We start from the raw sequence: 144,179 nt of genomic DNA on the forward strand, positions 1-144,179 counted from the left end.
AATTGATATTTTAAAAATTTATAATATAATTCTATTTAAAACACTAAAATTTAATTTTAAAACCCCGTTAACTTTTGAATAATATTGAAAATGACAATTAAGATGTTGCTCTTTTAGCTTTGTAAAAACCAAATTATAGAGAAAAGGAATAGGAGAGAGCAAAGACGATTGAGAAGAAGTAAACTGAGTCAAAAAGGCAGTCGATTCTCATTTTATGCGGCCAAAAAGTGTTAAACAAATCAACTTCATGTATTACATCAGTTTTTCATTATGAGAAACGGTCGTTAACAATCGAGTGAGCTGATAATATTAATGATTGTTTTATTGTTTTTGAATATTTAATGCTGAAAATGAAATTTATTAATACTTTATTGACTATTCTTGTAATTTACCCTATTTATTTTGAAGCCCTACCAGTAGCTTTTGGCATGGTTAATTTTTTACGCTCTCGCGGCTTCCTGTCGTCTTTCTTTCTCTTAAGTTCTCAATCCCACCAAAAGTCTCCGGTACCTATCCGATCTACTCTTCCTCTCCGGCGTCGCAAGTGGTGAAGTTTTTACTTTTTTATCCATGGAAACCGGAAAAGAAGATACAGCCGTCTCCCTGGACCGTGCTTCTCGATCAACGAGAGGGAGAAGGTAAGTCTTCAACTTAAAATAAGATAATATTACTATCTCTTAATACTGTTCTGTTGTTTTCTTTTTTTCCAAAAATTTTCCGGATATAATTGATATGGAAACCCCATTATTTACTATTTCCAGGATGACGAAGTTGCTGAACGACGAAGTTGAAGAGGACGAGTTGTTTTGGAATCAAGAAGCTTTTAAAGAGGTACAAACAAACATTTTTATAGCGGAATTACTCTTGTCAAATTAATAGATTATAGAATTGATGTTGTTGTGTTGGGATATGGGTGATTTCATGTTCCCTAGAATTGGTATAAACTCTGAAATAAAGTTTTTTAGAACGACATATTGGTATAAACTTTTCTATTTGTGTCTCTCTCCAGGAGGAGAATGATGTCAATTATGAAGAAGAACCAGAGGTTGCCGATGTGTTCGATAGTGACTTCGATGAAGATGTTTGTATTGTTACCTTCTCTACTTCTGATTTAATTAATATTCTATAAGTACTCTTCCGTCATAAGACTCTTAGTGCTAAGAAAACTTTACACCTTCCCTATCTTGAAAATTGACTCTTCCATGGTTGCTAGGAACCTGAGCCAGATGAGGAAGTAGAAAAAGAAGCAGATGAAAGGTTTAGCTTCTTTTACGTTTTTATATTGTATTTACATCTCCATTTCCATTTCATAGCCATTATTTTTATTTTGAGTTGCTCTAACAGGGTTCGCACAAAGAAGCGTCTGATATTTCCTGGAAAGTCTTCTATGAAGAAAAAGAAGAAAAAGAAAGTCCTTTCAAATTTAGATGGTGATTCCAAAGATGAAAATGCTACTCAAAAGACTACCTCTCTGCAACATCATGATGCCCCTGATGATGCAGAAGGTGAAAAAATTATAAGGAAATCTACTAGAACATCGGTCATTGTTAGGCAAGCTGAGCGAGATGCAATACGTGCTGCTATGCAGGCAACAATGAAGGCAAGTCTTTTGGTTATTCTTTTCATTCTTCTTTTGTGGGAAAATATTTCTAGAACTCATTGGTCGTCATCTTAAAATTGGGAAAATGCAATGGAGCATGGTATTAATTAGTACATATATCTTTTCTAGCTGGTATGTGTATAGATATGTGCTTTGGTATATCAATCAATCAATGAAATCTAGTTGAAACTTCAACTAATAGGTATTAGAAGTGTTCTCATACTGACTGTTTCAGTATTATACCTTTTGACGTTTGCTGTTGACACTACACTTATTCTTTAAGCTTTAATCAGTTGTTAACAGTGAGAGACAGAGGCATATGTTGAAGGCATGGGGAGCATGGTTGTCTTAAAGTGCCATAGTATTTGCTTGATTCCTGATTTATGGAAGTAAATGCCATTCTCCCATTACTTTTTAAAAAAAGGAAAAGAAAGAAGATAAAAAAAGGAAAAATGCATGGCAATCCCAAGAATTGGCCCTGCATTTTGGCTTGGCTCCTCCAAGAAAGAAAAATGACTTCATGAAAGGATGTATAGTTTTTCCGCTACTAAACTGAAAATGATTTGTTTTCATTTGACTTCATTCTGTGTCTCTTGCATGTAGTTGCAGAATTGAATATGGGTGATTTTTTCACGTTTAGGCAAAAATCAATTATATCGTACAATTGATAAAAAAATTAAGTTACTGGATCAATTTGCTAAGGTCAATCCCTTTGCTAAAGCATTGATATTAATTCTGAGGAAACTATTATTAATTCGGCTTTGGATTTAACATGCAAAGTTTTAAATTGATCAAATATTTATTACTCATATTCATATGGATTGGTATTTCTATCTTGAAGGTATGATGGAATTTTAAAAGGTTTCTCCATATTATTGTTCTATCATGTCTTCACTTTTAAGCCCTATGAATTTGGGTATAAATCTTTAAGCCTCAAGCATCATTTTCCATGAAGATGTCAGGTTCTTGTTGTGTGCAAAGCCCACCTGCCTCTTTTTTAATCTTTGATCATTTTGTTCAGGTGGTAGTGATTTCTTTAACCAATTTGATGTTGGTTATGATTTAATACGAGTGATTTTCTGGCAAACTTTGATCCCAGTAATCAGTTTCTTATGTTTCTAAGGTCAATCAATTCCTTTGCTAAAGCATCAGTATTAATTCCGATAAGACTATATGTCTAATTAATATTTAACAAGTCGACTAAGGATTTAACAACATAATTGTACTCATGCATGCAAAGTTTCAAACAGATCAGATATGTATATCATTGGTCGAGACTATTGTTTTCTTCGATAAATAGTTAATGGTTTAATTTAAATCAAACAATGGTAGACATTTTTAATTACCTCTAAATTTGGCGTGCATGATCTACACGCATAGAGTATGAAATATAACTATCAGATTAAGAAAATATATATATTTGTTTATGTGCTATATCAGCATCATAGGGAATTTATAGCACTATTCACTAGTTTTCTGTTGTCTTAAAACTTATCATGTTACTTCTAGCACCAGAGTGCAACTTTGTTATCTTATGAAGTATGCCAAACGTACTTTCTTCTGAACAGACTGTAATGTGGTTAGAAGCCATAAAAACATCATCACTACCTTTTACTGAACCCTCTGTAATCCTTTGGTTGAAACTCATGATGTATGCAGAGATGTCAAACTGTCCAAGTTGCTTACATGTCAGGATTGACAACAAAACATATGTTTATACGCACATACACATCTCTAATTCATTAAAAAGATTCATGCAGACATTCTATTCAAAATTGGTGGGAATATCCTCATGAACTATTTATGTATGGATAGTATCTAATGTATGATTTCTAATTTCATATATTAAGACTTGTATCTGCATGTCTCTGTTTGTGTGTATTGAGTGGTTTTACAATCTGGAAAGAGGGAAAATGTAGTTATCCCATGTGATTATGTTTATGACATATTTTTGTTCACCAGCCTGTAAAACGGAAAAAAGAAGGTGAAGAGAAGAGGATGACTCAAGAAGAAATGCTTCTCGAAGCAGCACAAACTGGTTCAGGCTGAAAGCTAACTTTGATATTTATATTTCTGAGGTTCTTATTTGATTTTAACTTGAATCTATGAAGTTTAATTTTGCAGAAATCATGAACTTAAGGAATTTAGAGCGTGTTTTAGCAAGAGAGGAGGAAGTTAAGAAAAGAGCAATAATCCACAAGGCTGTTTATAATGGTCCGCAGAGTAAATATGTGTCAAAAGATGGCAAGTTTCTCTTCATAGGCCATAGTTATTGATTTTAGTTCTAAAATGCAACAATAATGGATAAAAAATAAATAAAAAATAAAATGCAACAATAACAAAAACATGGTTGTTAATTATTCGAAGTCTGTAAATTGAAACTATCTATGCAAATCCTTGCAATCTTTTGCAGGTTCTTCATATCTAGAATTTAGTAAAGGATTGACATTTCACTCAGAGCTCTCAACCACGTCGCCTCCATGTAAGTTGTAGGGTGGTCATGAGTTAACAAATTATCTGATGTAGATTCTTTTAAAATTTCTTTATTATCAAACCTATATTTTTTTTTCAGTCAATCGCTTTTTCTCTTTTGGTTTTATCTTATTTTATTTCTCTTGGATGCCATTTTAGCACAAGCATTCAATAAACTCAACCTGTTGAAGTTGGGAAAAATATTACCGCCCCATGCATTATTTGGAACTATTGTTATATTTTTTTCTTGTAGGGACATTAGTTTAGATCTCCAATACTCCTAGAAGTTCAGGAAATTTTGCTTTTAGCCTGGAGTTTGGATCATTGGAATTTTGCATAGGGTTTTAAATTAAGCATCACTCTTAATTTTTACATTCCACCATGTGAGATAATCTGATGTAGAGGAAGGTTTGAACAGCTAAGAAAATTGAAAGAGTATGATAAATCTAGTTGATTTAGGGATAAAAAAGGGGTTTGGGATTTTCCAGCAACCAGCTTTATTAAAACTCTCATAATGAAAATAAATAAATAAAAAATAAAATGCAACATTAGGGGAACATTTTAGTTATCATGGAAAAGTTATTAGGGTGTTTATTCCTTTTATTAACAACAGACCGAAATACAAGGATTGTACGTTTGCATTTGTCCATTTTGCAAGCAAGAAGGATATGTGCAATGCGGTGGAGAAGATGAATAATGTCAGGATTGCCGGGAAGATAATTTCTGTGTAAGTAGCTAAATATGACAAGTTATCTGAGATGAAGAGTCGTGAAGGGGCTAGCGAGGAGGGCTTCAAAAAGGTAGAAATAGGAGAGTTGAAGGGCAGAAGATTGACTTCTCCAGTACAAGGGAAAGAGAAAATGGAACGAATGAGCAAGTTCCTTGATGGAAGGACTTATAGAGACATGGTGGTTGGGGTGGAAAAAGTTCCAGAGGGTCATCAAGTAAGCAGTCAAAGGAATACTAAGGAAGAGAAGAAATCTTTGGAGGTCTTTATCCCGATGGAAGAGAGATTATGGTTGAAATCTTCACTTACTGGCATTTGCAAAGATATTTTTGAAGTAGAATTTGTGCAGAAAGCCTTACGGAATGAGGGCTTCAAAGTTAAAGTGATAAGGTGGGGAGTGCGAAGAATGCGTGTCTGGTAGTGTTTCAGTCGGTTGAAGAGAGAAGAATTGCAATGGAAGAAAAATGGGAAGCTCTGACGTTCTGGTTTGAAATATTGGAGCCAGTGGTAGAGGAGGGGGGCATCCCATTAGCTTATTGTGCGATTTCAATGATCGGTGTCCCATTAAATTGTTGGTCGGTCCCGTTCTTTTCTAGCTTAGCATCCAAATGGGGCAAGGTAGTAAAAATCCAAGATCAAACTGCACATAGAGTGGATTGCAGAGTGGCGCAGTTGTTACTAAGGGTTGAGAGTCCATTTGATATTCCAGAACAGATCTTCTTCACTATGTATGGGAGAAGATTCATGATTAAAATTAAAGTTGATGGTGCTGAGGATTTTTTCCCAGAATTAACAGATATGGAGGTAGAAGAAGCTGCAGAGGAACCATGGGAGGAAAGCTCTTCGGATTGGAGCAAGGAAGATGTGCAGAATCGGCAAGAAGAGCAGGTGGGAGTACAGGAGTTGTCAGAACCCCATAATAGGATTGAGTATTGGGTTAGAAGTTCTCAACAAGGCAAAAACACAACTACCGAGAGAGGTTTGAATTTAAACATAGGTATGGAAAATACTTTTGTCTTGTGCAAAAAAGTGACAGAAGTAGGGGATGTCTCCATACAGCAGGAAAAGTCAGAAGAAGTTAATGAAGGGAGAGAAAATGGGAAAAGTCTGGGAGGTGCTCCCATAGAGCATGAAAAAGTTAATTGCGGAAATGGGCTTATTAGGGGCCCAGATATACATTTGAGGAGTGGGCTGGACCAAGAGGAGGAGAGATTAAGCAAGGGATGTTTCGAAACAGCAGAAAATAATGTTGTGCATTGTCAAATTCCCGTGCAGGTGGGGTCTGTTTCCTTGTCTTCTCATAGGAATTCGGGGGTTGTACCTGGGAGTAGAATGGGAAGGGGCAAATACAAACATGTTTATTCAAGATCTAGGTCAAGGGGAACTAGGAGTTGTTTAGGTACAAGATCGGAATATGAATATAGAAATGAGGAGGGGGATGGGGCAGAGGCATTGGAGAGCTGGAATGTAAGTAAATTGTTAGGGGTTACATTTAGAGGGGGGGAAAAGCTTTTATGAACAAAGCAATTCCATTGGTTAAGGAGAAAGGAGCACATGGGGGAAATTAAGGCGTAGGAGGATAAAGGCTAGAGCTGTAAGGAGGGTTGTTAATGAGAGAAAGCCTTTAATTTTATTCATTCAGGAATCGAAAATGGAAGTGTTGACTCCTTTGGTAGTGAGGAAAATGGGTGGTAATTTGTTGACAGCTTCGGCAGTTTCAGCAGCTGTAGGTTCTGCTGGAGGTTTGATTACTTTGTGGAATGAAAAAGAGTGTAAGGTTATAGAGGAGATCATTCATAGGAGGTTTGTAGCAGTTAAGGGTATTATTGATGAGTTACAAGGATCCTGTTGGTTCATAAATGTGTATTGTCTGAGTGTGGATTCAGAAAAGGAGGCGTTTTTCGGGGAGCTGTTATCATTCTTAGAGAATATAGACTGTCCAGTGTGTCTCGGAGGAGACTTCAATGTTGTAATGTCACAGGATGAGAAGATTGGAGGTGCATTGAACTTAGCTACAATGTTTGCTTTCAAAGATTTTATGAGCAAAGCTAATTTATTGGATTTGCCTTTGGTTGGAGGTCGATTTACATGGTGTAACAATAGGGATATCCCAACTTATGAGAGGCTAGATCGATTCCTAGTGGATCAAAGATTTTTATCATTGTTCCCTATGATAACTCAAAGACTCCTTGAAAGGTCTGTTTCAGATCATAACAGCATCTTGCTGGAAAATAGGGGCTAGAATTGGGGCCCTAAACCGTCCAAATTTTTTAATTATGTCTTGGAAGAGGATGGATTTTGTAAGATGATGGAGGGAGAACTGGTCAAGCTGTGTAATGTGGAGAATAGACAACCAATCTCTATTGTACTAAAAGGAGTGCAGGTTGCAGTGAAGAATTGGTCTGGAAAGGGTTATCTTGAGATCCCTGGGAGAATTAATAGGTTGGAGAAAGAAATTCAGGAGATGGAACTTAATTTGCAACAAGGTCTCTCCATGGTGTCTATGAAGAACCTAGTGGAAGCAAAGAAAGAGCTGTGGGACTTGTATAAAAAAGATGAACTGATTTGGCTTCAAAAGTCAAGATTGAAGTGGAGTTTGAATGGGGATAAGAACACTAGATTTTTCCACCAGTGTGCAAGAGGTAGAGGAAGGAGAAATGGTATCAAATCTATCAAAGTAGATAATGAAGACATTTCAGATCCAAAATTAATTAAAGCTTCGGTGGTGCACTTTTTCAAGGAGTTGTTAAATCAGGAAAATACATTGGAAGTTGAGGAGATGGACTTGGATTTTTTACAGCTCTCAAATCAGCAGAGTATGGCACTCGAGAAGCCTTTTTCTGAAGAGGAAATTTGGGGTGTAATCGCTAATTCGGATTGTAATAAAGCACTTGGCCCAGATGGACTGAATTTAGGCTTTTTTAAGAAGTTTTGGTCAAGTCTGAAGGAAGTTTTGCTGCTGTTTTTTAAGGAATTTTATGAGGGAAAGGAATGGGACATGGAAACCAATCATTCTTTCCTCTCTCTTATTCCCAAGAGGGACAATCCGGAGGGGATTGAAGATTTTAGGCCTATTAGTCTAGTTGGGGGTTTCTACAAAATTCTCTCAAAAGTTCTGGCTAGAAGGTTAAGCCTATGCATTAATGAAGTTATTAGTCCTTCACAGTTCGCATTTATACCGGGGATGCACATTTTAGATTGCTCGTTTATAGCAAATGAAGGCATTGATTGTTGGAGGAAAAAAAGGATTGAAGGGAGTTGTTTTTAAGGTGGATTTCAAAAGAGCTTTTGATACGGTTGATTGGAGGATCTTGCTGAAAATAATGAGTAAAATGGGGTTTAGAGCTAGATGGAGTTCTTGGATGTACAAGTGTGTTTCAACAGCTTCCATTTCAGTTTTGGTAAATGGCACACCTACGGAGAACATTCACATTACTAGAGGACTAAGGCAGGGCTGCTCGTTATCCCCTTTGTTGTTCAATTTGGGAGGAGAATTGTTGCATTTAATGTTGGTAAAAGCAGTGAACAAGGGGTTGTTTTCGGGTTTTGAATTAGGCTCTAATGATCGTTCTTTCATGTTATCTCATTTGCAATTTGTGGATGACTTAATAATTTTTAGTAAGGCTTCTATTCATGATTTGGTGAATATTAGAAGGGTGCTTTTAATTTATGAACTGATGATGGGTTTGAAGTTGAATCTGTCTAAGAGCAGAATTTTTGGAATTAATGTGGGGGAGGAGGAACTAGTTTCATGGGAAAAGGAAATAGGGTGCGTAAGGGGAGTTTTTCCTTCGGAGTACTTAGGTCTTCCATTGGGGGCCAAGAGGAATTCTTTTTCCCTGTGGGAACCGGTTGTACAAAAATTTTATAATAGTTTGGTTGGTTGGAAGGCCAAGTCTTTATCTCTGGCTGGAAGGGTTGTCTTGGTCAAATCGATGTTGTGCTCTCTTCCAATTCACTATCTTTCTATTTTTCGAATCCCTATTAGTGTTCTCAACAAACTAAACTCTATCATGGCATCGTTTCTATGGGGGGATCATCAGATAAAAAGAACATTCATTGGATCAAGTGAGATTTGGTGTGTAAGCCAAAGAAGTTGGGGGGTTTAGGGATTCCGAATTTGTTGCTATTAAACAGGGCTCTTATGGGGAAATGGGTGTGGAAATTTGCTGCAGAGAAAAATTCTTGGTGGAAATCAGTTGTGTGTTGTGTTTACAATATGGATCCTAATTCATTGATGATCCGGAATACTTGGACAGCTCGTACTTCTTGGATTTGGAGAGGAGTTGTTAAGAACTTCTTTTCAAGTGATGCATTTGGGGACTGTTTTAGGAGAAATTTGTGTGTTAGAGCTAGAAATGGAGAAACTGTTCAATTTTGGCATGATGTTTGGTTGGGTTCGGTTCCTCTAAAAGATAGGTTTCCAAGGTTATTTGCTCTTTCGAATAACAAAGAGGGTAAGGTTGCAGAATTCAGATTGTACAATGATTCGGGTTGGGTTTGGGATATTCAAATGAGAAGGAATTTGCTGGATTGGGAGGTTGAGCAGTGGCTGCAAATTATCTCTCTGTTGAATAGCTCTTCTTTGTCTCTAGTAGAGGAAGATTGTTGGATTTGGTTGGGAAATGGAGAGGGTTGTTTTACAGCAAAATCATGCATGAAAACTTATTTTGATAGAGGGTATTGATCAATTAGAAAGTAATTGGGAAAGGTATGTTTGGAAAGGAGTAGCTCCACCACGTGTGGAATCTTTTGTTTGGCAACTTGCTCATCATACAGTTGCGGTGAAAGAGGAACTGCTGAAGAGAGGAGTTACTGGGGTTGAAGACTCTGTCTGCCCTATGTGCAGGAAGTACAATGAGTCGGTCTCTTATTTGTTTCTTCACTGTGAAGTGGTATTGGTTTTGTGGGCTAAGTTTTTAAAGTTATGGAATGTTTTCTTTGTGGTTCCTGGTTCGTTGATGGATTTCTTAATTGCCTGGGATAACCTAGTGCCGCGATCTCATATATGGAAGTTTATTTCAAGAGTAGTGTTGTGGTCTGTTTGGAAATGTAGAAATGAGGTGATTTTTCATAATGGGAAGGTAGATTCAGCGTTCTTGTTCTTCATTTCACGTTTCAGAACTGTTTCTTGGTTTGAAACATCAGTTAAGGATGTTCATTTTCATTTCAATTCCTTGATGGGGGATTTAAAACTAGCAGATCAACATGTCAATCTGAATAAGAGATATCTTCCTTCTTCTAGGTGGAGTCCTCCTCCGGAAGGGTTTTTAAAAGTAAATGTAGATGGTGCAATGGTCAAAGGTTGGGATAAGGGTGGAATAGGTGGCTTGATTAGGGATGGCAGTGGGTTGGTGCTTGGGTCATTTTCAGAGAAGGTAGGGGGAGGTCCTCCCTTACTCGCGGAGCTTTTGGCGATCAATAGAGGGTTGATTCTTATTGAGGAAGTTGAAGCTGATTTCTTTTCAAATCAGAGGACCATTTTGGAATCAGATTCTTCTAATGCTCTGAAGTGGATTAATAATCCGAACCTTAGTACTACTTTGTTTCAATCCTTGGTAAGGGATATAGCTTCTACTGTGGAGAGGAAGGGTATTATCACAAGGCTCATCTCGAGAGCAGCAAATTGGGAAGCGGATGAATTAGCTAAAGCTGGTATAGGCTGATTTTTAGGTTTGTGTTATGGTTAAGGTGTTATGCCTTGGTTGTCTTATTTAGGGAGTATCAGGGTGTGTTATGTTTTCAGATTTATGGTTTTCTGTTTTGTAAAAAGTTGTTAGTTGTTGAGGTGTGGAGGTGTATTAGTGTTTTAATTAATAAAAGTTAGAGGCACTCTTTTCCTCCTTCCAATGTCTTTCATGTTATGTCTGTAACATGTAGGATAAGAAGGGGGGTTTTAATGAGGCTTTATTTTATCAAAAAAAATGATAATAAAACTGCCCTAATAACCCTCTAGTATAGTATTTAAGAATAAAATTTCACTGACAGTCCTATTTACTCTCTATTAGAATAGTTGTATTAGAACTGTTACTAATAGTCCAATGCTAATCACATAACTATTTAAAATGACACAAAATGTTAATAGTTAATGAATATTATAAAATAAAACTGAACTAATAAAATATTATAAAATACATAAAGCTCCTGCATCATTCTCCCCAGCTTGGAAAACTCAACTCTGACAATAACATTCATCACTTTGGCATAAATTTCTGGAACTGCATTTGTTGCGAGGAACTGCATTAGTGCAACTTCTTGATTCAACCTTGATATAAGATCTTCCATGTCTGTCTGCTGTAGCTAATCTCCTATCTGTATTTCCAACTATAGACTTCTGTCTTTCACAAACTACATCAATGGACTGTTTTTGCTTTCATTCAGTGCAATCTCAAAGAGTTCATTAACAACCAGCTTCTGAACATCCAACACAACTTTTGTAATTGCTATCTTAGCCTTGGGAATATTTCCTGGTTCAGGTCTGTTTTGAACAGCTTTAATTCTCTTGCACGAACAAGGATCGGAGGGTGCAACTCTTTGTTCATCCAGATTCCCATTGATTTTAAAATAGCCACTAAGCACTCAATAGCTTCTTTCATATTTGGTCCCAAGGCTTGTGAATCAAAACAAGCATTAGTACTAAAAATAATAAATATAACAAATAAGATTAATTTCAATATGGTTCATTTATAAATTCAAGTTATGTTCAGTTCTAAATTTCCTTCACTTCAATGAATCATTACCATCTAGATCTTGCTCTTCTCTAATGTCATCTCCTTGCATGAATTTAAAAACATTAGTAATAAAATAAAATACATATAAAGATACAAATTACTAATTTAATAACATATTAATAATAATATTGAACTAGGTCTTATAAGGATTTCATTCAATTTTATTTCAGTTACATTATATATATAATTATATTAATATGTCCTAGTCAATTTTAATAAATATATTAAATGATAGATTATATATGCACACATACCCATTTTAATAAATATATATGTCCACCGTCCGCCATCTTTCATTACATGAGTTAAGTTTACAAAATAAAGATATTCTTTACAGGTGTTAAACTAACCGAAGAAAATGTCAATTAAACCACACGTGTAAACATCTTGGCATCTACCAATTTCAGCTTATTGCTTTGTTGTTGAACACTAGGTCTGATACTTGAGTTTTCTTCTTTATTGTGTGATGCAATCAAAGAACCATAGGTGTGAAGCTTAGGGATCTTCTAGTTTAGTCTTACCCCAATCCTCTCAAGAAATTTGGATTGTAGTTTAACTTTAAGCTGTCTTGCATCGGGATATGACTTAAGGAAAGAACTTCTTGTTAGATGATTCTCTAGATATTGTCACGCCCCCAGAACTTCGACGCCGCACGAGCTTGCTAGCAGCAGTCTAGTCCCGTGACAATATGCACATAATGTTTAGCATTTAACAGCTTAGCGTGCACGATTTTCTACTTTTTTTAATTTCTATGTTTTGATTCTAGCCTTTTTTATTTAGTTACCACTATTTATTTGCTCTATTTATATTATTTTGATTATTTTGTTCATTTATCTTTACACCCAGACCCCGAAAAGGCCATATGTGCTGTAACTGGATTGCCTGCCAGGTAGGAGCTTATATCATAATGGTTATTGCTTGGTCTTTCATTCTAAAGTCCAATTGCTGAATTAATTGTTATATTTTCTTTATTTGGAACTGAATTATGATTTCTTTCAGTTGAACCGGAAGAACATAAACACTTTTTTTGCAGTTTTTTTTTCATTTTCTGGAGCATCAGTGAAATGCATTTTAATTTGCTCTTTCTTGTGTAACATGGACTTTTGAATCTACTGTTAAAGATGCCATGCTCCCAATCAATGATCCATCAGCATTTTTAATTTCTAAACGTGTATTAGAAATGTCATCGGGGTGGGAAATTCAAAAGTGAAAGCCATGAGATAGGGAGCTTCTCTTCAGCTGGGAGTTTCATCAAAGTTGTTGCTAAGCCATGTTTATGATTTAGTATATATGTTAATTCAGTGATGCTTAACATTTTAAGAGAAGACAAATTCGGCTTTTTCCATCCAACCATATTTATTCAAATTGTCATTTGATGTTGTAGGTACCGAGATCCGAAGACAGGGCTATGCTATGCAACAAAGGAAGCCTTTAAAATTATTCAAGAACGGTATGGGTCCCTTCCATTTGACAATTCTATTGTCTGATGTAACACCTTGAGTTACTCATTTTCTATAGTTTATCTGAATTATATGTTACTTGGATTTTGGTGTGACCTGCGGACATGATTGTGTGTCCAAAATGAGGACGTTCAATTATTCCTTATTTTTTGGATTATACTTGGAGGGTTATGTCCTGGTATCCAAGTCTGTAAATGTGTTGGACATGGGAGTCGTAGCAACGTAGCATGTATTTATAGTTAGGAGTGGTGTCCCTTCCCTGTCAACCAGTTCTTTAATTCTTCATAAATTTCTGATATGCTCCCCTGAATTTATCCCCAAAAAAGGGTGAAAAAAGGAAGGGTGGAGGTGGGGTTAATCACAACTTATTTGCTGAGTTTGCTTTGTATGATTTTGTAGTTTTCAAGATGAACATAAAAGATCTCCGAAGAAAATGGATATGGGGGTCTTGTTTGATTCTCTGTCTAGTCAAGGCTTAATGCCTAGGCAGAAGAGATCTCACATCTCAAATAGAAGTCAAATATCACGCTTCCAATACTTTGGGAATTTCGGCAGATCGTCATCTTCTGATGATGAAAGTTCAGATTAGTTGATGTGGTAATTTCCTAAATATTTTTCGGCATGAATTATGTGTTTGTTTCAGGAATTGTGTCTTTGTTGGGCTTATCTATTCTATTGTTAGCCTCTGTATGATTGGATATTTTACGAAGTAGACCACTTTCCTGTTTTTGGACTTTAAAATCTATGTAAAGTATACAAAGGGGAAAGTAATCTATTGATGCAATTCCTTGAAGTTTGTAATTGCTGACACTATCGAGGAGCAACAATCTTAGTTGTAACAATTACCTCCTATTTTAATTCATGATGTGGTCAAGTTAAATACAGTGTCAACCTCTGTCTTGATAAAGCTATCTTTAAAATGATAAACAAATATATGTAATTGTAGTTCCTTTATCTTTTGAATGATTATCCTGGATATGTAATTGCATATGATGTTACAACTGCCCCCTTACCTGCCTGCAGCTTTTCAAAGAAAGCTTTGGTAAAAGATTGTTGTGCTTCATTTAACAAAACTGCAATTGCTGAGTTCTTTTATTTTCTCAGTACACCTTTTGGCTGTAATTTGATTCTGTTTAATTGTTACCAATATTTTGTGTGCTCTTAAACCTCAGTTATTTTGGCCACTTTTTGCTTAGTGTGTGTGCGTCCATGCATTTCGTTTGGGGTTTGTAGCTGCATTTAGATTGAGGTATGATAGAAAAACTGTTTACAGGTTAGTTTGAGATGTTATGTAAAATCAAGGAAACTGAACCTAAAGATTATACAAGAATAAAATAGGAACATTATTTATCATCTTTAACCGATATGAAGGATCTAATTTTAGGTTTTAATTTGACTTGTTAATTAGACAAACTCCATCATGAAAGCATTAGCCATGTATTGGATATCCATACTACATTGTTCAATTTGGTATTAAGTTTAAAAATGTGCAATTTACTTTAATTTTGCTTCTGTTTACTGGATTGCCTATTCAACTTACCCCAATAGTAGAAAGGGTGTGGAGTTGCCAATATTATATACCCGAGTATATTGTTTTTAGGCTTAATGTAAAAAATAAGTGTCCAAACTATATTAAATTGTATTAATCGGAAAAAAGATCGATAATTAATCTGAAACTTGTATACACATTTTATTTTTAAATGCAATTGTATTAATGTTAGCTTGATCAATCAATTAAAATATTTCAAGAGAATGGTGAATTGACTTTTAAAAAATTGATTGAAACAATCAAAATATATAGATAATTTACACAAAGATTTAGACTTTTAAATCAATTCTATGTCTACTCTTGTAACTGCACATAAAGAATTTTTTAAATGTATTGGATTTATTTACTTTTTTTTTTCCTATAGAAAAGTAATGAGAATCAAGTTCCTCTCTCATCTAACCCAATCATAATTCATGAAATATGGTGAATGTTTTCACCTGGAGGGTTAAGATCAGACATGGTAAACCCCACAAAGATAGAAGGGTCCAAAATGTTTCTCGAAAAATCTCATAACTTTTGGGGGGAAATGTTTCAAACGGCTCCATTTTTTTCCTTGTTTTCATTTTGACCCTAACTACAATAAGTTCCTTCCAATTTAATTCTTATTCAATACTTAAAGGGGTAAATTAATATTCATACTTTTACTCTTGGTCACCGCTATTTGTCGAAATTTACTACTTAATACTTAAAAAAATGCAATAAAAGATAAAAAAAAATTAAAAATTTGAGCGTAACAGTTTGGTCAAACATCAAGAGTCATAAATAATAAAAAAGAAAAAACTTACCTTACTTGTATATCTATTGAAATATCACAATATGTTAGGAAGTTTTAGCTGCCCAAGGGGAGCATTACAATGAACAAAGCTCCATTAGCATGTGACATGCATCTCATTCTGCCGAATTATTTAGCTTCCAACTCCCACCACCTGAACTGAAAGTAAATTCCGCATTCACGGATGGATCGAGAGGCGTGTGAGGATAGTTGCTCTCTGAAAAATTAAAATTATCTTATATTTTTTATATATATTTTCTATTGAAAATCTGTTTTCGAATTCCACTCATATAAAATTTTATAAATTCATCCCTTCTTAAAATTTAAAAAATATATTCCTTAATATAAAATCTTAGGTCCGTCCGTATCCACATCTTCTGCACTTCATTCTCATCTCTTTTCAGGAAGAAACCCACAGGCAAGGTAAGCAGCATGGAATACAAGCAACTTGTTCACAGCAACCTGATGTTCATATTCACCAACATTGTACCCATCCTTTCATCTTATCATCCAACTACAACATCCTTCATTCCATTTCTCTTCTCTTGCAGGACCTAAACTCCACAAAGTCCCAACTCATTTCCACTTATTCTCTTATTGCTGACTTGCACTACAAGATTAACTCCACCAACTTGCTCGTTCAAGCCCTCCTTATTGAGCTCGCTCATCAACACGAACTAGCTAATATATTCGACATTCCTTGTCCTGCTTCCTTGTCGGATGAACTCAAGCTTGCCGTTCTTCCTGACAAGCTCCCATTAGGATACTCCCCAAGGATCGCATCTGATGAGATCTATCCTCCTGTTGGAGCATCCTGCTTGAGGTTTCAAGAGGAACACTCTCAGTACAATGACATGACATTGGCGGTGAATGTCCCGTGGATGATGTTTTTGCTCAAAAACTCATGCTCAAGGGTTGTGAACCACTCCCTCGTCGACGATGCCGCCCCAAATCCCCTGTCGGTTATGTTGAGCCAACACTGTTTCCCGATAGCCTTTGGTCAATTCCATCATATTCCAGCATTATTTAGGATCCGTACACTTACAAAAGCTGCCAATGCCTCAGCGACTGCAACAAGTTTCCAGGGAACTTTGATTGCAGGTACTGCTTCAACCTGCAAGGCCGAGAAAAAAGATGGCTTTACGACAGAGGACTAGATTATGGAATCGATCAGATTCTTGAAACGAAACCAGCCGGGAGTATCCAAATCGGACTCGACATCGGAGGTGAGACTGGCACTTTCGCTGCGAGGATGAGAGAGCAGATCATCACCATCATCACAAGTTCAATGAACATGGATGGACCGTTCAATAGTTTGATTGCATCAAGGGGGTTGATCCCAAAGCATGTTAGCATTTCTCAGAGGCTTCCATTCTTTGAGTACACATTGGATATAGTGCATTCTATGCATGTGTTGAGCAACTGATGAAATGTTGGAGCTCACCCTGTACGACATATACAGAGTGTTGATACCAAGGGGACTAGTATGGCTTTGACCGCTTCATCTGTCATGGATCGCAGCTCAATCAAACCTATGTCCCCATGTTTGATCAAACTGGGTTTAAGAGAGAGGTGGAATATTGAGAAGAATGAGTGGTATTTATCAGCTTTGTTGGAGAAGCCAATCACCTAACTCAAACTCCTTTTTTTTTTCTTTAGTCAATAGTTGATCCTTAACATGTTTTACCCAAGGATTCGAATGGTTGTTGCTTAAAGGATCAGATAACGTTTGGGGAATGGAAATTAGCTTTTGATAATGGTAAACAGTGAACATAGGAACTGTTTAAAACCATCCATATCTACTTTCATAATTGAAGAACAAGAATAGTGAATATATATATATAGAGACATTACATCAAAATTTTAGTGAACTAATTTCTCTCCTTTCACTACAAGTTAGCTCAAGTTCTACCAAGAATCGAATGGCAGAAAAAAAAAATGCTGGAATCAGAAAACATTATATCTCTAACAATAGAACAGACAAGTGTATGAGTAAAATATAAGACTCGGAACTGTGAGAAATCCTTTGTCAACAACATTTCAGATTCTTGTTCGCTTTGCCACCACCATCAAAGCCATTTTTGGGTTATCGGCAACAGCATGATAAATAACTTCCAGGGAAAGGGCATGCACTTGCAGATTAAAGTGCAACTGAACTACAAGTACAGAGATGCTGCAAATACTATGTCTCTTTTAATTTTAGAGACGGCCATTTCAAATTTTGTTTCAAGTTCTGTCTCTCCAATGGACTTGGCTGCTAAAATAAGCTGCTGAAGAACTTCTTCCAGTCGTCTGATGGCTCTTATTAAGCTGCCCTCGAAAACCTGAGTAATTTCCATGATCTCATAGAACTTGGATCCTTTGGCCCAAGCATATACAGCTTCCATAATGTCAGGCCGAAATGGACTTACAAAGCTCTCCACATCGATTTGAACCTGTAAATAAACACTTCCTTTAAGACAACTACTTCTCTTGCAAGAAAAGAGTAGAGCAACATGCTTACGTGTAATCACGTACCAACCCTACCACAAAATGGCAACATCAAAATATGACCTTTCCTAAACGCGAAATATTAGCAATTCTTTTGATCGATGTCTGGACCGACAGACAGATATGCCTTAGGCCATATGCAGTTCATATTTTCTGGAAACCACCCCTATGTAATTTCTAGAATAGTAGTTGTGGCCAAAAAAAATTGCTTCATAGCAACCCAATCAAGGTACAGGGTTTAATTCTCCCTTCCTATACCAAAAAGAGGGGGGAAAAGGTACTCTGGCATTTTCTTCTCATGTCCAAAGAGGACCCTAACCAACCTACTGGTCCACCAACATAATGAGCAAATATCTGAAACACAGCCTAGAACCAGACATCCATTTTCCTTTAAACCAAAAATGGGTTTCAAACCTTCCAAGACATCCTATCCTACTTGCATCCAAAATCCAAAACCAAGATTGCAAAATGGAAACAAATAAAAGGCACAGAAAGATGAAGTATCTAGTATACCTTGCATTCATGCTGAACTTTGGCCATCTTCCGTGCTGTATCCTGTAGTTGTGTAAAGAGCAGCTCTAGTTCCTCCCTGGGCTTTGCAGCATCTTGGAGCTTCTCCTGCCAAACAAAACAAGAGAGAAGAGAGACCATTTCTTCTGGCTTTATATCTTTCAGAACCCCACTGAACATAAGCTCAGTCAGAATCAACTCATCAGCGCTACTGATCTCACAAGCAACCTTGCCCTTCAATTCAACAACATCATCACTTGTAATATATCTGCAACAAAATCCGATATAAGAGAACATTTTAGGCATTACAGGTGTCTATGCAACAAGCTAAAGTAATGGTAAGCATAAACCATTAATAATAATAATAACAGGATATGGTTGAAGTTTTAAGTTAAAAGGCTACAACATTGTGAAGGGCACAAAGCAGGCTCTAGACACTATAACAGTAGAACCTGTGTATCGCTTAATGAATAAGGCACAAACACTTTTACGGTCCCATAATACAGATCAAGTCACTAGACAGTTGACAATTTGGAGGAAAACCGTCTAACGTAGAAGGGGTTTTCCCCTTGTTTTAGTTTCTTACTTGCAGACACCCTATGGCGAATGTGTGGAACTCGCCAAAGAGAATCCCATACCTTAGACTAGTAACTAGTTACAGTCTTAAACCTCTTGGAATTGAATTAATCTCATTTAATTTTATTGCAGTCAATAATAGAGTTTACATATTATTTGTTTGAATAAAATAATTATGGCAATTAAAACAAGAACTCTAAATAAAGAAAGGCTCCTCGTACCATTTTTTTATAGGAAACCTAAAAATAATTAACTCAGATCAACTTCGACAAAGGCATCTGTAACACACACGACCAAAAAAGGCACAATATGTATATGTACCTTTTTGCATGTGTGTGCATCAATATAGAACTTAAGATATACAATATATTAACAAACTCTAAAGAGTGCTCCAGTATATCCTACAAAACAAAAGAGTGCTCTAGCATATCCTAAAAACCATGCAACATTATATTCTATTTTTGGCCAATATTATACGATTCCCTTATGATCACGTCTGTTGCTGAATACTAAATATTGAGAAGTAGAGAGTGTGATATTATATCTCCTTTTTTAATAGTAAAGGAACAGTTAAAAGGAATAATAAAGAGTACTTCAATTAGGCAATGGTCTGAGGTGCATTGTTTTCTGGTGCTAAGACAAAATGTCCTAACACTGCTTGAGCCATGAATAAATTTGAATGCAAGGCGGCACTAAAATACATAACTGCATGCATAATTAAGCATTTACAGCCAAGAAAACAAAGCAATATTTTATCTATGTTTTTTTTGGAAGGGGGTAGAATAAAAAAAGAGTGTTTGTATTATAAAATAAGGTTGTATATGGAAGATTCCAATCATATGGAAAATGAGGGAGGAGGATCTTATGTTTGTCTCTAAGACTGATGGAATAATAAAAAAGAACTCCAGAGCAAAACAATATCAAATACAAAGCAGAGCCATCAAATTATGAGACCATGAGAAAAGTTTGCCAACGAATGTGAAGCAATCATAGATAAACGGTTTTTCTTACCCTAGCCTCCTTAGAACCCGTTTTCTGGCCTTAAGCTCATCTTTAAAAGCCAATACTGTGGACGAACGCATTTTTTTCTTAATTGATCTGATCTTGGATGTCAATTCTTCCTTCCTGTTTAACAGTTTAAGTTTTTGCTCTATAAGCGGGGATTTTGCAATTTCATGCTTTTCAAACAGGCTCTCTAGTGCCTCCAACCTACGGACAGCCTTTTTATATGAGTTGCTATGAATCTGAAAAATGGAAAAATCATTCAATAAGTAACAAAAATAATAAGCATAGTACTAGCAGTAGCAGTTGTAGTAGAAAAAAAAAAGAGAAAATCAAGTGTTTTCATCATAAGATATCATTAAGTAAAAATTAAACATATACATTATCGTCGGTATCCAGAGGCATTCCATTAGGGTATCTAGAAATGAATTCTGAAAGCTTCTTCAAAGCATTCTCTCGAGCTTCCATAGGCAGAAGATCTTTCGGTATGGTTAAACGTGCACTACTTAAACTAGTAACCTGTCCAAGGAACAAATAACAAATTAAATTATTCCCTTGTGGATGGACATTTGTTTCAGCAAGACCAAAGAAACATTGAAGTATATTTGTATAACTTTTGATGCTAAAAAACTTGCACAAAGCTGAAATCAGAAAAAACAAATCTACTATTTCCCGAAAGAAGATTCAATTTGCTTCATTACATAAAGAATAGTCTAATTTTTTAAAACAAGAAAAAGAAAAAGGGTTTCGAATATTGTAATCAGATATTGCAATGATAAGACAGAACAAATTTGCAGATTGCTCCACAAAAGAGGGGAGAGGGGGGTCTCACAACAACAACAAAAAGAAATGGAACAGAAAAGCAAGATTCTTCTACCAGAGGTAGGATACTTCAATATGTTCAGAACTAATAAAAATTACTATTGTTCACTGTATTTTTAAAGAGACATTGTAAACATTTTTAACTTATTCAATAAACTCCCACGGGGCTGAAAAATATAAACCAAGAAGTTCATGGATTTCACTAGAGATTCATACAGGCATATAAATTTCACAAATTTTGGCTTATTCAATACTCTCCCACAGCGCTGAAAAGACATAAACCAAGAAGAATATGGACTTCACCTGAGAAAGAGGCACAGAAACAACAAGAGGTTCTCCAGGCTCTTTCAAAGGGACGATCTTAATTGTTTTCTTCCCAACACCATCTTTACTCACATTGCACCTTGTAAGAATATCAAGGGCATAACTTGCATCTTCTGGTCTTTTATTGGCATCATCTGCTGCAAGAATTTCACACTTTTCTGACTAATTGAACTCGAAATGTTAAGGCATTTTTTGACAATTACAAGTAAATTATCAACATCGACCTTCAAAAAAAGGATCAACTTCAAGTTCTCACCTTCAATAATACTTTTCACTCTATGAAAGTCCATTAAAACACCCCAGGTAACGTGGTCCTCAATGGAGAAAGATGGAGATGTTTCATCATCAATCAACTGTATACATACAGGCCTGCCAGATTTCATATAGGGTAAACAATACTTTGGAGAGAACACAATTTCACGAATATCGTTCTTCAAACTTTTGTATTGCTGAATCAGATTATAATAATTTTTCAAACTATCTTCTTCTTCAATTATCATTGATTCCCTCTCTTCTTCAAGAGCCTTTACTTGTTTCTGCAAATATAACATATTGCATCAGATTAATTGACAACAGCCATAAAAAAAGTTATGTATCTCAAAGATCTTGGACACATTTGGTTTTAATTAAAGAAAGAATTTTAAATTATCATGGAACCAAACCCTTCTTCATTAGGCTTGACATGCTTCTGCAACTATACAACCTCTTGCATCAACATTAGCTTAAGAATAGTTAAATAGCTCAAAGTCCTATCCATGTTAGGCTTACATTAGAGGAAGTGTTTATTACTATAACAAAATCATTTTAGTACATTAACACTAAGACGGTGCTCCTTCCCTATAGCTTTAAAGACAGAATACTTCATTGAATTCACTTTTTCCCCCTTCAGAATTCTAACCCCTTAAAAGTCCAATGACAGACAAAATTAGAATTAAATGCCTTTGATTTTTTTTTATAGGAATAGTCGGCCTCATTAAAAACCTCCCTCTTAGATTACTCCAAAAAGGAGTATCTAGCGGAAGGAGGAAAAGAGTGCCTAATTTTATTGAATAGAATAACTATTACAATAACATACACCAAAACATTAAGAACATCCGAATAAAAAACTACAATCCTTAACACTCCCTATTAAAAAAGTTTGATAGTCAGCCGATTCCCTCCTTAGCTAATTTATCTGCCTCACAATTACAACCCCTTGGGATAAATCTAATAATAACCGCCCTCTCGAAAACTAAGGACTCAATATCCAAAACAAGAGATCTGAAGAAATTAAATGCCTTTGATAACCAGAGAACCATAGCGAATTGAACTACTTAACAATTCAACACAACCTGTAGGGCTTAAGCCTTAAAAGCTAATAACTAATGTTCTCTCCGAGAATAACAGATACCTTAGAATTTTACTATCTGCTGTTAAAGAACAATTTGAATATTCAGAAACCGGAGAACCATGATCAAAGAGGTCGACATCAAATTATAGAAGCTCTGGAATCTAATAACAACAGACCTCAAGGTCAGGAATTGCTCGATCAGCTTGGAATTGATAGAATGAATTACGAAGCATACTTTCAGGATCAGAATCTTCACAACGCAATTGATTCAATAGCATATTGTAGCTTAGGTGGAAGGCACTGAAATGAAATGAAAAAGAAATTAACGAAAATTCATAATTTTTTAATTGTAGAGAAAAATCATAATTCTTAGACTATGCATTTTAAACCCTCCACTCAGCATCCTTAACAAAGTTTTCACCAGTCGGTGCTTGCCTCACAATGCTGACACCCCAGCTTATTAGAGTTAAACATCATCCTTATTCACAACAAAACAATATAGTTACTACCAAGAAGTATGTCCAACAAGATATCCGCTGTCATAAACTAAAATCCTCTTAAACTGAACTCAAAACGAATTTTCCCTAAACGAGTATCTTTTTATCCCTTTTTATTGGTTCCCCTTTTCATCTTTCCCACTAAACAAAGCCCACGAACTCGAATTTAGACTCACGGGAATAGAAAATTGTGTAGTCAAAATTGTTGTTACAACAATTAAGTCCCTTCAGCAATATCATAGACAAATTACGAGTTTCGTGTGCACAAATGTTCAGCAGCATGAAAGTTATTCAAAATGCATGAATCCAAAGTACCACCAAAAGATGGAATACATGGATTAGTGTAATTTAAACAGGTCATATCTGGTAGATCAAATATACCTGTTCAAACTATCAGCATTTCCCTTGAGCATCATTTTAGCCGTAGATGGTTCCATCCTTTCATCCACCATAAGAATGCATATTCCACGTGCATCAATACCTCGACGACCAGCACGGCCACTCATCTGGATGTATTCTCCGCTGGATATCCATCTAAACTTGTCCCCGTCAAATTTACGAACATTTGTAAACACAACAGTTTTAGCAGGCATGTTTAACCCAATACTGAAGGTCTCTGTGGCAAACAAACACTGAAGATTTTTTTTCAGTTTTTGTTCTTCTGTGAATAGAAAGTCATATGAATAGCGCAAATAAAGAAAAAGAATTTTATACAGTAAAACAAGTAATACAATTTTCTGATATGCTTAACATAATGCAGATTCAATTAAACAAATCAATCTAAAAATGGGCAAAAGAATACTGATTGCAAACTAGCCATCAGAATGGTAGTTATCCATTTATGAACTGAAAATTCCACCAACTGCAGGTGAATTCAGTAACTAACCAGTCAATATGATAATGTTATGGTCAATCATTAAACCTTTAACACATATCCTAACTTAAAGATATAACTTGAGTTTATATTTCCAACCTTAATCAGACCTTCCTGAAATAATATCTCAATCACTTCCTTTAGAATGGGAAGCAAACCAGAGTGATGCACACCAATTCCTCGTTTCAAAAGCGGTAAAATGTTTGACACCTGTAAAACCACACATAACAAATATCTGAGCAAAACAAAAGATCAAGTCATAACAGAATAGCTTTTAATTCCAAAATATAATTTTCCATGTTGAAACACATCCATTGCATACAAGTAGCTGAAAGTTCCATTTTATTTTCTGTTCTTTTCTAAAAATTCTTGTCTCTTTTTTTGAGAAAAAAAACATAAAACATGTTTAACAACAACAAAAATAAATCAAACAAAAAAACAAATTTTCAAATTGTTTACACTTTACAGCACATTGGTATGTATGTGCCCCAGACAGTTTTCATGAGTGGTTGAAAAATACCCACATATATGAACAAAACACAAACTTTACTAGTAAATAAGCCTTGAATACATATTCAACTAGTTTAGATGATGGATATCCATCAAAATGCAAACTTTACTAGTAAATCAGTCTTGAATATCAGAATTTTGCAACAAGTTTCTGATTACCAAATTTTTCACATCTGACTACATATTCAACCAAAAGAACAAATAAAATGAAAAAAAAACAAAAAAAAAAAAACAGAAACTCTTGCTAACTAAACACAACATTTTCACTTAAAGGATGATGGTCAGTAGTAACTAATAAAGGATAAAAGATGATTACTTTGACAAAACTCGAAGTTTGGGAAGTAACCAGGGAATAATCATAAAATTACAGTTTGTCTTGATTTGCAATCTTACATGTGCAAACATTTATAAATTTTACATTCAAATATGTCTCATAGGTTTAGAAGAGGACTAACGACTTGCCTGAGGTAGCTTCTTATCATCTTGGGAAAGCATATCCATGGCACTCCAGAAAATTGTTTCTACATTTCCTTTCTCATCATCATCATTTAAATCCATCTTTGCCATCTAATTTAAAAACATAAAGAAAGAACAAGACAATTAAGATAATAAAAAGACAAAATAATCTAGCAACAGAAAAACTGGTGCACGTGCCAAAAGGGAATATCAGGAAAAAATGAAGAAAAAAAAAAGAAATTCAGGATATCTGGATAAGAAAAGGAGGAAAATGCACCTTCAAAAACAGTATATTTTATAAGCAACGATAATGGATCCAAACTTGATGTAATGTAATACTCCCATAGCTAAGATAACACACACATAATATTAACTTGTCAACATTATGTATAGCATAATGCTGAGTAAAAGGAAACAAGACATGCAATCCACCCATGTCTGTCCTATCCCTTACCAACAATATACATATAAATCAAAGGTTCCATACTATTGCCCTTCCTCTCCTTACAAAAACAAATAAAATTTAACAAAAAGTCACCTGCATTGCTAGAAACTCGCATTCCCTTTTGCTAAAGCTGAAAATTATCACAGGGTCATACTGTCGCTGAATGATCATTTTCACCAACTTGAAGATGTCACTTTGTTCACTGACTTTTCCCATCACTAACCCCTTCTGTGACTTACCATTATTTCTTTTCTTGTCACTTTCACTTGTAGGAACTAGTGCATTTAAAGCTTTCTGAAAACTATCCTCACGAAATTTTCCTTTCTCATCTACCACCAAAAATAGACCATCACCTCCAGCAGGGAAAATATAATGCTGAAGTGGGGTTGGCCGATAATCGGTGTAAACAATGTGACATGGTTGCTTGTGAACCTGCAACAGTAGAACAAAAATAAGCACAAATATTTCAACTAAACAAGATATAAAGTTAATGATCTATAGAAGCACCTAACTATGTAATCGAATGTACTCCTTGATCCCAAAAAAATCCTACTCAAAATAATGGTCATACAGTCCTCAAGATTCCTAATCACTTTCTAGGACCAAAATCCATCCACAAGAATCAACAGCAGGGACCATTAAGACAGGACTAGTATTTCACATAGGAACATTTTCAAAGGAAATGAAAACACAAAGTTAATATGCTCCTGATATCCCTTCTTAAATCATTTACCAAAAAACATTTTGAGTTTATATATTTTTTTTTATAGGAATAGAAGGCCTCATTAAAAACCTCCCTCATAGATAGCCCTTTCCCAACAGAAAGGATCCACTATTGGAGGGAGGAAAAGAGTGCCTCGTTTTATTGCTGAACCAAAATTACATAAAACTTAACAATTACACCAGAAATCCTGACATAAAACTTAATAACTCCACCTACTTGAGAAATATAAATATATAGGCTTTCTTTCTTCAAGAAGGGTTCAACCATTGTCCATTACTTTTCTGTACATATTTTGTAATATACCTTCCATTACCCATCACAAGAATGGTTCTAACACATTGGTGAATCATACCAGGACGAATGGTGATGTAAATATACAAGAAATTCCATAAACATAGTTGAACAGAAGTAAATGGATAAGAAAGTAGATGTACACTGGATGCATACGATAGGTGATTAGAGGAAAGGCAACTTCCAAGTAAAATTTTCTATCTCTTCTCCTGCAGGGAAATTTTTTACCTAACTCATTATGATTCCATTAATTAAACATTATGATGAAAAACTAGTCTTAGTAAAATCCTCAAACTTCACCGCATCTACTTAATATTTTTGTAAACAACATGAGAAAAATACAAAAGGTTGGTCACTAAATCAGTGAATAATTTTCAATACTTCTTGCAACAAATAACAGGATAAGGTTCAAACCATATTAGTGTTTGAATAAACATAATCATTCTCAATAGTTGAAGCCAAAAGGAATCTGCCATGTTGTAATAAAAAGATTTTAACTCAAGAATATGAGGTTTTCTGTTGGGTTGTTTTATGTAGTTCAATTTTCACTGTTCTTCTCTTCACAATTCCTCAAGGAAAACTTTCCTACATTCAATTTATGGAAGGAGATGGGTATACAAAACACCAAGCTTTCGCATGTTACAAGCATACCCTACCAAGAGAAATGAATGTAGGTTGGCTGAAAAAAATTGATTAACTATATTCAGGTTAAAAGTTGGTGAAGAACTTCAAGTAAAGATTAACCACCTTAGCTACCCAATCAGCAAACTCCTTGGCATTAGGCACAGTAGCTGAAAGAAATACAAACCGAGAGTTCTTTGGTGCCATAACAATACTCTCTTCCCAGACAACACCCCTCTCACGATCACGCATGTAATGCACTTCATCAAAAACAACCCATGCTACCTCACGAACAATCTCCGACCCTTTATACTGCATACTACGCCAGATTTCCGTGGTCATCACCTGAAAATAAAACAGTTAGGAACATAAAAAAAAAATCAAAAACGAAAGGTAAAAAGCAATGCGAGAAAGATAGCAGGTAAAATACCAACCAAGCACGAAGCATTAGGATCGATGGTAACATCTCCAGTCATCAAACCAACATCGGAAAACTCCTCTTTAAACTCCCTGTACTTCTGATTGCTGAGAGCCTTAATAGGTGAAGTATATATAACACGCTGGTTATTCTTCAAAGACATGGCAATTGCATACAAAGCTACTACAGTTTTTCCTGCTGATGTATGTGCCGATACCTGTATTGAAACTAGCATTTCAATTACTCTAATTTCTGTGTGGGATGAAGAAGAAGAAGAAAAGAGTGTTACCAGGACAGATTCGCCATTATTGAGGCAATTGATAGCTTCAGACTGAAAGGGGTCAAGCGTGAAAGGGAACTCCTTGGCGGGTTTAGAGTCAGGTGGAAGGTTTGCGGTGGAAGCAGAAGGAACATAACCTTCAGGGTATGAAACATCATGGACACATCCGGTGGCTTCCTCCGTCAACACCGAGGCGACTCCACCGTGATGTATCTTCTTCTGCAGCGTTGGAGGAGACTCGGAGGATGCCTCCTCACCCAACTTCCTCTTCAAGGTGCCCATTTATTGAACTTGTTCAAGATTTCTTAGGAAGAGAAGTTTCTATCCTGTGGTAGCGGCGGCAACTAGGGAAAACCAAACAAGACTCGAAACTCCCAACTAGTTAGACGCAAAATACGTCGCATATATTCGGATTACGCTTTTTAAAAGGCTTAATTATAATATAGTGCCCAAACTATAGCATTTTTTACAAATAGGTGCCTAAAGTATTTTTTGAATGATTCGGGTGTCTAACGTTACAAACGTTATCATTTTAGATATTCGGCCCGTAAACGGAGTTAATTTTCTTCGTTAAATAATATATGTCACATTCTAGTAATTTTAAAATATATATTTAAAAATTAAAAATTAAAAATATATTTAAAAAATGTATAAATTTTAAAATAACCCCAAAACATTGAAAACTTTCATTTTAACCCCTAAACCGATGTTGGCCACAGCCCTTTTCCATCGATGAAGCTCCACCCGACCTCTCTCACCTCGACGACCAAAACCTCTATGAAATCATGATCAATAAACGGTCGATCGACGATGAATCGATATTTTATACCCCGTGAATCCTAGGATAAAAATCATGATCCCACATGATTTCAAAGGCCAATTGGTTACAACTACTTCGACGTATGACTATGAGGATGACATGAACTAAGTCATCGGTGGTGGTTGTAGTTGAAAAGGGCTGTAGAAATAGTTTAGGGTTATGATTTAAGGATTTTGGGGTTTTTTATAATTTAAGAGAAATTATGTTTTTTTATAAATATAATAATATTTTTAATATTTAAAAAATAAAAAATACTTGATTGTGACAAGTGTCACTTAACGAAGGAAATTAACATCGTTCTTAGCCCGAACACCTAAAGTGGTAACGTTTGTAATGTTAGGCGTCGGGAACATTCAAAAAATAATTTAGGCACTATTCGTGAAAAGTGCTATAGTTTAGGCACTAATTTTATAATTAAGCCTTTTTAAAATGTAAACATTTAATGTTATTCAATTATTTAAAGGTTATAATTGAGTTACCTACTTTCTAAAAGTTATAAATGAATCACTTAATTAATCAATTGTTATGAACAATTCGTTGGACTATTAAAAGTTATATGGAAGTTAGAAGCTACACTTAGAAATATTTTCTTCATGTTTTTCTTTGGGTAAATTACGCCATATATGACTCAATTATTAATAAGATTAAAAATGAGTCACTCTAATTTCAAAAAATAACAAACGAACGAGTTATTTGATTCTTATGGTTTTTTGTATGTTTTTCACATACCTTTGCGGTCGTTTTGGTTCTCACACAAAAACCATCACGATATTTGTTTTTTGTTTGGTTTTTCGATAGTCACGTATAGTCATGACCCCTCTTTTCGTAAAAGATTGTTTGTCAATGTAATCAGAATTGTGCAGCGAAATAACTTGTCAAATTGTTTGGTTCGCTGTCCACTCCTTTATTACTTCATAAAGTGTATCATTCGACAGAGACGAAATTTTTGTGAATGTTATATTGGGTTTTGATTTGGTCGTCATTCTCATCGGAAGGTTTTATTTTTTTTTCATATCTTTAGATTCAATATTTTACTTTTGTATGAGTATTTTGGTGACTATTATCTTCAAAATTTTCTCATATTTTGATACGTTGAAATTTTGATTCCTTCTAATATAAATGAAATCCAGTTGTCATTATTAAAAAAACATGTTTAGACATACTTAAATCGTCATAATCATGTCAAGACACATGAGATCCATGCTTCACAACATCAAATTACCATTTGAGCATGTTAATTAACTGCTAATTACATTTTATTTGTAACACACTCTTTTCTGCTGGATTAACGGAAATTCTCTGTAACACCCCCAACCCGTATCCGACCCGGATACGAGTCCGAAGTGTCACATTGACTTTTCAAACATTTATTCGTATAAAATAGTGAGTAATTTAAAAACTTGGATAACATTTAACTCATTCAAAACGCTTACAAAATATATAAGAGTTCATACAATTTATATCTTTAGACTACATGCCAACTACACTCTATATACCGTACATATATTTTCTGATCTGACAATTGGGTAAGGAGAACTGACCTGTCTTGCTCCTCTTAGCTCTTTACTCTTCTCACTTCTGTAACCTACGTGTGAAACAATCACACGCTAAGTCGTTGACTTAGTGAGGCATAAATCATATAATAAAACTCTAACTCGTAATCATGCTTGAACAATTTCTACTAACATATCACGTACAAGCACCATACCCACATATACATGTAATGATTCCTACTATGCACCTTTCATATATATATATATATATATAATTATCTTCTTTCCTATCATTATCATATTATCACCTTTCATATTTCTATTCTCTTGTTCATATAATCCATTAAGCTCATATCATATATCTTATAGCATATACAATAATCACTAACACACATATATCATATACAGTACATTCCATGTTATCTCTTATTAGCCCATGTGCACCTGTGAGAACTGTAGATATGTGAGTCTATTGAGGTTGTGCACCACTATGCTGTCACCACAGCTCATATAAATGTCCCGAAGGACCAGTCCATAGATTCCGAAGAACCTAGGTAAACAGTCCATATGTCCCGAAGAACATAGGTAAACAGTCCATATGTCCCGAAGAACATAGGTAACCCTCGACCCTTGGCATGCCAACTATACCCCTAGCTCTCATATCACATAACATGGGCATTATCATTTATGACCGTTCACATTACTTATTCATATTATTTCTCTTATAAACACATATCTTTTCTTTTCAGTCACGTATCACATGTACGTGTAATCCTTGATATCATAATCACATATTCCTTCTCTTCTATCACATATCAAATGTATGTGTAAGCACATATCTAATATCATATGTTGCATTTTCATGTAAGCATGTAAATCATGTAACATATAAACATACATTCATTTCTATGTACTAATGCACACAGAGTAATCACATAACATTATATAATTTACCTCTTACCATAGTAACTCTATCATTGACTCATCGCAAGCCAATGTTTGATCAATCACATAAGTACAATTTAAATTGCACTCACCTGGCCTCACTAGTCCCTTTCAATCTCTTATCTTCCCTTTTTATCGATCTTACTTGTCAATGATTCCGGAACTCGTTTAGGCTTTGAATCTATATAATTATACATTTTAAGACAATTATTAGATACCCACACCTTTTAATTGGATACTAGCAACTTAAACGAACTTATTAAACCAATATTAACATTTTCCTTTAGGGGGGAATCGATTCCCTCCTGTGGGGGTATCGGTTCCCCTCTGGCATTCTGGAATTCTGTCGTTTGAAGGGGTATCGGTTCCCCTTGAATGGGTACCGATTCCCCTTGCCCAGAAATCATATTTTTAGCTCGAAAATCACTTCAATTTCTCTCAAACACTTCATATATCATCTCCTTTTCATTCTTAACTCTAGTACACATACTTAAACCAATCTATATTCATTTATTTCATCTTAAACCTTAGAATTCTATTCTCCATATAGAATTCAATAATCATATCAAATTTTTCATGTTATTCAAACATAATTCTAACACTTCTAACTTCTTAATCTCATAGATGACAAGTCAAATTCAACTTAAAATTCAACTTATCAATTCTATTTCAAGATTTGATTCAAGAACTCAAAATCTTTAATCTCTCATATACCTTTCATCTTGTTGTTTTAGAACAATTTAAACTTTCCTTAAGCTTAATTATCATCTAATAATCAAAACCCAACCTTGAATTGAACCAATAATCAACTAATGAAAAAACTTACCTTTGCCCTTGCTCTTACGGGAGGGGAAGAGAAAGGAATAAGAAGATGAAATGCTTTCATCTTCTCATGTTTTTATCTCTTAATAAAGGGATAAAATATCTTTCATGACAAATTACCCTTTTGCCCTTTAATTCTTTAGATAATTACGAACAACTTTCAGGAAATATCCTCAAATAAATCATTGAACTATTCAAGTATTATACTTTTATTATCAAATTCTGAAATTTACGATTTAGTCACTAACCCGTAGTTTGGGATGTTACAAATCTCCCCTCCTTTTAATAAAATTCGTCCTCGAATTTTCATTGCACACATTGATAAGAACATATCTTTGTTAAGCAATTTCACTTATACAGAACCTCATTCTTTACCATCTCTTGTACTTTGTATTATTTTTCCTCAAAGCTCCCTTTAAAACTTATAAATACTCTTCTCTTTGTCTTCATCATATCAATATGATCCAAATATCTAACCATATTCAAATCCAGAACATACTTGATTAACTCACTTTATGTTTTCTTCCAATCTTATAACTCTATCACCTTTACTATCACAGTTAGTAAATATCAACTGTTCAATCTAGGGCACGAGCCCTAATTAATTAATCATATATTTTTCCCAACCATAATTATCTCAATAATAATTTACTTAACTTGTCAAATCCATATTCATTCTTAACTTTTCTATTACTCTTTCTTATACACAATACTATTTACACGTTTACTATTCCTTTTTACATATCATCTCTTCAATAAATCTTTCGTGCTATCATAAACTTCACTTCATTACTTTAATTCTTTCATTACATTTTTCCTTATGCTTTTACATTCCTTTCATATCACTTATACTTTTCCTTCTTTATCCTTTTCAACTTTTCTATCAATTCTTAGTTTCCGTCAAACATACAAATCCTTTAACTTAATACGCTCACTATCACACTACTTTATTATTCAACTAATTTCTTTCAATCAAAACATAAACCTTCATCACACTATCCATATATTTATTCTTCTCAATCAAAATAATTCATTCTCTATTTCCTTCACTTATCAAACCTTAATTCTCATTTGTCCATAATATAATTCCTTTGGTTCGAATTCAACCATTTCATTTACCTTTGTCTTATACCTAACTAAACCATATCATGTCCTTCATACTCTCATGCTATTTTATATCACATATATTTATCCTTAACTATCACTCCTTATCACATTTTCATGACTTTGATAGTCAACTTTACTTGCACAAAACCTTATTCTTTTTCATTCTTATACTTATGTTTTCTCCACTTGTTTCAACAATCACCAGATTTCAATACTCATCTAATCCATTTCAAATACTTTTTCTGCTTCGATTTACATAACTTCTAACAGGGCTTTTAACCCAATTCACAAAGGTTGTCTTTAACCTTGACTTATTATCAATTAACTCATTGATTAATCTTCCAATATCATACCCTACTGCTTTAGTCTGACTGACTCTCATCTAATTCGATTCTCTGACAGAGAATACAACTAATTCATATCGGGTTTAAAGTTGAAAATCAGAATCTCTATCTTTCTTTAATGGTGCTTAACTATATAAAGCACTAATTCTCTTAATCATATGAGATTTTTGTTCTCCAATCTTTTCATTCTGAGCTCTTTATAAAACTTTAACGCGATTAATAATTTCTTGAAATAAGAAAAATTTCGAAACCAGTAACACTCTTTTAATTTAAGGCGCAAGCCCTAAACAACCAATCACATGTTCTTACTTATCCTTTCTAATCAAAATCAACTCAACAATAAATCTGTTTAACTTATTAAACTTATACTCATACACATGCACGTATAATTCCCTTGCTTCAAGCTCATATATTCGAGCTTATTTGTTTTATGAACTGATCATTCATGTACTTATTCTTGAACTCTTCTACAAATGATAACCACATCACTTGATCTTTTAACATTCTTATGGTGACATTTGTTCACCATACTTTAGCTTGACCACATAGTAACGAAACTACTCAATTTAACTTCTCCACTTTGGAGAAATGACAATCTTCTAACATTATCTTCCTACCATTTGATCAATTTTCCACAACAATGGAACATTTCTCACATTCACCCTTGAACTCGGGTGTTCTCAACTCTTTTCAATACATTCATTATATGAATTATTGAAGTATAAAATTAAAATATATCATAATATCATTCCATATCATGAAACATTCTCTAATCTTGTACAGGCACGCCCTGAGGTTTTTCGCTCTTCTCCCTGCCTGGCCAGGGCAGGTGAATGCTATTACCTGCAGTCTATTGCCTTGTGCTTCACTTTAGAAGCTCTCATATATTCATGTACTAATATCATTTCTTCTATCACATATAACATGTGCATATGATCATCCAATTCATATAATTTAACATATGTCATTTGCATATGTTCACATATCATCTATCACATAAACATATATATCTCATAAATCATCATCATGTATTCACTTATCTTATATAACATAACAATTTAACTCTATTTACAAGACAATATACTCCTTACACTATCAGATCAGGAATTTTTTTTTTCACTTTATGTTGGCATGTATACTTTTTAAAGCACTTTTGACTTCATTTTTAGCCTAGAATCGGCTAAACCGTAGCTCTGATACCATTAAATGTAACACCCCCAACCCGTATCCGACCCGGATACGAGTCCGAAGTGTCACATTGACTTTTCAAACATTTATTCGTATAAAATAGTGAGTAATTTAAAAACTTGGATAACATTTAACTCATTCAAAACGCTTACAAAATATATAAGAGTTCATACAATTTATATCTTTAGACTACATGCCAACTACACTCTATATACCGTACATATATTTTCTGATCTGACAATTGGGTAAGGAGAACTGACCTGTCTTGCTCCTTTTAGCTCTTTACTCTTCTCACTTCTGTAACCTACGTGTGAAACAATCACACGCTAAGTCGTTGACTTAGTGAGGCATAAATCATATAATAAAACTCTAACTCGTAATCATGCTTGAACAATTTCTACTAACATATCACGTACAAGCACCATACCCACATATACATGTAATGATTCCTACTATGCACCTTTCATATAGATATATATATATAATTATCTTCTTTCCTATCATTATCATATTATCACCTTTCATATTTCTATTCTCTTGTTCATATAATCCATTAAGCTCATATCATATATCTTATAGCATATACAATAATCACTAACACACATATATCATATACAGTACATTCCATGTTATCTCTTATTAGCCCATGTGCACCTGTGAGAACTGTAGATATGTGAGTCTATTGAGGTTGTGCACCACTATGCTGTCACCACAGCTCATATAAATGTCCCGAAGGACCAGTCCATAGATTCCGAAGAACCTAGGTAAACAGTCCATATGTCCCGAAGAACATAGGTAAACAGTCCATATGTCCCGAAGAACATAGGTAAACAGTCCATATGTCCCGAAGAACATAGGTAAACAGTCCATATGTCCCGAAGAACATAGGTAACCCTCGACCCTTGGCATGCCAACTATACCCCTAGCTCTCATATCACATAACATGGGCATTATCATTTATGACCGTTCACATTACTTATTCATATTCTTTCTCATATAAACACATATCTTTTCTTTTCAGTCACGTATCACATGTACGTGTAATCCTTGATATCATAATCACATATTCCTTCTCTTCTATCACATATCAAATGTATGTGTAAGCACATATCTAATATCATATGTTGCATTTTCATGTAAGCATGTAAATCATGTAACATATAAACATACATTCATTTCTATGTACTAATGCACACAGAGTAATCACATAACATTATATAATTTACCTCTTACCATAGTAACTCTATCATTGACTCATCGCAAGCCAATGTTTGATCAATCACATAAGTACAATTTAAATTGCACTCACCTGGCCTCACTAGTCCCTTTCAATCTCTTATCTTCCCTTTTTATCGATCTTACTTGTCAATGATTCCGGAACTCGTTTAGGCTTTGAATCTATATAATTATACATTTTAAGACAATTATTAGATACCCACACCTTTTAATTGGATACTAGCAACTTAAACGAACTTATTAAACCAATATTAACATTTTCCTTTAGGGGGGAATCGATTCCCTCCTGTGGGGGTATCGGTTCCCCTCTGGCATTCTGGAATTCTGTCGTTTGAAGGGGTATCGGTTCCCCTTGAATGGGTATCGATTCCCCTTGCCCAGAAATCATATTTTTAGCTCGAAAATCACTTCAATTTCTCTCAAACACTTCATATATCATACCCTTTTCATTCTTAACTCTAGTACACATACTTAAACCAATCTATATTCATTTATTTCATCTTAAACCTTAGAATTCTATTCTCCATATAGAATTCAATAATCATATCAAAATTTTCATGTTATTCAAACATAATTCTAACACTTCTAACTTCTTAATCTCATAGATGACAAGTCAAATTCAACTTAAAATTCAACTTATCAATTCTATTTCAAGATTTGATTCAAGAACTCAAAATCTTTAATCTCTCATATACCTTTCATCTTGTTGTTTTAGAACAATTTAAACTTTCCTTAAGCTTAATTATCATCTAATAATCAAAACCCAACCTTGAATTGAACCAATAATCAACTAATGAAAAAACTTACCTTTGCCCTTGCTCTTACGGGAGGGGAAGAGAAAGGAATAAGAAGATGAAATGCTTTCATCTTCTCATGTTTTTATCTCTTAATAAAGGGATAAAATATCTTTCATGACAAATTACCCTTTTGCCCTTTAATTCTTTAGATAATTACGAACAACTTTCAGGAAATATCCTCAAATAAATCATTGAACTATTCAAGTATTCTACTTTTATTATCAAATTCTGAAATTTACGATTTAGTCACTAACCCGTAGTTTGGGATGTTACATTCTCTTAATTCAAATGTTCGTCTTCTGTGTTGGTCCAATTGTTCTAGGTTTAGTTCCTCTTATATTTCCCTTCGGTAACTGAAAACTTGACATAAAGCATTCCTGGTAGTTTACTGTTTGGATTGCATCTTCACTATCGTAATTACCTAATGGACTATCCTTTTAGTTTCTGAAGAGTGTGAGGATTTTTAATAATTATAGATTAAGATTCAAGACAAACTTTTCAATTTCCTTCAAGCAAAAGGACGAAATTTTGAATTATACATTATAGTTTTTTTTTTATTAATGTGTAAGTATAAGACATTATTTGTAAAAAGATGAATCTCAATAATTTGACATTGAACATTTACACCTCAAACATTCCCGATGATCGAACCTGAGGTTTCAATGAATAATATTAATTTCTTTACTATTGAAATCGCTAATTGTTATTCATTAAGGTCGCTTGGTTCGTGCGAATTAGACATTATAATTTTTTTTATTAATTAGACATTATAATTAGTTAGTGATAAACCTACCAATTTCCTTTAAGTACAGGGAGTTTCATTATTAAATTTTAAAAATATTAAATATTTAAATTCAAAATTTTAAAAAATCTCAATTAATTGATATTTAAAATTTAAGAAAAATTTGTATGAACCAAGTGGTCTCCGTGGTAAAGAAATTATTTTTATTCTTTGAGGATTCGGATTTGAGTATCATTGATATTAGGAGTATAAATGATCAATATTAAAAGACTGAGAGTTTATTTTTAAACCGATATTATATTATACCTATCATAGATTAATAAGAAAAAAACTTAAAAAAATCTAAAATATTATTAAATTATTTTTTTTGGGAAGAGATAATATTTGACTCCACTAGTAACCATTAAACACCCCTAACAAAAACTCTTTTTTTAATAAAGTATTATAAAATTGGAGTGAAAAGGTTATTTAAAGTTAAAAGCATCATAAATACTGAATAGTATATCACAGTGTGCTTATGATTTTAATGTCCCTTTCTTATTATCACAAAATAATATCCCTTTCTTTTTTGTCTTAATTATCGGTTTAACCCCAAGGTGTACACCTTTTCTCATTTTAGGAGCTAAACTTTCTTTCGTCCCATTTCAGTATAGAGTATACCTATATTATAGATTTTAATTGAAAGTTAACGTCCCCTAAAATTATTTCATCCAATCAGAGTAGCACATCGCGACTAGTTTATCTATTGTGAAAACCTAAAATAATGCAGAAAACTAATCATCGATAATTTTAAATTATTTTGATAAAAAATTCTTTTAAAACATTTATTATTATCATCTTAATCGTCTCGGGATCGACCTTATCTTCTTATGCAATGATATATTTAAAAATATTTTTTAGAATAGACATATATATTATAACATAAATTTTTTGAATGAGATGGACAATATCTATAAAATGAATAACTAACTGAAAAGAATTGAATTTTAAGATAGATGCATACTCACCCTAAAAAAACATGTGGATTTACAACTATTTCCACCTTCACAAACCGAACTCTTTAAAGTCTCTGAATTATGAGACCTAAACCAGCTCGACCCGAGTCTCACATTAACTATCTTTCTAAATCCATATCGAAAATATACTTTGCATGATAGGATTAAATTTAACATGGCACTCTTTAACGAAACAGAAAATAACCTCAGTGATAAAAAATGTCTTATAATATACGATTTTAACCAATTTTTTTTGGATTTGTCAAAATGACCAACTAAATCGCAGTGCGATCGATAATTCGCAACACAATCTCTGGTATCGCAAATCAGTTTCCAGATTCGCAATGCGAACATCGACTATTGCAACGCGAACTTCGATTATCGCAATGCGATTTTCTAAATTTGTTGCGATAGTCCAAAAAGATAGTATTCGCGTAGACGTGTCGAAGACACGTATGACCACGACCACGAGACGAGACGAGACGGACGGCGACGGCGGCGGCGCGCGAGAGTCCCCCTTGTTCTCTATCACTCAACAAGGAAGTGGGAAAACCAAGCCTTAAATACCATTCCCAATAGTGTTTCCAATACTATGTGGGATTGAGCATTACCAACACTTGTTCCCAATACTATGTAATTATTCAGGAAACAATTAACAATCATGCACCTTAAAACAACTGAATCAGCGTTGCAAATTTGAAAACTGATTTGCGATACCGGAGATCGCGTTGCGAATTATCGATCGCATTGCGATTTAGTTGGACATTTTGGCAAATCCAAAAAAAATTGGTTAAAATCGTATATTATAAGACATTTTTTGTTACTGAGATTATTTTCTCTTAATTAAATTGATTTATTTTCAACGTACGTAAATTTTGGGACTAAAATCTATAATATACCTATACTTTGTAGATACTAAAATAGTAAAATGTGATGAAAAAGTTTCAGTGCCAGAATAGAAAAAATACATACTTTAAAGACTAAACCGTGAATTAAGCCTTCTTTCAGTCACCAGCAGACATGTTAACCCATTAGGCTAACCGGAGAGTCTGAGACCATGTTTTGTCTTTTTGGATATATCTATTAGCGGTGCGTTTAGTTCACGAAATGTAAGATTATCAGTGGAAATGTAAGATTAGCAGAAAATAAGATTACTGGGAATGTTGTATTTTGTGTTTGGTTGGTTTATCAGGACTGTAAGATTACAGTGTGTGGTTAAATGAATAAAAGATTACTGGAATGTATATTTGACCAAATTGTCTTTATTATATATTTGTTTTTTTAATAAGTTGGAAAATATTTATATATTTTTTTAAAAAAAAATAAATTCATAAAATTTATATATTTTTTTTACAAAATTGAAAATATAAAAAAGGTTTAATAAAAGGGTAAAATTTTATTTTAACCCCTGAACTTCATATAAAATTTTAATTATAGATTTTTTTGTAAATCTAAAATAGTTTAAGGATAAATTTGTAATTTAACCTTCGTAGAATTTTTATTATTTAATGACAAAAGAATGATATTTTTGAGAAAAAAAAATTTAAGGGTATTGTAGTCCAAAACGCCGGTAATTCAACTATACCTAAGGAAAGGGAGGTAATGACATTCTCGATAATATAACAAAAAAATATACTATTGGTAATAAAACATTATCGGGAATGAGATTCCCGACCAACCAAACATGAGAATGTGGATTTCATTCCCATAGGAATCCCATATTCCTTGAACCAAACAACCTCTAACGATAAACTTGAATTGATTAATCTCAGACACGATGTCCAATAAAAAATGGGCCTTAATAAAAAAAAGACTTAAATATACAAAAAGTTATCCAATATATGATTGTTTTTTCAGTTTATTGTTTAATGTTTATTTCGTTTAAGTTTAGTGTCTAATATTTTATTCTGTAACTCAAACTGGATTAGGTCGTGATGGATCGTTAAATTTGACCGTTACTCCATTAAAAAGTCATCTGACATATTTTTTAAAGTAAAATAAATAAAAAAATCCCCAAACTTTTAAGACCTTACATTTCAAAGTGCATTAATCGGGGGTGGGGTGTATGTATATTTATGCTATTTTTTTTTTCAAATTATACACAACTAATAACCATGATGCATGTAAATCTTTATAGCACATTGTCTTGGTATGGTTCTTATTGTCTGAAGTTGTTAGTTTTGTTTAAATGATTATAAAAAATTGTCTTAATTATGTGTTTATTTTACGATTCTAATTATTAATCTTTATTATAATTTGAAATATTTACTATTTTGAATAAAATTAATTGATTTCATTAAAAAAAACCATAATGCGTGTAAACATGGAATTGTCTGTGGGCTTTTATTCTTGTTTCATTGTAATCAAGTAATCATTTGTTTGCATTGAACTGTGTAACTTTCTACTAGAATAGAAGAAAAGATTCAAGATGACAGTATAAGACATTTGTCTTACCTAGGGATGGTATGGGACCCGAATTTGACGGTTTCTGATCTGATCTGATATGATCTAATGGAATCAGACATTTTTTAAAATTTTGAGTTTGGGTTGGATTTTTTAAAGGTGGTATTCGGGTCGGTCGGATTCAGATTTAGGGTAAAAAATACCCGACCTAATCCAAGCCGGGAAAAATATAATTTTATCTTATATATTTAAGAATAATTACAATAATATCCTTCTATATATTATATTTTTCAATTAAATTATTGTTTTTATTGAATAAAAATAATATTTTTTTATTATTTCATGTTGGATTCAGATTTTATTTCAAAAAGTCGGGTCGGGTGGAGGGTATATATTATGTGGATCGGGTCGGATTTCAGGTAGAGTAGTCATTATTCTCGGGTATGATCGAGTGAACCAAAAATCCGACCCAACCCGACCTATGCCCATCCCTAGTCTTACCCTTGCTTGCTGGGAGCTTGGGGAAGCTAACTTATCCTGACATATGTCCAAATTTGAATGAGTTAGTATGAAGATTTTATTTTTAAAGAATGCATTGCTTCCTGATTCATCTTCACTAAGCAAGTTCAATAGAATGGTTTTCTTCTTCACCTGGCCTTTTCCTCTTGTCCTCTCTACAAGCACAAGACATATAGTTGCAATGGCCAGCTTTTCTTAACTCTGCTTTATTTACTTTAAATAAGTTATTTTCATCTCTTTATCATGCATTAATGTTAATTTTATCTATTTTTTTATATTATAATTAAGGGCATAATCCTATTTCTTTAAATTAAATCATTTTTCATTCTGATATTTTCTACCTTCCTTTTTTCATCATTGAATAAGTTCCTTTCAGCCCTGCATCCTCTGAGCAGTCACTTCAAAGGAGCTTTACGCAGAATTGGGCATCTCAATGGTTCAGTTTCCGCTTCTGTTATTGCTAATACGTGACGGAAAACACAATAATATTTGCAAAATAATTAATCCCACTGTGGAGTCTGATCCTTTCTTGGTCTTATAATATATTGTGAGAGCTGCTGCTGGATTACCAGAGTTGGTTTTTAGTCCTGAGGGACAGTTTTCGATTTGGAGGAAAGATCCTTATCCTTCTGATGTCATAGAATCATCAATATCTCAACAGTCTGATGTCGCTGAATACATAACAATTATGGCCATATATATACCATGTTCATCTGAAAATTAAAGGCTGTTGAACCAGTGTTACTTAATATTTCAACAGCAGGTTATTACCTTGACGCAATTGCACCAAAAGCATGGATTATCAGATGGCAACATGGTTTTAATCTCCAGGTATGCTGAGACTGTTATAAATGAAAATTCTGCAGCATGGTCCTTGAAGATTTAGTTTGACCTGGTTACGTTGTGAAGCAAAACTTCGCAGTGAATAAGTTTCTTAAATAAATACCAAGGATGCTCAAGTTAGTATCTACTTATATACTTTTTGCAATTATTATTAATATAAACAAGTATGTTAATTTGGATAAGTGTAAAATACAACATGTTAATATAAGACTAAAAAAAGGCACAAATTGGTTGTAACCGAAAAACTTAACAAATGTCACTTTTTAGGGTAAACTGGGTAACAATTCATGTAAATTGTATAACTATTCCGATTGTTACTTAAGAAGTTACCGTCAACACATTCTCGGTTGTTACCGAAATTAAAACCCGCTTAGGTTAGGCCGCAGCACAGCAAAACTACCCTGTTAATTTCTTTTTTTTTGTTCGAAAAAGTATGCTAATTTCCATTCTTAACATCAAATAGCCTTTCATGTTATAAATAATATATTTAATTATATATTATTGACAAATTTTGATCTATTATTAGTCATGCCAAATAAATTTAGGAAGGAACTAACTGTCATTGATTCTCAACAGGACTATTGGTAAAGCTTCATCTGAAGCAAGATTTTACTCTGCGGCTCCAAACTCATATCTGCTGGATAAGTCATCTGATCTTTAAATGCTAAAGCTGTTACACTTGGAGGAACTTTGAATGCAAGGGCCACCTCTATTTGTGGCCAAGATATATATGGTGATTCAATTTTGGCTTCCATTGGTTACACTTGGAAAGGACAAGATCTTTTTCATGAAGATGTCACCTTGCAATCATATTACAGGTTTCTTCTCCATTCACATATAAACTTTCTTCTGATACTATTTCATCTGTTAAAGCTATTTTATTTTGGAGGTTCAAATTAGTGCACAGGACTTGTAAAGCCCCTGAGTGCTAATGAGTAATGACCCCTGGCTTAAACGGCTGTTAGTATGTCTTATTTTGATTTGTTTGAACTTGAAGGGATTAGAAATCAAGCTCAATTTTTTCTTTTGAAGTGCCTTCTGTTATAGAATTCAAAATCAAACCATAATAAATCTCATAGTTCCAGATTTTTTTAGGTTTTCCCATGTCATCTTTCAAGCTTATGCAATTGTAAGCTCAATACTAGCTCAATGCAACGACCTAAGAAAGAAAGTAAAGAATTTCAAATAGGAAAACTCTGGCTTACTTTCATAAACAAGACTGCTTGAATATATAGGAGAAATATAACAAGTTGACAACAGGTATGATCCTCAGTTCTAGCAATAAACAAATCCCTTAAATCAAGGAAAAATAGAACTACAGATATTTTAGGAAAAAATCTTCCTAATCTCTTTGCTTAAACACGGGAACTACCTAAACAAGGAAATATATATACAAAACTAATCCTAAAGCGTAGGGATTAACTTTGGATTTTATAGAAAGCACCAGCCACTATCTGTATTAATCAACTCCATTTCAAAAATTACCAAAATCATCAATATCTAGATATCTAAATGGATTTTCAATATTAATTTCCTCGAACTACTTTATTAAGCTTGTGCTGTGGCAAGAATGTCCCGAGTATTTATTTTCATTAAAAACAAAAGAGTAGGTGTCAATTGCTCTAGAAAGCTTTTCATTAACACACGATGAATACTTCATTGACTGATGATGAAGTTTCATTGTGTCAAGTTGTTGGAAGAAGTGGAACCGAGGGGTATTCGCTGCAATATGACTGCTTATTCAATGTTTTGGTAGTGTATAAATCTTTGAATGAACGTATCACTTAGATTAAAAAAATTGTGGTCAGCAGGGGAAGTGTAATATATTTTGCACAAGAAACACTTTACTATGATAATGTCAGTTAATATGCACTTCATTAATTTCAATTCTATAAACAATCGCAACTGTATGTTTAATGTATATTCACTTGAAGCATTCATGTGGGCAACAAATATTAGTAACAATAAATGGAGCTTATTTTATTCTTGTGGCATTTTCTTTAAATTGTTTGAGAGATCTAATTGGCTATGCATGGTTTTCTTTGCATTAGCATGCTGCTTGGAGTACTCAATCATCTTGTTGCAGGTGACAGAACCCCCAGAAGACAGAATGGTGCAGGCACTTTTCAGCCCACCACTTTCAAAGCAACGTGTAGAATATGCAGTGCAACAGATTAAAGAATGTTTTACTTCTTTGGTATTTGTCTTGTTTCCTCTTTTTTGTTAGTGTTGATAATAAACATGCTCAGCATGAGATCATGCTATACTCTGTTGTAGGTTGATTTTGGATGTGGCTCTGGTAGTTTACTGGAGTCTTTGTTGGAGTATCCAACTTCTTTGGAAACAATTGCCGGAGTTGATATTTCACAGAAGAGCCTTAGTCGTGTGGCAAAGGTGTGTTCTAGTGTATTTTGGGTTTATATATGGCCAAATGAATTTGAGTAGATCAATTTTGAGCATTATTTGAAAGATATGAATAAAATACACTGTTGACTAAATGTGTGGATAAGGATTTTAAACTATGTTATCCGTGTGCTAAGTATATTTTCTCAAGTTAAAGTGTGTGGTTGCTAAATATCTTTGATATCTTCATTGCACAGGTTCTTCATTCACAACTAGTCATGAAGTTAGATCCTGATGCACCGTGTAGGAGTATAAAATCTACCATTCTCTATGATGGTTCTATCACAGATTTTGATTCCCGGTTGTGTGGATTTGATCTTGGCACATGCTTAGAGGTATTTAGAACTAAACCTTTACCTGCAAACCATTGATAATTGGTGCTACATTGGTGATGCAATATACTTCTAACACGCTGATTGTGTTTTTAAGAAACTGTGCTTGCACCCATGTTTTACATCTTTGTAGTCTTCATTCTTTATTGAAAGGCTTAACCTATATATGTTCAATTCTTCTTCTGGGCCTAGTTTTGGAAATACACTTTCCATTAGACCTGTCACAGGACAAGTGACAAGTCTGGTTAGGTTTTGACTTTCTTACTTAGGGAAATGCTTCTTTATTCTTTATGCCTCAAGCAATTTAATGGTTTAGTGCCTAAATTGCACCGTGTGCTCTTGATGGTAGAATGATTTATTAAATGGTGAACTGATGGCTTCAATGATGTTTGAACTAGATACTGAACACTATAATTTTGTGAATACTTCTTGGGAAGATGAATCCTAATGGGACATGATACTTGAATTGGGAAAAGGAAAGGAATGAAAAGAAATCACTGCTGCATTGCCTTACACTGTTGTCATAAGACCAAGTAATGAACTGACTATAGAAAGCATTCCCTTGCATTGTTGTTGAAAGACCAAGTAATTAACTGTCCATGGAAAGCTTGGAGTATATATTTGATTACTGATTTCTTGAAGAGTGGTTGCATCAAGGAATGGAAATTTGTGCGATTCAGGAAGAGGATGTTTATAGAGAACCTTAAATAATTCTTCTTGTGCCATATTACTGATTATGCGTAACTTTGGAAGATTGCGATGGTATTTCTTTTTACTGACATAATTTTTCAGAAAAATTTCTAGCTTAATATATTTATTCTTCTGAGTTTACACAGGAAGTGTTGACATGTTTACCTGCACATTTGCTTATATATTGAAGCTCTTTGTGTCTTGTAACTGAGCACAAGTCACGGATGTAACTAGTAGGACAAAATTCTTGAGGCATGAACAATGTCCATGGCGTATCTTCTACTCTAGTTTGGCAAAGCTAATCATATCATGTTGGTCTTAACAATAAAAAGAATGCAGTTTCCTTTCGGTTGTTCTCGATTGCTTCTTACATTTTGAAAATTAATAGGTGATTGAACATATGGAGGAGGACCAGGCCAGTCTGTTTGGTGACATTGTGCTCGGTTTTTTTCGTCTGAGGGTTCTTATTGTTTCAACCCCCAACTATGAATACAATGTAATACTCCAGAAATCCAATCTAACGAGCCAAGAAGATGATCCAGAGGAGAAGATTCAGTCACAATCATGTAAATTCCGCAACCATGACCACAAGTTCGAGTGGACGAGGGAGCAATTCAAACATTGGGCATCGGAGTTAGCTGTTAGACACGATTATAGTGTTGAGTTCGGCGGGGTTGGTGGTGCTGCGGACCAGGAACCGGGATATGCTACACAGATTGTTGTCTTTAGAAGTGGCATTCTACCCAAGGATGACTATATTCGGGAGCATCAAGTTTCTTCATGCCAATACAAAACTATATGGGAGTGGAATAGAAGTAAGCACCCTCTGACAAATTAATAGATAAATTTGAATTTAGTTTAGCGCAGTAGTAGGGGATACAACTAACTACACATTTTGAGCAATGTGAAGGATCCATGAAATACATAAACTGTACATGAGCATATAAAGTCTGCAAACTTTGAAGTAGAACAACATTTAACTCACATGCAGCTGGTGCTATATGAATGTTATATTTCTTCTCTTCTAAATAAAGTGACCCATATGGCCTTGCAGCTAGTAAGCACCATGTTTTTTTAGAATATGGGAAAAATTCTAAGTAATTTCAGAAATTCTTTTAGTTTATTGACAATGCACTAACCATGCAGATTCAATTGCTCAAATTCGAGTCCTTTAAAGAGAACAATATTTATTTTTACCACCATCGCTACTACAGTTCTTAAAAGTATAACATTAGAAATTCCATAGGCTTCATAGTTTATACTTTGGTAAAGTATGGAATTTCGTAATGGTAAGGCTTTAGAATTATCGAAAATTTCGTAATATAGTAAAATTTTAGGAATTACGAAAGGTCTTACTTATTTATATGTAGCTTTGTAGATTGGTAATGAAAGTTGTAATCATAAAGTTTTAGGATTGACGAAATTCCTTGTAATTTGGTAAGAAATTTAGTATATTTAAAAGGATGTCTGTAATGATAGCTTAAATTTTACAAAATTCCTTGTAATTTGGTAAGAAATTTAGTATATCTAAAAATGATGTCAGTAATTTGGTAAGAAATTTCGTATTATCTAAAACGATGTCTGTAATGATAGCTTAAGGGTTATAAAAATCCTTAAATGTTTTAACAAGTTTTTAATTCCAAAAGTATTATTATCAACATGTTTCAAGGAATTAAGAACGTGTTAGCACAATTTGCAATTAGTAGTATATATTTTAAATAATTTTTCCGTATATATTATGTGTTATATATATTGTAACAGTCTAGAGTGATTATAAAATAATATTTATTTAGGACTTTTTATCCAATTAACAATACACACCTTGCAGGTAACTATTCAAACTTAGAATCTGAAAAACAACATTCCCTCCCTTTTATTAAGGTTCATGTGCTACGTTATATTATATCCATACAAATGACAATTTCTCCACCAGACCACATATTTAGGGTACCAAATAGAGTGATAAAAAAATTCACAACTACTGTAACTCAAAAAAGAAAAGAAATTCACAACTACCAACACCTACATTATGTAAAGTGGTAAAAGTGGATGGTTATTGGTTACACCACCAACCTTAATTTGGTTAATTGTTGGACTCAACCATTTGATTTCGTGATATCCCACAATACTTAACCCTTTATAAATGGATAAACCTCCATCAGCTTCTTCCATCAAGTGGTCCTTCCATGGGTCTACAAAGTGGAGAGAAATTGGCCATGTTTAAGTGGTCGTACCCAAGGAATAGATGGAGCTTGGTGGTGCTTAGATTGCTGGCATTTCTTGCTGCAGCAGCTGCAACTCTTGTGATGGTTCTCAACAAACAGACCAAAACTTTTGTGGTCGCCACCATTGGAACCACCCCTCTCAAGCTTGCTCTCAATGCTAAGTTTCACCACACCCCAGCATTTGTGTAACAAACCTACCTCTTTATCATATTCTTTCATTTCCCTTTATTATATACATATATTATGAGTATATACAAGGCCAAAAAAATACTTCTAATGTTTGAAAAAATAGTTGTTTTGATTCATGTTTTTTTAAAGAAATTTGGCATGTACATTTATTTTAGGATAAAAATGCTCCTAACATTTGACTAAATAGTCACTTTAACCCGTACTCTTTTATTTTTAGAGCATTTTAGTCCCGATATTTCATTTTAGAGCCAAAGGTCCCTATTTTAGAGCGTCAACAATTCGTTGACTAATATTTTCTATCTACATAGGGGTCTTTTTGTCTCAAAATGAATCATTGAGGACTAAAATGCTCCAAAGGGGGCAGAGTGACTGTTTACTCGACGTTTGTTGCATTTTTTGTCATTATACCTTATGAGTAATAGTATTGTTCCATATTTTCCATGGCATACAGGTTCTTTGTTATAGCTAATGGACTGGTCAGCATCCATAACTTGGTGATGATAATGGCGGATCTGTTGAGAAGCAAGTTCGATTACAAGGGTTTTCGTTTTCCCATGGTTGCTATTTTGGACATGGTAGGTTAACTACTACAATTGTTTTTTTTGTTTTGTTTTGTTTTTTTTACTTTTACTTTTACCGTTTTACGTACTTTAGAGCTTACTTTTGTTTATATTTTGGACGATGCATGCATGCTTGGGGGGCAGCTGAACTTGGCATTATTATCGGGTGGAGCAAATGCGGCGGTGTTCATGGCGGAGCTGGGGAAGAACGGTAATTCTCACGCGAGGTGGGACAAGATTTGTGATAAATTTGAGGCGTATTGCGACCGTGGTGCCGGAGCTCTTGTTGCCTCATTTATTGCACTGGCTTTCATGCTTCTCATTTCCTTCATCTCTATCCTTAAACTTGTCAGCCCATCGTCCCATATTTCTAACAACAATAATTAAACCCTAAAACCTCCACGTTGCTCAAACCATTTCCATGGACTGTTAATATTTCATACTAGTTCGTCAATTATGTCTGTTTTATTTTTCAAATCTATGTCCTACTATTATTCTTCAATTATAGTTTTTTTTAATTTACTCATTAATATTTTATTAGAACATTAATTTTTTGAATTAAATTAAAATTTAGACTAAATTTATAGAATATATAAGTAATGATGACCAAATGTATAATTATATTAATTTTTAACGTCCATTTCAATGTCTTCATTAAGTGTTAACTGCTATGTCAGCATCTTCATTCAATGTAAATAGCCAATGACCTCATTGAAACAATTAAGTAATTAGTTGATTTAGTTAATAAAATTAAAATATTGATGGTCAAAATGAAAAGGGTAATAAAATAGTGGTCACAAGTAATTTACCCTTATTTTATTTTTGCTTTTTAATTTCTTAGGTAACTAGAGGTAAATGTTTGAGTTAATTTTTATTTTCCCAATGAAGTTCACAAAAGTAATAAATTGACGACTAACGTTATCAGTTTATAACAAAATAATTACTTCGTCATTATCATCTTTAAATTAATGACGTGATAGTGTTAAAATGAATTAATATATAATTTTACCTCTAAACTACTACTGTAACATTAAATAAATCCCTAAATAATCCTAAAAAAGATTAATATATATACGTAAGAAATATAAATATATATATATCTAACATTTATATGAGTTTGAGTAACATATAGATCGAAATTAGTGCAAAAGAACCAACCTTACCGCAACACTAAGGATATATATGATCATGTAAGCAATGTTTTCGATATATATATGTCTCAAAGTGTTTAAGAAAAAATAAGCCATGAATAAGAAATTATAAGAAAAAACTATCCAAACCATTATTGCAGAAGAAATGGGCTAATTTAAAGTTCCGTATGATGTAACGAAACAATTCAAAGAAAAATATTTTTCACGTATTTTTAACTATGTTGACAAAAACTACATACATAGCTAATGAAAGAAACGAGGTAAAAGGGTGCTTGAGGCTTTTGTATATGTCCAAAAAAATTCAATTGGTCTTCGATCTTTTTTGTATTCAATATGGACCTATGATCTTTTGACTAACGGTTTCTGTCGTTAAACGTTACGATGTTGATGTGGTACTTCATGATGTTGATGTGAGAGTTCACAATAGCTGGTGATATGACAGATGGACTAAATTGGTTTTATTTTTCAAGTTCGAGGGTCAATTTTTTTTAAAAAAATTTAAAGGCTTATTTGATTTGTTAAAAGAATAAAAACTTTAAATTCAAAATATAAATTATTCAAAAACTTAAATATAATAATACCAAATATAAAAATTAAATTATTCAAAAATTAAATATATATTATTACTTTTTTACCTCGTATTTAAATTAACTGTTATTTATATAAATATAAATTCGTTCTTCATGCACAAATTTTATTTTATATATTTACATCTAATGGTCTTAAATTCTAAGTGTCTTTTCTAAATTCTATTTCACTAATTTTTATAATAAAAAATTGAGTAAATATTATAAATTCTTATAAAAATAAAATTTAAAAATTATGAAGCTAAAATTTACTTATAAATTATCATAAAATTATAAAATTAAAAAATTAAAAAATAATTATCTAATTAAGAGGAACATTTTTAGTGAATATGACATGATATAGGGAAGTAAACTTCACATAACTTGATCTTATGAAAAATTGAAAATATAGACTTATCCCATCAATTTCTATTAAATACAACTCTATAAAGTCAATGTAAATATAAACTTTATGTGATCGAGATTTTTTTTGTCACTCTAATATTTACTTTTTAAAAAAATCAAGAAATAAAAAATCCGTCTCAACAAAATAAAAATAAAATAGAATTCACATTAGTGACATGAGTTTTATTTTATTTTTTATTTTAAAACAAAATACTATATATTTTTAAATTTCAGTAATATAATTTTTATTTTTAGTATTATTATATTCAAGTTTTCTTTATATTTTTTAATATTTTGATTCTAAAATACTTTTATTTTGATTTTAAAATACTTTTATTTTAAAAAAAATAAATAAACCCTTAAATTTAAAAAAAAAATAGTTGGACCCTCGAATTTGAAAAAAAAAATTAGCCCATATGTCACGTCATCAGCCATTGTGGACTGCCACGTCAGTATGTGAATCACCATATCAATATCGTGAAGTGCTACATCAGTATCATAATAGTCAACGACGGAAATCATTGGTCGAATAGCCACATTGAGTTCTTTTTATACGTTCGAGGATCATATTGAGTGTAAAAAAATATCCAGGGTTACATTGATTTTTTTAAACAAGTTCAAAGGCCTTAGGTACTCTTTTGCCAAAAAACGATATCCATATCAGAATTGATGTGTCATGGGAACACCTTTGAAATCAAGACTTGTCTTATTTATCATAACAGGAATAGAGGTACAACAATGCGTTGTGTCCGAAGAAACCTTAATGGACTTCACAAAAAACCATAAGCAAACAAACCAGGTATTGGATACTTCACGTTAAGAGAAATCATTCTTGAGATTTTGAGATCTCGATGAAACAAAACAAAGATTAGCTCGGTAAAGAAAAAAATGAACTTGTTTGTGGTCAAAGTTTCAATGCAAAAATGAAGTCATTTTTGTTTTTCAGAGAAGTTTGAATTGCTGAAGAATTTGAGCTGCTAGATAGAATCAAGTTCAAAATTTATAATAGAGTTGCAGAAGTGATCGTGGTAACATGAAAATATAAGTATTCTTTAAAAAGTTGAGGATAAATTGATGTAAAATCGTTATTCAAAGTATATTTAATGTTTTACAAGTAATTTAAGGGTAAAACCTATATATTAACTGTTTTTGTTGTTGACATTTTCACTTCGGTAAAGACGGTAGAATAATTATTTTGTTATAAGTGGATTATATTATTAATTAATTTGTTATTTTTAAAATTTTAGTGAGTAAAATAATTTTTTTTTCAAATATTAGTGATTATTTGTATAATTTACCCTAAATTTTTTTTATCGAACTTGTACGGACGTATATCGGTTTTGAAACATAGAATTTCGTTTTCCATTTGGTTTTTATATGATCTAAAAGAAAAAGCTGTGTCGGATCTGGGATGTGTGGTGTTTCATGTTAGATTTCATTTTCTCAATTGAAATGATTAGGGCAATAATGATTTCCTTCTGAAGGTGTTTTTTTTTCTTTTCCTAAAAGAAAAGAAGATCTTTTTTTTTGGTTTATCTCTTTTTGTTTTTAATATTTTAATAAATTAATGATCCAAATCTGTCAATCAAACCATGAAGAAGAAGCTCGATACCCGTTTCCCAGCCGTAAGCTTCCTACCTTTTTATTTTCCTTTTGCTTCTTCAATTTCTTTGCTTTATTTGTTGTTAATTTGTTTTAAGTATTTGGTTCTTGATTGATTCTCCTGAAATTGAAAGCTGGGTCTTTTTTGGTTTTTTATTTTGTGATTGTTTTTTTTTTGTTGCAAATCGATTTGTAGGAAATTGGCCATTTGATGACGTTTTCACTTTTCAGCGGTTAGGGTTTTCAAAATTTTAGTTCATTTTTTTAATTTTATATTATTTTCATGGAGTATGTTGTTGGGTTTCTGTTTATCATAATCATTTTAGGACGGTTATTTTTTTTTTGGTCTGTTCTATGAAATCCCGTGTAGGTTGTTCTATGGTTTGCTAAATTTTTTGGATGCTTCTACAAAATTGGTCAAACTATACTAGCTACCGAGGTTATGTTTTCCTAATTTCCTCTTAAATTTTGTGCTTTTTAAGGGTTTGGTTTGTTCGAATGAATTACGTGCTTTGATATTATAATTCAGTTAATTGATGTTATGACAATTAGGTTGGAAAATGTGGGTTGTGTTTGTATTTTGTGTTATTGGGATATAATTTTCTCCCTCTACTGTAGGGAGCCAAAAAAAAAAAAAGACAGGGTAAGTTTGTAAGTTCCTTAACTGTTCTATGTTACTTGGACTTGGGTTTAATACAGATACGTTCAAATTGTTTCAAGCTTTTCAATATGTTTGGGGTATCATTGGAAGGTCTCATGTCTGAATATGTGTCGGACACAGGTACTTAAAAGTAAAACAAAGAGTCGGAGCAACATAGCTGTTGTTTTTTTGTCTCGTTAATGCTATTGTTTATTGGCAGTCTAATTGATTTTTATATAAGTGGTTTATTTTGATCTACTTGTCTAAGCATTCATGTTGAAATGTCAATGATCTGTTTGTTCTCGTATATTTCCTTTACTTGAAGCAAGAACAGAGAGTTGTTTGATTCTCCACAAGTTACAAATACAACAGTAGCTGAAAGTTGGGATTGGTTATTTGTACTTGTGATTAAATTATTATCAATTCAACTGCCTGTTTCGAATCCTTAGGTAATTCAGTAATTGCTTGTATCAATTTTGTCTTATTAAGAGTGAGCAGTTATGGTCCACTTTCCATGATTGCTAACTCCACTATTGATGTGCCTGTAACTCCTTTCGTTCATACTTCTGTTTGTCCATGATTAACTACTCTTCTCTTAGTCTGAAGCATACTCTGTTTTTTTTTTTGGAATCACTAATTGAAGTTTGGAATAAAAAAAAAAAGAAGTTTGGAATTCAGTAGTTTAAATAGCGCTCTTTTCCGGTTGGTTTCATTGGGGACTTTGTAGAAGTCAAGGATCATGTTAAAGCCTTCAATAACTTTTTTAGCATATTGAAATTAAATATGATTTTAAGAGAAAGATATGACCAAGCAATGAGTTTGCAAACACAGCTTTGGCTTTAAGAATGGATCATTATACATGAAGAGTTTCTTTAATGCAACTTTGCCTTTCTTTTTAAAGTAGGCTTATAAAATCTTTCAGAAATATTTTTTTTTGATAGGAATTGAAGGCCTCATTAAAAACCAATCTTTCAGAAATATAGTTTTTCATCAAATTCTATAGTATTATCTTACATAACCATACAGTGAGTTATAACATCAAGCGATAGATGATAGGTTGCAGAATGTCTTGCTTACCGATTTCTAGAGGTTTTGTTTCTTTTTGATCATGATGTCCTTGTTTGGTGTTGACAACTGCGCTCTGTCTACTTCTCTCATAATTAGTTTGAATCAAAACCTGGTAAAAGGAGTGAGCTTCATGGTAGGTTACTCGCACTATGGCAATGATATTAAACCAGTGACTTGTAACTTGCAAGAACCTGCAAGGTGATGCTCTCCAAATGGATTGACAAGGAACTCTGTGTCAATGATCATTTCTTCTTGTCTTTGTACTCTTTTGTATTGTTTAACAAACCTTGTCTGGTTTCTTAATTTTTATGATCATAGTTGCTGAGGGCTTGCTCTTTTGTATTAGAATCCAGATACCAATAGATAATGTGGATTGCTTTTAATTCCAATATACACTTTTATGGTTCCATACTAGAAACATTGTTGCATCTTTGAAGATGTTTATGGAATTGTTCATATAAGTGAGTGATTTAAAAGTTTGGTAGTAAAGAAAAATATCTGTGACTTTTCATATATGCTTTAGGACCATGGGTCTATATGCTATCTTTTGGACTGATATTCCCTCATCTAGTTTTTTTTAATAGATTTCAGCCGTGATTAGTGCTTAAACTTCGGAGATATTTGTTTTTCAGTCTCGCATTAAAAAGATTATGCAAGCTGATGAAGATGTTGGGAAAATTGCATTAGCAGTGCCTGTTTTAGTTTGTAAGTGGCAGTAACATTCATCTTTTACATAAATAATTCTCCCACAGATGTATATTACTTGCTCATGCTTCTTTCTTTTACCTTGCACTCTACAGCTAAAGCCTTGGAATTGTTTCTACAAGACCTTTGTGATCGTACATATGAGATTACCCTTCAGAGAGGTGCAAAGACCATGAATTCATTACATTTGTGAGTGAAGAATTAACATTATTCTTTGTAGTTTGCAATATTAATTTTCTACTTGAGGATTTATATAAATTTTTATCCATATAACATTCTTTGGCCATTGTGTTTAAGTATTTATTGACTACACATATTCCACTTCTCCAAAATACCAACATTCAAACATTTTTCTATACTAAACATGAATTGAACCGTCTGCTGGCCTGTAATTTGTGTTACTCAGACTTGGGGGTAATTATAGGGTATGGATTTATGTCCAAATAGGATATGCTCAGAAAAGAAAATTTCTTTCAGTTTTGCTACACGTTTATACCCATATCAAAACATGTGTCAGAAATGGTTGTCAGATATGGATGCTTTAGGGAAAATGAAGAGTTGGAGCAACATATCCTGTAACTACTACAATTTATTACAACTTATAAGATAATCAGTAACAACTTCTAAGTATTTTAGTCTACTAAGAAATTACAACTTGGCATCTACATTGGCTTAAATGATATTCTTTTTCCTTCTATCGGATGTAGAAGTGCTCATATTAGTACTCAATGGACAAAAAATGAACGATCTTTTTTCAATTTGTCCCCGCCCGCCCCCCAAACAAAAGATTTGCTGAGTTAAAGAGAAGAGAATTGACACGATATCGTATGTAGAGTGAAGGGAGAAACACATGGAAAATTTATGTTACTCAGATTTGGGTGTGAGTATTGGATATGGGTATGTGTTCGACACAGGTATTCAATTTTTCACAAAATTTTCTTGTATTTGCGGAGTCCTTGGAGAATGATATACCATGCTCATGTTTGAACATGAGTTATGTATGGGCGTTGGACATGAGTACTTGAAGAAAAATTGAGTCTATCATCACTGCAAACTAATGAAAAGTAGCATGCCAAGTAAAAAAAAAAAGCAACATGATATAGGAGTATCGAGATTCCTTGGTGATCAACTAACATCCGTTTATGTATTCTCACAAGAGCTTTTGGGATGTTTAGGGTGAATGGAGGAGTAGAAAGTTTATTGTAAATGTGTTCTTTGATTCCAATGATCGAAACTAGTGTTTCAAAATTTGTAAATCTACATCATCCTTTTCCAACAAATTTTATTCGTAAAAGGTTCTAATTTTATGTTGGACCTGGTCCAGATTTTCCTCCTTTTCCGGTCACAAAGTATTTAGATACCGATCAACTATGCTGATTATTGTAGATGGAGAATCGTGATTCTGAATTCTCCTTTTCCAGATCATGCTACGTTTTTCAATTAACAAGTCTTCTGATCAGCATGGTATCACATTATGTTACTTCCAATCTTGTTTGTGTTTATCCCTGGTTATGTATTTGTCTATCTGTTGTGTGTTGGTCTAACTAAAGTGTCGAACTAAACTGCAGAAAGCATTGTGTACAGAGCTATAATGTATTTGATTTTCTGAGGGACATCGTTAGCCGGGTTTCTGATTATGGTCATGGTCATTCTGATGCCGTTGCTGCCGATGATCGAAGTGTTTCAAGGAGAAGGTTAGATAAAGCTTTACTTCATGTTTGGTACTTTTTAATTCATAGAAAGATATTCCATGATATGTTTCCATATCATTCTGCCAGGAAAGCTGCTGGAGATGAAGTCCATGACAGTGATGAAGAATCAAAGAGGAGCAAAATGGTAAGATGGCTTCTATTTAACATCTTTGTGCGTATAAAATATTTAGACACATTGTATGAACATACAACATAGGATGCACTTTTGTGCAACTTTAAGAATGAATGGCGGCGAATGTTTTTCTTCAGCTACAGAGGTATCTGGTGAACTCCAGTTTATTATGCTAAACTATCTTACTCGTACTTGGGTCAAGTGTCGGATACGGGTATATATCTGACACTGATATGTTCAATTGTTTATAATTTTTTTATCTGACATTGATATATTCATTTCTTTATAAGCTTTGTCCATGCATTTGGAGGGTGGTTTATATCTTCATACCCATGTCTGGATATATCTTCGGACAGTATTTTGAAAAACTAAACAGGTGGAGGCTTGGAGCAATTTAGATGCCAGAAACATCTGCAAAAGACGAATTGGTTATATATGTTTATGTGAATTTTGGTACTTCTAATAACTGACATTTTTAGACGTACTCTATGCAGCATGATATGGGTCATGCAGGCACCATTGGTAAAGGGAGAGGCAGGGGACGAGGTAGGGGACGTGGCAGAGGAGGCCGAAATGCGGAAAGGGAAGCTCATCGTGAAATAGAACTGGAACCCCACTCAGTTCTTCAGCAAAACAACAAAAGTCATTCAACCCCTGGAATGGTTTTAGATGATGGTTCCGAGTCAAAGGAACTGATCAAAGAGAACACAATTGCTGAAGATGCCAATCAAGCCGTTCGGAATTTTGATCTGAATTCTGAGATAGAGGAGAACATGGATGGAAAGTATGCAGCAGATGCTGCTACCGCTACTGCAACTGCTGACCCAGCAACAGCAGCAGCAGAGGCTGCAGCTCAGCCTTCTTCAGCAGATCCTAGAACTGAGACCAAACATGAAGAATACCCAGGCTGGTCTCTTTCAGACATGGACAAGATGGCCATTGATCCTCATCAAATTGCTCAGCTTGGCAAAAGGTTAGATGAAGACGAAGAAGATTATGATGAGGAAGGGTAGGGAAAAGCAGTTATGTTGCAAGACTGGGAGGAAAAGTTAGTTTTTAAGATCAGATAAGAAAAGGTAAAACTTGAGATAACTTCATCAGAGTATGGAAGCATATCCTATGTAGGTCCTCTCTGTCTGTTTACTGTTCTCATCGTTCATAATGTGTTATACATTTGCTAACGTAACTTTAAAACGGTAACTTCCGGGAACATTCTCGTCACTATTCCGGGAACATTCTCGTCACTGAACGAGAGAACATGGCTTTTTAGTGTGACAGAATTGCCCTTAGGAAATCTATGTTTTAATTATCATCATTTGCTCGATTGTATTTTCAGTAGTTCATGATTCAGCAGTCTTGTCACAGTTACTTAAAGAAAATGAGGAGTCGGGAAAGAATAAAATAGGTAGCCTTTTTCAATTGTATGGGTGCATCGCAGCAATTGTTCTGATGAATGTATGAGGTTTTAATATTGCATTAATTTTTAAACGTGTCTGAAAATGTGTTCGCCATTGCCTGATTTATGAGGAAGAAAAATTGAGTTGAGCAACAACTTAATCGGGAGGTTCTGATGTGCAGCATGTAATTTAAGGTTAATTTACGGCGTGATCGGTTCACCAAGTAGAGATGCACAGAAGCCGGATTTCAATCCGATCCGGATCGGATAAAAACCGATCCGGTTTTTTCTCCCAACCCAAAAATCGGATTTTAAAAAAACCGGTTCGGATCCTAACCGGTTTGGAGGGTCGGATGGTGTAACCGGTTTCAGTTTGCAAAAAATCGGTTTTAAAAAAAAACCCGGATTTTTTCGGTTAAAAAACCGGTTTTTTATCCGGTTTGAAAAAAACCGGTTGTTCAATTTTTTCTCAAACCGGTTATACTATCTGGTTTTTAAATATCCGATCCGGTTTAAAAAAAACCGGTTTTTTTCAAAATCCGGTTTCGGATATTTTTTACCCAAAATCGGATATTCGGATTTTTTGTGCACCTCTATCACCAAGTAATCAGTAGAATTTGTTCACCAAGTAATCGGTAGAATTTAAAATATTACTTGTTTGAAATTTATACATGCATTGCATTTTATCTATATTTTTAATTTTCTAACTGCCGGAGGTCTTTCACAGAAGTAACTCTCAAACTGGTGTTGGGGTAGCTTACTACCCTACCTCCTTTTATCCCATTGCATATGAAAATAGAGTTTTATTGTTGTTGTTGTTGTCGGTTCACCGAATAATCAGTAGAATTTGTTCACCAAATATTCGGAAGAATTTAAATAACACTGTTGAAATTTAATCTCTGTCCAGTTTAAAAAATTACATATTTCATAAGAATTCTGATTAAAACTTTTATTGTTAGAAAAGTTTCTGAATTGAATGAAAGATACTACATACGATAACTTTTTACACTTTAATATGAAAAACTATTAAATTTATATCATTTATTATAAATAATTAAATTTTAGCTTTATACTTTAATATAAAAAAATATTCAATTTACATCATTTATTATAAATAATTAAATTTTAACTTAAAATATGAATATTTCTTCTCTAAAAAGTTATATATTTGATTAGAATTTAGATTAAAATCTATAATGTTCTATAAGTTTCTCATTTGCATAAAATTTATTTATTTACAACTATCGATAACCTTTTTTTTGCTCGTATTATTCGTGTTTTGCTCCCTTCATTGTATGCTTTTGTCAGTGCTGCTTTGACGGGTGGCAGAATGCCATTCATGGGATTTGGATACCCCTGAGCAGAAATTATTTGAAAACAAAAATGTATTTCATAAACACAATAAAAAAAATTGTATATGTTATATAGAAAGATACAGAAGAAGAGTTACCTGGAATTTAGATAACTCCATAACAGTATCGAAATCCTCCTGGCTTATTGAATAAGTGTTCATAAACTCTAATACCTGCTTAACAGCTTCATCCTGATCCATATCAGAGGAAAATGGAAACACTTTACAACAGTGATCCCTAGCATAAAATATAAGGCACAAAGGACAACTGCAAGCACATTCAGATGTTCGTATACAACAACACATCACGATTAATGGAAGAGAAAAATTATAACAATAAAAATAAATAAAAAATAGAAACAGGAGAACCAAAAGTACAAGTAGAACAAGATAAATAACATACATCACAATAAACAGATGAACAGACAAAATAAATGGAACTGGGAAACAAAGATGCGATTGGTACAAGGAGAACAAGGAAAATAATTCTTCAAGCCCACAAACCAGGCATGATGCAGAAGCAAAAAAAAAAAAGCAGCAGAGTGCAAAACTTGAGGTGGTCCAAGGTTACAATAGTTGGAAGTGTGTTTCACATAGCCCCTTTCTCATTACGCCCATCTCTCAAACAGCCAGATCCATCAAACAAGGAGCCAATCATTTTTATAAAATAGGTAGAGAAAGGTTCTTTAAAATACAGAGAGAGATGACCCCCACCCCCCACCCCAATTGCTTTTATATAATTCAGAAGGGCAAACTAAAAATAACACTAGTAGTTCAATGTGCGCTTAAAAAACAGGGGCATGAAATAGAATGGATGATACAGCCATTGGTCATGATACACCGTAGTCTTACATCTCTAGTTGCAAAAGAAGACGTAATATATATATATAACACACACACACACGTAAATCAATACAGATCACTCAGATATTATGGCATTTTTTTTCATAAAAGTAACAATAACGGAAATCTGAGGTGCCGCATTAAAACGATGATTAGGTATCACTTTACCACACAAGACAACAACATAAAGGGGGTTTGACTCCCCAAAACTTTTGAGTGGTAACCTTGGACACTGGACGAGCTCTGCCTAATATCTTCTTCATTCTCAAGCTCTCATCATGTTGATGTTATAAAATGCAAAAACACAGAAAATGGTTTTGAGGTAACCTAAAAACCTTTTCTCATTAACTGATACCTCCACCACAACCCAATTTCTAGCCCTTGACTTAATTATCGTTAAATTCTAGTCAATCACCGTTCATCTGTTACCCATCATCATCCCTCTCTCACTCTATGTTGATGAATTGCTAACTTCTCACTATGAGCCCTCAAGCTCTCAACCTTGGACTCTTCGTCTATATCATGTAATACAAATTTCGCCTCATGAATATAACCCGATTCTTGTTTCATCCTTTGTTCCTTCTCCTTTAACACGTCATGAATTTTCTCTATATCTGGTGAGTGTCATCACTGTCGTAGAAAAAGTGGACCATCTTGTCAGCTTCCACCCAACAAGGCCCTGCCTCTTTCCTTAACCTCTTTGCTTTTGCCATTTTTCTTACTTGCTTAAACCCGTAAATGTTTGAATCCTTCCCCTAGTTGCAAGTTCTCATGAAATCTACATGCACCAAGCAACATTTATCATATCCCTGTGTTTGGCTTTAATAACATGCTTTCTATGAGATATTTAGCTTCTTAAAGCGTCCATCTCGACCAAGAAGATCAACCATGCAGGCCTAGTACTCTATTCCGGGTTTAATCCATTGATTACGACACAACTGTGAGAAATATTCTTCACCTTCCTTAATGAGTCTTGAATGACTACAAGCTGAGAGTGTATCCAAATAACTATCCCCGTCAGACAGTATACCTTCACTACCTCGTTTTTTTCATTGTGACTGTTGAATCTTATTTGACTTGGTTTAGCTTTGATGTTGGCGTAGACCGGATGGTGGTGGACATAAGTGATGGTGAGGTTGAGACATTGGTGTGGAAGTGAGACAATGATGGATCTTCGTTACAAGATTTGTGATCCACCAAGTTCTTAAGGCTCTATATTAATCATCTAAAACGAAGACGATTGAAGAGAAACACATACTTTTCTTTTGTTTGATATATGAGAATAGGATGGTGAGCTAAAAGAGACTGCTATTAAAGAATGAGTCCAATAGACGCACGCCTTATTATGCTATTTCTTCTTCTTATTCTTCGTACGGGGTTTAGCTTGGTCTTCTGGAAGGAATCTCGTGTTTGTCATTAAAAGCCTCACACATCCAACTTAACTCTCCTAATCCTACTAATTTTCTTATTAATTAAAATATCTAATTTCTATAAATAATATATATTAAAAGAACAATGAAAATGGCGTTTGTAAAAAGATGTACTAGCACGTTGAAGTTGGTGTTGTAGGGCGTGCAGGGTGAGAGAGCTATCGGTGCCGCTGTGATTGTTTTACATGGCCATGCATCTTTGCCCAGCTTTTAGAAGAATATCATATTTTATCATGTGATAAAAGTTCAGGGTTAGTTAAGTTGAAAGGTGAGGGAAGCTCAGGTAATTTATAAAATGAGGTGGTGGTGATATACAGAAGGGTGATGAGGTAATTGGTGTTTTGGATACGGGGTCTTAGTGAGGATTCGATTCGGTATTTGAGGTAGAGGTGTCGATGGTGAGGGTCCATTTTCTATGTTGATGAAGTGTTAACCTTTTTGTTGTTGTTGAGGATTCGGTATTCTCAAACATGGATGTGTTAGATTTTGAGTTTTTCTATATGTTTAATTATTACAAAATCACACCTCTACATCTCCGTCTAAAAATGTCAAACACAAATGTTGGGCATGTATATTTTTAAGAAAAAACAAAGAGTCGAAGCAGGGAACTCATACAGTGATCTCCTTAAATTTACAGTTGTGTATGTAGGCAGATGAGGAACTACAAAGAAAACTCACCTTCATTGTCTTCTTTTGCCTTCCATTGGAGAAAGATTGTACCCTGACCATTGATGTCATCATCTTCAGATTCTGCCTTATAAAATCAATGGGAAGTGCACCACCAAGGTGTACCATTAAACCAGAGAACTTCATAGCCCCATTTTGAAGGCATGGAAGCACGTGGGGTGAATGTCAATAGAAGAGCGGTCCCAAAGAGTTTTCAACTTGCCCCTGCTCATAACAGAATGTACTGTATGAAAGCAGTAGTAAAAAGATCAACCATGATTAAAATGAACACCCTTTCGAAGAAACAAAAGAGATAAGCTCTAAAATGAAATTCATAACCATTTCCATCTACTGTTTCTTTTTTACAAGGCCAGAAGCATAATCACTCAAACCACAAAATTTATCAGCTAATTAATACTAATAGTACAGTTCCAAAAGTTGACTCATTTTTTACCAGGAAGAGCATAAAAACTTGTGATGAGCCTCTACCAGCAGCCCCATAGAAATGACGAAATAAAAGCGTCATCTTTAGCAGGTTCCAAATGTCCAGGAGCGCTTGTTCTGGCACCAAATGAATTCGGATGGCTACCACATACAACAATCAGCAGCTCTTCTCTCATTAGCCTTAATAGTATTATTCAATCAATCACTTGGGTCTCTCAAATGAAAGAGTTGACTAAAGTAATTAAATCTTATTACTTCTTCCGCTGCTTGCGGACCTTCACATATTTTCTGGCAGACTTGTCACCACCACTGGTACCCAATGAGAAGCTCCCTCCGACACCAAATTCCAGACTACCAGAAGCCAGAAATGGAGATGGATTCTGTGGTGCGGCTATGCTTGGTTGGCTTCCAATATGAAAGGAGCCTCCTCCTGATGGATTTGATGCACCGACAACAAACCCAGAAGTAGGCAGTGTGATTGGCTGTTGACCAAATGGCGCAACAGTTGGTGAAGCCTGAATTGTGTCATCAGCCATACTATCTTCCATTTGATCATTATTAGTAGAAGGTGTTGACTCAAACACCAATCCAGGACTAGTATTACCAAATGCATGCTGTGATGGATTAGCTGCTGAAGCTGAAGCGAATGAAAATATGGAACCTGAGGAGCCACCGGTGGATGACCCAAAGATTGAAGGTGCATTGCTAGGAGCATTAACAGAAGATGATGATCCAAAGCCAAATCTAGATGATGAAGAGCCAAATATGGGTGTCTTAGGGGCTTGCCAATTTGAGCCAAATGCGCCAGAAGCAATGCCACTGCTAGAGCTCAGAGAGTTGGTTTCTGAAGAGGAAGAACTTACTCCAAAAGTAGCACCTGAACCAAAAGGTTTAGCAATGGATGCCGATGACCCAAACATTGAACTGCCAGAGGAAAAAGTTGTATTCCCAGCCAATCCAAAGGATGAAGATGAAGCAGACGAAGAAAACTGAATGGGCATGCTTTGAGTTGAGGTACCAATGCCAGTTCCCACAACAGATAATTGGGTATTAACAGCATTGAAAGGATTTAAAACCTGAGTCTGGGTAGTGGATGTAGATGCAGCTGTAGCACTGAATCCAAAGATGTTGCTTCCAGTGCTCATGATTGCAGATTTATTAGAAAAGATACTACTTCCTGTACCAACTATTGCCGAAGATGTACCACCAAAAGTACTACAGGCTGTGCTTGTAGTTGCGGATGTACCGCCAAAGATAACATTGCCCGTGCTGGTAGTTGCAGACGTACCACCGAAGATACTACTGTCTGTGCTTGTCACCGTGGAAAATGTGCTGCTAAAAAAGCCACTTCCGGAGTTCAAAATGGTGGAAGATAAACCACTGAAACTGCTATTTCCAGATCTTGCGACTTCAGCTGTCGTGCCAGAAGTGCTGCTTGCAGCACTTTTAACTTCAGATGTACCACCAAAAATACTACTTCCAGAACTAGTAAAAGCAGATTCGGTTGATTCCCCCGAAGTTGCTGCTAATGTTGAAACTGAAGTTGAAGGGTCCACAGAGGAAGAAAACTTGAAAACAGGTGCAGCTGTAAAGTGAGGGATTGAAGACTCCACGGTCGGGTTGCTGGTATGGCTGATGGTGGCATTCACAGTTGCACTTGAAGAGGTGGCAGCAGCAGCAGAAGCATCTCTATTGGTGGCAGCTGCACTGGATGTTCTTTGACCAGTACTTGGAACTAGAGAAGGCACAGGTGGAGAGAATGAAAAAGGACTTGAAGCAAGAGACCCGTTATTTAAGGGAGAACTATCTTTTGAGGCACCAAACTTGAAGATACTTCCAGCTGATGTAGAAGTTGATACAGAAGAGGTGATTGCAGCTTCAGGTTTCCTACAGAAGATCTCATTCAGATTGTTCTCCATGTCAGTTTTATCTGACAAATTATTGGTTGTACCAGGAGCAGCGGCAGCAAAGCTGAACATAAGGCAACACAGCTTTTCAAGAAGAGTACCCCAGGAAGGATGAAAAACAAAACAAAACAAACTAGATATACATTAGACTATAACAGTTAGTCATATGGGCGACATACTCCAATAAGATTATGACACGTCATTTATTTGACTAACAGTTGACGTCTTGGGTGCAAACAGATGGATGACGACTTCCAAGTACTAAATTGTGAGTTTTTATAGTTTAGACGCTAAATTGAAATTTTGATTACACTTCTGTCGCATATTATCAGAGAACCTCACCATGCAAAACTAATTATCATCAAATGGACCAAAAAATTAAATAAATCCCAAATTAAAATCTACCATCTTGGAAGTCAGCTATATAATGGATTCTAATGCGGTGAACTATCATCAGCAATATAAGATTTATAATAATAAAATTCAGTTATTAGAAGCTAATCAATCTATGAAGAAAGTTCTCCCATTCTTTTTTCTTCCAAACCCATTTGCAAGTTTGAAGGTAAAAAGAAAGCAACCTGATGGGCGGAAATGTAAGATAAAAATATTAGCACAGAAACAACTTTTACCTTCTTTGACAGTGAAGACCGTAAGAGAGTTTTATGCATTGTTGACATGAAATCATCATTAAAATCAAATTTGGGGGATAAAAAGATAGTCATAAAATAAATCATCAAATGTTCACTAGACCATAATCAGGTGGATTAACAGAATTGAGTATCCGTGTTATAGTGGAGGTGAAGGATTTACAGAATTTAATAGTGACAAAGAAATTACTAAATGTTCACTGCATCATCAGGAGGATTTAAAGGATTTAGTGATGATATGAGGGAGGTAGAAAGGGTTAGATTTACCTCCAAAATCCCCTCTCATCTTTTATAAGAGCTGGATCATGATAGGGAAAACCTTTTAAACCCAGTCAGTCAACTAACTACTAATCTACTCCATTCAATTGGATAATAGTAACTCTACAGCCAAGGGTTAGATTCACCTCCAAAATCCCAACCCATCCTTTTATAAGAACTCTGAAACATGTTGGGTTAAAGCTTTTACTCCCTTTCAATCAACTAACCACTAGTGTACAACTTTTAACCATTATTAGTAATCCTACAAACATGGGCCACATTGGAGGTATAGAAAGAAAGGGGAACAGAAGACAAAGGTAAACAACTTTCCAAGTAAGGGAAGTTGAATAATGGATATTTACCAACCTGCTTGAGTTCTCTAATTTTTGGTTTGAACTTGTGGCAAGCTTAACACCTGAAGATTCAGTAACTGATGAAACCTCACCAGCATTTGTAGAGGCAAAGCCAAATGTAGTAACAGAAACATTTGATTGTTTTGCAGCCAAAACTTTCTCCCCAATGCTAAGCATATAAGGAGCATTTGGGTGCAAAGAGACATCAACTTTACTCGCAGTTAGAGTTGATGGAGATGCCATAAATGCTGACTGCACAGATGAAGTGGCCATCTCTACAACTGGAAAAGTAACACCAGCACTCTTTTCACTAGCTGTGGATCCATCAGATGTTTTCAAATCAGGTTTTTGATTGAATGCAGCAATTGGTTCAACTTCAGAAAGAATTGAAGGCTTCTTTATAGCTTCAACAGCTGCACTCGTACTCCCCACGACACAGTTATCCAACCTCCTGCTCCCTTCAGCATGTTTGGATCCGTTAGGATAGTTATCATCATCCAGATCCAGAAACTCCTATAGCAGAAACCATAAACACTAAGGTGTTAAAAATGGAAACAGAATAGGGGAAAACTGAAACTTAAATATATTCCTTCTCAATTCAAAAGGAGGAATTTAATAGAGCCTCATCTTGTGGAAACAATAACAGGCTACAGGCAAAACAAACAGAAGTTTTGATCAGTAATAGCTCAATATGATTACCAATTAACATATACCTCATGTGCACTCATCTGAAAAGCCTGACTCTTTTTTTGAGTTTGCTGTACGAGAGACTTGATCGCACTAGAATCAGTAGCATTAACACTAGGCACATTATTATCCTTCATTAAACTATTACTATCTATACCATTTACCGCAGGAACTGGCTTGTCAGGGAGAGCACCCAATGCTGTTGAGCCATTTTCTTTAACTTTATCATGTTTGTGAGAGATAGAGTCTTGAAAACCAATCAGTGCAGTAAGAGAACCATTTAATTTATCATTATCATTCATGTTCTCCAGAAATTTTGAAGAATCTACAGTCTCAAGGCTTTTAAGAGCCCGCCCACGTAGCATAAATGGTGACAACTTGGTGGGTGTTTTTCCCCCTGGGGAAACCATGATGTCCAGTTGCTGTAATATTTTTGAAGCCACCTGACAGGACTTGGATGGAACAGTGGTAAACCTTGTGCCAGGAGTGCTGTTATCCCCATTCTCAACTAGGCAATCTAAACCAGATGAACTAGTGTCGGCTACGTGAGCAGATAGAGGACCAGTTGAAGCTGGTAAACATAAGGTTCTTGAAGAAAGAAGATTGGACTTCTGACGAATCCACCGAATTGGGCCAACTGATCCTATATCATTGTCTAATACCAAATTCCTGAGCTTCCAAACCTGCGAATAAAAGAAATGCATACTGTATGATACACTCTAGATTTATAAAAGAAAATCCTGGAGGGAGAAATATAATGAACCTAAATTAGTAACCTCTGACTGGAACCAGAAATTCTGTTTTGCTCCCATGCACTCTGAGGCGATGATGGTCCATCAAAAGCCTCACTTGCAGTTCCAGAACTCTACAGAATAAGCAAACAACTAGGATAAGACAAATGATAAACAAGCAATTACAGAAGAGGAAATATTGCCAAGCAAAACAAAGTTAGGGGGAATTGCTGCATTAACCCTGGAATCAGGTGTCCGTGCCATGCTATATATTGCAGATCTGCCCCTCAATCTTGGGGTCACAAAACTGCTTCTAAGACTCCCAGCATGACCAGAAGATCTTGGCAATATCAACATTGTGGAAGGCGTAGAAGAGAAAATTTTATTTCTCGGAAAAGTTAAATCTTCACTGGGCACATGATTTTGTAATCCAGGCCTAGATACAGAAACATTTGTTGTCCTACAGCCCATGTAAGCTTTTGCAAGCTCAGCAGGTGAAGCAACAACCTCATCAACAACCTGCAGAACCATTAAAGTTCTTATTTTTAGTTATTTTCCTCTCAATCTACGAAATTAAAATTATAAAGACTAGATAAAAGCATGTGAGGGTATGTTAGCCCAGAAGCAAAATCAAGGAAAGAACGCTTTTCCTTACAGCTGAGCTGACAAGATGTGTTGAAATAAGATGGTTTTCAGTCACATTCTCTCTAACTGGGGTCTTTGGAAATTCTTCTTTCTTGTCGTGTGATACCATTGAGACCAAGGCAGACCTCTGTTCTTCATTTCCACCAGAAATGTCAGCACTTCTTGAGTGTAGTAAACTCGTCAAATGATTAATTTCAGATCTGAAAAAAGAATAATAACATTTATTATCTATAGAATCAATTAAATTCCTGATAACAGAAATACTACTACTCGAGTAGAAACAACATGCTAACAGCCCAAAAAAGGACCACTGAATTAAAAAATGATGTACAATTGGAAGCTGGATTGCCAAGAAATCAACTACAAAGGTTGCAGGAATAACCAGAATTTTTAGATCAACGTGATAAAATCCAATTCACACTTTCAGCCCTTTTCTTCCAGTTGATGGAAACTAAAAGAAATAGAAACTTCAGAATCTAAAGCGAGGAAATTATCACAATTGACACGGTTCAAAAAATTCCCTCAAAAGAAGGTAGCATAATTAACCTATGTTACTTGGACTCAGACGTAAGTTTCAGATACGGGTATGGTTAGGTTTTCTAAGTTTTTCTATAGATTTGAATGATACTTGCAGATCATATCCCCGTATCCAAGTGTCAGACAACGGTTCTTGATGAAAAATGAAGAGTCCAAGCCACATAAGATGCCATTTCAATTCGACATCAAGAAGATGCAATTTCAGCTCATCTTGCCTGGTAAATGTCTTCCGCTCTAAAATTTCCTCAAGTTCAGTAACTCCAGTTTCTTCAGTATGATTAACGGGATTCCTGCATCCTATAATGGCTCCTTGCAGAAAACATTCGTGTGATAGTAGTAATCCTATTTTGTTTAGAAGTCTTTTAGGACAAGAAAGATAAGTATTTGGAGTATTCATAATCTAGATAGAAGTTACTCAAAAATAACAGTGTCGAGCACAATGGAGAGAGTGAGAGAGCGAGAGTGCAAGTTTTCTGATGGAAAAGTGAGTGAGATCCATGGAGGGGGTACTTGGTCTGCGTTTGTTGATAATCTTAGTCGGAGAGTGAGCAGAAGAACATAAGGGGAACTTTTTAGTTATCATGGCAAAGTCATTAGGGTGTTCATTCCATTTATCAATAACAGACCGAAATATAAGGATTGCAAGTTTGCGTTCGTTCACTTTGCAAGCAAGGAGGATCTATGCAATGCGGTGGAGAAGACGAATAATGTCAGGGTTGATGGGAAGATAATTTCTGTGTCAGTAGCTAAATATGACAAGCTATCTGAGATGAAGAGTCGTGAAGGGTTTAGAGCGGGGGGTTCCAAAAGGTTAGAAACAGGTGAGTTGAAAGGCAGAAGAATGATCTCTCCAGCACAAGTGGCAGAGCAAATGGAGAGGATGAATAGGTTCCTTGATGGAAGAACGTATAGAGACACGGTAGTTGGGGTGAAAAAAGTTCTAAAGGGCCTTCAAGTAAGCAGTCAAGGGAATAAAAAAGAGGAGAATAAATCTTTGGAAGTCTTTATCCTAGTGGAAGAGAGAATATGGTTGAAATCTTCACTTACTGGCATTTGTAAAGATATCTTTGAAGTTGATTTTGTGCAGAAAGCCTTACGGAACGAGGGCTTCAAGGCGAAAGTGATAAGGTGGGGTTTTGCAAAGAATGCGTGTCTTGTAGTTTTTCAGTCGGTCGAGGAGAGAAGAATTGCAATGGAAGAAAGATGGGAAGCTCTGTCATTTTGGTTTCAATTATTGGATCCGGTTGTGGACGAGGGGGGCATCCCATTAGCTTATTGTGCGATTTCAATGGTTGGTGTTCCATTAAATTGTTGGTCGGTCCCGTTCTTTTCTAGTTTAGCATCCAGATGGGGCAAGTTAGTTAGAATTCAAGATCAAACTGCACATAGAGTGGATTGTAGAGTGGCACAGTTGTTACGAAGGGTTGAGAGTCCATTTGATATTCCCGAACATGTCATCATCGATACATATGGGAGGAAGTTCATGATTAAAATTAAGGTTGAATGTGTGGAGGATTTTTTTCCTGAGTTAACAGACATGGAGGAAAAAGAAGTTGCAGAAGACCCATGGGAGAAAAGTTCTTCGAAATGGAGCAATGAAGAAGTGCAAAATGGACAGGAAGAGCAGGTGGGAGAGAAGGAGCTGTCAGAATCCCAAAATAGGGTTGACAAATGGGTTAGAAGTTCCCAACCAGGGATATACACAAATACCGAGGGGGGTTTGAATTTAAACATAGGAATGGAAAATACATTTGACCTGTGCAAAGATGGGACTCAGGCAAGTAATGTCTTCATCCAGCAGGAAAAGTCAGAAGAAGTTAATGAAGGGAGAGAAAATGGAAAATGTCTGGGAGATCCTCCCAATGAGCATGAGAAAGTTGACTGTGGGAGTGGGTTTCTTAGGGGCCCGGTAGTACAGGTGAGGAGTGGGCTGGATCAAGAGAAGGAGAGATTAAGCAAGGATTATTGTACTACTACAACAGGATTCAATGGTGTGCAGTATCATACTTCCCTGCAGGAGAGGTCTGTTTCTGTGTCTGCTCATAAAAATTATGGGAAGACTGTATCTGGGAGTAGAGTGGGAAGGGGTAAGTGCAAACGTGTTTATTCACGATCAGGGAGGGGGGGATCTAGGAGTCGTATTGGTACAAGTTCGGAGCATGCTTATAACAATGAGGAAGTAGATGAGGCAGAGGCTTTGGAGTGTTGGAACGTAAGTGAATTGTTAGGAGTCACATTCAGAGGGGGGAAAGAAGCTTTTATGAACAAAATGATTCCTTTGATAAAGGAGAAAGAAGTACAGGGGGTAATTAAGGGGTACTGGATTTTAGGGTTATAGCTGGATATTGATGACTAGTTGGAATTTAATATCTTGGAATATTAGAGGTTTGGGTAGGAGGGTAAAGGCTAGAGCTGTTAGGAGGGTTGTGGAGGAGAGAAAGCCTTTAGTTTTATTCATTTCAGGAATCGAAAATGGAAGTGGTGAATCAATCGGTAGTGAGGAAAATGGGAGGAAATTTGCTGACAGCTACGGCAGTTTCAACAGCTGAAGGTTCTGCTGGTGGTCTGATTACTTTTTGGAATGAAAAAGAGTGTCAGGGTTCAAGAGGAGATCATTCATAGGAGATTTGTAGCAGTTAAGGGTACTATTAATGAGGTACTAGGGTCTTGCTGGTTCATTAATATGTATGGACCGAGTGTGGAGTCAGAGAATGAGGCGTTCTTCGGGGAGCTGCTTTTATTTCTGGAGAATTTAGACAGTTCAGTCTGTCTCGGAGGGGACTTCAACGTGGTTATGTCACAGGAGGAGAAGATTGGAGGTGCAGTGAATTTAGCTTCAATGTTTGCTTTCAGAGAATTTGTGAGTAAAGTTAATCTAGTGGATTTGCCTATGGTTGGAGGTCGATTTACATGGTGCAATAATAGAGAAATTCCAACTTACGAGATACTAGACCTGTAATATCCCAAATCAGGGTCAGTGACTAAATTGTAAATTTTGAAAGTTTTGTGTTCAATTTAGAAATGAAATTAAAAGTCTCGAGATTTAAGTAAAGAATTTTAATATTGGATTAAATAGCAAAGATGGATGAACTAAAGAGGCAAAATGGTCTTTTCATGGGAAATATTTTTATCTTCCCTTTTTGAGTATTATAAAACGTGTGAAATATGAGAAAGTTCCAGACTTCTCTTCTTCATTCTCTTCTTTTCCACCGTGAAGCCATAAGCAAAGGTAAGATCTCTTGTTAGTTGATATTTAGCTGAATTTAGGATTTGGTTATGATTATTGGATGATAATTAAGCTTAAGGAAAGCTTAAATCATCTTAAAAACAAAGGATGGTGGAATTAGGAGAGATTAAAGATTTTGAGTTTTTGAATGAAATCTTGAAATAAATTTGATAAGTTGAATTTTAAGTTGAATTTGACTTGTCAATAGTTGAATTAAGAGATTTGGAGTGATAGAAAGGAATTTAGAACATGTTGAAATTTGAGTATAATTATTGAATTTCATTAAGAGGAGAGGATTTTGAGAATTAAGATGGGTTAAATGAGTACAAATGGGCTTAAGTATGTGTGTTTGATTTAGTATATAAAATAGGTTGAAATATGAAGTGTTTAAGATGAAATGAAGTAAATTTCGTGTTGAAAATATGATTTCTGGGCTAGGGGAATCGGTACCCATTCAAGGGGAATCGATACCCCCTCAAACGAACCAGAAATTCCAGAATCTCATAGGGGAACCGATTCTCCCACAGGAGGGAACCGATTCCCCCTAAAGGAAAATTGTGAATATGGGTTTAATAAGTTCGTTTAAGTTGCTAGTATCCAATTACAAGGTGTAGGTATCTAATGATTGCCTCAAAATGTACATTTATGTAGATTCTGCGGGTAAAGCAATTCCGGAACATTTGGCAAGTAAGATCGATCAAGGGAAAGATAAGAGATTGGAATTGACTAGTGAGGCCAAGGTGAGTGCATACTAGTGACATGTAGTGTTTAATGGAAATAAGACTTGCGATGAGTCTATTTCCTAGAGTAATATGCATGAAGTCATAGACATGATTATGTGTTGGTTATAACTATATGTGATTATATGTATTACATTGATTGTATGTATGCATGACTAAAGATAATGATATGCTTTGTATATGCTATATGATTTATGTAAAACTTTATTATGTAATAATGGAAGAACATGGAATAAGTTATATGATAGAGTCATAAGAAATGAAATGAACATGAGAGAATAAGATAATCAAGTCTAAGTCAAATGATATGGTATAAGTGATTATACGAGAAATGTTAGGAGACTCTAAGAGAATAGTATAAATTCGAGGGTATAAATAAGGATACATAAGTTATATAGAGAAGATTGATAAATTAAAGGAAACTATGGTTTATGTATTAAAGTGAAGAGCTACAAAGTTTTATTAAAGAGTATTGTGGAAGTCATGAGAAATTGAACTAAATAAATAGATGGTTTATGTGAGTGAAAATGGAAAGTGATATAAAATAAGTGGAAATTATTTATAGGATAGAATGATACTAATTGAACCTGTAATATAAACTTTATAAATGAGTACTTGGGTAAAATCATTATATGATACAATTATAGAATATTACTATACAAATTATATTAAAATAGTATATATGAGAATATGAGTAAGTTTATAGGTTATTGATAGGACATATAAGAGTATATAAATGTATGATAATATGAAAAAGTGAACTAAGTTTAATGATGTTGAACCCTATGAGTAGAAGTTATGTGATTATAAGTAACATGATTATATGATCACAAGATATGATACATGATATGAGATATATGAAAGATAAAATATATGTTATATGAAATATTATATGAGTATGCGATTATATGAAAATGTTCTACGCGTAAGTGAACCATGTGTTTATATGTATATGGGATATGGGATTTATATGACGATGAGCTATGTGAAAGAACTACATGACTATGTGTATATGTGAATGTATGTTAACATAAATATTAATGCCCATGTTATGTGTCATGAGGGCTAGGGGTATAGTTGGCATGCCAAGAGTCGAGGGTCTACGCGGTCCTTCGGGACATATATGTATTCTTTGGAACATGTGTGAAGTCTGGTGAGACACATACTTGATCCTTGGCATATGTATATGATTCTTAAGGAATGATATGTGGTCCTTCGGGACATATATGTATTCTTTGGAACATGTGTGAAGTCTGGTGAGACACATACTTGATCCCTAGTATATGTATATGATTCTTAAGGAATGATATATGGTCCTTATGGACATTATTATATGGCACTACGGTGCAATTCTACGCGGCACTCCGGTGCAATTCTACGTGGCACTTCGGTGCAATTATATGAGCTGTGGTGACAGCATAGTGCATAACCTCTATAGACTCACATATCTATAGTTCTCACATGTGTACATGGGCTTTGAAAAGAGAACATAATTTGATATAATGATATGTGTATTTCTCGTGACATGGTAGAAGTGCATATATGTCATGGTGATATGAGATGCTATGCGTTTATGTATTATATGATTATAGAAATTAGTAATGTATTGTGGCATATTAAAATATATATAATATGTTTATATTCATTATATGCTCATATGACGGAATTGAAGTAATGACAAGGGAATTAGTTAGGATAAACAGGTTGGTGCTATGAGAACAATGTATGTGATATATGTATATGATGTGTGATATGAATTGAATGATATGATATATGTGTGATAGGGGTTATGGTATCTGTTACATAATATACATGAATATATGTTGATGTATATGTAAATGAGTTGTATAATTTGATAGCATAAAACAATCATGCATCATTAGTGGGTATGAATTCCATTAAATGTGTTTTCTTTATGCCTCACTAAGTCATCGACTTAGCGTGTGAGTGTTTCACACGCAGGTTACAGAAAGTGAATATAGAAGTTGTGAGGAGCAATACAGGTCAGCATCTCCCTTACAAGATTTCAGATCAGAAAATAGACGAGTTAAATGATTTTTGTTATTTTGAATATAGTTGGCATGTACTAATTGATTGAGTTAAATATGCTCTGATTGATTTTGGTTATTGTGGTCAAATTATGTAACTAAACTGCTTTTACTTTAATGAAAGTTTTAAATTTTCTTTGAATTTTGTCAAGAGTCAAAGTTTGAAAAGTCAATGTGACACCTCGGACTCGTATCCAGGTCGGGTACGGGTTGGGGGTGTTACAAGACCGGTTCTTAGTGGATCAAAGTTTTTTATCAGTGTTCCCCATGATAACACAAAAACTCTTAGAAAGGCCTGTTTCAGATCATAACAGCATCTTACTGGAAAATAGGGGATGGAATTGGGGACCGAAACCGTTTAAATTATTTAACTATGTCATGGAAGAGGAGGGTTTTTGTAGAATGATGGAGGGAGAGCTGCACAAGCTATGTAGAGTGGAGAATAGACAACTGATTTCTACTATATTTAAAGGGGTGCAAGAAGCAGTGAAGAAATGGTCTAGGAAGGGGTATTTAGAGTTCCCCGGGAGAATAAATAGGTTGGAGAAAGGAATTCATGAGAAGGAACTTCAATTGCAACAAGGTCTCCCCTTGGTGTCTATGAAGAATTTAGTGGAAGCAAAGAAAGAGCTGTGGGACTTGTATAAAAAAGAGGAATCAATTTGGCTACAAAAGTCAAGATTGAAGTGGAGTTTGGAAGGGGATAAGAACACTAGATTTTTCAACCAATGTGCAAGAGGTAGAGGAAGGAGAAATGGTATCAAATCCATCAAAGTAGACAATGAAGACATTTCAGATCCAGAATTAATTAAATCTTCAGTGGTGCATTTCTTCAAGGGGTTGTTTAATCAGGAAAATACATTGGAAGTGGAGGAACTGGACCTGGATTTTTTACAACTCTCGGAACATCAGAGATTGGCCCTTGAGAAGCCTTTTTTTGAAGAGGAAATTTGGGGTGTAATTGCTAACTCGGATAGTAACAAATCACCTGGCCCGGATGGATTGAATTTAGATTTTTTCAAGAAGTTCTGGTCAAGTTTGAAGGAAGTTCTGTTGCTGTTTTTAAGGAATTTTATGAGGGAAAAGATTGGGATAATGACACCAATCACTCTTTCCTTTCTCTTATTCCTAAGAAGGCCAATCCGGAGGGGTTAGAAGATTTTAGGCCAATTAGCCTAGTTGGGGGTTTCTATAAAATTCTTTCAAAATTTCTAGCGAGAAGGTTAAGCTTGTGTATTAGTGAAGTTATTAGTCCATCTCAATTTGCATTTATACCGGGGAGACATATTTTGGATTGTTCGTTTATAGCAAATGAGGGCATTGAGTGTTGGAGGAAAAAAGGATTGAAGGGAGTTGTTTTTAAGGTTGATTTCAAGAGAGCCTATGATTCGGTTGATTGGAGGATATTGGTGAAAATAATGAGCAAAATGGGGTTTGGTGATAGATGGAGTTCTTGGATGTACAAGTGTATCTCAACAGCTTCCATTTCGGTTTTGGTAAATGGCACACCTACAGAGAGAATATACACTACTAGAGGATTAAGACAGGGTTGTTCATTATCTCCTATGTTGTTCAATTTGGGAGGCGAACTGTTACATCTAATGTTGGTGAAAGCAGTGAACAAAAGGTTGTTTGCGGGTTTTGAATTAGGCTCGATGGGTCGTTCTTTCATGTTATCACATTTGCAATTTGCGGATGACTTAATAATTTTTAGCAAGGCATCTACTCATGATTTGGTGAATATTAGAAGGGTGCTTTTAATTTATGAATTGTTGGTGGGGCTGAAGTTGAATTTGAATAAGAGCAGAATTTTTGGAATCAATGTGGGGGAGGAGGAGTTAGCTTCTTGGGCCAAGGAAATAGGTTGTGTAAGAGGAGATTTTCCATTAGAGTATTTAGGTCTACCGTTAGGGGCTAAGAGGAATTCCTTTTCTTTGTAGGAATCGGTGGTACAAAAATTTTATAATAGTTTGGCTGGGTGGAAGGCAAAGTCTTTATCTTTGGCTGGACGGGCAGTTTTGGTTAAATCAGTGTTGTGCTCTCTTCCAATTTATTACCTTTCTATTTTTAGGATCCCTATTAGTGTTCTCAACAAATTAAATTCTATCATGGCGTCTTTTCTTTGGGGGGGATCGACAGAAAAAAAGAACATCCATTGGGTCAAATGGGAATTGGTGTGTAAGCCAAAGAAGTTAGGGGGTTTTGGAATTCCAAATCTGTTGCTTTTAAACAGGGCTCTTATGGGGAAGTGGGTGTGGAAATTTGCTGTAGAAAATCCTCTTGGTGGAAAACAGTGGTCTGTTGTGTAAACAATATGGATCCAAATTCAATGATGATCCGGAATACTTGGACATCACGTACTTCTTGGATTTGGAGAGGAGTTGTTAAGAACTTCTTTTCAAGTGATGCATTTGGGGATTTTTTTAGGAAAAATTTGTGTGTTAGAGCTGGGAATGGAGAATCAGTGCAGTTTTGGTATGATGTATGGTTGGGTACGGTTCCTCTGAATGATAGGTTTCCAAGGTTATTTGCTCTGTCGAACAACAAAGGAGGGAAGGTTGCAGAGTTCAGGCTGTATAATGACTCGGATGGGGTCTGGGATATTCAGACAAGAAGGAATCTGGTGGATTGGGAGGTTGAACAGTGGCTGCAGCTTATCTCTCCCTTGAACAGTTACTCATTATCATTAGTTGAGGATGATTGTTGGGTTTGGTTGGGAACTGGTGAAGGCTGTTTTACGGCAAAATCATCCATGCAATTGTATTTTGATAGAGAGGGTAATGATGAAGTAGAAGGTAAGTGGGAAAGATATGCTTGGAAGGGGGTAGCTCCACCACGAGTGGAAACCTTTGTTTGGCAACTTACTCATCACAGAGTAGCGGTGAAGGAGGAACTGCTAAAGAGAGGAGTTACTGGGGTGGAAGACACTGTGTGTTCTTTGTGCAGGAAGTGTAATGAGTCGGTCTCACATTTGTTTCTGCACTGTGATGTGGTGTGGGACCTTTGGGTTAAATTCTTAAAGTTTTGGAATGTTTTCTTTGTGATTCCGACTAAGTTGATGGAATTCTTAATTGCGTGGGATGAGTTAGTTCCAAGATCTTTCATATGGAAGTTTATCCCTAGGGCTGTGTTGTGGTCGGTTTGGAAATGTAGGAATGAGGTGATTTTCCAGCAAGGGAAGGTTGATTTTGCGTTGTTGTTCTTCATTACAAGGTTCAGAATTATTTCGTGGTTTAGAACTTCATTTAAGGATATCCATATTCCTTTCGATTCCTTGATTGAGGACTTAAAATTAGTATACTGTAATGGTAATTTGAATAAGAGGGCTCCTCCTCCTTCTAGTTGGAGTCCTCCTCCGGAAGGTTTTTAAAAGTAAATGTTGATGGTGCAATGGTCAAAGGTTGGGATAAGGGGGAATTGGTGGATTGATTAGGGATGGGAGTGGTTCGGTGCTTGGGTCGTTTTCAGAGAAGGTAGGGGGAGGTCCTCCTTTACTTGCAGAGCTTTTGGTGATCAAAAGAGGGTTGATTCTTACTGAGGAAGTTGGTTACAGTCCAAGCCAGAGGATTATTTTGGAATCAGATTCGACTAATGCTCTAAAGTGGATTAAAAATCCGGACCTTAGTACTCCTTTATTTAAATCCTTGGTGACGGATATAGCTACTCATGTGGAAATGAAGGGTATTATTACAAGGCATATTCCGAGAGCTGCAAATTGGGAAGCGGATGAATTAGCAAAAGATGGTTTAGGTTGATTTTTAGGTTTCTATTGTGGTTAGAGGTGTTATATCTTGATTGTTTTTTAAGGGAGTTATTAGGGTGTGTTATGTATCCACAGTTGTGGCTTAAAGGTTATGTTGTTAGTAGTTAGTCATGTAGGTGTGGAGATGTATTATGGTTCTCATTAATAAAAGTTAGAGGCACTCTTTTCCTTCTTCCTATGCCCTTCATGTTATGTTTATTATAACATGTAGGGTATGAAGGGGGTTTTTAATGAGGCATTTTTATCAAAAAAATAATGGCTCCTTGCACAACAGGAGGAACCTAAGTGGATAAATGTACAAAAAACAACAAATCATACAAGTTGGGTTCATTAATCATCATAGAGAAAATCACAAAGGGGAATTTAAATAAATACATAGGAAAATATCATAAATATAAGTAACTGACAAAAAAACTTTAAAGTAACTTCCACAATTAACAATGAATAAGGGGGCATGAGAATTTAGGGCAGAGTCTGTCCCTAACATTTATTGCATGTGTGGTAATGTTCTATTGCTCTAGACAGAAGCTATAACATAACAAGAAATGGATGTTTGTTTTCAAACAAATATGAGTGCTTTGTGTTTCACTTACAGTTAATAAATCTAGTTAAGGCTTTGGCGAATATAGAAGAAAATGTTATAAAAATGAGAAGAAATAGATTAATTGTTTCAAATAAAAAATAGAATAGAACCGTTTTCTTTTTCAAAAGTAAATGAGAAGGGAGTGCTAAATGGTTCATGATAAATTTTATGTTCATCAAACTTTCTTAGTTTATACCACTTAGAAAGTTCCAATACCAAATACGTTCACCTTTATCATTCTAAAAAGTATTTGGCATACTAAAAGGTTTTCAAGAAAGTAAAAAAAGGTAATAAAAACACTACAAGAACACTAAAAGGAATACCACAAATGGAAATGTTTTAAGCCAAAAAAATAAAAAGCTGGACAGAACATTAAAACAACTAGTTTAAATAATACGTACTGTTGAAGTTGCTTCTGGTTGATTCTCCCTTGGTTCCTCATTAGTCCCTGATGGCATTATCAGTTTATCACATGTAATCAACATCACGGGAAAAAAAGAATAAAACTAATTCATGGTAATTTAATCTTCAACCATGCCTAACATAAAAAAAACTCATACACGAGCAGAGTTTAATAACCAATTATAATTCACTCAAGGCATTTTGATTCCTATCAATAACTAATTAACATATATCAAAGTACACATTAATTTCAAAGTAAAACATGGCGTAATCAAGAACAGTTTCAAACTAAATGCATATTACATTTCCAAAAAAATATGTGGTTTATGGAGGAAGTTTCTCCCCGTATTTTAATTTCAGAAATAATATAATAGAATAGTGGAGAAACTCACTCGAGTCCGGCAATTGCGAAGTTTGAAGCGGCGGCGGAGGGAAGCGTTTCGTAAAGACGGAAGCGAAGAGCTTCTGAGCACTGGAACTAATAAGCCTCCGTGCTGGATCCACCAATTTCGGTAACCAGCCACTTCTATCGCTGGTACCGCTGGGGTTCCTTATTGAGGTCGGCGGTCTGTCGTATGGTGTAGTCTTTGCTACCCTCCGTAACGGTCATTTTCTAAATTTTCCTCCGGCTCCTAATCTATCTTCATCGGGGTTACTCTCCTCACGTGTCGTCGCCATCAGAGAAACAGAATGGGGGAAATGAATGTTAGGATTAGGGTTAGGGTTAGAGATTTTGAGGGAAATTTCTTAAGGGAAATAAAAAGTTGCTTAATTAGGGTTTTTATACAATATTGTATTTTTATACATAGAGTGAGAAAAATGAAATTAAAAAGAAAATTGGTGCTAAAAAAGGATACAACTTACGTATTTTTGGTATCTTTGTAAGATAAAAGTGTTAATATCTCACAGTCACATGTCGATGATCTTATTGAATGTAACAAGCGAGAGTGGCAGAAACGGTTTTTTTTGTATTATCAAAAAAAAAGTGCTATATTTTTTGTTTCTGTTTCTATCACTATCGAAGAACCTTCTTCTACTTGAAGACAAGGTTTAGGCAATCTGCACAAGGTTTTTTCTTCTTCATTTTCTTTATAATTTTCATTGTCAAATGATTTGCTTTTGAATTTTGATATTTCCTTTGTCGCCACCTCATTAAGACTTCCTTAGTGTTTCTTTTTTATTGTAAAAGCCGCCTCTTTTCGTTTGCAAATGCCTTTGACTTTGTACATTTCCCTCTTTCAAACAAGTCATTACACCAACAATAATAGACTACAAAGCAGCTCCAGCTTCATGATTCTCACAATACCATTTCCTTGTAAAGATATCCCTTTTCAATGTTTTCTTGTTGAAGTTGCTTCCAAATTATTTGTGCCCACGATTATAAATTGAAGGTTATTTCTTTTCTTTCCCTTTATCTGTACCTGTATTTGTTTCATGTTTTCATATGTATTAATCGTTTTTGTGTTTACTATGTTGAATTGGAATTTGGGTTTTTTTTTATTTATTAAGCTGATTATAATTTGAGAATTTATTGAATTTTATTTGTTTGTTTGACTTTCGGGCTGTTAGAGACATCTTTCATCCATAGATCATAACCTCAAAAGTCATTACTTTATTTTATATCCCTGTGATCTTAGAGAAGTTGAAAGAGGGATCCTGGATTTGTTTTTGGGACGGACTCAAAAACTACAGTTGAGAATTTTTATAGTATTGAACCTGCCTTAAGTTCCTCGTCAAAGAGGAGTAATTTGTCTGCTCATTCCAAATCTTTGGGCGGGAGTTCGATTAGGGAAGTGAGTTTCAGTGATTTGGGACTAAAGCCTGTGAAATATGGATCTCGTAGTGCTGAGTCAGAGATATATAACATGTCGTAAAAAGAGATCAATGATGAAGATTGTAACATCCCAAAATATGGGTTAGTTACTAAATTGTAAAACTTCATAATTTGGTGACTAAAGCAGAATAATTGAATAGTATTGTAATTTGGTATAGGATTAATTTGCAAGGAAGAAAGAATAGAAGGACAAAATGGTCATTTGCAAGGAAAATAATTATTTGGTTATATATATATGGAGGCCATGTGTATGTGAGGAAGCAAATATCCAAGCTTCCAGACAACTCTTCTCCTCCTTTCTTCTTTGTGCATATGAGCCAATGCAAAGGTAAGAATTCTTATTAGTTGTTTATTAGTTGAGATTAAGTTTGGTTTTGCTCCTGAGATGCTAATTAAGCTTAAGGAAAGCTTAATTTGCTTTAAAACAACAAGATAAAGGATGTAGGAAGAATTAAAGATTAAGAGTTATTGAATGAAATTTCAAAATAAAGCTCATAAGAAGAATTGAGAGTTGAATTTGACTTGCCACCAACTTGATTAAGAAATATGAAGTGTTAGAATCAGATTTAGAACATGTGGGAATTTGAGTGAAATTCTTAAATACTATGGGGAGAAATGGATTTTGAAGGTTAAGAGATATTGAATGAGTATTAATTAGTTTAAATAGGTGTATAAGAGTTAAGAATATAAAAAGGGGTGATATATGAAGAGTTGAGAAGATCAGGAAGGGATTTTCGTGCTCAAAATGTCATTTCTGGGTTGTGTGCATCGATGCACATTCAATGTGTATCGATGTACTCTCAAATAAATGAACATCGAATACAATTAGTGCATCGATGCATAAGGAGTGCATCGATGCACCTGTTTAAAATACAAACATCGAATGAGAATTATGCACCGATGCACCTGTCAAGGGATGCATCGATACATGGTGTAGTGCATCGATGCATACCTTCATTAAAAGATAAAAATAGCTTTCTTTTTAGCCTAAGGAGTGATAGTTTAGAATATATCAATTATTATACTGATATGTATCAATGTACTACTATGTAGATTTAGAACGTAATCTCGTTCCGGAACAATCGAATGATTAGAATCGAGTCAAAGCAAGGCTAAGGTGAGTGCATATCCTAGATGAAATGGAATTGAGATAAGACTTGCGATAAGTCTATCTCTTATCATTGAATTTATGATTCCATATTCATATACATGCATATATATATATATATTAATGTTATAGTGATTCCATCTATTCTTCATTCTTGATTAATATGAAATTATATGAATGAATGTTATTATCAGAGAATTCTTCCAGGTATTTGAAATAATGGAAATGATCAGATGAAGTGACTTATGTCGTTATACGGACAATAATGAAATAGATGAAATGATAAATGTATTTATAATTAAGCCCATGTTATTTAATATGAGAGCTGTAGGTATAATTGGCATGCCAAGAGTCGAGGGAATATCAGTGGTCCTTCGGGACATAGTGGTTCTTCATAGCAATCAGTGGTCCTTCGGGACATAGTAGTCATTCGGGACAAATATTCAGTGCCCCTTGAGGGAATTATAGGAGCTGTCGTGACAGCATAGTGCACAACCTCTATGTACTCGCATACCTTTGTTCTCAATAATGAACATGAGCAATCCAAAGATAAATTAAAGTGAAATTAGCATGAGAATGTATGTGTTATGTGTACATGATATCATTATATATATTGTAGTGAAATAGAGGCATGCAAATAAAGTTGTCATGATCATATGGAAAGAATACATGTTCATGAACGCATTGTTATATTTACATGTTTATTTATTACCTCACTAAGTCTATAACTTAGCGTGTAAGTGATTTACACGTAGGTACCAAGAATCGGGAAGAACAGGAATAGGAGTAGCAAGAACACCAACACTGCTAAAAGATCAGATCAAGAGTAACTGATAAAGTATGTATTTTGTCGTATATATTGTCGGCATGTAAGAAAAGTGTCAGTTATGAATGCTCTGATCAATTTTTGGTTGTTTTGGTCATTTCATGTAAATCAACCGCTTTTATGTTAATGAAAGTTTTAAATTTTCCTTGAATTTGGTCAAGAGTCAAAGTTTGAAAAGTCAATGTGACATCTCAGACTCGTATTCGGGTCGGATACAAGTTGGGGATGTTAGATTTAATGGTATCAGAGCTATGATTTAGTTGATTCTTGGCATAAAACGCAGTCTAGAGTGTCCTATAAAGTATACATGCCAATAAAATAGTGAAAACTTCTGATATGATATAATAGTAAGTATGTTGTTTTACTGATAGAATGATATGGGTATATTTTATAGATGTCTGGACATGATAGCTCTAGAAGTGAAGCGGGAGATGATAGGCCCGCTGAAAGCTGTAATTCACCTGCCCTGACCAGGCAGAGTGAAGATCAGACACCCTCTGGAGTGCCTGTAAGTGATCAAGATTTGTTCTTTAGAACACTGGACGCGGTATTGGCGCGTTTCCAACCTTCTGTTACTTCAACTCCAAGAATGAATGTTGCAAATGAGTTGAGGGGTATAAGAGCACCAGAGTTTAAAGGTGAAGTCGAAGAAGGTCCTGTTACTGCGGACCTTTGGCTTAATGACGTGAAAATCATGCTTGAGGGACTTCATTGTTCCGATGTTGATAAGCTAGATGGAGTGGTTTCATTGCTGAGAAGGCAAGCAAGGATTTTGTGGACCAACGTTACATTGAGAATGTTCGGTGATCAAGTAACTTGGTCTTTGTTTTTAGAAGAGTTCAAGCATAAATACATCGGAGATCAGTTCATCTGACAAATGAAGCAGGAGTTCATGAACCTGAAACAATGGAACTGTACAGTTTATGAATACGAGTGTGAATTCAACAAGTTGAGTCGCTTTGCTACAGAGCTTATTCCTACAGAAAATGATGTTTGTGATTGGTTCGTGGAAGGATTACGTCCAAGACTGAAGAAAATATTAATTGTGTTAAATCTATGCTCGTTTCAAGAAGTGGTGAACCGTGCTAAAGCTTTAGAAAGAGCTCAGAATGAAAGGTTTGGAGATTCTTGGGCTTAGACATAAAAAAGAACATGTGCATCGTCGAGTTCGACACTATCAAAAAGGGGCCGAGATGCTGGTCCTCGACCTCAGTCCAGATCAGAGTCAGTGACATCCTCCGCGAGGGGATCAAACCCAATGAGGGGACGACAAACTCAGCCAGTGGGATCCAGAGCCGGAAGATCTAACCCGAGCCAAGTCAGACAGTGTCCACATTTTGGAAAGAATCACTCGGGGATATGTAGAATGATTTCTGGAGCTTGTTTTAAATGTGGGAACACCAGACATTTTGTTTGGGATTATCCTATGATAGCTGGTGAATCGGTACAGCCAGAGAGGTCTACCTCGGTTATTCCAAGGGGAAGAGGTAGAGGTAGAGGAAGAAGTCAATCAGAGTCATCAGCTCTGCAAGAAATACGTTCTACAGCTCGTGTGTATAATCTCAAGACTAGCGAGGATAGAGATGACCCAAAGATAATATCAGGTATCTTCCAATTGTATGACAATAATGTGTTTGTATTGATTGATTCGGGGTCTACATATTCTTATAATTATAGCAAGTTAGTGAAAGAATTGAATATTTCGTTAGAATCTACTAGCAGTGAGGTAATAGTGACTAATCCGTTAGGACGCAGTGCTCGAGTCAATATGGTGTGTCGAGGGTGTCCCATACGGATTCAGGGAATTGAATTCCCTTCTAATCTGAAGGAATTATCTTTTGACGAATTCGAGGTGATATTAGGAATGGACTGGTTATATCGTTACTATGTCAATGTTGATTGTAGACTGAAAAGAGAAACGTTGAGAAGTTCAAAAGTTATTGTATTTAGTGAAGGATGGAACCTATTGGCTAATGTAATATCAGTGATGTCGGAAAAGAAGTTATTGTTACAGGGATGTCAAGGGTTTATTGCAAGTGTGCTGGATGTGAGAGCAAAAGAGAAGGGAATTGAAGAAATTCCTATAGTCAGAGAGTTTTCTGACGTTTTTCCTGCAGAGTTATCGGGTTTGCCTCTAGACAGAGAAGTCGAATTTCATATTGAAGTCATGTCGAGGACTGTAACTATTGCCATGTCACCATACAGAATGGCCCCAAAAGAATTACAAGAATTAAAGATTCAATTACAAGAATTATTGGACAAAAGGTTTATCAGACCAAGTGTCTCACCATGGGGAGCTCCAATTCTATTTGTTAAAAAGAATGATGTATCCATGCGTCTTTGTATTGATTATAGGCAACTTAATAAAGTGACCATCAAGAACAAATATCCACTCTCCCGAATTCATGATTTATTTTATCAGTTAAAGGGAGCTTCAGTGTTTTCAAAAATTGATTTATGTTCTGGTTATCATCAATTGAAGATTCAAGACAAGGATATCCCAAAGATGATATTTAGAACGAGATACGGTCACTATGAGTTTATCGTGATGCCATTTGGAGTTACGAATGCACCAGCTGCTTTGATGGATCTTATTAATAGAATATTCTAACCCTATTTGGATCAATTCATGGTGGTGTTCATTGACGATATTCTAGTGTATTCAAAGTCCAAAGAAGAACATAGTTCACACTTGACGAATGTATTGCAGATTTTACGAGAAAAGAAGCTTTATGTTAAACTCTCTAAATGTGAATTCTAGTTGAAGGAAGTGATGTTCCTTGGACATGTGATTGTTGGGACATGTGATTGTTGCGAAAGGAATTCGAGTGGATCCCCAAAAGATTAAAGCCATTTTAGAGTGGGAAGTTCCAAAGAATGTGTGAGAAGTCCAGAGTTTTCTACGATTAGCTGGTTATTACCGAAGGTTTGTTAAAAACTTTTCGATAATAGCATTACCCCTAACCAAGTTATTGAGGAAAGAAGTAAAATTTGCATGGACTCCAGAGTTCCATTAGAGTTTTGAAAAGCTAAAGAGGATTTTAATATAAGCTCCAGTATTGATTCAACTCAAATCTGGCAAGAATTATGTAGTGTACAGTGATGCGTCTCATAACGGGTTGGGATGCGTGTTAATGCAAGAAGGTAAAGTGATAGCATATGCTTCGAGGCAATTAAAACCGCACGAGAAGAATTATCCAACGCATGATTTGGAGATGGCAGCGGTAGTGTTCGCTCTTAAGATCTGGTGTCACTACTTGTATGGTGAACAATGCTATTTGTATACAGATCATAAGAGTTTGAAATATTTGATGACCCAAAAGGAGTTAAATTTAAGACAGAGAAGATGGGTGAAGTTCTTAAAGGATTATGATGTAGTGATCGATTTTCATCCGTAGAAAGCGAATGTGGTAGCAGATGCCTTAAGCCGAAAGACGTTTGCAGCCTTACGAGCTTTGGATGCCAGACTATTGTTAAGAGGAGATGGTGCTATATGTGCGGAATTGACTCTCAAGCCATCATGGCTAGATCAAATTAAAGAATTACAAGCTGGATATGAAAAGTGTTTAAAGAAGTTACAGCAGATAAGGGATGGAGAGGTTATCGATTATAAAATGAAAGCTGATTGGAACCTATATTACCTATATTATCAAGGGAGGCTAGTGATCCCAGATGATGATGAATTGAAGAAAGACATGTTAACGGAAGCGCATTGTAGTCTATTGACTATGCATCCGGGAGGAAACAAAATGTATATGGATCTCAAAAGTCGATATTGGTGGCCTGGAATGAAGAGAGACATTACGGAATTTGCATCCAAATGTTTGACGTGTCAGCAAGTCAAAGTTGAACATCGGGTTCCGTAAGGATTATTACAACCAATGTCTATTCCTCAGTGGAAATGGGAGAATGTAACAATGGATTTTGTAACGGGGTTACCTTTGACTCTGAATAAAAGAGCTTCCATCTGGGTGATTGTAGATAGATTGACTAAGTCAGCTCATTTTATTCCGGTACGTGTTGACTTTACCATGGACAAGTATGCAGAGTTGTACATCAGGGAGATTATACGTCTACATGGAATACATGTTTCTATTGTTTCGGATCGAGATCCTAGATTTATGTTAACTTCCTAAAAAGGCTACTTTTAAAGCCTTTTTCACTTAAGTTATTGTTTGTTTAAAAGCTCATTTTAGTCATTTTAGGATCATGTAGTTGCATATAGTTGCATTTGTGATGGTTGTGCTATTTTATTTCTTAATGATGCTGTTTGAGGGAAAGGTACAGTTTGTCTATGGTGTGCAGGGAATATCAAGAAAAAGGATTCTTTGGGAAGTAATGCCGCGGCATCACACGTTGCTAAAGCAGATTGAAATGCCTTGGCATTTCTGGCGCAGAAAAAGACAAAAAGATAAGGACAGCTGGCACTGGACAGCTGTCCCTGCACGTGGAGGACTACTGTAACCGCCTGCCAGAGCTACCAATGGACCACTGCCACTTGGAGGATAAGATTCATGCACAAAATGTGATTCTAGGGGTATGAGGGGTATTTTGCACCCAACAAACTCATCATTACCCCTAGATATTTTATTTATTATATATGACACCTCATGGGAGAGAGAGAGAGAGGACGAAGAGCACACGTATAGAGCAGAAAAATCAGATTTTTAATTTCTCTTTTTCTTTTATTTTTCCTTGGAATATTCCTCCATTGATAAAGCTCCAAGGAGTGGCAAGCTAGGCGCCGAAAGGAGCTAGCGAGCTAGGTGGTTCGTGGTGGCCGAGAGGAGACCTCCGGTGGCGCGACGAAGGCTTCTTCTCACTTCCCTTTTTGCTGTTATTTTTATATTATTTTGTGGGTTGTTGGAACGAATATTTTCATGACTTTGTGTTTGGATATTTCGAACCCCACCATGAACTAACTTATTTGGTGGTGGTTGGTTGAATGGTTGTTTGAACTTTATTTTCAATAGTATATTTAAGTTTATTTTGGTTATTTATTTGCTTTGCTTATGAATGCTTCACCATCTAGGCTTGTAAGAGGCATGGAAATGTCCATCTCTTAGATGAAGGTTAGGTATTCGGAAGAATCCTAAACTAAAAATACTTGTAATTATTCGGAAGAAACGCAAGATAAGATCCTCATAAGCAATGGGTTATGGTATTTTCAAGGGGCTTTGAACCGGCCTAGGAATATTATAACTTAATCCCTTAGATCTCGGAAGAGACTAGGATAGGATTTCAACGACTAAAAAGGGTGTCTTTATCAATAGGGTAGGCTGTCCAACATCGTTGAGTGAGAGTAGATGCCTTGACATCCTATTCTGTTAGGTTCTTTTGAACACTTTAGGAAAGCCCTGTTGAGTAAGTAAAGACAATATAGCTTAAATATACTTGAGAAATAAGTTTAGCAACCTTAGACCAATCATTACCATTCATTTCATTAGAAGCTTGTCACGTGAGGATTATTTTCTTCTTATTTTATTTATCTTTTTATTTACTGTTTTTATCATTTCTCATTGCCTTGACATTTCACCATACTCAATATTAAACATCCATCATTGCCACTGCATTTCCATTTGCTACACCATCACACCATCAATCCACATTCACCAGCATACACATTTCCATTACCGTGACATTTGTATATATCAAGACTAACTATACTTAGATAATTTAGTGGGTTGCTTTGGTTAGACTTTCGTAATTTCACCCAATCCTTGTGGATACGATACTCACTCATCATTATATTACTTGAGCGATTGTGTATACTTGCACATTATTTGCGTATATTTTATAGTACTCACAACACGCAACAATTTACTTCACGGTTTTAGAAATCATTACATAAAGCGTTGGAGACCCAGTTGAATTTCAGTACAACATTTCATCCTCAAACCGATGGGAAATCGGAGAGAACAATCCAAATTTTGGAAGATATGTTGAGAGCTTGTGTTATCGAGTTCAAAGGATCATGGGAAATGTACTTACCACTTGTTGAATTAGCGTACAACAATAGTTATCAATCAAGCATCAAAATGGCTCCCTATAAAGCTCTTTATGGAAGAAGATGTCGTACGCCTCTAAATTGGTTCGAGCTTAAAGATAAAGAAATTCTTGGTCCTGAGTTGATCCAGGAAGTGGAAGAAAAGGTCGAAGTAATTCAAAGTAATCTTAAAGCAGCAGCTGATAGACAGAAATCATACGCAAATTTAAAGAGAAAAGTTTCTCAAAGTGTCTCCATGGAAGAAAGTTTTAAGGTTTGGACGTAAGGGAAAACTTAGTTCTAGATTCATCGGACCGTATGAGATCGTAAAGAGAGTTGGACTAGTGGCATATCAGTTGGCGTTGCCACTTGAATTGGAGAAAATTCACAATGTTTTTCATGTCTCAATGCTTCGGAAGTATCGATCTGATCCTTCCCACATTGTGACTCTAGAAAAGATCGAGATTCAACCGGATTTGACTTATGAAGAGGAACCGGTTAAAATCTTAGCTCACAAAATTAAGCAATTAAGAAACAAGACTATTCCATTAGTTAAAGTCTTGTGGAGAAATCACAAGGTGGAAGAAGCGACGTGGGAACGTAAAGAGGACATGAAGATTCAATACCCCCATCTCTTCGCGTAATGAAAATTCGAGGACGAATTTTCTTAAGGGGGAGAGATTTGTAACATCCCAAAATACGGGTTAGTGACTAAATTGTAAAACTTCATAATTTGGTGACTAAAGCAGAATAATTGAATAGTATTGTAATTTGGTATAGGATTAATTTGCAAGGAAGAAAGAATAGAAGGACAAAATGGTCATTTGCAAGGAAAATAATTATTTTGTTATATATATATGGAGGCCACGTGTATATAAGGAAGAAAATATCCAAGCTTCCAGACAACTCTTCTCCTCCTTTTTTCTTTGTGCGTATGAGCCAAGGCAAAGGTAAGAATTCTTATTAGTTGTTTATTAGTTGAGATTTAAGTTTGGTTTTGCTTCTGAGATGCTAATTAAGCTTAAGGAAAGCTTAATTTGCTTTAAAACAATAAGATGAATGATGTAGGAAGAATTAAAGATTAAGAGTTCTTGAATGAAATTTCAAAATAAAACTCATAAGGAGAATTGAGAGTTGAATTTGACTTGCCACCAACTTGATTAAGAAATGTGAAGTGTTAGAATCAGATTTAGAACATGTGGGAATTTGAGTGAAATTCTTAAATACTATAGGGAGAAATGGATTTTGAAGGTTAAGAGATATTGAATGAGTATTAATTAGTTTAAATAGGTGTATAAGAGTTAACAATATAAAAAGGGGTGATATATGAAGAGTTGAGAGGATCAGGAAGGGATTTTCGTGCTCAAAGTGTCATTTCTGGGCTGTGTGCATCGATGCACATTCAATGTGTATCGATGCACTCTCAAATAAATGAACATCGAATGCAATTAGTGCATCGATGCATAAGGAGTGCATCGATGCACCTGTTTAAAATACAAACATCGAATGAGAATTATGTACTGATGCATAGATAATGCATCGATGCACCCGTCAAGGGATGCATCGATACATGGTGTAGTGCATCGATGCATACCTTCATTAAAAGATAAAAATAGATTTCTTTTTAGCCTAAAGAGTGATAGTTTAGAATATATCAATTAGTATACTGATATGTATCAATGTACTACTATGTAGATTTAGAACGTAATCTCGTTCCGGAACAATCGAAGGATTAGAATCGAGTCAAAGCAAGGCTAAGGTGAGTGCATATCCTAGATGAAATGAAATTGATATAAGACTTGCGATAAGTCTATCTCTTATCATTGAATTTATGATTCCATATTCATGTACATGCATATACATATTAATGTTATAGTGATTCCATGCATTTTTCATTCATGATTAAGATGAAATTATATGAATGAATGTTATTATCAGAGAATTCTTCCAGGTATGTGAAATAATAGAAATGATCAGATGAAGTGACTTATGTGGTTATACGGACAGTGATGAAAGAGATTAAATGATAAATGTATTTATAATTAAGCCTATGTTATTTAATAAGAGAGCTATATATATAATTGACATGCCAAGAGTCGAGGGATTATCAGTGGCCCGTCGGGACATAGTGGTTCTTCGGAACAATCAGTGGTCCTTCGGGACATAGTGGTCCTTCGGGATAAATATTCAGTGTCCCTTGAGGGAATTATACGAGCTGTCGTGACAGCATAGTGCACAACCTCTATGTACTCGCATACCTTTGTTCTCAATAATGTACATGGGCAATCCAAAGATAAATTAAAGTGAAATTAACAAGAGAATGTATGTGTTATGTGTACATGATATCATCATATATATTATAGTGAACTAGAGGCATGCAAATAAAGTTGTCATGATCATAAGGAAAGAATGCATGTTCATGAACGCATTGTTATATTTACATGTTTATTTATTGCCTCACTAAGTCTATAACTTAACGTGTAAGTGATTTACACGTAGATACCAAGAATCGGGAAGAACAGGAATATGAGTAGCAAGAAAAATAGCACTGCCAGAAGATCAGATCAGGAATAACTGATAAAGTATGTATTTTGTCGTGTATATTGTCGGCATGTAAGAAAAGTGTCAGTTATGAATGCTCTGATCAATTTTTGGTTGTTTTGGTCATTTCATGTAAATAAACCGCTTTTATGTTAATGAAAGTTTTAAATTTTCCTTGAATTTGGTCAAGAGTCAAAGTTTGAAAAGTCAATGTGATACTTCAGACTCGTATTTGGGTCGGATACGGGTTTTGGATGTTACAAAGATGCTAGGTTGGTACAAATAAATGATCCTGTCAAGACAAATGAGAGGTTTGAGTTTGCTGCGAATTCCATTAGGACCGGAAAGTACTCAATCCTAACATTTTTGCCTAGGAACTTGTTCGAGCAGTTTCATAGAGTTGCCTATATATATATATACTTCCTTGTGATTGCGGTGCTCAATCAGCTGCCTCAGCTAGCGGTATTCGGCCACTTTGCTTCCATTTGGCCACTGGCATTTGTCCTTCTGGTTACAGCAGTTAAAGATGCGTATTAGGACTACAAGCGCCACAGGGCAGACAAGATTGAGAACAATAGGCTAGCATCGGTTTTGGTTGATCATGAATTTGAGCAAAAGAAATGGAAGGACATCCAGGTTGGTGAGATCATCAAGATTCATGCTAATGAAACTATTCCTTGTGACATGGTTCTGCTTTCAACTTGTGATCCAACAGAAGTTGCATACGTGCAGACCATTAATTTGGATGGAGAGTCCAATCTCAAGACACGGTATGCCAAACAGGAGACCCGTCTGAAGATTCCTGAAAAGGGGAATGTTCCTGGGTTGATTAAGTGTGAGAAACCCAACAGAAACATAAATGGGTTTCAAGCTAACATGGAAGTTGATGGGAAACGAGTGTCACTTAGTCCCTCCAATATTATTCTTCGTGGCTGTGAGCTCAAAAATACTACTTGGGCTATTGGGGTTGCCGTCTATGCTGGCCGTGAGAACAAAGCAATGCTTAACAACTCAGGGGCCCCATCAAAGAGGAGTCGGCTTGAGACCCATATGAACTTGGAGATCATCTTCCTCTCACTGTTTCTCAAAGCATTGTGCACGGTTCTCCGTCTGTGCTGCAGTTTGGTTGAGACGCCACAGGGATGAGTTGGATTACTTGCCTTTTCACAGAAGAAAGGACTTCTCTGAGGAGGAAGAAGACAATTACAATTATTATGGATGGGGATTAGAAATAGTTTTCACATTCCTCATGTAAGTAATTGTGTTTCAGATCATGATTCCTATTTCACTGTATATTTCCATGGAGCTAGTCAGGGTTGGTCAGGCTTACTTCATGATTCAAGACACCCAGATGTATGACGAGGCTTCAGATTCAAGATTTCAGTGTAGGGCTTTGAATATAAATGAGGACTTAGGACAAATCAAATATGTTTTCTCTGACAAAACCGGTACTTGGGACAAATCAAATATGTTTTCTCTGTCAAAACCGGTACACTTACTGAGAACAAGTTGGAATTCCAGTGTGCAAGTGTTTGGGGGGTAGATTACAGTGGTGGAAAGGCCAGTTCACAAGATCAGAACGATGGTTACTTTGTCGAAGGTAAACAACAAATTTATCTCTAGTTCTACTGTGTAGAAATTAACATTATTTAAGGTTTGTTTAGCATTTTCTTACTTAACCCTTTTCCTTATTAAGTGGATGGGAAGATTTTGAGGCCGAAGATGGTGGTAAAGACCGATCCTGACCTTCTACAGTTTGCTAGGAGCGGAAAAGAGACTAAAGAAGGCAGTCACGTCCATGAGTTCTTCCTTGCACTGGCAGCTTGCAATACAATTGTGCCTCTAATCGTAGATACACCTGATCCTAATTTGAAGTTGATAGATTACCAAGGCGAGTCTCCAGATGAACAAGCATTGGTTTATGCTGCAGCAGCATATGGATTTATGCTAATAGAGCGAACCTATGGCCATATTGTTATTGACATTCAAGGAGAAAGGCAAAGGTAATCTCAAGTGCTGACTTCTATCTTCTTGGTTTTGTTTCCACCATTTCTGTTTAATTTTTATATTATAATGACCTCTGCCAGAATTAGCTCAGGAATTGCTACTAGATTTGAGCTTCTGATGTCGGTATTTAGTGTAAACACTTGGACAGGGTACTTTAATTATGATAGGAACTTCTAGAGGGTCAACATTTTATCCCACCTTTTATACCACAAAGTAGGCATGTGAGTTTCTTTTATTTTCTGGATAATCAGTGTGCGTGTGTATTTATGAGTTTCATTCGGAGAAGTTTCCTCTACTACTTTTGCATCAATAAAGTGATGGTTTGACGACTACATTCTTAACCTGCACAGGTGAAAATAACTAGTATTTCTTGCCTGGAGCTTAAGATCCTTAGAAATATAGTTTTATTTATGAGTTTATATAAGTTTTTTTTTTCACATATCAATTATAGCTTTATATTATTTGAGGTTATTGGCTTTATTTTATATTAGTCTTTACATATTTCAAGTATGAGGTATGGGAAAGTATTTAAATACCTATTTGAGTTTAGTTTCTATTTTTCCCCTCCTTTTGTTGTTGAATTTCAAAATATTGGGAGGTTGGGATATCTTAAGATTTAGGAACTGACATTGAAAATTCTCTTGCTTTGGGAGAAGAGAAGAATGTATATATAAAAATATAATACTGTATTAAAGATGTGCTGGTTGTGCTCCTGAGCTTCAATTATATAAAGTTCTCTTTGTTGAATAAAAATGTTTTGGGTCATGCAGGTTCAATGTTTTGGGTTTGCACGAGTTTGATAGTGATCGGAAGAGGATGTCTGTTATATTGGGGTTGCCAAACAAATCCGTAAAAGTGCTTGTGAAAGGAGCTGACACAACAATGTTCAGTGTCATAGACAGATCTCTGAATAGAAGTATAATTCGGGCAACTGAAGCCCATCTGCACTCTTACTCCTCAATAGGCTTGAGAATACTTGTCATTGGGATGAGAGAACTGAGTACTTCAGAATTTGAGGAATGGCATTCTTCATTCGAGGTGGCTAGCACTGCTCTAATGGGTAGAGCCAGGATGCTTCGGAAGGTTGCAACCAGTATTGAAAGCAATCTCTGCATACTGGGTGCCCCTAGTATTGAAGATAAACTACAAGGAGTGCCAGAAGCCATTGAGTCACTTAGAACTGCTGGGATCAAAGTATGGGTGTTGACCGGGGACAAGCAAGAAACTGCCATATCAATCAGATACTCCTCGAAGCTGTTGACCAGTAAAATGACACAAATTATAGTGAACAGGAACTCTAGGGAATCATGCAGAAAGAGTTTAGAAGATGCCATCATCGTGTCTAAGAAACTCGCAACTACGTCAGGCACTACAAATGACACCGGGAGAACTTTGGGAGCTAGTTTAACACCTGTAGCATTGATTATTGATGGTACCAGCCTTGTTTATATTCTTGACAGTGAACTCGAAGAAATGGTAAGGAGTTCTTGACTTGCCTTTGTTTTCTGTTTTCAATTTCTAATATCCCACATGCTGATGTGACTTTATTTTTCATCTTTGCTTGTAGCTCTTCGAGTTGGCCTGTAATTGTTCGGTGGTTTTGTGTTGTCGGGTGGCCCCGTTAGAGAAAGCCGAAATTGTTGCCCTAGTAAAGAAGAGGACTTCAGACTTGACACTTGCCATTGGCGATGGTAATCATCATTCTCTTGGTTTTTTATCATCATCTCATGATTATTAAGGAGAAAAAAATGTAAAATTTTATCTGCTTTTTTTTTTCTGGTTTGGGTTTATTTAAGAAATACTATTGGATGTGTCACAGGTGCTAATGATGTTTCAATGATCCAAATGGCGGATGTGGGAGTTGGAATTAGTGGCCAAGAGGGTAGGCAAGCTGTAATGGCTTCAGATTTTGCAATGGGGCAGTTCAGATTCTTAGATACTCTTTTGTTGGTCCATGGGCATTGGAATTACCAGCGGATGGGCTACATGATACTATACAACTTTTACAGGAATGCAGTGTTTGTCCTTGTTTTATTTTGGTGAGTTATTTTTTTTAGATGGAATGCTTGCACAAGTCTTTTGGTACTAACTGGGCCTAAAGCGAGTTTGAGGCAATGAAATGATATATTTATATATTAAATTTACATTGAATGCTTAACATGATACCAAAGCCAAGGTCTAATATGTTGTTTCTGAGCCCCGATGAGGTTAACCAAGTGTGTGCCCTGTAAGCTACACTCGAGGTTAAATGGTGTTATCTTACCTTTGTTGAATACTGGGTTTCTGACCTCTCCACCTATTGCTAATTAGTTTTAGGTTGTGAATTCTCCGTAGAAATATTCTTCCTTCTCTCAGCTGGGTTAAGAACAATTGATTTCTAATCCCCGCTTATTCAAAATCATAATTTACACTTGAGTCAAAATAGTCGTTGAATCATATTTTGGTCAGCTAAAGTGAAATATCAGCAGTGAATATGCAGTTCTTCAGTATGCTCATTGCAGGTATGTGCTCTTTACTTGTTTCACTTTGAGCACTGCAATCAATGAGTGGAGTAGTTTGTTGTATTCTGTAATCTACACATCAATGACAAGGACCTAAATCGACGGACACTTTTGAAGCATCCTCAGCTGTATGGGGCTGGGCACCTAGAAAAAGCTATAACAAGAGACTCTTTTGGATAACAATGATTGATACTGTCTGGCAAAGTGCAATTGTCTTTTTCATTCCTCTTCTCGCATACTGGAGCAGCACCATTGATGCATCAAGTATAGGAGATCTTTGGACTCTTGCGGTGGTTATATTGGTTAATTTACACTTGGCCATGGATGTCATCCGTTGGAATTGGATAACTCATGCAGCGATTTGGGGATCTATAATCGCAACTGTTATTTGCGTCATCATTATCGATGCTATACCATCTTTAGTTGGTTACTGGTAAGCCCTTCTACATCACATTTCTTTTCTGTAAGTTTAATTCTGGTCAAAGAATTAGCTAAGACTGTGTTGGATTCCAATGTGTTACTAAGGTTTGTGAAGAGAAGTATTAATAGGGAAGCGGATAGTTTAGCTAAGGCGGGAATTGAGTAATGTTTACTGTGTTTTGTGGTCTGTTTTTTTGGCTTTTGTTGGGAGTGTTATATATCCTACATGGGATAGGTGTGTTTTATGAGTAAGGTTGTAATCTAGGGGGGTTTTACCTTGGTTGTACTCTTTGATCATATTAATAAATTTTGGGCACTCTTTTCCTCCTTCCAATGCCCGTTAAGATATTTTGTAACTTAATGGTTAAGAAGGGGGTTTTTAACGAGGTCTCTTTCTTATCAAAAAAATTAAGCACATCGATGAACCATGTTGAGATAATTGTTTTTGACAGAAAAAGTATGTTCTGCAAAAATATATGTACTAGGGCATACATATAGAGGTGGCAAATAGGTGTCACATGAGTTCAGGTTGGACTGATTTCGACTTTGAGTTATTTAGGGTTCGGGTTATTTCAGATTATGTGTTTGTATCGTTATTTTTATCCGTCCCAAATTATATTAGGTCTGGGCTCTTTCGGATGGATTTTTAGGCTCGAGTTTACTTTGTCACCTCCATATAACATATAGATGTGCTTCTGTATGTGTGCATACCAATATGGTTATTCCAAAGTTTTGAGTTTCTGTTCCCTTAGCTGTGGCCCTGAGGTTATTATCCATGATGCTCTGATTCATCGCATTTTTCTTTGAAGTGCCTCTGTCAAACATATTTTCGGACATTAATACGATGATATTATCTTTCAAGAATCCTCCAAATACACGGAAAAAAACTGAATCTTCAAAGGAAAATGGTAGAAATTAATGGTAAAAAGCCTGTGCATAATCGATCCTACCGCTCTACGACTAAAGAGTCTGACGTAAGTTAGAATGCCAGCCATGCCTTTTAACATGACAATTCATTTGAGGCTTGTAATTTTCCTTGCGTATATATTTTCTGACCCTTGCCCACGTATGTGTTTTAACAGGGCCATCATTGAAATCGCGCGAACCGGATTGTTTTGGTTGTGTTTACTTTCCATCATTGTCGCCTCACTAATACCTCGATTCGTCGTGAAAGTTCTTTATCAGTTTTACACACCTTGTGATGTTCAGATCACACGAGAAGCGGAAAAGTTTCAGGCTCGGAGCGAGCCTGCAGCCGTAGAAGTCGAAATGAATCCGATCTTGGATAATTCAAGGCCATAAGGTGATTTTGTTTGTATCTCATTTTTGTAAAGTATCATGTTCGATAGGCTTCTGCATAGTATATTAATCTTTCTTTGTTTGCTATCCGAAGGATAGAATTAGTACACCTTAGGCTTGTATTTTACGTCATTAAAATGAATGTAAACTAACATTGTTTATAGCCGAGAGAACCATACACACCTAAAATTTCAGTGAATAACATTTGCCATTTTTTGTTGTCCATTCACGATGGTCTATCGATCTTTAGATTTTGCTTTAATTCTATTGGAACAATTTTAAAAAAGTTTATAATGTTCCAATAGTTTTAAGTGAAAAAGTTATAAATGAAAAATTAATAAGCGTTCTCAATAATTATAGAAAATGTTTTTTAAATTAAAAATATAAATAATTATATCTATAACATATATATACACTATTAATAATTAAATAAAATTATAAATATATATTATTTTATAATTAATCAAAACTAATAAAAAAAATCTAGATACGCTGATTTCCGATCCTATTATTATGCGCTCGGAATTCTATTCGGAATCAAGATGCGGTTACCCGAATCCGCAACACCAGTTAATCTATACTAACTCTAATGTTTTCATGGGGCAACGCTCCATGTTCAATGGTGACGAAGAAGAAGAAGAAATATTCATTTCAATATCTTGACTAGGAGACTGAACCGGCAGGTTCATCCACTAAAACCACGGTCTGCTCTAACGGTTTAAGTGGATGGACCGGAGCTCTACAAAGTGGACAGTTCGAGTGCTATAAAACCAATCAACGTGGAAGGCATGTCTACAATCAGGCAAAACGCGGGATTTCTCGTCGTTCTCGAACTCCAACAAAACGGCGCAAGCAAGCGGAGATTATTTGCTACGTCGGAGTAGATAAAAGTGGGTAGTGTTTTAATGACAGAGGGATCCAAACCTTTGGTAGCAACGACGGAGGTCTGCTGTGGTGGTAGTGGAAACGGGGAGTAACTGCTGAGCACGACGGCGGCTGAAGAGTAAAGGAGCGTAGTTTTTGAAGCAGAGTAGGGTTAATAAGGCTATGAAGAGAAGGATAGCGGTGCAGAGCATGAGTTTTCCATGAAGAGCATAATTAATGTGCTTGTTAGGTAAATCACTGTAGTCATCCATGGAAGGATACAAAGAAAGAAATGGAGGAGGAGAAAGGTGGGTTTTGGTGAAGAGAAAAGAGGGAGATGGAAACGAAATCAAAGTGATAATTAAGGACTAAATACGTGATTTTACAAAGCTCAGCTTTGTTTTATTTTGTTATGCACTCTGCAGTATGCATGTTATGGTGATATATAACCTCTCAAACCCCCCAATGCGCAATTGCGCATTTACCGAATCGTTACTAATTATTCTTAACCTTTTTTCAAGATGTAGTACCATTTACGTCTTATCAAGTTTAGAAATGTCACTTTATTTTTTAATAAACTATGTGATTAGTATATAAATTATTAATTTTAATTTATTTTAATTTTTAGACTTTTATTTTTTTAAATAACATTTAAGGTTTAGTTTTTTTAGTATTTTGCCGTTAAAAACTTAATGAGTGATATGCATATGATATCTTTTTCATAAGTAAATTACATCATTCATCACTTAACTATCGTCTCACTCCTATTTTGATCACTAAAGTTTAATTTTTTTAATTTAATTACTTAACTTTCAAATCATTCCAAATTTAATCACTCTAACTTTCAAATTAATTTTTTTATTTTTAATTATATATCAATAAAATAATAATAATAAATGTCATGTCACAATAATTATTAAAAAATAAATTAGAGTGATTAAAATATAAGCTATCTGAAAGTTGAGTAGTTAAATTAAAAAAATTTAAATTTTAGTATCAAAACAGGAGTGATGAATGATGTAATTTACCCAAAAAATAAAGTGTCGTTCAATTTTTAACAGCGGAATAAATATTAAATATTAAGTATGATATTTTAAAAAAATTAAAAATTTAAGTATGAAAATGCATCAAATTGATAATTTATGTACTAAATACATAATTTATTCTTTTTTTAACATAAATGTGGTGTCTACTTTGTATGATGAAAGTAACAAGCAACAATAAATGAAAAGACATATCAAGTACTTAATGAAAAATAAGATAAATTATCATTTATCTTTTATATATGTATATCTTTATTTAATAAATTAAAAAAAGTGCTTACTCTGACGTAAATGTTACTTGTTCCATATTAATAAAAAAAAGTAAGTTTCAGTCATTTATATTATCATTTTATTAAGTTTTAATCATTGAAAAATTGATTGTCGTTCTATGATGATGTGCTATATTAGTAAAAATAATAATTTTTAATTTAACTATTGTACTTTAGATGAAATACTAATTGTGAACGTAAATAAAATAAGTGAGAATGGTTAGAACAAGAGCGATTCAAAAGTTGAGTTATTAAATTAAACATTTTTAAATTTTAGTGACAAAAATATAAATGATAAGATAATTGAATGATGAATAATGTAATTTATCTTTTTAATTGTTAAAAGTTTCAAAGTTTGGCAACCAACTTTGGAAAATGTTTTTTCAAAGTTTGGTAAATGTTTCTTTGAAAAATGTTTTTCAAAGTTTGGTAAAATTTTGGTAGATGTTTGTTGAAAGTAGGAATGGGTAAATTCACTTTAGTCATTGCACTTTAGGGTATTTTCAAAGATTAGTCCCTAAGTTTCTACTATAAATACCCTTACCTATTTAGCTTCAAAATCATCCCAAAACATTTCTTTCTTCCTATACTAGAGAGCTTTCTTGTGAGTAGTGAGTGTTTTGTAAACACCTGTAAATTTTCTCTCTTAGTAAAAGATCTGCAGCAGCCCGGAGACGTAAGTACAATTGGCTGAACTCCGTTATCAATTTTCGGGTATTATTTTTCCGCTTTTATTTCGCATTCTCACTAATCTGGTTATGAGGAAATTACTTGTACTTGGTTTATTTCCCAACAACTGGTAATCAGAGCTTTTGGTTGTGAATTTTGTCAAATTTTCTGCGAGGTTACTATTCATTACTATTCACGTGAATAGTGAATTTCGTGAATAGTGAAATTCGGTCGGCGATACGAGTTTGTCGACGGTGGTGTTCTAATACACGGTGATTCGCAAGAATTGTCAGAAACGATCCAAACGAAGCCAGATTCGAGTGGGAGCGATGGCTGCAGACGAAGGGAAGGTGAAAATTGAAAAGTTCGATGGTGCGGACTTTGACTTTTGGAAGATGCAGATTGAAGATTTTTTGTACCAGAAAAATCTATATCAACCTCTCTCAGGAAAGCAACCAGAGGGCATGAAGGATGAATATTGGGCTCTTCTCGACAAACAAGCCCTCGGAGTTATCCGACTGACGTTATCCCGCAATGTTACTTTTAACATAGCAAAGGAAAATACCACGGCGGGTCTTATGGCGGCTCTCTCCAGTATGTACGAGAAGTCATCGGCCTCAAACAAAGTTCATTTGATGAGGCGATTATTCAATTTGCGGATGGCGGAAGGGGCATCGGTGGCACAACACCTAAATGAACTCAACACAATCACAACCCAGTTGAGTTCAGTGGAAATTGAGTTCGATGATGAAGTTCGAGCTTTAATTCTCTTATCATCTCTACCAGACAGTTGGAATGCTACTGTTACAGCAGTCAGCAGTTCGTCGGGAAACAGCAAATTAAAATTCGACGATGTTCGGGATCTGGTATTGAGTGAAGAAATTCGACGAAGAGAATCGGGTGAAGCATCAACCTCCTCAGCCTTGCACACGGAGTCTAGAGGGAGAGCTTCAGAAAGAAATTCAAATCGTGGCAGATCAAAATCCAGAAGAGGCAAATCAAGAACAGGAAATAAAGATTTTATCTGTTATAATTGCGGCAAGAAGGGTCACTTCAAAAGAGATTACCGAGCATCGAAGAAAAATACCGGCACACAGGAATCTGCCAACATGACGGAGGAGACAGGTGATGCCATGATTTTAAGCATCAACAGTCCGATTGAATCATGGATCTTGGATTCAGGGGCATCTTTCCACTCCACCCCATGCCGAGAAATCATGGAGAACTATGTCAGTGGTGATTTTGGGAAGGTTCATCTAGCTGATGATGAAACCTTGAAGATCGTCGGAAAAGGAGACATCTGACTAAAGCTGCCAAACCATACCACCTGGAAGCTGACAGGAGTGAGACATATTCCTGGCCTCAAAAGAAATCTGATTTCTGTTGCACAGCTTGATGGAGAAGGATATAGTACAACTTTTTCAGGCTGTGAATGGAAGATTACCAAAGGAGCACTCGTCATTGCTCGTGGTAAGAAGACCGGTACCCTCTATGTAACCTCAAATTTAGAGAATATCATTACAGTAGCAGATGCTGATGGAAAATCAAACCTATGGCACCAAAGGCTCGGCCATATGAGCGAGAAAGGAATGAAGATACTTCTGTCAAAAGGGAAGCTGCCGGATCTAAAGAATGTAGATGTCGGACTATGCGAGGATTGCATCTTTGGAAAATAAAAGAAAGTCAGTTTTACAAAGATTGACAAGACTCCCAAGGCAGAAAGGTTAGAATTGGTTCATACTGATGTATGGGGACCATCCCCTGTTCCATCTCTTGCAGGCTCACTATATTATGTCACCTTCATTGATGATTCAACAAGGAAGGCGTGGGTTTATTTTCTGAAGAAGAAATCAGAAGTCTTTGATACCTTCAGAAAATGGAAGGCCATGGTGGAAAATAAGACTGGTTTGAAAGTCAAGCGGTTGAGGTCTGATAATGGAGGAGAGTACAGAGACAGTAGTTTCAGAGATTTCTGCGCAAACAATGGGATCAATATGGAGATAACAGTTCCCATAACACCGCAGCAGAATGGCGTAGCAGAGCGCATGAACAGAACTCTGAATGAACGTGCCAGAAGCATGAGGATACATGCCGGATTGCCCAAATTTCTATGGGCTGAAGCTATCAACACTGCAGCTTACCTGATCAACCGTGGGCCCTCAGTTCCTTTGGATGGCGGAATACCAGAGGAAGCTTGGAGCAAGAAAGAAATAAACCTTTCACACTTAAGAGTGTTTGGTTGTATTTCTTATGTACACATAAACTCTGCTGAAAGAAGTAAACTTGATGCCAAGTCCAACAAATGCATCTTTGTTGGTTACGGTGGTGATGAGTTCGGTTACCGGTTTTGGGACTACGAAAATCGAAAGATCATCAGAAGCAGAGACGTCATTTTCAATGAAAATGTGATGTACACAGATAGGTCAACCGCAGAATCAAGTAATACCGAAGCTGAAACAAAGGAATTTGCTGAGTTCGAGGAGATTTCTGGAAATGATGTTCAGATCAATCCTGAAGCAGTTCAAGAAGAACCACACACACCAGAACTGAGACGCTCCTCCAGAATTCCTAAACTAACCCAACGGTATTCGCCTTCTTTGCACTATTTGTTGCTGACTGACAATGGTGAACCAGAGTGCTATGATGAAGCAATGCAGGTGGAGGATTCAGTCAAGTGGGAGTCTTCCATGAAAGATGAGATGGACTCGCTTATGTCAAATCAGACGTGGGAATTAGCTGAATTACCACCAGGCAAAAAAACGCTCCATAACAAGTGGATTTACAGGATCAAAGAAGAACATGATGGGAGAAAACGCTACAAAGCAAGATTGGTTGTCAAAGGTTTCAGCAAAAAGAAGGTATTGACTACAATGAAATTTTCTCTCCAGTCGTAAAACTGTCTACAATCAGACTGGTGTTGAAAATTGTAGCTGCGGAGAATTTACATCTTGAGCAGTTAGATGTAAAGACAGCTTTTCTTCATGGTGATTTGGAGGAAGAGATCTATATGAGGCAGTCAGAAGGCTTCATAGAGGCAGGCAAGAAAAACCTGGTATGCAGGTTGAAGAAGAGCTTGTATGGTTTAAAACAAGCTCCTAGACAGTGGTACAAGAAGTTCGATAGTTTCATGAGTAGCAGTGGTTTTACCAGATGCCAAGCAGATCATTGTTGCTACATCAAGAGGTTCGACAATAGTTTCATTATTTTATTGTTGTACGTTGATGACATGCTCGTTGTAGGCTCAAACATGCAAGAGATCATAAACTTGAAGCAAAAATTGTCGAAGCAGTTTGCTATGAAGGATCTGGGCGCTGCAAAGTAAATTCTTGGGATGAGGATCAATAGAGACACAAAGTCGGGGACTTTGATGTTATAACAGGCTGAGTACATCAACAAAGTACTCTCCAGGTTCAACATGCAAGATGCTAAACCAGTAAGTACACATTTAGGTGTTCATTTCAGACTCTCCAAAGACCAATCACCAAAGACAGAGGAAGAACGTGCACACATGGTGAAGGTGTCGTATGCCTCAGCAATTGGAAGTCTGATGTATGCCATGGTTTGTACCAGACCAGATATTGCTCATGCAGTGGGAGCTGTTAGTAGGTACATGAATAATCCGGGCAAGGTACACTGGGAAGCAGTCAAATGGATCCTCAGATATCTTCGGGGTACCACAAACAAAGCACTTTGTTTCAAAGGTGGAGATATGATCCTGACAGGCTATGTAGATGCTGACTTAGCCGGAAATGTCGACATCAGAAGGAGCACTACAGGGTATGTCTATACTCTAGGAGGAACTGCAGTGAGTTGAGTTTCTCAACTACAGAAGATAGTTGCTCTCTCCACAACTGAAGCAGAATATGTCGCTGTTATGGAAGCCAGCAAGGAGATGGTTTGGCTCCAAAGTTTCTTGGAAGAGTTAGGCAAGAAACAAGAAAATAATATCTTGTATTGCGACAGTCAAAGTGCTATCCATCTAGCAAAAAATCCGTCTTTTCATTCCAGGACAAAGCACATACAATTGAGATATCATTTTATCCGGTCTCTTCTGGAAGATGGGATTTTGAAACTTGAAAAGATTAGTGGAGCTCAAAATCCGGCAGACATGTTGACAAAGACGGTGACTACGGACAAACTGAAGTTGTGTTCAGCTTCAGTTGGCATGCTAGAATAACAAGACCAGACATGCTGCTGCATTGATCGAGGTGTGAAGACATATTAAAATTAGTCTTCAAGTGGGAGATTGTTAAAAGTTTCAAAGTTTGGCAACCAACTTTGGAAAATGTTTTTTCAAAGTTTGGTAAATGTTTCTTTGAAAAATGTTTTTCAAAGTTTGGTAAAATTTTGGTAGATGTTTGTTGAAAATAGGAATGGGTAAATTCACTTTAGTCATTGCACTTTAGGGTATTTTCAAAGATTAGTCCCTAAGTTTCTACTATAAATACCCTTACCCATTTAGCTTCAAAATCATCCCAAAACATTTCTTTCTTCCTACACTAGAGAGCTTTCTTGTGAGTAGTGAGTTTTTTGTAAACACCTGTAAATTTTCTCTTAGTAAAAGATCTGCAACAGCCCGGAGACGTAAGCACAATTGGCTGAACTCCGTTATCAATTTTCGGGTATTATTTTTCCGCTTTTATTTCGCATTCTCACTAATCTGGTTATGAGGAAATTACTTGTACTTGGTTTATTTCCCAACATTAATTAACCTAATACGGTAAAATTGTTTATTTTAAGCGAATTTTATGCATCCGAAGACCGAAGTAGCGGTTGCTCTAGAATACGTACATATGATGTGAATTATCTATTGTGACCTTGAGCCTGAAAACTTGTTAGTAAGATTAGACGGATTTTAATTTTTGTTTACGGACTAACGTCTTAACATCAACGGCTCAGCCATTGCTAGACAATCCCTCACACATTTTATCAAATTGTATTGTTCTGGTTGTTTCATGCTTTCACCCTATACGTTAACATAAAAGTAGAAAAAACTCAATGCAACATTGTGCTCTCGATATTGTAGCGGAACCGATCGATGTCCTTTGTCGGAACCCATGAGTACTTGGCGCTCGAGATAATGAGATAACCGTTGCTAATATTGTAGCTCCTGAGTTCCCTAAGCAATCATCGGTGTCAGCATCAGCTAAGGACTTGATTAGTTGATTACACAACTTTTGGTGAAGGACCCTGCTAGTTGCATGGAATCGACAATGAGTGCGATGACAATTAAGCATAATCGATTTGTTTTTTATAAATTTAAAGTAAATACAAGATAATATTTGTTTAAAAACTTTTGATCATTTGATGATGAAATCTCTACATACGCAATGTTCAAGACAACTTTTTGATAGAGTTAATTAGACACTATTGAGATATATAAAACCGCCTAACACCCCAGGCCTACTACTCACGAGGAACTTCTAGTGATGGATAATAGTACCAACTAATACTATTAGTGATGGATAATAATAGCGACAGTTTAGTCGATACAACTTTTAAGATCCTGAATAATGAATTAGTTACTAAATTACAATATATGCGACAAATGAATTAATATAAAAAATCTCATTATTTTAAGAATAATATATATACAATTTAAACAAAATTAATAAATACTTAAAATTGTTAGAAATTACATTCCATCATTTTAATTAAAAAAGAAGAAGCTATTGTTGATAATTATTTTTCACTGGAAAAAAATCACTCAACCAGACATGAAAATAGAATTCCAATCTCAAAGAAAAATATAGTAATCTTATATAAGATACTAATTACAGACGGTACAAAGCTAGCAGATAATAATAAGGTTTAATCAAATAACTTTTTTTATACATTAATAAATTCTTTCAAAGCCATTTTAGATGTAATAAACAAGACATCTACCCTCGGCTTCTTCCATATTTACAAACAGCTACCTTTCATCAGTTTTGACAGGATCGTTAGCCAAGTCCAGGATCTCCTTCTTGCTCTTTTATCACACTCCATTTCCTGTTTGCCCAAGTCCTCTGAAATTGCCATATAACCATAAAGAAGCTGCTCTCCACATCGTCACCCTAGCCTGCTCGTCCCGTTTCCTCGGTGCTGTTTTCGCCATTACTTTTTGATGTAATTTCGATTCTCCCTCGCTTGTTCTCGACAAAATATTTGTGAAGTCTCTCTGCCGTTGCCAGTCCAGTAAAAGTGCCTAAGAACTTCACAACCATAATACTTTGGTCTGCAGGTCTCCCTAGGCAGACGGTGATTCCCCCCCCCCCGGTAAATCCTTTATCTGTCGTCATTCAAGAACCAACATGGGGAAGAAAAAGAAAAAGGAAATCCCACGAAAAGAAGAAAAAAATCATCAGTCCTGTCTTCTGGTCAAAGAAAGTCTTTCATATTCACCAGAAAGTCAAGAACTTTGAACATTATGATTAATTCCATTTACCAGTAGTACACGTCCACACAGCCAATTCAACTCAAACTTTCATCTTCTCTTATTATATTTTGCTTATCATTTTTGTTTGATGATATTAGCAGGCATTAAACATCCATTTTTTCGCTTCCACTCGAACTAAATGCATTCAGCCATTTACTAAACAAATTATCGTGCAAATATCAATCAAGCACCCACCTTTCAGGAAAGCCTTCACCCCTTCGATTGGATCAACCTTCTGTTCTTGAGGATTGTTATTTGCCATGGAAATATTGTGGATGACAACCATTGGAGGCCAGAGAACCAAATTCTCCTTCTGAGCCAAGGCTTCAGCTTCAGGCAAGACCTGGGGAGCCTATGTTATAGTCTCGGGAGGTGCTATGCTGTCCCAACCCAACAACACACATATTGCTTTGTGAAGACCTAGGTGCTCTGCCCTCGGCACAACCTTGTGAGACATGAAAGCATGTATCACCAGGCGTTGGGTATCCATGAATTCCTTTGGGTAGCTGTAAAAGTGCACAGATGTAAGAATAACACAGAGGTGTAAAAGAGCACAGATGTAAGAATAATACAGAGCGTGGAAGAATCATGATTCGTCAATGGCAATAAATTTTGAAAATGAAGACTGAATTGAATAAATATTGATATTGATGTTCACGAATATTAATGCATTCAGAGCCATTAGAAAAAGAAAACAACCAGTACCCAATCAGATCAGAGAGAACGAAATCAAAATCAATAAAATAAAAGTAGCATCCAGTTCCCATCCAAAGTATCTCAGACCAATTTTTCTGCAGTAATTAGAAACAGGAAATAGTGTTCCAAAACCTAAACTCACCATTTCCTTGAGTCAAAAAGTGACCTACCTTGACATACATTATGTTTTTCACCCAGGTTCAACAATAATACACATTTTTTACGAAGTTCTTTAAAGAACATAGTTGATCTCTAAGACTCTAACCTAATACAGAACAGACAAATTTTATCTCTTCGATTTGCCTATCTACACTGCCATTTAGACCAGCTTCACCATGGACCTCTCCATTAAAAGCAAGTAGCAGCATAATTGACTGGAAAAGGCAATATCATCCAGTACACCAGAGACAAATAAATTACCACCGTCACTAAAATTACCTATTAAATCCTTTTTTCCGAAATCCCTCAATCAGACATAAGGGTACTAACCTTGCTCCTTAACAACATCCAAGATTCTGAAAGAGCAAGAACTAATGGCTCAAAACAAACATCTTAGATGCCTGTTGCTAAAGCCAAGCAGCTTTTTCTCACAAATCAGTCAAGAATGAGCAAATAATGCAATAAGTTCTATCTAGTATCCACAATGAAGCCAAGAGGTTCTCCATATTAGCACACTCAGTGTTCTTCACTTGGCATATCAAAATCAACCGGCTTTCAGCAGTTAGCACACTTAAATTGATAGAACTGGATGCCAAAGTTTGATCACACAGCAAGCCAGCTCTTTCAACATGTTTTGACCACAAATGCTGAAATCCAGAATATTTATAATGTTCTATACTTTCCTCTCTATTCTTCTTTTAGTGCACAAAACCATTTACCACATCTAAGGTTGCATGCTATCAAGTATCAACAAATGCACAAGCAACTCCGTATGCTGGTGTATGTGCTTTTGTAATTGTTAAGAAATATTTTGAGCATATACTACATTCCAATTACCATAAGACAATTCTAAATTTTTTATATTTTATTTAAATAATTTATTTTTAACTTTTATTATGTAAAAAAATTATTCATCTTTTTAAAATATTTTCAATAATAATACCAAACACTTCAATTTTAATTTTTTTAAATATACTTTAGGTTTTTTTTATTACTACATTTTTCAACCAACTCACATGTTATTATTTTATTAAATAAATACCCTTAAAATAATTTGAAAACCTAGAAGCGCTGTTTCTGGCGACGGTTAAAAGTTCCTTAGTACCAAAATTTAGGAGCATATTACCATCCTACTCGATTCCTTGGAGCCTACTTTAATTGAAAATTCGAAACTACAATGTCGGCATCTACGCTCTCCATCAGCGCCAACCCGGCGGTGTCCGCTCGTCGCCGACCTGTCCTCCTCGCCGAAAATAAATCCAACATCGAATCCTTGGCCGCCGAACCCAACCCTAATGGCGTTAATGTCGGGGATGATAAGGTCACCGGAGCCGCTAACACTTCCGGTCACAGCAGAGATCTTAGCCACCATTCCATCCGTGGCGAGGCGTTAAAGGACTATATGCAGGCGAGAAAAGTCACTATTGGTCAAAACACGAACGTTGCGCTGCGGCGGACACGGAAGGGAGCGGTCAACAAGTCCGAGAAACCCCGGTGGCATACTGTGGTTTGTATTTTTATCAAGAATTTAGTACTTTTACTTGTTTTGGCTGGGTTAGTTCAGATAGTTAGGAGATTGGCTTTGAAATCTGGGGAAGGTAGTAGCGTCGGAACGCAGGTCAGCTTAACTGAATTTGAGGGTAGGGTTGCTGAGGTTGAGACTTTTTTGAAGACTACTGCTAAAATGATCCAGGTTCAGGTAGATGTTGTTGATCGGAAAATTGAATATGAAATTGGTGGGTTAAGGAGGGAATTGAATGAGAAAATTGATGATCAAAGTGTGGAACTGGAGAATTCATTGAAAAAATTGGAAGAAAAGAGTGAAGGATTTGATAAGTCCTTGAGCGAATTGAAGAGTATGAATTTGTTGACGAGAGAAGAGTTTGAGAAGATGTATGGACAAATGTTAAAAGAGGTTGGAAATGGTAAGACTGAAACTGCTGTGAGTTTGAGTGATATAGGAGCCTATGCAAGAGAGATCGTCAAGAATGAGATTGAGAAGCATGCTTCAGACGGGCTTGCAAGGGCCGATTATGCTTTGTCTTCTGGTGGAGGAAAGGTTGTTAAGCATTCTGATCCCTTTCTTGCTGGAAAGGGAAACAACTGGTTTTTGAAAGGTAGTCAAACTGTGGTTCATCCTGATGCAGACAAGATGTTGAAGCCAGGTTTTGGGGAGCCAGGGCAGTGCTTTCCATTAAAAGGAAGTAATGGGTTTATTCAGATCAAGCTACGCACGGCTATTATTCCTAAGGCTGTAACTTTGGAACATGTTGCCAAGGTAACATTTTAGTTTCGCTTACATTGTTGTAAAGTTTTGTACTGTGTTTATAGTTCAACTTATGCTCATGTCTTAATTTTGGTTTGTGTTGTGATGGAAGTCCAATTATAATTCAGTTTCTTTTCATGTTACACCTAAAGCTTTAACATAATATACATAGGCTTTGAATGTTCAAAGAAGAGCTCCTATAGTCAGCCCCTCTAGCCAAAATAGTTTATACTGATGAGTTATATGAGCTATGCCTCTAAGATCTGGTTCGATCCTTCATCTTGCAATAACAGTCTGTTTCTTACTTTTTTAGGACATCATATTTCCTCTAACTAACAGGTAATAACTTGTCTTAGACTTTTTATAATTAGGAGATTTAGCTTAACTTGAGTAGCCTCGGTTTGACGATGGTAATAATTCTTATAGAGTTGGATGCGCATGGGCCTTATAGAATTGGGGGGGGGGAGAGGAAAGGACAAAAGCACTATTACTTGAATTTCATTTGCAGTCAGTATTGGCTAAGTAGTGTGTAAATACACCTGCATACCTTGCATCTCACCTCCTAAAATATATAGGTGATATGTGTGATTTTGCACTATGTAAATAATGAGGTTAGTAGGTTTTTCTTTCCTTCCATGGTGATGCAGGACCTTATAGAATTAAGAGAAGGGGGGGGGAGGACAGGACACAAGCACTAATACTTGAATTTCATTTGCAGTCAGTATTGGCTAAGTAGTGTGTAAATACACCTGCTTACCTTGCTTCTCACCTCCAAAAATAAATAGGTAATATGTATGATTTTGCACTATGTAAATAATGAGGTTAGTAGGTTTTTCTTTCCTTCCATGGTGATGCAGGAGCATCAAGTTCAATTTAATTATTAAAATTTTGATTATTAGTATTGATTTTTATTATCAGTTGTCATGGTTAGTATTTTTTAGTCTATCTTTTGTGTTATTATTATTTAATAGTTATCTGATTAGTATAGGACCCTTTGTAAGAGTTCTAGTATAACTATTCTACTAGAGAGTAAATAGGATTGTTAGTGAGGAATGAGGATCTTATTATAAATACAATAATAGGGTCTATTAAGGGCAGTTTTTATCATCATTAAGAGAGTTTTAATAAAGCTGGTTGCTGGAAAATCCACAGAATTTTGAATTCCTTATCCAATTACGTTTGTCCTTTTCTTTAAAAAAAAAATTTCATAGCTTTTCAGATTTTCCTCCCTGCACATGGTGGCTTCTGGAAAATAAAATGTTGCTTGATAATACAAATGCTGAGGTTTGAGTGAGGAGTATGCGTCAAATGAGAGTACGTTTTCCATTTATATTTGCTTTTAGCAGAGGCACACTTTTGGAAGTAGTGAGTGAAGTTATAGAGATTTCTGGCACTGCTTTATCTTAGTAGGGCAAGAGCTACTTGTATTTGCAAAAATCCACAGAACCCTTTTGTATCCCTTATCCAATTACGTTTGTCCTTTTTTTTTAAAAATTTCATAGCTTTTCATATTTTCCTCCCCGCCACATGGTGGCTTCTGGAAAATAAAATGTTGCTTGATAATACAAATGCTAAGGTTTGAGTGAAGAGTATGCGTCAAATGAGAATACGTTTTTCCATTTATATTTGCTTTTAGCAGAGGCACACTTTTGGAAGTAGTGAGTGAAATTATAGAGATTTCTGGCACTGCTTTATCTTATTAGGCAAGAGCTACTTGTATTTGCAAAAAAAATGGATTGCTAGGATGGGTTTTCTTCAGTATCAAATATTTAGTTTTCACCAGCCGTTTGCAGCTTAAGATATTGCCCTCTGTTGCTTTGAGAAGATAAAGATCCTTTAAGCAGAATATTATAAAAGTTGCTTAAAAGTCCCTAAAAATATAGTGAAGGCTTTTTATCATCAAAATTCTAAGATAATAGGTATAAACATATTGAAAATGTTGAAGCAACAAAAAGAACAAGCTAATAGGAGAATCGAATAATTTCATAAAAAGTAAAATACACAGCAAGACATAATATGAAAAGAAATAAAACAACAAGAACAGCAAGATTTACAATTTTACATCGTTTTGGTTTTAACCTGTATCCATGCGAAAAGGCAAATTTCTACTAAACAAAACTGAGTTACTTCAATTTCGTACTTGAAACTCACTTAAATGTACTACAAACTCACAATCCAAGAGCAAAAACACTTGCAATTATTAAAAATGATTTAATCACTTCACTTAGGTTGGTGCATCCATTTGTTGTTGCAGCTTAAGCATCATTATATTCAAAGCACTTTATAAAAATAATTGATAGCATGTACCTGAAAATAATTAAGGGGTAGACTCATGGGCTATTTAGCTGCCACTTCTTTGTTTTTAGTAGCTGTGTATGCCACATTTGAATATAGTTGAGGGGATATGACCCTCTCATATCAGACACTTATCCGTAATACTCATACCGATGTCTGAGTAACATAACATAGGGGAATGTTTCTATGAAGTTCTTTTCTCTTCTAATCTATTGTCTAAAATGCTTGGAGTACCCATCTATAGCACATATTAGGACATAGATGAAGGGATAACCGACCAAGAACCCTTCAATTATATGGAAAAACTTACAAAATGTTTAGCATACACATGTCTGACATATATCTGATCCAACACTCACATGGTCACACTTAAGTTCGAGAACATAGCCTAGAGGAACGATTACATGAAATTCTTTTCTCATCTCATATATGATCAAACTTGCCTCATTCTGGTGGAGCACCAGAGGAAACAACTATGCTACTTCTTTTAAAAAATAATCTTCTGTTTCTGAACTCTAAAAACATCTATCATATATTTTGAATCGAATAAAAACATATTTTTCTCTTGCAAAGCTGCAGCTTCTTATGATTGAATGGAAAGGCAGTGCTTGTCTTTGCAGCTTGCTTCATTTTTCATTTAAATTATGGTCAACATATTTAACTATTTTAATTGGACTTGAGTGTAAGAGTCGGGTATAAGTATATTTCCAATATGATTATGTTCCAGCTGTATTTTTTTATTTTTTATTTTAAATTTTTTTCTTGTATTGGGAGGGTTCCTATAAGGTCATATCTCCATATTTATGTTCATATATGTGTTCGATACAAATGTTAAACACATCTACTTTGAGAAAAAATGAAGACCCAGTGTAACTTAGAAAATATATGTAGGGTCGATTTAGGACTTAGGAGAGTGCTCCTGTTCGGCTACCTATCAATATTTCTGAAGTGCTAAGTATGTTGTTCTTGCATTGTGAACAGAGTGTGGCATATGATAGATCCAGTGCACCCAAGGACTGTCGTGTCTCTGGCTGGATGCAAGGTCGTGATCTTAATTTACCAGTTGACACCAATAAGATGTTTCTTTTGGTAGAGTTCATGTACGACCTTGAGAAGAGTGCCGCTCAGACCTTTGATGTATTGGATGCGGCTGGTGTTGGCATTGTTGACACAGTTAGGCTAGATTTCTCTTCCAACCATGGAAGCACTTCACATACCTGCATTTACCGATTGAGGGTGCATGGTGAAGAGCCTGACTTCGTTTCAATGGTAAAACTGCAGCCTTGAGGTACATAACGCTTTTTGTATCTGCATTACTCATGTAATTGTAATTCTCCTCTGTATTTAATTAAATAGTATTTAAGTCATTTCTCTCGGTACAAATTCCTTATATTAAGGTTTTATTCCGTGTAGCAAATGAGTGTGAATCTACTTGTATTTTTCCAGCTAGGGTAAAATTAAGAACAATGATGGAATATGCAGAAAAAAATGAGCTTTGTTTGATAGACTACAACTAGACGTTTTGGGAATTCAAGACTAATGATTCTTGCATATATGAGTACATCCACTGATGTGCATGAATGAGTCTATTCATTTGGCAATTCAAAACTAGATTTTTTTAATTAAGTTGGATAATTGATAGTTCAAAGTGCTAAAATCTAATCATAATGTCAAAACTAACCCCTTGTTTATTAAAATAGTTATTTTTTACTCCTATTATTTTTTTGGTAGTATTTTGACTCTTAAAGTTATATTTTGGGACAAAAAAGTCCATTTGTGGATGAAAATCGTTAATTAACAAGTAGTTAAAGTTCCAAAATATGATTTTTTATCATAAAATGAAATGTTGGGGGATAAAAACTTTAGAAAAAAGAATAAGGGTTAAAGTGATTATTCAGTCAAATAATAGTCTTTTTGTCTTAAAATAAAATATTAGAGGTCAAAATAGTTAAAAAAAAAAAGAAAAAAAAGAATAGGAGAAAGATGACTATTTTGATAAATATAGGGGCTTTTTCCTGGCATTATGCCTAAAATCTAGGGTTTCTTTGAAGTTGTATCATGAATGAAATTTCATGCGGAGTATATGAAAATCCTTTTACATCTCATTAATATAATGTTTAATTAACATTCTCAAAGAACCATTTTATTGACTTGCACCTTCATCTTTTTTTTTTTGGGGTGAATAAAGAAAATTGTCCTAATTTCTAATTACTGTACTGTTTTATCTTCTTATAGTGTGTCTATCACAGCAGTTCGGGGTTCGATGAGTATGTGCACTTCAATGTCCGAGGGCTTGGCCAGTGAATCTTTCCTTTAAGTGGTACATGTTGGTACCTCCGAATATGTAGTAGGATCGAAGGTGAAGCACTGTGTACCGCTTTGCTTTTGAGTAGACGAATAGCGTTCATGCAGTCTAATTCTACTTATATCCTCGATAGACCTGTTTCCCATGCTCTCAGCATTCCTCCTCATACTAACGCTTCCCGTACCGAACATATTCCTATGTATTTGTAGAATCCTAGGATCCACAGTCTAAACTGGTCTCTTAAGAGGCCTCCACATGCTGCATTTCCAGTTGTTTTGTCTCGGCTTTCTTTTTGGGACCCATCAACATTTTGACAAGTCGCTTTCTTTTTTGATCATACAGACGAGTTAATTGCATAAGTGAAGGTTATGGTAATATAGTCAACCAATTTCAGTTATTAGTTATGATATTGAATGTATCTTTTTAACTTTATTTTACCAAATAAACTTTTGTACCTTTTTTTATATTTGAAATAAAAATATTTTGTCGATTGAATTGTCATCTAGTCGACATCTTTTGTATTTGTGTATTTGAATATATATTAGTATAATTATTTATAATTTAAAAAATAAAAAATAAACAAAAATAAGTATTTAAGAGAATTATCTATAGTTTATGCACGAAATCTTACTTATTCAGCAGGTTACCGGACTTCTTAAAATTTCATTTTGCATCTCTGCTGCTTAAGTGAAAAATGTAGTCACTGTGTCAACTAATTTCACTTAACTAAGATATTGTTAGGGTGTATTGGTTCTTTATCTGCAAAGCAAATATTTTTCTTCACCATTCCCAGACTTGAAAAGTAAACTCTTAGATCTCTCTCTCTCTCTCTCACTTGCTCTCTCTTTTAAGCTCAAATCACCCACGAATCGGGTACTTTTGATATTGCTTTCCCCCGTATATTTTATTCCAGTCGATCTCTGTTTGAACGTTACTGGCTTATAGCTACAGTATTTGATTGATCTGCTAATCGTCTGTAAGATCGTGCCTTTTTTGAATTCGGTTGTTGAATCTGCTTCATACTTTTCATGTCTGTAAAGGTTTTTTTTTATCTTTCTGTTTTGAATCATTGCATGGAGCCTTTGTTTGCGTTTGGGGCTTGTCATCATCTGCGCTGCTCAAACTCTTCGTTTTCTTTCGAGTCTTGTTGTTCTTTTCATTAGTTTCACTTCAAAATATATGTTTTCGTAGGTAATATCTTTCATTTTCTTTAAATTCAGGGTTGTTTTTCTTTCCTTTTTACTGGATTTTTATTCTTGACTGTGGTTCGATATAGATCGGGTCAGATCTGGAGATCTGAAGGTTGCTGAATTGATTTTGTTGAACGATTAATTTTTATTATAGTTGATTTATGTGTATTTTGGCTTTTCTGGGGTCAATAAAGATATTGTACTATCTTGTTTTGGGGAAAAAACTCTAGAATTTTCAGTTTAATTTTTTGCGATCTTGTAGTATTTGCATGATTCTAATATTTTCTAAAACTATCGTTTTATGTTTTGGAGCCAAGAAAAATAGTTTTGATTGTTAATTCAAATATTTTCTGAAATTCGTTTCTCAATCCATTGACGTATGTACATCTGTTTACGCAATTTACCTTATAATTGTTAATAAACTTACTTATTATTATTATTAACCTAATTACACAATTTATCTTATAATTGTTAATAAACTTACTTATTATTATTATTAACCTAATTACACAATTTATCTTATAATTGTTAATAAACTTACTAGCAATAAATTAAAATCGTACTTAGTAACCAACTAGGCTTTTTAGTACCCCACAATTCTCTGGCTTTTTTGGTGCATCTTCTGTCTTCTTTGGATTCATTTTTCATAGTTTCTCATAGCTTCGACTATAGATGATTACTTGAGGTCATGTCCTTTTAGAGCCCATGGGGCGTATAGGGGGAGGGCTCGATATAGTGGTGATAAGGAGATTAGACTTAGAGTTTGCTCGTTGAATGTAGGCACATTAAATGCTAGGCTGCTGGAGCTGACCGACGTACTTAATAATAGGAAAATAGATTTTGCATGTATTCAGGAGACTAGGTGGAAAGGGCTAGCGCCAGAGAGTGTAATGGGTACAAGTTGTGGTATTCAGGCGTAGATAAGGCTAGAAATGGGGTGGGTATCTTGGTATCCTCTAGGCTCAAGAAAAATGTAGTTGAAGTTTGTAGATACCGGGATAGGATCATGATAATTAAGGTTATTATAGAAGAGGAAGTGTTGAATGTCCTTTCAGTGTACGCCCCACACGTTGGCCTAGGGGAGGGGGAGAAACGTTGCTTCTGGGATCAGTTAGATGATGTACTTAGGAGCATTCCGGAGGACCAAAGAGTTTTCATAGGGGGAGACTTCAATGGCCTTATAGGTAGTGCAACCGACGGGTTTGACGGTGTTCATGGGGGTTTCAGTTATGGTAGCAGGAACGATGAGGGACGTACGTTGCTTGAATTTGCTATTGCACATGATTTGGTGGTCACTAACTCCTTATTTATAAGAGAGATGCGAACTTGATTACGTTTCATAACGGGGGACATTGTACCCAAATCGACTACATCCTGGTTCGAAATCGGGATCGATGGGCTTGCATTGACTGTAAGGTATCCCCTGAAGAGGCATGTGCATCACAACACAAATTGTTGGTTTTGGTGTTCCGCGCACCGCACGGGAGGAGCACTCATAGGAGGGCTAAACTGGGTAAACCTAGGATCCTTTGGAAGAAGTTACATGGAGCGACAGCTGATGACTTTAGGAGTAATGTTTTGTCTAATACAGGTTTTGGAACTACAAACTCAAATAATGCAGATTTGTTATGGAAAAATATGGTAAATTCCATCAGAGAGATGGACAAAAACACCCTGGGGTTGTCGACAAGAAAGGCCAAGGAACATAAAGAATCGTGGTGGTGGAACGACGAAGTCCAAACTAAGGTGAAGACAAAGCAAACTTGCTTCAAGGAATTTCTACAATGCAATGACGACGAAGAAAGGTCGAGAGCTAAACAAAGATATAAGGAGGCAAAGCGGGAAGCTAAGAAAACGGTGGCTAAAGCAAATGATAAGGCATACGAGGAAATGTACAAGAGATTAGACACCAAGGAATGACAAAATGACATCTTTAGGCTTGCAAAATCTAGGGAGAATAGGAAAAAGGATCTAGGTATCATTAGGTTTATTAAGGACAATAATGGTGTTCTTTTAACGAAAGATCATGATATTAAGAGGGTTTGGGGTAGTTACTTCTTTGGCTTATTTAATGACGGTGCCTCTCCCTGTAGAGATAGTACCGTTGATGGGTCAGCCGGCCATCATACTACGGCTAATGACTACCCTACAAGTAGGATTGAGTTTGAGGAAGTCAAAATGGCTCTTAGAAAGATAGGAAGGGACAAAGTTGTCGGTCCTGATCAAATTCTTATCACTGTGTGGTTGACCCTAGGAGAAGAGGGAGTTAAGTGGTTAACCAACATCTTTAATATTATTTTAGAGACTGCCAATATGCCAGAGGAGTGGAGAGAGTCCACGGTGATACCAATCTATAAGAATAAAGGAGATCCCCAACGTTGTGGTAACTACAGAGGTATTAAACTACTCAGTCATACCATGAAGCTATGGGAAAGGGTGATAGAGGCTAGGTTGAGACAAGTTACTAGGGTTTCAGAAAACTAATTTGGCTTTATGCCAGGCAGGTCTACCACAGAGGCGATTCATCTACTTTGACGACTTATGGAGAAATATAGGGAAAAGTCTAGAGATCTTCACATGGCGTTCATTGACCTTGAGAAGGCTTATGATAACGTTCCCCGAGATACGATCTGGAAGACTTTGGAAATGAGACGGATCCTAACTGCTTATATCCGGGAGATTCGTGATATGTATTGTAGATCTACTACACACGTCAGGACTACAGTTGGCGACACCGAGGCATTCCCAGTGGAAATCGGACTCCACCAGGGGTCGGCTCTTAGCCCTTACATCTTCGCCTTGATTATGGACGACATCTATTGTGCGACACCAGACGGTGTACCATGGTGTATGCTTTTCGCTGACGACATTGTCCTAGTTGCTGAAACAAAATCTGAGTTGAATAGTAGACTGGCTACCTGGAAGACTGCTTTGGAAGAAAAAGGTCTAATGATCAATATTGAAAAGACAGAGTATTTATGTTCAAACTTCAGTGGGGACCAAAACGATGAAGATGTAGAAGTATGCATAGAAGGACACGTTCTCCCCTCAAATGATTGTTTCAAGTACCTAGGGTCTATGATACATAAAGATGGGGGTGTAGATGATGACGTTACACACCGTATAAAGGCGGGATGGCTAAAGTGGAGGGTCGCTACTGGAGTTTTGTGTGACAAGAAGGTGCCTCTAAAACTTAAGGGAAAATTTTATAGAATGACAATAAGACCAGCGTTGTTGTATGGATCAGAATGTTGGGCAACCAAGAAGGATCATGTAAGGAGGATAGAGACCGCAGAAATGAGAATTCTTCGATGGACATGCGGTAGGACTCTGTGGGATATGACAACAAACTTTGCTATTAGGATGTCCTTGGGGGTGGTGCATGTTTCCTAAAAATTGATGGAGGGAAGACTACGGTGGTTTGGGCATGTCCTTAGGCGACTACCGTCAGATGCGGTCAGGAGGGTAGAGTCGATTACAGTCGACGGTGCCAGAAGGAGAAGACGACCAATGCGGAAGTGGGAAGACTGCTTGAGATCTGATTTGATGGATTTAGCCCTTACCGAGGACATGTCATCTGATAGGAAAGTATGGAGACTTAAGACTAGGGTAGTCGAGTAGTGTGGGTCACATCTCTAGGGTGTATCATCTCTGTCTTCTTTTAATGCCTTTGTAGTAATTTCCATAACTTCTACTTTTTATACGTTTCTGTTATTGGTATTTATGAAGGCTTAGAACTAGGCTTGCTATCGTTGACTTCTGTGTAACATTCTCTTCACTTTTAAATTTAGTCGGGTCTTACGTTTCTGTCTATATGCAGAGATTTTTTCGCAGGGATTACTGCCCATTACAAACGCGCATATGATATTAATGACTGCATATGAATACTGTTTAACTATGTATTTACGTATTTATTTATACATGCATTGCATTTTATCTTTATTTTTAATTTTCTGACTGTCGGAGGTCTTCCACGGAAGCTACTCTCAACCTGGCGTTGGGGGCAGCCTACTACCTTACCTCCCCCTTACCCCATTGCATATGAAAATTGGGTTTTGTTGTTGTTGTTGTAAGATATTGTTAGGTTCTTGATAAAATTTTCAGTTACAACCAATTTATATAATTTTTAATTTTATATTAAAAAGTTGTATTTTAGACTCTTCTAAAAAAATTGATTTGTTTTTATTTCTAAGTCACTAACATTATTATCATGGTGACACTGTTTTTGTCTACTTATCGAATGTACAAAAAAAATTCAAGCATAAAATTTACGAAATTAAATAATTTCTAAAAAACGCATAACTAAAATAAATAAACTTACATATTGCAAATTATGCCTTGGCAAATCCAACCTTTTCTCCTTTATTATTTTTTTTGAAAAATGATTTTAGCATGTATTTCCAAATTCAAAATTACTTAGCAAGGTTCATAGTTTTATAAAGAAAATAAAGGTAAAAAATCATATATTTATGGATCGCTGGATTCAAGGATTTTTATACAATGTTGTGAACCCATATGGTGTAATCTGCTTCTGTTTCTAATACTCTGTGCAGTTTTTCCAGTAACCTCAAGTATACTAGCAGCCGGTTCTCTTACTAGTCCTGTTACTCCCAAAGCTATCCCTGTACAAAAGACGGAAAATAAGATATTTCAGATGCCCATGCATGTCTTGCTGATAATGGAAGTACTATGGTTTGTAAAGAGATGCAGTCAACTCACTGCCAGTTGTGTACCTGAGAAGATGCCAGGTAGGCTGTGTTTCTCTGCTTCTTTAATCGGTGATTGGAGGAGGCCAGTAAGTCCCTGAAATGCAAAATATTAGGATAGATATATTGTTTACCTATTATAGGATTTTTATATTTGTATATATACCCACAAGGTTTAAGAATAAAACACACAAGAAAGTATTACCTTACTGATAATCTACATGGTATCAGATGTCCTAAATCAATTTCATGGATTTTAGGTAGAAAATCAATTTCAGGCAGTAAAATTTTTGGCCAGTTTCGTTGTCAAAAACAGGGGGTTATTGCCGTTCTTCAAAGGGCAGGTTTTAGAGGCTCTCCTTCAAGGCGGTAGAACTCGTTCTGTATTATTTGAAAAGTGCTCCTGGACCGTGGAATTCTATATGACAATCATTGGCATTCTAGGATCAAATGTATCTCAAATTATTTCCACATCTATAGTTCTGGATAGATTACAATTCAATATCCTCATTTTATTTATTTACTTCTATAGAAATATTTTCTTTAAAATCGTTGTCCATAACTTTTCTATTTTTGGTTCAATCATTTTCTCATAATGACATAACTTATCGAGATTTATTCGTTATTTCCATTTTCATTTTTCAGGTACCTCAAACTCTTCTAGAGTTGTATTGTTAGTTATGTCTTGAGTTTCTTTATGACTATCCGCCTCTACTATATGACCATCTTATACTACTTTTCATTTACGAGAACTTTAATCGTCGGAACTATCATGCTTCGAGCATGATTCACATTCTTTTGCTCTAACATGTTATCCTTGTGGGATTTCAATTCAAATTTAGATCATTTTCAGCAGTTATATGAGACTTGATTACTGTCATTAGGTTAGTAAATATTTCTAGCAATTAACTTGTAATGAATTATCTTATGAACTTCTGGTTCACATCACTATGTAAGAGGATCTAAATAAAATGATAATTTTTATATATTTTCATCCAACTGATTCATTTCTTCCCTTGATGAAAAAACAATTGAATCTCAAAACATTCAATAAAGTGAGACTTATACTCAATATATATATATATATATTCAAATATCAATTTATGCGTATTTGTGGTGGATTATTATAAATATATAATGCACAACTAAAAAAAATTATAATAAGAAATATGGCTAAACAATTGAATTACTATATAGATACTAGAACTTTTGCTCTCATAGTTTATTTATTAAAATGAGGCAATAAAAAATTTAATAAATTATTTATTCATAAACTGCAGGTGTAACAATTATTTCAATTGATATACAATATAATCTTTAATAGTCTAAAATATAAACTCACTAAGTTTAGCCAGATAAATAGTCTTGTCAATAAGATATGCAATACATTAAATCCCAACTTTAAATAATGATGTTCTAAATTCATTTTGAGAACATATAATAGTGAACTTCAGGTTCTTTAGATTTATGCAAATCTCAATAATCTTCGCATCATTATTGATTGCGTTGGTCTAACCAATCATGCCAACTAATTAATTTTTTTTCAAACTTGTAAACTTCTAGTTTTCCATAAGATGTGATTCAATTTCATCAAAATTTATAAACTTTTGATTTACCATAACATGTGATTCAATTTCATTCAAAATTTGCAAACTAATTTTGATTTATTGATGTGTAGTACAAATAAAAGAAGTTAGACAATTTTAAGATACAAGTTTTCTCAAAACTTGAAAGTACATTATCCGTCATAAAATTGTTCATCTAATAAGAATACATTTAGCTCTTCTGGAGCCTTCAATAAATTTTATATTACAAATATTAATATCAATTTACTATTAGAAACATGACAAATAAAAATAAACCATGGTAAGTGTATCTTGAGGTTGCTAACAATCCCATCACCATGGTTATTTTCGCATAGACTATCATAAACATTAAAACAACCTTCCTTTCATGGTAAAATCATAACCACAAATAAAAATATATTCTCATAAATAAATAAAAATAACATTGAGTAATTAACCTTTACGCTTTTGACTTTTATTACTTACTCAAGAATTGTCATGACTTTTGTCGACGAAATTTCAAAAAAAATCTCTCATTTATCAATAGAATTGTGGTACATGAATTATGGCATACACATGATTTTATATTTGCACATAACATAAAGAGATTTCACACTTACCAGAAAAAATATAATTGATTAATGATCAAAGCATTAAAAAGTCATACAAATCCCATATTTACTGTTAGAGATCTTATAAATCTCACCAATTATGTAAAATATTTGTTAAATATAACAACTACTGCAGAGATACATATATCAATTCTTGAACTATAATATGAATAACTAGCATGATAAGAAGAAAGAAAATTATTTAATATAAGCATAGTAGGACAAGATGTCCAACCTCATGGAATGCAATATCTTAACTTGATCTTGAATTTTGCAATGTCTCGTAGTTTATAGTCATTAAGCGCTAGTTTTCATCAATTTTTTATGTTTTCTTGCAAAAAATTATAGGTCTAAAATTGAATTTAAAAGTCACGTTGAAACTATAAATACGATTCACATAGTTGATATTAAGACCAAAATGAAACTGTTAACTACCAAACATTTTGAGTAACTATAACTTCAGCATAAACATTCCATCTTTCACGTCATATAGGATAGCAAAGTAAGATCGTAAAAATGTTTTCATTTTCAAGTGTCACTAAATATATTTAAAATATGAAAGCAGCCACCAAATATTTTAAAATTTTAAAACATAATTCAACACTAAGAATAATTGTAGTTCTTTACCCTATCAACTGTCAAGATAACAAATTAACTTGCACCACTACAAGTTCAACAGTAAAAATATTTGTAATTTCCTTACAGTCTCATATTTGTCGTTGAATCCTTAAAATTTAACGAGTATAGTTTGATACTATGACCTTTAATCTCAATATAAACGAAGAAAACTTTAATCTAAACGAAGCAATAAGAAGAATACGAAGAAGAAGATATATAAAAATAAAGGGAGATAATTGTATTGTTATCTCAATCTGAGTTGTGTACAATGTTTTATCTAAACAACATATTTATAAACGTAAGGAATATATATCATAAAAAACTCTAACTCTAGTGGATATTAAAGTTCTAATAATAAGTATATCAAAACATTATCTTATAGATATAGATAAGAGATATAAATAGACATCCACATAAATAAATATTCATAACAATTACTAGTTATTACAAGGTTTAAAAATTAAAAAGAGTTTAAAATTATTTTTCTTTGCCCTAAACCTTAAATTCTATTTAAATAATTCAGTGGTCATATTAACACATTTAAAAATAATGATCATTTTAATATCAATTTTATAGTTAGATGACCATCCAATTAGTTTACCCTAGAATTAAAACAATTTTTTAATTTACCTTTAACATCATTAAGGGAAAAAACGGGAAAGTACACGAAAAAACGGAGAGTTTTCACTGCTTTCCTGCGAGAACCAAAAAGGGGAGAAAGGAAGCGCCGTCGTTGCTTGGGTCTTGTAGCCATCGCCGCCGTTCTTGTTTTCGTCGTGGGATTGTGCGCCACCGTTGGATTGTCAGCCTGCCTCTTCTATTTGCGAGGTAATTTTTCTTTGTGTTTATTTCGGTTCATTGTAGTTGAACAGAAAAGTGGGGACTGTGTTCGGGTGAGAGGCTGCCGTGGTGGTTACCACCACAGAGGATTATTGGATTGATTAAGGATTTAAATAACGGTCACTAGTGGAGTAGCGGGTGCTATATCGTGGTAAAGGTGTTGTCCAAAATTATTATTGTGAAAAATAGCGGTGTGCAGCATAATCACACCAATAACAACGGTGGATTCACGATCACAATTTAATGGGTAACGATCAATTGTGACAATAATGGGCCGTCGTTCATTTAAAAAAAACCAGTTCATTTTAAAAAATAAACTCCTTGAAAAAAAAATTCATCGCGATACCCGTAGTGACCTCAATATTCATTGCGATACACAATAAAGAATGCGGACGTAACCTCAATCTAAATACTTGGTGAGTTCGTTCGCCTGTTGGCGTGGTGGCCATTGTCGGAGGGCTGCGGTGGATGACTTTGTCTTTGTCGGAGTGGACCATAGTCCCCGTGTTAGTGTTGAGAGTAGCCATGTCCATTCGTGTGCAGGCATGGGTTGTCGGTGGGCTCTCGAAGAGAAGGGAGTGGCGGCCGACAACCCTTTGTGTTCCTGAACCGATGGGTTTCTAACATTTGGGGGATAACGTGTGAAGGAAAAGTTTAATAATAAAATTAAGTCGGGGTTTTGCACATAAAACAGTAGTCCTTGATCTAGGATTTTGAAATATCATTCGAGTATGTGAGAGAAATAATAATATTTAGTTATTATTTCAATGTAATTCAAATGTTTAAGTGGATTTTCGATATTAACTTATCAAGGATTTGAATTCGATTGAAAAAGTATTAATACACCAAATAATTTTATAGGATCGGACGAGTTAGACTCAACTCTACATCGTTAAATTTTGGAGTTAAATAAGGCGTGTGTCCTACCCCCTTTGTTGTCTAAATAGATCTATATGTTGGTAAATGTTCCGCGTGTGTTCTATTCCCGAGTTTGTTCAGTTAATTTCATTATTAGATAGTCCTTAGATTGCCTGATTGTGGATAACAATATCAATGTTTTGTGTGTTGAAAGTGTGTTTTGATTGAATGTTTATTCTGTTGATGTGATGGTACCTTATGATGATATTCTCTTTATATTTATCGTGGATTTGTATACTATATGATCATACTTTACATATACATGCATTTGGTGTAGCTCCCTTTTGAAGTTCCCTCTAATTTTGAATTATTTGTGTTGTAGCATTACAATCTCGTATTTGCTATAATGGATCCACATAACCTTCCATTTGAAGTTGGACAACTAGTTGAGACAAGATCTTTTTTACATGGTTATCGTGGTGCATGGTTTAGATGCAAGGTATATGGTTATGTTGTATAAACGTGCCTTTTAATTTTATAAATTGTGTCATTGCACATTGGTTTTTAAACTAAGATGGAATAAGTTCTTCCGGGATGATAGATAACAAAATTGTCAAATTAGCTTCATGTATCTTGTGAAAAATTATTACGTCCATATAGCAATTGTTTTTTTTTCCTGTTACAAATTTTAATGTTATCCAATCTTGCTAGAAAATTCTGTCATTTTTGGTGACTTTAAAAGTTTGGCATTCACGTTGTGCAAGGCTTTTTTGACAAATGAAATTAGTAAAAATAAAAGTAAAAATTTGTTACTTCTGATTTCAGCTTCTTTTTATACTGCCCTTCAAGCTTGGATGTATATGTTAAACAAACACAACTTGGATTTTAATTCATCAAAGTTGGTTCTTTGGAGCTTTGGTGAGGATGTCAGTAAGTTGTAGTTGAGTGGGAATGTAATTCAACTGAACTATCCCATTGTTGACTTTCTTTGAAATGAAATGTTTGTCAATCCTTATTTGCTTGGTTCTGTCATACTGTACTAGTTCTTCAACAATACTTATGGAGGATTGATTGCCACTTTAAATTTTGATTTAACCCTTTAATAATCTCTGAATCCATAATCTTTCAAAGATTCCTAGAGCAAGTGCCTGGAATTTTGCCTATGCACTACTCCTTGACACCATAAATTGTTTTTTTGCTTCTCTATGTAACAAGAATTCCCAAAAAAAGAGCAATAACTACTTGTATCTCCTTAGTTAATTTTCCAGCCTAACTTGCATTAGTGTACACTTTTATCTCAAGGCTTTCACAATTTTTAAAGATTAAACCGTGATTTAGTGTCATCTTTAGGTATCTAAGGATTTAGTTTACAACCTAAGTATTCTTCACGTGGATCATTCATATGTTTACTAACAATACGCTTTGAGAATCCAATGTTTGATCTTGTGTGTGATAGATTAACCTGCCTACTAGTCTTTGATATTGTTATTTATCAATTGGTGCCCACTTTATTTTTCCTTAACTTTAGGTTGGGATCTATAGGTGTTTCTATTGGTTTACATCCAAATCCTCCTTCATTTTTCCTTAACTTTAGGTTATGATTCATGGTGTTTCTATTGGCTTACACTTTACACGCAAGCATACCAATCTCAGTAAATCTAAGATTTACTTTCTTTAAGATCAAACTTTGCAACAAGTAATCTTTTCAGTGATGATTTCTTAGGAGTCATCCCCAGCTATAATGACATCATTAACATACACAATAAAGATGGTATTTTTACCTTTTGATGAGGTTTACAAAAAATAAGATGTGATCTTCTTGGCATTGACTATATTCATATCTGAACATTACTTTGGCGAACCTATCAAACCAGGTACGAGATGATTGTTTTAGATCATACAATAATTTTTTTAGCTTGTACACTTGATAGCTATTTGAAGGGTTTTTAGGCCTGTATGTATCTCCATCTAAAAATCCTTTTTTTTATAGAAATAGGCGGCCTCATTAAAATCCTCCCTCATAGTGGTTCCTTTCCCGAAAGAAAACCAACCAGCGGAAGGAGGAAAAGAGTGCCTTAATTTATTAATATAACATCATTACATAAGACTTAATAATTACACCAGAAAACGTATAGGGCCAATTTTTATTTACCGTTAGTGACTATAGTACTCGAAATGTATTCAACTAGGCAACAGGTGCTCATGTTTCTTGATAATTGATTCCATATGATTGTGTAAAATCCTTTGCCACCGTCCTAACTTCGAACTTTTAGACACTCCCATATATTTGAAACTTCATTGTGAACATCCACTTGCAACCTGTTGGCTTATTTCATTGTGGTAACTTTGTAAGGATCCATGTTCCATTGCTGTCCAAGGCTTTGATTTTTTTCTTCTACAACCTTTTTTTTATCCTAGAATCTTTAAAGCTTCTTGAATTGATTTTGCATTCTGAATGCTATCAAGAGATGAATTGAACTCTTTCTATGACAACTTCTCCTAGGCCATGAATCTCTCTATAGGATAGTCGTTGCATGTTCAAACACCATTTCTCTGAGTAATGGGCAAATCTAAATTATTAGTAATAGGAATATGAGGCTCACTAGGTGATTCCACTTGAGACTTCATTGGTGTGTTGTTTTGAGGAGCTGGAGATGGTAAATGTTTTGGATTGACACTTTGCGTAGTGTTATGAAGGTTGTTCCAAACCTAAATTCTCTTTTCTCCCCTTGCATTCTAGATTTGAAGAAGTGTAGTTGGTGTTTAAAATGGTTACATCTATGGATTTGTACATTTTCCTAGTAATAGGTAACACTTGTAGCCTTATTTATTAAAATACATTAGAAAAACACATTTTGTTGGCTTGGGATCAAGGTTGGTTCAATGTTGGCGTATGTGAGCAAAGGTAGAATAACCTAAGACTCTAAGTGGAAGATTGAAAGAAAAAGATCTAGCATGTGGTAAGACTTGTAGTAGGATTTTAATAGGTCTTTGAAATTTTAGCATTCCACTAGGCTTCCCCCAAAAGTGTTTAGGTACAAGATTAGTGAACATGAGCGATCTAGCTACCTTTAGTTAGTGTTCACTTTTCCTTTCGGCTACCCATTTTACTTAAGTGTGTTAACATAAGAACTCACATGTATAACCCCTCTTGTTATGAAATAAGAGCCCAAGGTTGATGTAAAATAGTCACTACCATTATTTGTTTTGAGAATCTGATTTTTACTCTTAAATTTTAATATGAATCATGGAATTAAAGGACTTGAATATTTCCTTAGTTTCAAAATTTTCTTTTATAAGGAATGTTCAAACGGTTCTAGCGTGATCATTTATAAAAGAAATGAACTAACAAACTCTATTAATATTGTTCACACGTGAAGGTTCCCAAATGACATTTTTCAGTTTTTTTTCTTTCAAAAAATCATAGAGAATGGATGTGAAGTCCTGTATTGGATGCTAGGATAGTCATGTCGAGTGTGTTTTGCAAGTACACAAATTGTGGAAGACATGCTATCTTTATTGATGAACAAATGAGGAAGCAACTTTTCAAGTTAAACGAAATTAGGGTGACTAAGGCAAAAGTGTCAGAATTTGACTTGATTTGAAACAAAAGCATAAATAAAAGAGAACTTAGGAATTGATTTTGGGATAAAACTTTAATGATTTTGTCTAGTGGACCATTCCCTTAAAGCATGTAGAGACCACCACACATCTCAACACTGTCAATCATCTTTCTTGAATTTGCTGCATGAAATTAAAAAAAAGGTTTGATTGTAATTGTCATAGTTCTAATCACGAGTGAGTTTATTAATAGACATTAGATGACAATTTTATTTTGGAACATAAAGGACAAATGAGAGGTCCTTTTCTAATTTGATTGATTTGATTGCTTACACATTTTGAGAGTGATCTATATGTTATTTGGACTATAGAGGCTTGATTGTGGGTTGTACTAACCTTACTACTAGAGGTAATCAAACATTTTTTGATCCAATCACTTTATGATATTGCACTAGAAAATAATACTTGCCTTGCAAGTTGTTTTGATCCAATCACTTTATGATATTGCACTAAAAAATAATACTTGTCTTGCAGGTTGTCTGATTGTTTATAAAGTTCAAAATTTGCATCTTAATACTCTTAGAGAAATATTATCTGAGTTTTACTAGGGTTAATTAGTGCAACACAACTCAATTACTTGTATTTTTTTGAAAAGGAATATTTTATTAGAATAATGAGATACAAGACATTGTAGGGGGTCTCATTAAGAAACCTCCCTAACCCTAAATGGAGGGAAAAGAGTGCCTCCAGTACAATGACCAAAGCGAATAAACTTAGGACTTACAACCAAATTGAAAATTGAAATTAAGCGTAGCAGATAACCAATATAGTAGTAGTAGTAGCACTAGAAACACAAAAATAAACAAGACTAACTATACTCCCACTGCAAAACAGCGAAGCAGACCGAACCAACCAAAACTACTGCTCCCTTGCATACTCCACTTGGGCTCAATCTCAATTGATCCCTTGCTTAGCCAGCTGATTAGCCCGAGTGTTACACTTCCTCGGAGTGAATGATGCTACTATGTTTTCTTGCAATAATAGGGTCCTTATAGGATTAACAAACGATGCCCACACTGTTAGAATGGATGAAGAATTCGAAAACCAGTCCACGACCCTAGCACAATTGGTCTCGACAATTAACCCCTCAGACTTATACCACTGTGACTTCATATACAATTTGATAGTGTGATCTATTGGCAATATTTTCGCTTGAACTAGAGATCCGCACCCAATTGGCATCGAAAAAGTCAAAAGCGTTTTACTATTATGATCATGAAGTAACCTCCAATTCCACCAGCACAACCGTCTGACTTCATCGCTCGCCTTTTTATTAATACATGTGTCATCTGCGCGCGTAAGATCAGCAACCAAATCTTCTCTAATTAAGGCAGCATCTGGGAATTTAGCTTTCAGCCAGCAAACTACTTGAAGCTTCTCCAGGAACACCATTTGCAACCCATCCAACTTGTTATTGAAGACAAGGTCATTTTTGTGGAGCCAAATCGTCCAAATAATTGCAAAGGGGAGTCCGAACTAACCTTTGATGTGCTCCAATTTGGAGACTTTCATTCCATGATAATAAGAAGCTCTTAGGGTCATTAGGTAGGACTGTCGAGATACGCCACAAGGCGAGTGAAGCCCCCCAGATTTTCCAAGAGACCTAACACGAAAGAAAGAGATGTTCAAGAGTGTCTTGATGCAGTAAACAAAGAGGACAAATTGAATCCGTCACCACTCTTTTTGCGAGTTCCGACCTGACTGGAATTAGCTTATAAAGTACTCTCCACATGAACAACTCAACTCTATACGGAGCGATATCCAATCAAATAAATTTTCTCTAGTTAAAATCTGCTGCACTACTGGGTACCTGTAACTTAATGGCTGATTTTGTAGAATAAACCGTGTCGCTTGAGCCACTCCATTTTACCCAGTTCAAAGCTGAATATGAGCCTACAAAATTGTTTAGCTGAAACATTGAATCCCATTGGACTCTTTCCCAATCAAAAATGATCCTCTTCAATGGGATAGACCAGCTCCAACTCGAATCATTATTGGAACTGAAATCAGCAACCCAACCATTTTTATTTGTTGCCAAAGCAAAGATTCTCGAGGAAAGGTCTTTGAGGGGATGGTTTTTGATCCAAACAACATGCCAATATCTGATCTCTCTATTGTCCCCCACCTATAACTGGAAGTGGGCCTTCAAATTGAAAGCCCTTGCAGCACCATTGCAAATTTTAAGAATTTCTCGCCAAATCCACGACACCCCATTCAACAACAAATTTGGGAGGAGGATATCGAGGGGGTTGAGATTATACTTGGCAGCAATGATCTACTTCCATGGGCTCCTAGGATCGTTGGCAAACCTCCAACACTACTTGCTGAGGAGACCATTATTTTTGAACTAAAATCCATGATTCCTAGATCTCCATGATCAATTGGTTTGCAGACATCACACCAATTGATCCAGTGGATCCCTTTCCTTGTCGAAGTGTTGCCTTAAAGGTATCTCGAGACACTACTAGTTAGTTTATTGTACATTGCAACTGTTAATTTGAACATAGATAAAAAGTAAATCGGAAGGTTCGATAGTATGACTTAATCAAAGCAATCCTCCCCCCAAAAGATAGACAACAAGATTTCCATCTAGCTAGCCAGTTCTCACTTTCTCGGTTATAGGCTCCCAAAAAGATCTAGAGTTCCATTTGGCTCCTAACGGGAGTCCTAAATACTCTACCGGAAAGCTTCCAGCTGCACATCCAATCTCATTTGCGTAGTCCAGCAGTTCTTGTTCATTTGTATTGATGCCGAAGAGCATGCCCTTCATATTCTGTACTTGAATACTCTGATGTAAGTTCGAATACTTTGAGCACCCTCTTCATATTCTGTAGTTGTGTTTTGGATGCTCCGCAGAACATGATTAGATCATTCACATATTGTAGATGTAATATCTCCATTCCAGATGTGTCGTTTCCCACAAAACATCCCAGGAACATCCCGATTTGTATTGCCTTTATTATCATTAGGTTGAGCGCTTCACCAATTAGGTTAAAGAGCAAAGGTAGGAGAGGACATCCCTGTCTGAGCCCTCTTATCAGTTGAAACATGTTAGTGGGGATCCGATAACAAGCATAGAGATGGATGCCGACAAGATGCAATTGAATATCCACTTACACCATCAAGCTTTGAACCCCATGTCCTTGGGAATTAGGATTAAGAACCCCCAATCAATCATGTCATAGGCTTTCTTGTAGTCGGTTTTGAAAACCACCCTCGATCTGTCGCTTTTCCCTACTGAGTCAATTACTTCAATCGCAATCATGGCACAATCCAATATTTGCCTCCCCGGAATGAATGCAAATTGAGATTTGCATCCCAACAACAATCTCAGGCTGTTGACTAGCACTTTACTCAGCAACTTGTATATCCCTCTGACAAGACTAATTGGTATGTAGTTTTCCAGTGATTGAGGGTTCACTTTCTTTGGTATTAATGCAATGGAGTGATTCAAGCAGTCTTCCAGTTAACAACTAGATTAAATGTGATAAAAAAACCTTATAATCCCCTCCTTGAGATCGGGCCAAAACTTTTTAAAGAAGTTAAAGTTGAACCTATCCAGACCTGAGGCCCGATTCCCATCCGAACTCCTTAACACTTGCAAAATCTCCTCTTCTTCGAATTTGCCCTCCAGGAGGCGTGCCTTCTCCGATGAGATTTTAGAGAAGGGAAGGTTGATGTCTAGAATTTCTAGTGCCGTCTTGGAGTTATACAACTTGTGAAAGTAAGATTGAATCATGTTCTTAACTCTTCCGGATCATTGACGCAAACCCCATTTTCATGCAACACTACAATAGAGTTATGCCTTCTTCTTGAGGATGCAACAGCGTGGAAGGACCCAGTGTTGCGATCATCTTCCACTGTCCATTTGATTCTTGATTTATGTAGCTAGGATCTTTCCTCTTTCTAGTACTCTTCCCACAACTTAAATTTGAGGCTTCAAAGTTTCTAGGATAGATTCTTATCTTCTCCCTTAACTAAAGTTCCCGTTCAACCTTACTAATTATGTTTTCCAATTCACCTATGACTTTCTAGAAGTCGAAACATTGCTCTTCAGACCATTCTTGAGCTGCCAGTTTTGAAGCTTGCAAGACATACTCAATTGAGTTGTTTCCTCCAACTTCTTTTGCTCCATAGATAGCAGACTATTGTTGACACAAAGCTATGCTCGTCCAGCTAGAAATTGGAACACCTAAACGGTTTCTTGCCCCAATTTGTTGTTTCCTCGTTTAACACCGCATTGTGGTCAGACATTGATTTCGACAACAGTTTCTGAATGAATGACTGAAAAATTTGCAAGTTGCTCGAAACTAGAAAGTTGTCCAGTTTAACAAAAGATGCATTCTCCTGATTATTAGACATATAAACGCCTCCTCGATCATTGGTAGGTTAATCAGTTCAGCTCTATGAATGATCTCTCGGAACCACCCAACTATCCTAAAGTTATCTGAAGCATTGATTTTCTTCTTGAGAGAGGAAAGCATTGAAGTCTCCTCCTACACACCATGCATTCTGATGATTGGCCATTACCTCATAGAGATCATTGAAAAATGCTTCTTTATCCGCATCTATCGATGGACCGCAAACGTTGATGAAACCGTCAATAAGGTTCTTACTCAAGACAATACCTATCACAACAACGAACTTTTGTCTTATTATTTTACTTGATTCTTTGAAAAACGAAGGCTCCCACATGCTTTAAATCCCTCTAGCCAAGCCAATGGTAAGACTTGACACCCACTCCAGTTCCTTTCTTCTCTAACTTCTCCTACAGATGGCTTGGTTCACTTCCTCCATTTCAGTTTCTTGGAAAAAAACCATCTTCGCCTTCAATATTTTGATTAATCTATTTGCTGCTCTAACCTTTCTGACCTCCCAAAACCCCTATTATTCCATGTTACCACTGCGAAATTCATTTGGAATTAGAACAACCCCAATAAACACAATTATAACCGAACCTAGACTCTCACACAACCTGCCTTAGCTTCTCTTCTAGGGCACAAACCTTTTCAATTACCGCTTCTTTTCCACCTTTGAATGATAATTTCAAAATATAATTGTCCTAAACAACCTCCGCCTCTTCTAGCTCCCATCGCGAGGAGGGAGTTAGAACAATCAAGGACGGAATCGGTTGAGTTGCATCCCCCTTCACACCTTCTGCATTTTGAAATATAGGAGAGATGAGTCCACTTCTTATGATATCAGCGACCAGGTCTACAGAGTCAAATATTTGTGGAATAGCCAGCCTAGAATTTGGTTATGCCTCCATGGAATAATTGGACCATTTCTTTTCAATATCAGATGGGTCCAAATATCATAAAAATTAGTCGATCCATATTCACTTAAGACCCCATCTTCTAGCCCACATGTTGATGAAAAAGGAGAGGAGGGAACAAATTCTGAAGCCGACCCCACTGATAACCCTCGTGGTGACATTCTTCTGCATACAATGGATGTGTCAGCTGCAATACAAAAATAATTTTCATTCCCAATCACATAATTATTTTCCTTAGCGTTATGCATGTTGAGCAATAAATTCCCATTAAAAACTGCAGCTGTTCTCTCGAAATTGCATCCCAGCACCAAGATTTAAGGCACTGCCAGTTATAGCCCGCTCAGTTTGTTCCATCACAACCGTCCTACCCAAGTTTAACGTCAGAGATGAACTCGTCGCTCCAACCTTGCCAAAAAATGGACGGATTTTTATTAACTTCCAGACCGGGATATGGAATGATCGGATTATCATTTTCTTCTGGTCTTCAATCATCAACAACCTTACCCGAAACTTCTTCACTTCTCTGGTCTGGTTGCTCCATTGCCCCCCTGGCAACTTGACCTTGATGACAAAGTCCCTCCCGCTTGCTCGAACGTTTATGAAATTGGGAATATCAAATATACTTGTCGCCCTAATAATCATTCAGGTAGTGGATAGGTCTTCCAAGTTCCTTGTGGCTTCTACAATGCCAATATAAGTCCCATCTATTACCCAGAGCTGAGAAGAAGCTCTCGTGCCATAATTAGAGAGCAACTCCTTTCAGTTTACAGAAGAAGAAAGCAAGAGCTTGGCTTTAGACATTCCTGAGAGGAAGAAGGTAACTAAATAAAAAAGATATATCGTTTTCCCGCTTGTCCCACGCACCTTCCATCTCATTCATCGATCTGATACTTACAAACAACTCTTTGGAGAATTGCCCTGTTTTGCTAATTTGACTGTTCTACAAGTATTCAAGAAAATTACGAGCAAATCCTTTTTACACTCGATACTTGTTTAATTGAGTAGATCCATTTTGCTTTGTTCATTTTGCTAATACCTTTTTCCATATCACTGTGAGTAGCAAAACAGACAAATGCAAATGTGGAGTTCTTGTATATGGGTTTCCTAATGTTTTGGGGATAAAGACTTGGGTAACCTTACTATAGTGATTAAAGACCTCTCTCAGTGCTCTTCTTGAGACACGTTTGCTTAGGTTGTCAACAAAAACCATCCATACCACTCTGGCGCCGGCACTCTTCGCTCTCTAACTCCCGCTCATGACTGTTCTACAACAAGTATTCAAGAAAATTACGAGCAAATCCTTTTTACACTCGATTACTTGTTTAATTGAACCATTCTTCTTTTTCGATGTTTGGGTTGTGATACTTTTTTTGTTATTGAGACTTAGATACTTGTATAATTTATTGAGTAGATAGTCTTAATTTTGTATGCTTTTGTTTAGCATGTAAAATTATCATTTTATGTTAGCTTTGGAAAATGTGTACAATTGGGTAATCCTTGTGAAAATCAAAGGATACTTTAAAGTAGAGAGGGTTAATATTTTGGTCACTGATTTTTTATAAACTTTTATTCTTAAACTTTAATGCATTTTCAGAAAGAATGTGTTATTGAGTCCATTAACTGTAATTGTTTTTAGATTGGATGTGTTATTCTTGTTAATATTGATGTAAAAGGATTCTTCATAACTATGTTTTCTACCAGATCAAGGAAATTGGTCGGAAGAACAAGGAACTTGGACATGCCTTGGAATATGTTGATTTTCCTGATGAAAGTAAGTTCTCTCTATTTGGCTAAGCTACTATTTTTTAAAATTCCACTTAATATAATTTTCATAAGAGGACAAAACTAGAAGTAGGGAGAAAATAACTATGCTGTGACCTAATGATCAAGTGAACAAGTATCGAGAGGCAGGTAGTTGCACATTGGATTCTAAAAGTGTTTTTCTTTTCTTTTTAAAAGAAAATAAAACTAGTGGTTTACCTCAAAGTTTAGAGTTCTATACACTGTTCTCACCACCAGTTAAACAATTTATAAATGTTAGTTTGCTCGAGATAATCTTATTGTGAGAGATTTAAATGATGTTTAAGAAAATTTCAATGATTTAACTATCTATTTCCCTTTTACAGAAATACGTTGGACAAAGTTATATCAGTGTAGTAAATCTAAGGATAAAAAGCGAACCTTGATGGTGCGACCTCGCTTTCCTTTTGTTTACCGTGAACATCAGATGCTTGATGTCAATATCATCTCAGAGACTGTTGTTATAGTCAATGATGTTTGGAAGGTGGGTGATTTGGTAGATTGGTGGACTGACAATTGCTTTTGGACGGGAAGGATAACTGAAAAGTTGGATGATGAAAATGTTAAGGTAATAAATTTTTATTTATGCTTGATGTTTTGAATTGAATGGATTTCTCAATATATCTTGCTTTATTTTGTTTTTTATAATTGTTGGCTAATATTGTATTAGATGTGGATAATTATAGATGCTTTCTTAAATGGTCGCTAACACTTTTATCCTATTTTGAATTGAGAGAACAATGTTTCTTTGATTTACTTAATTTCACACAGCACAGAAAAGAAGAGTCCTTTTAAAGATTTCTTGTACAAGAATTCTAAGTAAAGTAGAACTCTATTTTTGCACTAATTTAGAGATAAATTAGTGAGTTATCCTTTAGATAGATAAGTCTCCTACTAAGACAAACTAATAATTATAATAGCTAATATACACAACCTATCTACAATCTACACTCCCCTTCAAGCTGGTGAGTATATATTGTAGAGTCCCAACTTAGATGTAAGCTCATCAGAGGTGGTTCTTGGAAGTGTTTTGGTGAGTACATCGGCTAATTGTTTGAGTAGAAACAAAATTGAGCTTAATTGTCCCATTTGTAATCTTCTTACAGATTAAGTGGCGATCTAGCTCCACATGTTTTGTTTTGTCGTGGTGCACTGGATTCTTTGCAATGCTAATTGTTGACTATCACAGTTGAGTTCAAAGTCTGTATTGTAGTTCATCTAAAGTTCTGCCAAAAATCCTTATACCTAAATTCCTTCACAAATCTCTTGTGCTAAAGTTCGAAGCTCAGCCTTTGCATTGCTCTTGGGCACCACACTATTTTTTTCTCCTCCATGTCACTAAATTACCCCAAACTCGATTTCAATACCCACTGGTGGATCTTTTGGATGTGAGCTCTCCTGCCTAGCTTGCATCCATGAAGAGTTTTACTTTTTTGCTCTCGTATTTTTGGTAAAAATCAGTCCATGACTTGGTTTCATCTTTAGGTAACTTAAGATTCGAGTCAATGCCTCTAGATGTTCCTCTTTAGGATCATTTATAAACCGACTTAAAATACTAACTGAAAAAGCAATGTTTGGTCGTGTAAGTGATAAGTAAATGAGCTTACCTACCAGTCTTTGATAACATCCCTTGTCAACAGGAACTCCTTGTCCATCATATCTAAATTTCATATTATTCTTCATAGGTGTCTCTGCACGCTTGCAACCCAACATACCAGTTTCCAAAATATACTTCCTTTGATCAATCACAATTCTAGTTCTTGATCTGGCTATTTCCATACCTAGGAAGTATCTTAAGTAACTGAAGTCCATAGTTTCAAATTCGAGTTCCAAGAACTCTATCAAATTCCTATGGCAAAGGGGCTTAGACAGGGCTGTCCCTTATCCCCTTTGCTGTTTAATTTTATTGTTGAACTCCTTAATTTACTGCTTTTAAAGGGTGTTTCAAAGGGGCTGTTTTCTGGATTGGCTATTGGGAGGAACGAGGGGTCTTTTAATCTATCTCACTTACGGTTTGCGAATGATCTCATTATCTTTAGTGGTGCTTCGAAAATGCAAATTCTAAATGTGAAAAGGGTGCTTCGTGTGTTCCAAGTTATCTCAGGTTTACAGCTAAATATGAAGAAATGCAAGCTATTTGGTGTGAATTGAATGATGAGGAAGTGCATGAGTGGGCTAATTCTATAGGTTGTTCAGTTGGAAGCTTTCCTTCTGAATATCTAGGGCTTTCTTTGGGGGTTTCTAGGAATTCTGCTGCTATTTGGAATCCTGTAATCAGTAATTTTTCCAAAAAATTAATAGGATGGAAGGTTGCCTCTCTTTCTTTAGAAGGGAGACTGGTCTTGGTCAAGTCGGTTCTATGTTCCCTTCCTATTTATTACTTATCTCTTTTTAAGATACCAGCTTCGGTTCTTAAAACCCTGAATTCTATGATGTCAAATTTCCTATGGGGAGGGGGAGTTGATAAAAGTAAGATCCATTGGGTTAGCTGGCCGAATGTATGCAAACCAAAGATGGAGGGGGGTTTGGGTGTGCGAAATCTGAATTTGATGAATAGAGCACTTTTAGAAAACTGGACTTGGAAGTATGCAAACAAAAGGGGGTCTGTTTGGAGGGATTTTATTTGCTCTAAATATAATTTGGATCCTTTTTTGTTACTGTTTGACAGTAAGACTCCAAATAAAGTATCTTGGATTTGGAGATCAGTGGTTAATAACCACTTTAAAGATGACCCTATAGGCTCAAAGTTGAGAAGTATGTGTTCTATTCTAGTTGGAGATGGTAAATTTATTCGATTCTGGCAGGACAATTGGGCTTTGGATTATCCGCTTCTGCTTATTTTCCCTAGACTTTTTTCCATTTCGATTAATAAAAAAGGTAAATTAATTGAGTTTGGGGAGTATAGCACTCTTGGCTGGATTTGGGAAGTGCAGTTTCGTAGGAATTTAAATGACTGGGAAATAGAGCAATGGGCTAATTTGATGGCAGTCATCTCGGCTTATGCTCTAAATATGGATAATGCGGATGGGATGATTTGGAAAGGGTCTGGGATGGGGTGTTTTTGTTAATCTATGCTCATCAGTTTCTTTAGGTTCGGATGAGGCCTACTTTTGGAGTAAGATTGTTTGGAGGGGTCAGCTGCCACCAAAAGTTGAGTCCTTTATGTGGCAGGTTGTTTTAGGGAGGTTGGCTGTTAAAACAGAACTGGTGAAAAGAGGAATAACAGGTATTCAAAACCTATTATGCCCTCTTTGCTTGATGGAAGAAGAGTCTCCTTCACATATGTTTTTCTCTTGTTCGGTGGGGTGGTATGTTTGGAATAAATTTCTCAAATTCTGGAATATGCATTCTGTTTTCCATTATAATGCTAAAAGTTTTCTCTTGGCTTGGGATGCTTTGAAGACTGATTCTACGATTTGGTCTCTCATTCCAGGTGGACTACTTGGAAATTGAGGAATTCAATTGTATTTGAAGGGGGAAAGTTGGATGAGGTTGAATTCTTCTTCTTAGCAAGGTTTAGGCTTGCTTCATGGTTCCTAGCGAAGAATAAAAGGGTGTATATTCTTAAAGACTCTTATTTCAGACCCCTCCTTAGGGATGATTGTTCCATCTATTTTAATATGATTGTGTCTACTATTCCTTGGCATCCTCCTCCGATGGGTTTTGTGAAAATTAATGTTGATGCAACTACGACTAAGGATTGGAAGAAGAGTGGTTTAGGAGGAGTTTTAAAGGATTCCGCTGGAACTACCTTAGGGTCTTTCAAGGAGCCTGCAGGTTCGGGACCTCCAACATTTATGGAGTTAAAAGCTATTCAAAAGGGGCTTCTATTCTATGCTGAGTGCCGAGAAAGGATACAAGACATGTTGATTATTGAAAGTGACAGCAAGATGGCAATGGATTGGGTTAAGGGGGTTGAATTCTGTCCTGATGTTTATGCTTATTTGGTTAGAGACATTGTTCATTGGCTTAATATATTCGATGGTTAGATGGGTAAGCAGGACATCCAACTTAGAGGTTGATGCCTTAGCTAAAGAAGGAATTGGCTGATTGATTGTTGATGTTTATAGGTCACAAGGTTGCCTTGTGTTGACCTGTCTGTCTTAATTTACTTCTAAGAATGTATCTTATGTATATTATAGTTTCGTTCAATAAATCTTAAGGAACTCTTTTCCTCCTTTCGTTGGTTAAGGAGCTTATCTATAAGCACCTTCAACCAAGAAGGAGGTTTATAATGAGGCCTGAAATTCTTATAAAAAAAAGGATGCTTACAATGTTAAGCCTACGGTGGAGGTGGAGAAGTTGGATCTGAATTTTAATAGGCTCTCTGAGGCTCAAGTCGTACTTTTAGAAAGGAATTTCTCGGAGGAAGAAATTTGGGGGGCAATAGAGTCATCGTATAGTAATAAAGCTCCGGGTCCGGATGGATTGAATATGGGATTTTTCAAGAAATTTTGGCCGGTTTTGAAAGGAGACATTCAGAACTTTTTCAAAGGTTTCTTTGATGGGAAGAAGTTTGGGAAAGGTGTGAACCATTTTATTACACTCATTCCAAAGAAGTCGAATCCGGTTGGCATTGAAGACTATAGACCAATAAGTTTGGTAGGGGGATTATTCAAAATTTTGTCTAAAGTCTTGTCAAGAGGGTTAAGGATGTGCATAAACAGGTTGATTGGTCATTCTCATTTTGCTTTCATCCCGGGGAGACAGATTTGTGACTGCTCTTTAATAGCAAATGAAGCATTGATTATTAGAGGAGGAAAGAGAGGGAATGTATTGTGTTCAAAGTGGACTTTAAGAGAGCTTACGATACTGTGGATTGGGATATTTTGATCAAAATTATGGAGTGTATGGGGTTCGGTCAAAGATGGCGGTCTTGGATATTAGTGTTTGAAATCAACTTCAATTTCAATTCTTGTCAATGATTCTCCTACAAAAAGCTGTAAAGTTTCTGGGGGCTTAGACGAGGCTCTTTTCCGACGAATTATCTGGGGTTACCTTTGGGAGCAAGGAGAAATTCTATTCATCTTTGGGAACCGATTGTGAATAAGTTTTATCAGAAACTTGCAGGCTGGAAATCAGGTTATTTATCCCTTGCGGGAAGGGCAGTTTTGGTAAAATCAGTCCTGAATGCACTTCCTAATTACTATATATCGCTTTTTAAAATGCCAGTGGTTGTTCAGAAAAAGCTAGAATCTTTAATGGCCAATTACTTGTTGGGATCATCGGCAGAGAAGAAACGGATCCACTGGGTCAATTGGTCGATTGTTTGTAAAAATAAAGAATTTGGGGAATTGGGTATCTCGGACCTAAATCTAAGGAATAGGGCTCTCTTGGGCAAATGGGTTTGGAAGTTTGGTAGTGAGAAGGATTCTTGGTGGAAGAAAATGATCTGTTGTAAGTATAATGTTGATAGGAGATTTATTGTGTTGGATGTTAATTTGCCTCCCAGTGCGTCTTGGATTTGGAAAGGTGTTCTAAATAACTATCGGTTGAATGACACATTTGGGTTATTTTTTCGAAATCACCTAATGTTGTTGGTGGGAAAGGGAGATTCAATTAGGTTTTGGCATGACAGATGGATTTGTAACTTTCCCTTGAAGACTGAATTTTCAAGGATATTTGCTTTGTCGGTTAATAAGGATGGGGTTGTGGCAGATTTTGGGTGTATTAGTAATGGGAAGTGGGTGTGGGATTTTCAGCTGAGGAGGAATTTAATGGACAGTGAATTTTATCAATGAATGGGACTGATGTGTTTGTTGGATAATGTTCGTCCGTTGTTGAAGGGTGAAGATTGTTATGCTTGGAAAGGAAATGGGGATGGTGTGTTTTCGGTTCATTTTTGCATTAGAATAATTTCAAGCTTATCCGAGTCAGATGCTTCCTAGTCTGAGATTGTGTGGAGGGGGTTAGTTCCTCCTAAAGTTGAGGTATTTCTTTGGCAAATTATTCACCAGAAGTTGGTTGTCAAGTCTGTTTTACCAAGCAGAGGTGTCAAGGGTATTGAGAATCCAAATTGGTTTGGAACCTGAATCGGTGAGTCACTTGTTCTTTTCTTGTAAGCAGGTTTGGGAGATTTGGGTAAAATTCCTTCATTTGTGGAATGTTTTTTCAGTACTGCCCAATAATCCTAAAGGGTTTTTGCTTTCATGGTTGGAGTTAAGGCCTAATTCAGTTATTTGGAAATTTCTACCGGGTGTCGTTTTGTGGACTGTCGTTTTAGAATTGCAAGATGGATAAAGTTAATCTATTCTTCTTGGTGAGGTATAGGGTGGCTTCATGGTTCTTGGCTAAAAACAGTGAATTCTCTATACAGGTTGACAGCCTTGTGGGTGACTTAACCTTGGCGGATGTGCATCGTTCCCCCTCTAAGTTTGGTCTGTCTAAGTTAAAGTGGTGTCCTCCTCCATCGGGTTATTTTAAGATGAATGTTGATGGGGCTGTTAATTTTGACTGGGGAAACAGTGGTATTGGAGGAGTCCTAAGGGATGTTGATAATAAGAGGTTGTTTTTCTTCTCTAGAGCGACAAGACCTTGCCCTCCAATTCTTGCAGAGATTTTTTCGATCAAAGCAGGGTTAGAATTGTTTTTGATTCAGTTTGGAGGGATAAGGGGATTCTGATTTTAGAGAGTGACTTCTATCTAGCTTTGAAGTGGATCAACAACTCGGATCTTTGCTCGATTCACTATGTTGATTTGGTCAGAGACATTCAGAAGGCTGTGTTGTATTTTAATGTTATTACTAGGCATGTCAACAGATGTATTAATGGGGAAGCTGACTGTTTAGCTAAATCAGGAATAGGTTAGTGAGAGGTGAGGTTGTGATTTGGTGAGAATGGGGGTGGTGGGTTGTTGTAATGGATGTCTTTGTATTGTTTGCTTGGTTTTGGTTGTATTTCTTATGTTTGGCAATAAAATTCTGGGCACTCTTTTACCCCTTCCAATGATTATGGAGTTCTACAAAACTCAATAGTTAAGAAAGGGTTTTTAATGAGGCCTAATTCCTATATAAAAAAAAGAGTCCATACCTTTTGCATCACCTAGGGACAATGGAATTGGGTCCAGCTCTTGAGTAGTCCTAGACTGTGTAGTGTCCCGTGGAATAGGCTTCTTTTTTTCCTTGTATAGACACTAAGTTTCTTATTTCAAGTTGAGTTGTTGAAGGAAGACTTTCTGGCAGTGTAGGTTCAATTTGAAGTAAGGGAGGAGTTGAATTTGGTATAGAAGTAGGACTATCAAGAGGTAACTGAATCATTGGAGGCTGAAATTCATCCCAACTCGCCACTTGAATTTCAGAATCTGAGAAAAAAGATTGAAATTTATGAAATGTAACATCCATTGAAACATAGAATTTGCGAGTGACAGAGGAATAACATTTATAGCCCTTATTTAGAGAAGAATAACCTAGGAAAAGGCCCTCGATAACCCTAAGATTTAATATGCTTCGAAATTGCTTATGAATATGAACAAAGGCAGAATACCCATGTACTCTCACAGGCACTGTACATTTAACGGGTTTAAAGAAGGGAAAATTGTCGAGAAAAATTCCTTAAGAGTTCAAAATCCCAAAACTCTATTTGGAAATTGATTTATAAGGTAAGTGGTAGTAATTCCCAAAATAGTTTAGGAACATTGGAAGAAAATAATAGAGACCTAGCAACCTCTAAAAGATGTTTGTTTTTTCTTTTAGTAACTCCATTTTGCTAAGGAATATCGACACTAGTTAATATGGATAATTCCCTTCTTCCCTAAGAAAGTCACCTAAAGTATTTGTAAAGAATTCAACTCAATATTACTCTTTAGGGTTTTAATCTTGCTGTAAAATTGAGTGTCAATCATCATATAAAAAGTTTTAAAGACATCCTCTCTTTCAGATTTCCCCTTCATTAAGTATGTTCAAGTAGTTCTAGTATGATCATCAATGAAAGATACTAACCACCTAGCCTCAATAATATTCTTAACTTTAGAAGGGCCAAATGTCACTATGAATGAGGTAAAAAGGTTGAGACTGTTTATAACAAGATGGAGGATACGTATTTCGTTTGTGCTTAGCAAATTGACACATATCACAATGAAAGATAAAAAAAACTTGGATGATCAAGTCTAAAATGCCATAACATAATCTTTTTTTTATAGGAAATAGGCCTCGATAAAACCCCCCTTCTTAACCGTTAAGCTACAAAGTATCTTAACGGGCATTGGAAGGAGTAAAAGAGTGCCCGAAATTTATTAATATCAACAAAGAGTACAACCTAGGTAAACACTCCCTAGATTACAACCTTACTCAAAAACACACCTATCCCATGACAGGATAATTACAATCCCAACAAAAACCAAAAAACAGAATACAAAACACATCAAACATTACCCAATTCCCGCCTTAGCTAAGCTTCACAATTATTACTTCTCTTTACAAACCTAAGTAGAACATTGGAAACCAACACAGTCGTAGCTAATTCTTTTACCATAACATAATCTCATTAGAGCTTAAATTAAATATATGGGAAGAAAAGCAAAGAGAATTAAAGGTGCAACTTGATTGGAGTTGTCCTTTAGGAAGAGAGTGGCCTTGAAGGATATAAAGTCCGTTACACAGCTCAACACTGCCAATTAACTTCTCTGAATTCATTTCCTAAAAAACAAAATCATGAGAACTGAATTTTAGTGTAATATTGGAGCTCAAAACACAATCTACGAACTGACAAGAGGTTGTAATGGAGGTTAGGGACATGTAGAACAAAATGTAGCACAAGAGCCTTATTAATAAAAATGGATCCAGTTACCTCGACTGCCGTTAAAAACAAATTTTTTTTTTCGCTTTCATATGATCCATGGCA

At 35.4% G+C, this 144,179-nt stretch overlaps 8 protein-coding genes and 4 pseudogenes across 9 annotated transcripts in view; 9 read left to right on the forward strand and 3 right to left on the reverse strand.

Annotated features, from left to right (window-relative positions):
• Positions 1 to 460: 460 nt before the first annotated feature.
• On the forward strand, positions 461 to 13,809 carry LOC120119640 (SWR1 complex subunit 2). The gene is made up of 11 exons (XM_039139448.1): positions 461 to 638; positions 762 to 831; positions 1,010 to 1,081; positions 1,214 to 1,257; positions 1,345 to 1,600; positions 3,563 to 3,638; positions 3,725 to 3,844; positions 4,014 to 4,082; positions 12,377 to 12,419; positions 12,915 to 12,980; positions 13,390 to 13,809. The coding sequence occupies exons 1-11, from the start codon at positions 571 to 573 to the stop codon at positions 13,577 to 13,579; spliced, it is 1,074 nt and encodes a 357-aa protein (XP_038995379.1). The 5' UTR covers positions 461 to 570; the 3' UTR covers positions 13,580 to 13,809.
• On the forward strand, positions 13,612 to 16,944 carry LOC120120055 (annotated as a pseudogene).
• A 295-nt stretch (positions 16,945 to 17,239) lies between these two features.
• On the reverse strand, positions 17,240 to 27,810 carry LOC120119642 (DExH-box ATP-dependent RNA helicase DExH9-like). The gene is made up of 15 exons (XM_039139450.1): positions 27,491 to 27,810; positions 27,218 to 27,418; positions 26,910 to 27,128; positions 25,241 to 25,579; positions 24,709 to 24,813; positions 23,836 to 23,946; positions 23,244 to 23,494; positions 22,542 to 22,665; positions 21,292 to 21,571; positions 21,015 to 21,169; positions 20,271 to 20,408; positions 19,899 to 20,131; positions 18,315 to 18,579; positions 17,442 to 17,746; positions 17,240 to 17,405 (listed from the first exon to the last, which is right to left on the reverse strand). Exons 1-14 carry the CDS (start codon positions 27,761 to 27,763, stop codon positions 17,468 to 17,470), a joined length of 2,973 nt encoding a protein of 990 aa, XP_038995381.1. The 5' UTR covers positions 27,764 to 27,810; the 3' UTR covers positions 17,240 to 17,405; positions 17,442 to 17,467.
• Positions 27,811 to 41,240: 13,430 nt separating this feature from the next.
• On the forward strand, positions 41,241 to 46,110 carry LOC120120056 (annotated as a pseudogene).
• A 1,236-nt stretch (positions 46,111 to 47,346) lies between these two features.
• On the forward strand, positions 47,347 to 48,588 carry LOC120119909 (CASP-like protein 1B2). The gene is made up of 3 exons (XM_039139700.1): positions 47,347 to 47,570; positions 48,026 to 48,149; positions 48,279 to 48,588. The coding sequence occupies exons 1-3, from the start codon at positions 47,347 to 47,349 to the stop codon at positions 48,519 to 48,521; spliced, it is 591 nt and encodes a 196-aa protein (XP_038995631.1). The 3' UTR covers positions 48,522 to 48,588.
• Positions 48,589 to 51,575: 2,987 nt separating this feature from the next.
• On the forward strand, positions 51,576 to 57,417 carry LOC120119643 (dr1-associated corepressor homolog). 2 transcript variants are annotated; one of them, XM_039139451.1, is made up of 6 exons: positions 51,576 to 51,881; positions 54,199 to 54,271; positions 54,367 to 54,460; positions 55,840 to 55,965; positions 56,050 to 56,107; positions 56,575 to 57,417. In XM_039139451.1, exons 1-6 carry the CDS (start codon positions 51,849 to 51,851, stop codon positions 57,106 to 57,108), a joined length of 918 nt encoding a protein of 305 aa, XP_038995382.1. In that variant the 5' UTR covers positions 51,576 to 51,848; the 3' UTR covers positions 57,109 to 57,417. The 2 variants fall into 2 exon arrangements, with proteins under 2 accessions (XP_038995382.1, XP_038995383.1); XM_039139452.1 differs by having other exon boundaries at positions 56,590 to 57,417.
• A 4,963-nt stretch (positions 57,418 to 62,380) lies between these two features.
• Positions 62,381 to 68,387, reverse strand: LOC120120057 (nuclear pore complex protein NUP1-like). Its single transcript, XM_039139807.1, has 7 exons — positions 68,206 to 68,387; positions 67,464 to 67,653; positions 67,027 to 67,327; positions 66,853 to 66,944; positions 66,104 to 66,760; positions 65,404 to 65,903; positions 62,381 to 64,196 (listed from the first exon to the last, which is right to left on the reverse strand). Exons 1-7 carry the CDS (start codon positions 68,385 to 68,387, stop codon positions 62,477 to 62,479), a joined length of 3,642 nt encoding a protein of 1,213 aa, XP_038995738.1. The 3' UTR covers positions 62,381 to 62,476.
• A 5,995-nt stretch (positions 68,388 to 74,382) lies between these two features.
• LOC120120058 lies at positions 74,383 to 77,759 on the forward strand. The gene is made up of 4 exons (XM_039139808.1): positions 74,383 to 75,154; positions 75,313 to 75,872; positions 76,238 to 77,366; positions 77,473 to 77,759. Exons 1-4 carry the CDS (start codon positions 74,383 to 74,385, stop codon positions 77,757 to 77,759), a joined length of 2,748 nt encoding a protein of 915 aa, XP_038995739.1.
• Positions 77,760 to 83,778: 6,019 nt separating this feature from the next.
• LOC120120060 lies at positions 83,779 to 97,402 on the forward strand (annotated as a pseudogene).
• Positions 97,403 to 97,849: 447 nt separating this feature from the next.
• Positions 97,850 to 98,431, reverse strand: LOC120119645 (annotated as a pseudogene).
• A 10,065-nt stretch (positions 98,432 to 108,496) lies between these two features.
• LOC120119646 (SUN domain-containing protein 1-like) lies at positions 108,497 to 114,575 on the forward strand. The gene is made up of 3 exons (XM_039139453.1): positions 108,497 to 109,670; positions 112,935 to 113,241; positions 114,189 to 114,575. The coding sequence occupies exons 1-2, from the start codon at positions 108,570 to 108,572 to the stop codon at positions 113,238 to 113,240; spliced, it is 1,407 nt and encodes a 468-aa protein (XP_038995384.1). The 5' UTR covers positions 108,497 to 108,569; the 3' UTR covers position 113,241; positions 114,189 to 114,575.
• A 9,080-nt stretch (positions 114,576 to 123,655) lies between these two features.
• LOC120120061 overlaps positions 123,656 to 144,179 on the forward strand; it is a 25,603-nt gene continuing 5,079 nt past the window's right edge. The window contains exons 1-4 of the mRNA XM_039139809.1: positions 123,656 to 123,776; positions 125,029 to 125,145; positions 135,244 to 135,313; positions 135,669 to 135,910. Of these exons, the coding sequence (XP_038995740.1) occupies positions 125,053 to 125,145; positions 135,244 to 135,313; positions 135,669 to 135,910 (405 nt within the window). The 5' untranslated portion in view covers positions 123,656 to 123,776; positions 125,029 to 125,052. The remainder of the gene's footprint in view (positions 123,777 to 125,028; positions 125,146 to 135,243; positions 135,314 to 135,668; positions 135,911 to 144,179) is intronic.

Source organism: Hibiscus syriacus, unplaced genomic scaffold (genome assembly GCF_006381635.1).
Source record: "Hibiscus syriacus cultivar Baekdansim isolate YM2019G1 unplaced genomic scaffold, ASM638163v2 tig00110332_pilon, whole genome shotgun sequence".
NCBI classification, from domain to species: Eukaryota; Viridiplantae; Streptophyta; class Magnoliopsida; order Malvales; family Malvaceae; genus Hibiscus; species Hibiscus syriacus.

Excerpts from the sequence above, each read along its gene's own strand:
- LOC120120057 (XM_039139807.1), bottom strand. The coding sequence starts at position 68,387 with ATGAATACTCCAAATACTTATCTTTCTTGTCCTAAAAGACTTCTAAAC. Across the intron at positions 67,328-67,463 it reads CACATCTTGTCAGCTCAGCT|GTTGTTGATGAGGTTGTTGC; the intron begins GTAAGGAAAAGC and ends ATGGTTCTGCAG. Across the intron at positions 65,904-66,103 it reads TTCAGATGAGTGCACATGAG|GAGTTTCTGGATCTGGATGA; the intron begins GTATATGTTAAT and ends TTTCTGCTATAG.
- LOC120119646 (XM_039139453.1), top strand. The coding sequence starts at position 108,570 with ATGTCGGCATCTACGCTCTCCATCAGCGCCAACCCGGCGGTGTCCGCT. Across the intron at positions 109,671-112,934 it reads CTTTGGAACATGTTGCCAAG|AGTGTGGCATATGATAGATC; the intron begins GTAACATTTTAG and ends CATTGTGAACAG.
- LOC120119642 (XM_039139450.1), bottom strand. The coding sequence starts at position 27,763 with ATGGGCACCTTGAAGAGGAAGTTGGGTGAGGAGGCATCCTCCGAGTCT. Across the intron at positions 21,572-22,541 it reads GAGCAATTCCTGACCTTGAG|AAACAAGTAAAGGCTCTTGA; the intron begins GTCTGTTGTTAT and ends TTATATTTGCAG. Across the intron at positions 21,170-21,291 it reads AGTGAAAAGTATTATTGAAG|ATGATGCCAATAAAAGACCA; the intron begins GTGAGAACTTGA and ends TTCTTGCAGCAG.
- LOC120119643 (XM_039139451.1), top strand. The coding sequence starts at position 51,849 with ATGAAGAAGAAGCTCGATACCCGTTTCCCAGCC. Across the intron at positions 55,966-56,049 it reads CGAAGTGTTTCAAGGAGAAG|GAAAGCTGCTGGAGATGAAG; the intron begins GTTAGATAAAGC and ends TCATTCTGCCAG. Across the intron at positions 56,108-56,574 it reads AATCAAAGAGGAGCAAAATG|ACGTACTCTATGCAGCATGA; the intron begins GTAAGATGGCTT and ends TGACATTTTTAG.
- LOC120119909 (XM_039139700.1), top strand. The coding sequence starts at position 47,347 with ATGGGTCTACAAAGTGGAGAGAAATTGGCCATGTTTAAGTGGTCGTAC. Across the intron at positions 47,571-48,025 it reads CACCACACCCCAGCATTTGT|GTTCTTTGTTATAGCTAATG; the intron begins GTAACAAACCTA and ends CATGGCATACAG. Across the intron at positions 48,150-48,278 it reads TGGTTGCTATTTTGGACATG|CTGAACTTGGCATTATTATC; the intron begins GTAGGTTAACTA and ends CTTGGGGGGCAG.
- LOC120119640 (XM_039139448.1), top strand. The coding sequence starts at position 571 with ATGGAAACCGGAAAAGAAGATACAGCCGTCTCCCTGGACCGTGCTTCT. Across the intron at positions 1,082-1,213 it reads ATAGTGACTTCGATGAAGAT|GAACCTGAGCCAGATGAGGA; the intron begins GTTTGTATTGTT and ends CATGGTTGCTAG. Across the intron at positions 12,420-12,914 it reads GTAACTGGATTGCCTGCCAG|GTACCGAGATCCGAAGACAG; the intron begins GTAGGAGCTTAT and ends TTGATGTTGTAG.
- LOC120120058 (XM_039139808.1), top strand. The coding sequence starts at position 74,383 with ATGGAAGAGGAGGGTTTTTGTAGAATGATGGAGGGAGAGCTGCACAAG. Across the intron at positions 75,873-76,237 it reads GGGCCAAGGAAATAGGTTGT|GGCTCTTATGGGGAAGTGGG; the intron begins GTAAGAGGAGAT and ends GCTTTTAAACAG. Across the intron at positions 77,367-77,472 it reads TTGGAGTCCTCCTCCGGAAG|AGAAGGTAGGGGGAGGTCCT; the intron begins GTTTTTAAAAGT and ends GGTCGTTTTCAG.